This window comes from Xenopus laevis, chromosome 2S, assembly GCF_017654675.1.
Source record: "Xenopus laevis strain J_2021 chromosome 2S, Xenopus_laevis_v10.1, whole genome shotgun sequence".
NCBI lineage: Eukaryota > Metazoa > Chordata > Amphibia > Anura > Pipidae > Xenopus > Xenopus laevis.
The window spans coordinates 47,362,735-47,506,913 of NC_054374.1; the positions used below are offsets into that span (position 1 = coordinate 47,362,735).

At 38.6% G+C, this 144,179-nt stretch overlaps 3 protein-coding genes, 1 long non-coding RNA gene, 2 other non-coding genes and 1 pseudogene across 7 annotated transcripts; 4 read left to right on the forward strand and 3 right to left on the reverse strand.

Annotated features, from left to right (window-relative positions):
- The first annotated feature begins 1,615 nt into the window (after window positions 1-1,615).
- On the forward strand, window positions 1,616-53,844 carry LOC108709409 (coiled-coil domain-containing protein 80). The gene is made up of 9 exons (XM_018249205.2): window positions 1,616-1,763; window positions 1,836-2,022; window positions 5,911-7,817; window positions 11,919-12,075; window positions 29,318-29,454; window positions 30,977-31,128; window positions 41,610-41,713; window positions 51,994-52,074; window positions 52,696-53,844. The coding sequence occupies exons 3-9, from the start codon at window positions 5,919-5,921 to the stop codon at window positions 53,043-53,045; spliced, it is 2,880 nt and encodes a 959-aa protein (XP_018104694.1). The 5' UTR covers window positions 1,616-1,763; window positions 1,836-2,022; window positions 5,911-5,918; the 3' UTR covers window positions 53,046-53,844.
- A 1,258-nt stretch (window positions 53,845-55,102) lies between these two features.
- slc35a5.S (solute carrier family 35 member A5 S homeolog) lies at window positions 55,103-68,141 on the reverse strand. Of its 2 annotated transcripts, none has more exon segments than NM_001093676.1 (7): window positions 55,103-56,503; window positions 59,322-60,069; window positions 62,325-62,392; window positions 63,110-63,237; window positions 65,236-65,334; window positions 66,123-66,284; window positions 68,061-68,141. In NM_001093676.1, coding segments are annotated over 6 exon segments (1,242 nt in total). In that variant the 5' UTR covers window positions 66,253-66,284; window positions 68,061-68,141; the 3' UTR covers window positions 55,103-56,434.
- A 108-nt stretch (window positions 68,142-68,249) lies between these two features.
- atg3.S (autophagy related 3 S homeolog) lies at window positions 68,250-88,208 on the forward strand. Its single transcript, NM_001091990.2, is given in 13 exon segments — window positions 68,250-68,452; window positions 68,616-68,705; window positions 70,052-70,093; window positions 73,390-73,439; window positions 77,882-77,952; window positions 79,734-79,841; window positions 80,408-80,457; window positions 81,225-81,303; window positions 83,769-83,803; window positions 84,769-84,924; window positions 86,298-86,425; window positions 87,070-87,138; window positions 87,915-88,208. Coding segments are annotated over 12 exon segments (942 nt in total). The 5' UTR covers window positions 68,250-68,452; window positions 68,616-68,633; the 3' UTR covers window positions 87,997-88,208.
- On the reverse strand, window positions 71,866-96,511 carry LOC121400519. The gene is made up of 2 exons (XR_005965784.1): window positions 94,133-96,511; window positions 71,866-72,339 (listed from the first exon to the last, which is right to left on the reverse strand). It is a non-coding gene; the product is annotated as an uncharacterized LOC121400519 (long non-coding RNA).
- Window positions 96,512-98,025: 1,514 nt separating this feature from the next.
- trnal-uaa lies at window positions 98,026-98,108 on the forward strand. The gene has a single exon. It is a non-coding gene; the product is annotated as a tRNA-Leu (tRNA).
- A 69-nt stretch (window positions 98,109-98,177) lies between these two features.
- Window positions 98,178-98,260, forward strand: trnal-uaa. The gene has a single exon. It is a non-coding gene; the product is annotated as a tRNA-Leu (tRNA).
- Window positions 98,261-141,966: 43,706 nt separating this feature from the next.
- LOC108709412 overlaps window positions 141,967-144,179 on the reverse strand; it is a 19,070-nt pseudogene continuing 16,857 nt past the window's right edge.

The window sequence follows — 144,179 nt, forward strand, 5'->3', positions numbered from 1 at the left end:
ATTCCATACTGAGCACCTCTTCCTACCTTAACATGGTGCCAAAAAAAAGGTCTTAAAGCAGTTAAACAAATAGCTGAACCATTAAATGCAACCCAGCAAATGCCCTGGGTGTTTGTAGTTCAATGTGGTGAACACGTTAAGTGACTTTAAGGTTTCAGTCATGAAAGTCTTCAGAAGGCCACACACAGAGTAACTATGTTAATCAGTTCACAAGAAATGAGGAGAGCACTCAATAAGCATAAATGCTGTGGTTACTTTATTCAATGCCGACCACCAGTACACGACATGTTTCGGGCTTCCTTGCCCTTTATCAAGATCAATAGCCCAAACAGCCCCCCATCAGCTCACAGAATAGTGACTGTCTATGGCATCTTACAGCAGCCACTCTGGCATTTGCCAGAATCCACAGATTGCCAGACCACCTAAGCAGCCAAAAAGCAGTTTGCTTTTATACAGGAGACGAGTAACTGCTACGTTCAGTTCAGATGACATTGGTGTCTTGGCCTGTAACAAAATTTGAAACATTTATTACAAACCCCCCAAAATTGCATCAGAGCTAAAAGTCTACCTACTGTAGCACTGAAAAAAGTAAGTTTTGGGAAAAAAACCAACATAAAATGAGTGGAGGTGATTCTGCAATTGGTTTTACAAGTGTCAGTATACTAAACAAGTGGTCATTTGTGTGGAGGGTCTGGTGTGTTTTTGGTGTATGTTCTTTAGCATTTGTAACACACTATACCATTTTTCTTCCACTGTTGGGTGGAGATGCTACATACTTTCTGGGTTCACAAAAGCTTTATTAAATTTGCACAAAGAAAATATTATTTCCAGTTAAAGGGGATGTTCACATTTAAGTTAACTTTTAGTATGTTATGGAATTGCCAATTCTAAGCAACTTTTCAATAGGCCACCATTATTTATAGTTTTTTAATTATGTGCCTTCTTTTTTTTACTCTTTCCAGCTTTCAATTGGGGGTCCTTGACCCCATCTAAAAACAAATGAGGTGTAAGGCAACAAATGTATTGTTATTGCTACTTGTAATAACTCATCTTTCTATTCAGACCCTCTTCTTTTCATATTCCAGTCCATTCAAACCAATGCATGGTTGCTACGGAAATTTGGACCCTGGCAACTAGATTGCTGAAATTGCAAACTGAAGAGCTGCTGAATGAAAAGCTAAATAATGCAAAAACCACAAATTATCTAAGGTTAGTAAATCATCTACAATCTAAGTTTACAATATAAGATTACAATTTAAGGTTAGTATCACATATACACACACAATGAACAATTTTATGAGGAACCAATTAACCTGTCTGTATGTTATTGTGTGGCAGGAAAACAGAGTACCCCGAGGAATGCAACACAAGCATGGGGAGAATATGCAGACTCCTTGGGGCTGGTACCCTGGCTGGAATAGAACCAAGATTTAAAAAGAGTGAAACAACTTGTAGCAGCATAACATATGCATACATATACATTCTATGGAGTTTTAAAAATTTAGAACAGTTCCTTGATAGAAGGGCTGTGCAGTGCAATCACCCTTTCCTAAAGTGCTTGCTGATGATGTGTAATGTTTCAGCCCCCAAAGATATTTCAGCCCTAAGCCCTGCCTTGGTGCTTCAGTTGGGTAGGAGGCGGTGTTGTGCTGATCACTTAAATTCTTCCCTAACTTGCTCTGTGACTTGCAGTAGCTGCTGCTGTTCTCTATTTGCTTTGGAGCAGAGTTAAATTTCCTAACATGAAACCCAACTATTAAAAAGTAAACAGGAAAAAGAGCTGAAGGAGAAAAGAACGTTATTCTCTGATATAAAACTTATGTCATTTCCTTTAGGTTAGAAACTGCATTACTGTATATTAACCCCTAGTCATCCTTGGTGGAGACAAAGAAGGACCAAGAAGCAAAGCATGACACAGAGGAGTACAACAGTTTGAATGCACATGGATTGAAAGGGCAGCTTGGCCTTGGTAAAGAACAGATATGGATGCTTAAACTGCCACTATTACACAAAAGAAAACAGGTAATTAAGTTTTATTTCTTTATTTTTTCAGTTTTTCAAATGCTTTCTAAATTGTAATATCGCTGTGTCTTTCCAATACAAATCTTGTTACACTGTAAGAAGGCAAAAGTTTTCACTAGTTTCTGTAGCATAGGCGTCACAGGTCAGCACAAACTTATAAGCCACGTGTAAAAAGAACTCAGGTTGCCAAAGAGTTAAAGTGCAAACACAAACTTAGATTTTTATTAAAATGATTTAATTATAGACTATATGATTTGGGAGCCTTAAGAACATTGCACAGCTGTACAATTTGATTCCACAGGGTTTTACAAACTTTTAATATTTAAGAAGCTTTTAAACTTGGGTTTGTGAGTGGCTGCTGGGAATTGAAGTACAACACAGCTGTGTCCATGTCACTGGGTCTATTTCAGCACATAATGCTAGCAATGTGTTTCCTCGTTATCTGTCTACTAACGTGATTTTAGCTGAATTTGCATTAACTTATGGGAATCATATACTGTATATACCAGTCACCCATGCCAATACAATCTGCGACAAACATACTTTCATGTGAGTGCGCTTTATTGATACAGCTGATGGCAAACTAGGGGCGTAACATTCTCGCTTTTGTTCTCAGAGCCAATACACAGAGACTACCAAAAGATTACAGGAAACCAAACATTCTCTGCTGTAGTGATGAAGACGCAAAAAAATGTTGGGGGAGGGTTAAAACTGAGATGAGTCAGATCCAGGTTATGGGGGTGACAAGGAGAGAATTAAAAACATTTACTAAAGGCAGTAATATCCCACTCCTTCCAAACATGGAAAATTGTTCATAAGTTTTCGGACATAGCTGCTTGTATAGGCTGGAAGAGCTCTCTCTTTTCCAGAACTTTCTCGTGTCTGTAGTGTGACACTAAAACAACGGAAGTGAGCCGTGCAAATGAAAATAAACCCTGTCAGTCTAATGGAAAAAGTAAAGGAAACTGCACATGCAAGAACAGTTTTTTTGGCAATGGATCAATACAATTGTATATAGCGTCATTGATCCTCTAACCCGCACCACTAATAAAAACTCTCTACACCTTAGTTTGTTGTACTAATAAAAATTCACATTGCTGGCAGCAGTCATGGTGGGATAAATTACTCCACACAGCCGTTACTTCACGTCAGCAATTTGCACATTAAACAGAAACTTCTGTAAATATTCGAAAGGGTTAAAAAAAGAGCACAGCAGGAATTATACCTTCCTGAAGTCTGCTAAAGGATTTATATGAATATTCTGGAAAACAGAATTTTGTCACAGAAAGCTATCACTTTATACGTGTCATGTTACAGCACCAAACAGTAATATGTTTCATATAAAAACCTGCAGCCAGAATAGATCATTCTCAAGCTATAGTTTTACCCCAGTCTTTTGTTTAAAAGAGATTTCCTGAGTTTTAACTTATGGATTCCTTCCTTATGGAACCATTTATAGGAGAATATACATAAGAGATGTAGAAAAAAACTGAGACAAGACCTCCTGTATTTTGTTCACTTTGGGCAATGCAAAATGAAGGCTTGTCAAAAATAGTTGTGATGAAATGCACACTGATCATTACCATTCATGCCCTTTTATTATGATAGCTGATGTGTAGCTAGGGTTGCCACCTGCCTGGATACTTTATTGGTGGGGATGCCAATGTTATAAATAGGGCATAAAGATTAAAAGACAGGAAGGCTGGTATTTTTTTCACAGAACAAGTGGCAACGCTGTGTGAAGCATTTATGATGAAGGTTCCCAGACTTTACTGATGTGTTAGTCTGGCATAAAGTTACAGTGTGCCTGCCAGTTTAAAACTTGAGGTAGTAGACTCTGATGCAATAAACCCACACACATTGTTATTGTTATCCTTTATGACAATGAGGTATGGTTTTTAAATGAAATACCCCTTTCAAAGCCATTTTATGCAAAATCTAAATTCCCCAAAGGGTGGTGTAACTATTTGTGGACGATTGTAGACTGTTGTTAGCTAATGGTCACCAGATAAAAATCAAATATAAGATCATTATATACCTTTTGGACACCCCTGGAATAAGTTGTTGGTGGACTACAGTACTACCAAACTTTTAGTAGCCTTCAAATGATCATTAATTAACAAGTAAAATGGAAGTAAGTTGAGCCTGTCATCGGGGCTGTACATGCATACGTGCACACCAACTCTGAAGGGATATTTCACCTTAAAATGTTATCATTAATAATACAGTGTAATAATACAGTGTAATTCTAAAGCTGGAGGTACTTCAGCAGGTGGAGAAACCACAAAGTGGCTGTTCTTGTACTACTACTGGCATTTTCCAGCCCAAAAACAATCACAGCTTTAATACACCAACAGAGAATAAACCCAGTGTGCCCTACCCCAAGTTGCAGTTAGTATTAATATTTAATTTTTGGTTTAGATTAAATACTTTTTGGTTCTGCAACTCTCAGCCTTTGAATTTCACTTGCTATCTGGATGCTAGTGTTTAATGATCCTATAAGGCAGCAGCAAGGAAGTCAGAAAGGATGATGAAAAGTAGAGTTTTTAGGTTGTAAGAAACAGCATAGGAGTGTATACAAATAAAATAAAGACCTCCAATATGCTGCTCAATTAATAACAAACGTAACTGTTAAAAAGCTAAAAGCAGACATTTAATGCTCTTTTCTTGTAATGCAAATTTGATCTGTAGCTAGTAGACCATAGTAGACTAGATAAGCAGTTTTGCTACAAAAGATGGAGGAAAGATCTCAAGTACAGGTTTGGTATCTATTTTTCAGAATAATTTTGACCTGGGGTTTTTCAGATAAGTGATATTTATGTAATTATTTAATGTTTAATGTTTTTTTTTATAGACCATATGGTCTTTAAAAAACAGTAAACATTAAATAAACCCAATGTATTGTTTTTCCACCATGCAGCTTAGTTTATGTATTGGGGACATGATTTCGGTGGTGCTGGAGCCCCCTACACACACAGCATGCTAGCAATTGAAATGCAAAATCTGAAACGTACACACAAATTGCAAGTGCAGCTCTTATTTTGCTCATTTTCATGCAGCAGTTACCATCAAGTACAATGTACTGTTTTATTATTACAGAAATAAAGGAAATAATTTTTAGAAAATTAGAATTACTGCATTTGCTTTAATTGATCTCTCATGTAAGTCCAAGTTTTATGGATAACTGGTTTCCTGAAAAGCCTAAAATGATATATATACAGTATTCTCATCCAGTTGTTACTGGATGCACAATGACAGGCTACAATACTTTAACCCCATTGTGACGCTTTTGATTGAGGGTCATGATCTATTTCCTGCAACAGGTTATCTACTAATACAAAAGTATAACTGAAAAATTATAATTGCTCCCAGATGTAAATTAATGGCATCGCCTTACATATTTATTAAGTAATGCCTTTAGCAGTGGCAGAGCCTGGCAAAGCAAAAAGTCAAATAGTTTAAAGCTAGACTGTCTAACCTGTTGCTTGTTCTTAGGAGTATTAATTAAATTAATAAAATCAATCATAGGTTGGCAATGACTATACAACATAAAATTTTTTGTCCTCCTCTATACCTTTATGCCAAAGCCACAATACCTTCCCAGATGCTATTGTCGCATTGTTATAGGTGCTGCTGCAGTGCCAGAAGTCTGAAACAGTTATATGTGGCATGTTAATGAGCTTTCCTCCACTTCTCTTGCCTACAACTGCTGCTTTACAGGCCTTTCCTATGTTCCAGTCCCAGGGAAGTTACACATACTTTAAGGTCTTATTTTGAATGGCTATAATAAAACATATGTAAGTATCAACATTATGTCAAAATCAGTATGACAATTAACTATTTACATAGTATTTTGTTTCTAAATTTCTTTTTTTCTGTATGATGCAGGCAAGTACATGATGAACTGGATAGTAATATTACGACCAACTATTCTGGTAGCAGTGTGGTTAGTATGCTCTTCAGATATATCACAAGGGACTTCCCCTAGTAGGGACAATGGAAATGTTGAACGGCACAGGACATCACACAGAGGCAGCAACCCAGGTTCTTCTACAAGAAGACCAATTAATTCTCAAAGACGTTACCCTATAGTAAAAAACCAAGGGTCTCATGTTTTTCAAAAAAACAAAGAAGAAGATAAAAGCAGTTTGTCTGAAAGTATGTTAAATGATGAAGGTCAAAGACACAAAACACATGAAAATCAGGGTCAGAGACATGCTGGTAACAGAAATGCAATGCGAATGTTAAAAGATGATAGTGGAACAGCTGTGCGGTCAAGAATGGCACGTTTTCCTTCCACTTCAAATTCTCCAAATATCCTTGCAAGTTTTGCGGGAAAAAATAGAGTTTGGATCATCTCTGCACCACATGCGTCTGATGGCTACTACAGGCTCATGATGAGTCTATTAAAAAACGATGTGTACTGTGAACTTGCTGAAAGGCATATTCAACAAATAATATTGTTTCATGAAGAAGGTGAGGAAGGGGGTACAATTAGAAGAATTACTAATGATGGAAAAATTATGGAACAGACTCTGGACAAATCTCTTATACCAAAGTTGATGAGTTCATTAAAGCTAGAGAAAGGAAAATTCGGTATGGTTCTTCTCAAAAAGACTTTACAAGTGGAAGAAAGGTATCCTTATCCAGTACGTCTGGAAGCTATGTATGAGGTTGTTGACCAAAGCCCCATAAGACGCATAGAGAAACTTAGACAAAAAGGTTTTGTACAAAAATGTAAGGCTGCTGGAGTTGAAGGACAGGTACAAGAAGAGGGACAGTCTGAGGGTAGCAACATAAAAAATGTAAAACCTACACAATCTAGTGCGACTGTCCAAACATCATCAAGAAAAGAAGAGACCAAGAAAAGTGTTGTAACACCTACACGATTCTCTAGAGTGAAACCTACAAGGAAATCAATTGCACCTCCAACACAATCAACAACTAGAGCAACTACAGTTTTTCCATCAACTAAGGCAACTACAAGAATACTGACTACAGCATCAAGGCCACCCACAACAATACCTACAACAGTGAGTCCAACAACACAGAAAATGTGGACAACTAAAATGTTTACTTCTCCAGAGCTTCACAAATATGTCATCCAGTCTGAAACAACAACAAGGGAACCAGACACTCAAAGGCAGTACATCCCTGTGAGAAATGATAAGAACAGAAATAGACAGTATGTACAGACGGGAAAGAGCCGTTCTACTACAAGCAGAGCAAATAAAGTGGCACTCCATACAGAGGCTCCAGTTATTCCAACAACCAGGACAGAGCTAACTACCAAAGCAAACACAGCACAGTTTGTAGATAACCAGACAGACAAAAAGGTTCATAGCACACATGATGTCACTCCAAGTCAAAAGAAATTTACAAAGACAAAGTCACCCAAAAAGAAAGCGGTAGATAAAATATTAAACAATGAATATGAGGAAAAAATTGACACTGGTAAAGTTACTACTCCCCACGTTTATTACACCACAGAAGAATCAAATGTTCAACAGCAAAAGGAAAAAGATCAAAGAAAGGAGGAAACACTAGACAAAACCGATAAAAAGAAAAAGAAGAGTGAAAAAATAGATAAGCCACCCAAAAAAGAGAAGCCAGCAAAGAAGGATACAACTGAGAAGAAAGACAAACCTGAAAAAGATCGCAACAAAAAAAACAAGAAAGCTAGCAAAAATGATAACAATGGATTTATGAAACCAGAGAAAAAAGTATTTGTTGAAAGCCCCAAAAGATCATTAGCAACATTGCTTGCAAATTTTGAAGGAAAAAGAAGACTACTGGTAAGTGCACACCCTTGACAACGATTTATAAGTTTCTTTGTATTTTCAGACTAGATCAAGTGCTACTTTGTATGCTAGTCCACATCAAATATAACACTTTCTCTGCTACCTATAGATAAATGTCATAAATGTCAATGACAATTGCAATTATCCATTCCTGCCTACTAAATGTTTAGTAACAAACAATGTTCCCTTTAAGGTGTGCACTTGTACACACGCACACAAAGTCTGAGGCCTGCACACACCAAATTGTGGTGAGCACAAAGAATTTTTGTGTGAAAACAAAATTTTGTATTATTCTGACCCGAGCACACAATTTTTAAGCACTGCTCACACATGTTTAAAATGTGCACACAAAACAATTGTTTTGCACACACAACCGGGAAGGAATTAAAGGAAACATTGGTAACAAACTGTTTTATATGTTATATTATTACCCCATTTTTCCTTACATTTTATCTATCTTGGTCGATGAATGTCCTGGCCCATGATTGCCCTAGCCCTACAATTAACCACTAACTAACAGTTGTTGTTGGAAAACATTCATTTCATTGGTTGCTATTATATGGCTAGGATAATAATTTCATGTACAGGTTGTTACCTGGTACAGTTTAGTACAGTTTGGCAAATCCACATGCTTTCTTGTGATTTAGGGTTTTTGAAACTTGAAAACGTACTTCATTGAACCCTATTGTCACTGCAGTTAAGGTACAGTGCCTTGCAAAAGTCTTCACCCCCCTTGGCATTTTTCATGTTTCATTTCATTGTTGCCTGACAACCTGGAATTAAAATGGATTGTCTGAGAGTTTGCACCATTTCATTTACAGAACATGCCTACTTTGTTATTGTGAAGCAAACAACAAATAGGACAAAATAACACAAATCTTCAGCGTGCATAACTGTTCACCCCCCTAAAGTCAGTACTTTGTAGAACCACCTTTTGCAGGCAATTACAGCTGCAAGTCGCTTAGGATAAATCTCTATGAACTTGGTTTTCACTTGTGAACAGCAATCCTCAAGTCTGACCACAGATTCTCAATTGGATTGAGGTCTGGACTTTGACTAGGCCATTCCAACACATTCAAATGTTTCCCATTAAAACACTTGAGTGTTGCTTTAGCAGTATGCTTCGGGTCATTGTCCTACTGGAAATCACAGGCAGACTGACACAGGTTTTGCTCAAGAATATCCCTGTATTTAGCACCATCCATCTTTCCCTTGACTCTTACCAGTTTCCCAGTCTCTGCTGCTGAAAAACATCTCCACAGCATGATGCTGCCACCACCATGTTTCACTATGTTGATGGTGTCCTTGGGGTGATGGGATGTGTTGGGTTTGCCCCAGACATAGCATTTTCCTTGGTGGCCAAAAAGTAACATTTTAGCTCTGACCAGAGCACCTTCCTCCATACATTTGGGGAGTCACCCACATGCCTTTTGGCAAACTCAAAATGTGCCTTCTTATTTTTAACTTTAAGTAATGGCTATTTTCTGGCCACTCTTTCATAAAGCCCAGCTCTATTGAGTGTACGGCTTATTGTGGTCCTATGGACAGATATTCCAGTCTCTGCTGTGCAACTCTGCAACTCCTTCAGGGTTACCTTTGGTCTCTGTGCTTCTTCTCTGATTAATGCCCTCTTTGCCCGGTCTGTGAGTTTTGGTGGACGGCTCTCTCTTGGCAGGTTTGTTGTGGTATCATTGTTGTGGTACCATGTCATAAAAGGTGTGTTTTTTTTACCAGTGATCCCCAACCAGTAGCTTGTGACCAACATGTTGCTCTCCAACCCCTTGGATGTTGCTCCCAGTGGCTTTAAAGCAGGTGCTTATTTTTGAATTCCAGGCTTGGAGGCAAGTTTTGGTTGTATTAAAACCAGGTGCACTGACAAACAAAGCCTCAATGTAGGTTAACAATCCACATAGGGGCTATCAAATGGCCAACCACAGCACTTATTTAGGCACCCCAAGAACATTTTTTATGCTTGTGTTGCTCCTCAACTCATTTTACTTCTGAATGTTGCTCATGGGTTCAAAAGGTTGGGGATCCCTGGTTTATACTGACAGATCATGTGACAGATTGCACACAGGTGGACTTCATTTCACTAATTATGTGACTTTTTAAGGTAATTGGTTGCACCAGTATTTTTAGGGGCTTCGTGGCAAAGGGGGTGAATACATATGCACATGAAGAATGTATTAGAAAATGCTGAACCTTTAGGCTAACTCAATAAGTTCAATATGTAAAATAAGGCATTTCTACCCATATTCATTTTTAGGGTTTAGTTCTCCTTTAAATTGCAGGTAGAGGTTTATATTTTTGTTGTGACTGGTGCAATCCAGTCAAGTGCAATAAAGTTATGTTTTAACAGGCCTATGCCTAATATTAGCTCACTTTATGGCAAGCCTTATGTGATGCCAGATTAAAGGAGCTGCATAGGAAAACAAATGAAGTAACAGTCTGAATGTTATTTACCTTTGAATTTCATCTTGGTTTCTTGCACATACAACTACTTCAGTCAGTTTTGTTTTCTGTCCACTTGGAAATATTTTACTTTATTCTAGAATGAATGTCTTTTGTAGGTCCAATTTCATATATCTAGTCATATGGGATTATAATAGACAATGTTATTGAAATGATGATCCGTATGGTATGTAGTGTGAGGTAATTGACTGAGGGTCTTTATCACGGAAATCACTGAAAAATCCTTTGCATTTTTGTTTCAGTAAATCTTACCATTTAAGTTTAAGCTGCAGCAGTAATAAGGATCTTGTGTTTTGAGAAAATGTATACAGTATAGCAATTTCCTATCTAATATTTAATAGATAGGTTTTGTTATTACATTTTTCATGTAGGAAAAATATCACGTGTATGTTTACATGTGTAGAGCTCTTCATCAGGATTTGTGGCTAACCTTCTTACACAGCTCAGTGTCAGTGTGCCCAGGATGGTCATGCCTTTCATAAGTGCAGACATAGGCATCCACGGTAAGGACAAGGGGGCACTTGCTCCCCTTTGGTGTTATCCTATCAAAAAGGGCAAGAACAAGTACCCGGGTTTCCATATTGGTGTTTAATATCTCTAACTGCTGGTTTTTGTGTCTCTCTGATAAGACTGTGGGTCTCTTTGGCAGCAGCAACGTGAAATGTGTAAGGCTAGGGCCACACAACATGGATCTTAGCCTGTGGTGAAACGCAGGCCAAGAATCCTCTGCCCCGCTACTGCTCCTCTTCTGCTGCACTGCATGCATCTGGAATCATTACTTCCACTGCAGGCAGACGCAGTGGATTTCGACTGCAGAGTTAATGAAATGGAGTGTCCAGTACTGTTAAGTTCATCAGACTCTGTGCGGAACCACTCTATACTACCAAAAGATCATCCATGTTTTGCTTATATAATACCACATGTGGATCTAGTTTGGACAACAATATAGTGCCCTCATATACCTTCATGTAAAGGTTACCATAGGTAGGTGCAATATGAGAATCCATATCAGTCCTGTCTACCTGGAAGTAGAAGGTGTCCTTAAAAAGGACAGGAATTCAGTTGGTGGCCCTCATAGGGGTCTGTGAGTCAAGGCTTTTCAACAAGCCGATAATCCATCCTTGTATGGAATGATGGTGTAAAGGCTTTTAACATTTATTGTTTGCAAAATGCAATCATTGGGCAAGTGTCTGAGTTGATTATGTTGTTGGATCAGGTGGTTAGCGTCTCTAATATAAGAATCCATTGGTTGTACCATCGGTTGGAGATAATCTACAAATCATGCAACTGGGGGAATCAATGTCTGAAATAATTGGCCAGCCGGGGATGCAGTGGTGGACATATACATTTTAGGCAGAGTATATATATGAAAGGAATCTTAGGCTATTGAGTAATTAGATATGTAAAAGTAGTTCTCTTTAGTGTCTGGCAAATTACACCAATGTATTTCACCAATATATGTATTTGTTATTTGTGCTAGACAACAAAATAGATGACTGATACATAGAGATTCATGTTGCTCCATATAAATTTATATTTTTATACCTCTTAAAAATGTTTAAGTGAAGATGTGTGTTACATTGCTAAGACTCATAAGTGTCTGTTCTTTTCTTTCCACTGTAGCTAATAACATCACCAAAAGAAGAGAATAAGATGTATTCTCAGCAGCGGGATGAGTATTTGGAGACAGTGTGTGAAATGGCTGTACGGAAAATTTCTATTGTTACAATCTTTGGAACTCTGACAAACAGCACCATGAAGATTGACCACTTTCAGTTAGGTAAATAAAACCTTTGTGTGTTTTTCCCTACCATATAAAACCTGTTTTGTACCTGTATTTATGATAGCAGCAGCACATTGTACTGCTTTGCTGCCCATGTAAGATAATAGAAAGAGACTGGATATTCAATACAGGTATAGGATCCTTTATCAAAAAGCCTGTTAAAAGCCTGTTACCCAGAAAGCTCCTAATTACGTATGGAAATGCATGTCCCATTTAAACTCCATTATAATGAAAGAATCCACATTTTAAAAAAACTCAAATTTTATTATTAACTCAGAGACATTTGAGTTTCAAAAATATAACTCAAATGTGTGAGTTTGGGTGCAAAAGAAATTTGAATAGTGGAAAAAAATCACATACTATTTTTTTTATAAATCTGCCCCTTAAAGGAAAACTATATCCCTCAAACAATGTAGGTCTCTATTAAAAGATACGGAGTAAAACAGCTCATGTGTAAAACCATGCTTCATGTAAATTAACCATTATCATAATAATATACTTTTTTAGTAGTATGTGCCATTGGGTAATCATAAATAGAAAATTGCCATTTTAAAAAATAAGGGCCGCCCCCTGAGATCGTAAGATTCACTGTGTACACATACAAACCACATGTAAGGTCACATGAGCCAATTAACAGACAGAGTTCTGCCTTTTGCTTCCTCACTTCTTCCTGTTACAGTTAGTGTTGTAGTATTTCTGGTCAGGTGATCTCTGAGGCAGCACAGATAGTCACAAAATGGTGGTTCAAGGCAAGAGATGTAAAAGGGCAATATTTATGTAAATATATAATCCAGTTTGGTAAGATTCTTTAATATGTCATTTAATTTGATATAAACTATCTGTTGCTTAAGTATTCATTTTGGGGGTATAGTTTTCCTTTAAAGTATGAAGATACAAATTACGGAAAGGCCCCTTTTTTGGAAAACCCCATGTCCCAAGCATTTTGGATCAGTCAGAAGAAAAGTCAAAGTTCAGGACAAATCCACAGCAGTAGTCTTAGACTGCAAATAATTTATTTGGGAACGTGAAGAACACTACAGGGCAGATTTAGGTTCAGGGAAAAATTAAGTGATGGATTTCCTCATGTGGGTAAGCTGACTCCCTCTACTTTCCCTGTACCTAGCAGTTTTGTTTTTTTAGTCCTCTGGGCAATGAACTAAATTCTTCAAAGAAGAAAAGTTAGGTAGTTGCAAACTTTTTTTTGCACAGTTGCAAAAAAGTCTCACTGTTCTGTGAGAAATGGAAGAAAACAGTATAGTATAGAGCACCCAAGACAAAGACACCATAATACTTTAAGAGCTGAAACAAGTGCCTTTGGATTCAGGGGGTTATTTATCAAAGGTCGAATTTCAAAGTTATATACATTTTTTTTTAACTCTAATAAATTCGAATGTATCCACAACTCAAATGGGGGGTTATTTATGAAAAAAATTGAATGTCTAACATTTGATTGAATAGGATCCGAATGAGGATCCGAAGATTCGAATCTAATTCGAATCAAGTTTCCTCAGAAAAAAACTTGAATGTCAGGAGGCTATTAAAATCTTTAAACATCTTCTACATGATCTCGGAGGGTTTAGAAGTCGAAGTATCGAATTAGTACTTTTACGGGGTTGAGGTGTGATAAATCTCACATTCAAATTCAAATTAGCGGTTTTAAATTTGAAAATTCTAATTTACCATTCGAACCTTATTAAATCCGCCCCTAAATGTTGATCTTGGTAAATATTTTTTGAGAGTTTTAAGCCAAAATCAAACATAGTTAGCAATAACATACAAAATGAATTTGTAACAAATGTAAAGTAGACTAGGAGGAACTTAACTAAAAAAATCAAAAATATCTAAATATACCTAAAGTAAAGAACTGATGACTTAGAGCAGGAGTGCCCATACTTTAATAATGCGGGGTCTACTTTTGGTGATGTTGTCCCATTATGATCTACATCCATAAAAGCATTCTGCCCCATGGAAAATATTACTTAAATATTGAGAGAATGTAAATTGCCATCTTTAACAAACAACTATTTGTAATGTAACCGTAATGTAATAAATATATGAATGAAAAGCATGAAGTAGGAGGGTGGTTTAAACAAGCTGTTTGCTGACAGTGTCTTGAGATCTACTGATCACCAGCTAAAGGTCTACTGGTAGATCCTACATTTGAGCACATCTACCTTTTGGGCACCCCTCACTTAAAGTTTAGGAAAATATGGTGATTTCAAGGACAAATTTCAAACTTACACTTTACTTTTAATTGTATGACGCAGATCGATTTGAACATAGGCTCTTCCCAAGCTCCAAATGTGTAAAACAGTATATACTGTATCTATTAATAACTTGTGAAAAGACAGTGTATATCCATGTGAATTTTATTAAACTGAAATAAATTTGAATATACTAGAAATTTGATTGGAGGGTTATTTAATGGGACAGCTCACCTTTATGCTGACGTTTAGTATGTTATAGAATGGAAGATTCTAAGCAACTTTTCAATTGGTCTTCATTATTTATTTTTTATATCTTTTTAATTATTTGCCAGACGGTTTAGTCCTCCCCACCATTAGATTTTAGAAGAGAGAAATTGCCAAGACCTCAGCATTGGTTCTAAAAGCTTAATCCCCCCTGTTTAGGAGACTGTCCGGATCACCATTTAAAGGAATGGTTGTGAGGGGTGCTACAACCACGTGGAAGCTTGACCTGCATACGGCAGAATAGTTCTGCAACAATAAAAAATAAAAAAGGGGGATTGTGGGAGCACTACAAGTCTTAGTGAAAATAAATAAATACAATAGAAGTGCAACTGATTTGACCAAATTTACATGTTCACAGTCACATGTTCAGGGGACAGATGATCATAAAAATATGCCACACAAAGAGTTGTATTGATATCTTGGGCATGCTGGAGTAATGAAAGGGAAATACCTGGACAGCCCTCATTTAATAAATCAAGTTAACCTTGTTGTCAGAAATGTACCTTTCTGTTTTTTATTGTAAAAAAATATAACCATAACAATTTTAGACATGCAAGAAGAGAAAGTTTTTTGTACTATGTTAGCCATTTGAAAAAGTTATAGGGCAGAACTTTGAAGCATAACAAAAGTGGTGTAAAGGTGATACCTTTATTGGCTAACTAAGGTGATAATCACAGCAATCTTTCATAACATTTCAGTTTCTTCTTCAAAGCTGAGCAAGAAGAGAAAAAAAACAGACATTAGCCCTTGCTGTTTTTCATTTGGCAATGTAATAAAAAAACTGTTTCTAAACAATGCCTTTAGAGTGACCAGCTGTTTCAACAGAATAGGATATAATCCCATGTGAACATGGAGGAGCACAGGCAATAAAACTATTATAACAGTGGGCAACCTCAAATACCATCGAGAACCTGGACAAAGGTTTTAGCACAGTTGCTTGGTTTTAAGGGACTCACAACTAAATATTACACAGACAGAGTAATCATGTAACCAGAAAGAGACATGGCAGGGTTGGGAGAATGAGGACATTATTAATTTGCAGCAATCTATAGGAGCTAAAGGCTGCAATCAAGACTACTAAAATATTGGCTGATTATTGACTAGGGGTTACGACACTGGTGCACATTTGTACCCATTTTAGTGAACTTCCCCATGGCAAATAATAAGTTCTTTGCTCCCTTCTCAGTTGTTATTATCCTTTATAGAATTTGCTTGGACCAACTGCAGCCCAATAGATGGCCATAATAGATGGAAGACTGTCCAACTTGGTGAACTCTAGGGCATATTAACAACCAGCTAGGGCCAGAATGGGTTTTCCTGGTAAGCCAGCCTTACCTTGACATGCACCGGAAAATCAGAGATAGAATCCACAGGCCAAATAGTAAAATTTTGTGAAATGCATGGAGAATATCTGTGGCCTGTTGATGGCATGAAATGATTTATTTAATTTAAGACTTTATTTAAGGATATTAACACTTGCTTTAAATTAAGCAGATTTTTTTCTTCCAGAAGTCATGAACCATTTAAATCCATGTACTCTATACCTGTATGTACAGTGTATATATATATATATATATATATAGTGAATAAAGTACCCCCTCTTGGAAAATATAAGGATATTATAAGTTACTGAGGAGTTCCATGACCATATAAAAACACGAGGCCGAAGGCCGAGTGTTTTTATATAGGTCATGGAACTTCGAGGTAATTTCTAATATCCTCATATTTTGCAACTGGGGGTACTTTATTTATTATAATACACAAATTTCAGTGAGTCATGTGACAGGAATTACATCAGAACTCACCGTTTATAACTGATGACATCAGAACTCACCGTTTCTAAGGATAAAATTTACAAGATATTCATGCCTTTTGTGTATTATATATATATATATATATATATATATATATATATATATATATATATATATATATATATAGTAGGTTATTCTTTCTTTATTCAATGTTGGTAATGTCCCTGCTACAGAAAGAAAGTGATCCTGCTGCTATGTACTATATAAATAATTTACATGCTGTTGTATTTAATGGGTTTTAACGTAAAACGTAAAAACGTAAAAAGTACGTTTAGCTTAAAAAAGTAAAACTTAAAAAATGTAACAATTAAAATTAATTTGACCCCCTACCTCTACCCCCACAGAATACTTATTTAAACGAATCAGTTATTGCATGCAATACAAGAAAGCAGTCAAATGCCTTGACTGTTTTAATTAGTAAGGCACATAATGACCACAAGCTGATAATCAATATAATAGAATTCTCTCGTCTCAAAAACGCAAAACTCACCAAATATAGGAAGAGGTCCAGGCGCACCGCCCTGAACCTTCAGTAGAACCTCCATTTTATGTTTTTCAGGGGACCAGAAAAAATGGTGTAAAATCCAGAAAATTGAGGTTCCACTGTAATTCATATTTCAGTTACTTTTTTTTTTTTTTTTACTTTTTTTTGTAGTAAAAGGCAGCCTAGGGAGTTCTAGTCATTCTGGAGCTCTGAAAAGCATATACTGTACAAATAACAATGGGCTCATAATATTTTATTTTATTCTGTGCTCAAGATAGCCAGGTGACTTTCCAATAGGTCTGCATCTCTGTCAGTAGTTGCTCAGTATGCTATAAACTCAACTAAACAACAGAAACATACTAGCATTTTACCAGTGAGTGGGTACAAATGCTAATTATGCTATTAGGCTCAGTGTGAGTTCACACTTCAAAAGTTATTTGGCTTTCTCTAATTAACACAGTTTTGCAGTGAATGTCCTAAGATGTTGGTAAAGCAAATGCTACTGTAACATGCAGGAGGTTAGTGTGTAAATAATTGAGCAGCCATCTATTTGTACTTGGACAGAAAACTGTCTGAAGGATCAAATGGCAAGTATTATGAATGGGCCATTTTCTATTTGGGTCAGTGCTTTCATTGGAGTACCTCGGGGCTCAGTCTTTGGACTTATTTTGAATTTGATCATAAATAACATTGAAACTGGCACTAAAAGTAATACCGATGGCATACTGCCGATTTATGCAAAGCACTCTTCATGCGGGGCGTTTATACTCTACAGAAGGGGCTAACAGAAATGTCTAAAGATCAAAGCAAATTACATTAGACACTTTCTCATTCAATTGTACTGTAACTGGTGCCTTATTTCCTATAAATGGTAGAAGGAAGAGAATTTAGCTCAGTCAATGTTATGACTAAAGGGAAATGACTGCTCTTGGGATGATATAAAAAAAAAACATAGGTTCGGGAGCATATGGCTAGAATTACCTTTCTGACTTTTGTTTCTTGTCATTTTAGTTGTTTTATTAATTACTAAGAAATTATTTTCTGCACACCCTGGTATAATAACCACTATTCTATATCATAGAGCAATGTTCTCCCCATTCAACTGAATAAAACATATGTACAGTGGAAGGGTTTTTGTGTGTGTGAAGTACACCTCCAAGTTATGAGTGCCCATTTGTTCCCAACATATACTTACCATAATTTTTCTCTTCTTGATCATCTACACCTTGAAAGAGCCTTGTGAGCCACATACAGCAGTGTCACTAGCAAATGGGAGTGGGAATATACATGTATATTGTATACATGTCCTGTTGTATACTTCACTTTTATTGGCTAGGTGATGCAGGCAAACTGTTTAGCAATGAGGCATCATCTGCAACTAAAGACATTTATGAAGGTGTTCAATTTATTAGGAAAAGAAACATTTGTTTTAAAAAGTAGTAAGGAGAGCAAATGGGCACAGCATTTGTGGAGTTTCCGAATTTCCTTTTATTGAGACAAAACTGCAGGGATTGCCTTAAATGGCTTCCAATTCTGGAGAGTAGGAATTATGTTATTTATGGCACAGAGTTGAAGTTAAAACTATTAGTTTCTTATATTTACTATACCATGAGATCATGTAATTTTCTATGCTATTCTTTTGGTTAGAAGAACACTGCACGTGCCATTTTCTGGAGTGTGCATTATATAGAACTGCAGAAGAAACAACTATCTTTTTTTATGTTACCAGCCTTTTTATTAGTATAAGTTTAAGCAGCTTGTAAATGTCTTTTGAGTCATCTCCAATCTCCCAGCCTTTCTAAATGTTGGTGCACGTACTGTCTGTGGTTCATCCTCCACCAGTATTCAATTCAGAAAAATTTCTTTATACAGCAAGAAATATAGGTTAAAATGCCTTTACTGAAGATTACATGGCAAAACCTGGTCAGCAACGTTTCAGGCCCCTTACGGCCTTTTATCAAGCTTACTAAACATTGGCCATTTTGGTCTTTTCATAGACAAAAACTTTTTGCCACCTACTGGCTACATACAAGTATTATATTTATATGCATAGTGTTACAAAGTCATTTGACACAATAGAATGCTTATTAAAGAAAAACTATACCCCCCAAAAAATGTAGGTCTCTATAAAAAGATATCACATGAAACAGCTCATATGTAAAAACCCTGCTTCATGTAAATAAACAATTTTCATAACAATATACTTTTCTAGTAGTATGTGTCATAGGATAATCATAAATAGAAAATTGCCATTTTAAAAAATAAGGGCCGCCCCCTGGGATCGTATGATTCACTGTGCACACAAACATACCAACAAACCATTCTTCTTAGGTCACATGATCCAATTAACAAAAAGAGTTCTGTCTTTTGCTTCAACACTTCTTCCTGTTATAGTTAGAGTTGCAGTATTTCTGGTCAGGTGTTCTCCGAGGCAGCACACAGACCGTCACGAAATGGTGGCTCAAGGCAAGTGATGTAAAAGGGCAAGATTTACTTAAATATATAGACCAGTTTGGTAAGATTCTTTAATATGCCACTTAATATGATATAAATTGTTGCTTAAGTTTTCAGTTTGGAGTTAAAGTTCTCCTTTAACTCTTCGTAGGTTACAGACTCGATCACCTATTCAAAATATCTGTAAGACATAACATTAACAACTAATTAAAAATAATTCAAAACATTATTCAGCAAAAAATGGCTTGTAAATTATATTCCCTATTTAACCCTTGTGGGGAAAGTGTCTCCAGCCTCCTAATCCACATTGCTTTTTTTCTCAGTAATGATTTAAAATGGTCTCCCCCTCGCCTGGGATTAGGAACATGGCCCACCACCTGATATTTCAATTGTTGCACTCCGTGGCCAGCTTCCATAAAGTGGGAGGCAACTGCTTGCTCTGCTTGTCCTGATTGTAGATTTATGTTCTCTAATTCGTTCCCTTACGGGACGTGAGGTCTGTCCCACGTATAGCAAGCCACACAGGCATTTTATGATGTATATAACAAAATGTGATGCACAGGTATAATAATATGTGATACACCACATCACCCTTCTGGCAATTGGAGCAGCAGTTGCATCCTAAACAAGGAAACGTGCCAGTTTTTTCTGTCCGGAGTACACTTTGTTTCACCTTCTGACTTACCAAATCGGACTTCACCAATACTGAAGCCACTGTTTTATTCTTTTTGTAAGACAGTAAAACTTGTCACCCTTAGGAGACCTTCTCTTAGAATTTGCCAATTTTTTTTACACATGGTGACTCAATATATTGTACTTGGAGACAAAGGGAATACGATTGCCCCATTGTCTATTGTGACCTGATAACTTGCTATCTTTATCCATTCTCTCTACCACCTTACATAGTTGTTGCAACAAACTGCTCGGATAACCTCGATCTCTAAATTTCTCCTGCAGTCATTTCCCTTTAGTCATAACATTGACTCATCAAGTCTTTAGGTCAATAATTGATCATCTGTTACAATACGTTTAACTCTGCTGAACTGTGACTTGGGGAGGGATTTCTTAACTTGCCAGGGATGAAAAGAGTCAAGTGTAGCAAGTTTAAGCAGCCACAGACACAAGTCAAATATCTCAAGTCACATAATTATCTATTTAGAGGTAGACACATTCACCTTCCTTCAGACTGAGTCATATACTTGTGTATGTGTGGGCCTGGTTTTATATTTTGCTAGAGATGTTTGCCTCCTTTTCTTAACAGAACAGTCTCTTATACTGAGTAGTCAGAAAGTCTCTGGTACCAAAGAGTAGGCAGAACCACTGTATTTATGTTTTTACCAAAAATGAAATATAAAAAACATATAAATCTTTGAGCTTTGCCACATAAATATTGATTAACTGATTCTAGAACAACATACAGTAACTTATATATTACCACAAGCCATGGAATATTACTTGACAACATTTCTTTACCGGATTCCTTCACCACTAGCAGAAGCATGTTGTGTCTGTATGTGTGTGTGTGTATATATATATATATATATATATATATATATATATATATATATATATAGTGAAAAAAGTACCCCTTATTGTAAAATATAGGGATATTATAAGTCATCGAGGAGTTCCATGACCATATAAAAGAACAAGGCCGAAGGCTGAGTACTTTTATACAGGTCATGGAACTCCAAGGTTACTTCTAATATCCTCATATTTTCCAACAAGGGGCACTTTATTTATTATAATGCACAAGTTTAAGTGAGTCATATGACAAAAATGACATCACTAGTCATTGTTTATAAGGATATAATTTACATGAAATTCATGGTTTTTGTGCAGGCCTCCCAAGTGTCCCATACCCATTTATCAGCCAGTGTAGGCCACCTTCATTTGTGACTGGTAATATCTGCTCTGCTTGTATGACAAGCTTCTGTTTGTACCCGAGTACAGCATTTATAATACAGATGAATAAAAATATTTATTTTATTATGAATGTGTAAATAAGGGGTGGTTATAGCATCACAAATTCCACACAATTATATTTAAATAATGAAAAGCAAAGAACACAACATGTCTACAATAAAAGAGATTATAGCATTTTAAACAATTGCTTAATAACTGAATCTACCTTATAACTCATTACTGACAATAGTTTTCTATGTGCTGTGACTTTTTTGGGCTTTTGTGCCGTATGCTGGGCCACTTTAGGAATTAAGTGATATATTCTCTGCCTCTTGGTGTGCTATGTGCTCTGCCACTTTATATGTGTCATGTACATGCTGTCATGTAATAAGCTACATGTTCTGTCACTTTATCGGTCATGTGCTCTGTGCTGGGCTATTTGTCCACTATCCAACCTTACAATAAGCTGGATATTTCTAGAGATTTTTGCTCAAGTTGTTAAAAGGGTGAATTAAAAGTTACACTTTTTACAATTAATTTTTCTACACGCTATATTTGAGTTGTTTCTAGTAAAGTAATTCAAATTTTGACAGCAAAGGATTCTGCCACGTGACTTCCAAGGAATATTTTCATAGTACATTATGGTTCCCCCTTTATATCATCCTGAGTCCTAGTTTCAAAGTACAAATCACATTTTAAAAATTATTAAGGGGTTTGTGCAACAATGAAAATTTTAGTGTGGCATAATTAATATTATAGTATAATCTTTGCTCAAATTAATACTAAACTAATTCAATTATCATGTATTGTAACATAGTTTTGTGGCTGCCATGCTGGTCAATCCCAACTGTCTTATATTTTTCTATAACTTTCATTAAAATGATTTAGCTTTCTATAGTTAGTTTCAGAAAGGGAAACATCCTTCTTAACTTGAGAATCAACTAACAGCAATGTAAAAATGTACTTGTCTAACTGACTTTATCCTTGTAATTATATTTTTTTTAAGTAATTGTCAAGGAATGGCCAAACAACTGTTTGCATAAACTTACTCATAAATTACAGGCTGATGAGCAATTTCAAATTACATGGCAAAACTAAAAGATGACTTTCCTGACCTAAAAGTGACCATCACATTTCTACACAGATATGTTGCTTAGGGCTTGATTGCATCTAAATATATTAATCTAGTCAAAGGCATGTGTCCTTAGGTTGGACTGCCTTCAATGCCTAAATACACTGTACTTTTGTCACTAGCAAAAAGGTTATATAGACTCATGGAGAGCACTTTGAAAAAGTCAACTGGCATAATGGTGTAGCCATAGCTGTGACTTTTGGAAAATGTGGAAAATGGCTGTTTTTGAGTAATGAAGTAAAATGTACTTATATGTAACTTTCCAATATACATTCATTAAAAACATATTTGTAAATTGAATTGCTAGTAAAAGCAATATATGGCTGGCTGTTTTTTTTTCTCTGCACTCTTGGCTCTGACTCCTGAAACAATGTTGCAAGCCACCCGATTAAAGCTGATTAAAAGACTTAGGAGACCTGACTCCTGTTACATTGTTTTAAGAGACTGAATAGAAAGGGATAGCTAAATATTGCTTTGTACTGCAATTACATTTGCAAACTTTAAAACTGTTGAAAATGTATAGTGAACATCATTTATATTATGATGATGAATGTATATTGGAAAGTCACTTAGAATTGCATTGTGCATAAAAATATTATGTTGGATGGAGAGGTCCTTAAATTTATGTAAATGTTGAAATTATAAACAGGATAGAATCAGTTGGATGTATCCAGTAAAACCCAGTTTCCTCCCACTACATAATATGTCCGTACCTGACTGCACCCCATAGATCCATACAGCAGCTTTAGATAAAGCCTTATGGAGTAACCTGGGCCACAATACTCTCTTCTAAATAAAATACTCTACTAATCAGTACATGAAACACTGCTGAAACTTTTACTTAGAAAATACCAAAGCAATTCATTTCGTAAAGTATTTACAGATTTAAAAACCAATATACAAAATATTCCAGTTCCCAGGACTTAATACAGATGAGCCCAAGACCCATAAAACAATGATTCATGCAGTATTTGGCTTGTTTAAAGCCCCAAATTATCAGGGAAATGCAGTCAGCAGCTCCCGAGATGAACATATTGAAATGGCCTTTATTAGAGTCCCAACAATAGAGCTAGGATCCTCACAAGCATAATTCAGAGTTTGATATTTGTATTATTATTATTAACATGTATTTATATAGCGCCAACATATTGCGTAGCACTGTAAAGTAACGGTGATTATACAACTACATCACATGAATTACATACATAGAATATATGGAGTAACAAACATCACAATCAATACAGGTACAGGTGAGGAAGGCCCTATGCAAAGGCATACAGTCTAAAGGGAAGGGAGTAATACACAAGGTGTGGGAGTGGGCAAGATCGAAGTAAGTGGGTGAGAAATGTGGTGTATGTGGTGTTGCGTTTGGTAGTTAAGCAGAGTGAGGGTAGGCTTCTCGAAAGAAGTGTGTTTTCAGAGATTTTTTGAAAGCAGAAAGGTTGGGAGAAAGTCGGACAGATCGTGGGAGAGCGTTCCAGAGGAGGGGTGCAGCCCTTCCAAAGTCTTGAATGCGAGCATGTGAGGAGGTAATGAGAGAAGAGTTGAGTAGCAGGTCAGTAGAGGAGCGTAGTAAGCGAGTGGGTGAGTATATAGAGATGAGTTCAGAGATGTAGGGTGGAGCAGAGTTGTGAAGTGCTTTGAAAGTCAGTGTCATTAATTTGAATTTGATTCTGAAAGGTAACGGAAGCCAGTGCAGGGATTGACAGAATGGCGAGGCAGAGGAGGAGCGGTTGCTGAGGTGTATGAGCCTCGCAGCAGTGTTCATTATGGACTGGAGAGGTGACAGTCTCTGGAGGGGGAGGCCAATTAAAAGAGAGTTACAGTAGTCTAGACGCGATATGATGAGAGAGTGAATAAGAATTTTGGCAGCGTCTTGGGTGATAAATGATCGTATTTTGGATATGTTCCTTAGGTGGAAGTGACATGATTTAATAAGTGACTGGATATGAGGAGTGAATGACAGGGCAGAATCTAGGATAACCCCACGGCACCGGGCCTGGGGAGAGGGGGTGATAGTGGAATTGTTAACTATGATGGATACTTCGGGGATGCTACTGGTGTTTCTTGGAGGAAAGAGAACCATTTCAGTTTTAGAGAGGTTTAATTTAAGGTAGCGTTGCGACATCCAGGTAGAGATAGCGGACAGGCAGGAGGAGACGCGAGTTAGGAGTTCTGGGTTGAGATCAGGAGATGAGAGATAGATCTGAGTATCGTCAGCATAGAGGTGGTAGTGGAAACCATACGAATTTATTAATTTGCCAAGGGAGGAAGTATAGAGGGAGAATAGTAATGGTCCCAGGACAGAGCCTTGAGGAACTCCAACAGAAAGAGGTAGGGGAGAAGATGATACTCCATTGTAGGAGACACTGAAGGAACGATTGGTGATGTAAGAAGAGAACCAGGACAGGGCTGTGTCACGAAGGCCAAGGGACTGGAGGGACTGGAGGAGGAGAGGGTGATCTACAGTGTCAAATGCGGCTGAGAGGTCAAGCAGTATTAGTATTGAGAAATGATTGTTGGCTTTAGCGGTTAAAAGGTGATTATTTAGTCGAGTCAGGGCAGTTTCCGTGGAGTGTTGTGGCTTAAAACCAGATTGTAGGGGGTCCAGCAGGTTATTGTCAGAGAGGAATGAGGTAAGTCGGTTGTAGACTAGGCGCTCAAGTAGTTTAGAGATGAAAGGTAGCAGAGAGATAGGTCGGAGGTTGTCAAGATTGGAGGGATCAAGAGAGGGTTTTTTCAGAATGGGGGTGACAAGAGCATGTTTTAGTTGAGAAGGAAACAGTCCAGTTGAGAGCGAAAGATTAAATAGGTGAGTTAAAGCAGGTGGTAAGGTGAGAAGAGGCCAGAAGCTTTGAGACTTCCTCATCACAGTGACAGGGGTGAAGGAGCACAGCAGAGACTGGGCAGTATGGAGGGAGGGTGGTGGAAGTCTAGGGGGGTTGAGTAGTGTAATGTCCCTTCTGATAGTGTCAATTTTGTTTTTGAAGTGCTCAGCAATATCTTGAGCAGAGACAGATGTGCATGGAGGGGGTGGAGAAGGGGAAAGGAGAGTGTTAAAGGTGGAGAAAAGTTGTGCTGGTTTTTTAGAAAGGGAGTTAATGAGTGAAGTAAAGTATGTTTGTTTGGCTTGGAAGAGGCTGGTGTTAAAGGAGCGCAGGGCGGATTTGTAGCTCCAAAAGTCTGATTCTGAACGGGATTTGCGCCAGCGACGCTCAAGTGCACGTGAGTGTCTTTGGAGCGCATTTGTATGAGCAGTATGCCAAGGTTGAAGTGGTTTGGGTCGAGAACATTTAGTTTTTATAGGAGCAAGCTCATTTAGGGCAGTGGTGAGAGTACTATAGTAGACAGAGGTAGCCACATTAGGACATGAGATGGCTGAGATATTAGAGTGAAGAGAGTCAAAGGAAGAAGAGAGATGTGACACGTCTACAGCTTGCAAGTCACGGTAAGTACGTGTTTGGGGAATAGCAGGGGGTGAGGAGGGAGTTAGTGAGAGATGAAATGTGAGCATATTGTGATCAGAGAGGGGAAATGGGGAGTTAGTAAAATTGGAGGTTGAACAGAGTCTGGTAAATATGAGATCCAGAGCATTACCATTGGAGTGAGAGGGGGAGTCTGAGCACAAAGATAAGCCTAGGGAGGAGGTTAGTGAAAGAAGTTTAGAGACAGAAGAGTTGTTGATGTTGTTAACGGGTATATTAAAGTCACCTAATATGATGGATGGGATGTTAGATGAAAGAAAGTAAGGAAGCCAGGCTGCAAAGTTGTCCAGAAATTGTGCAGTTGGTCCTGGTGGTCGATATATAACAGCAATGCAGAGTGAAACAGGAGAAAAGAGCCTAATGCAGTGAGCCTCAAATGAGGAGAATGATAAAGAGGGAACAGGTGGAAGAACTTTAAAAGTACAGCGGGGAGAGAGAAGCAAACCTACCCCACCTCCAGGTCTGTTTCCAGGTCTAGGAGTATGAGTAAGGTGTAGGCCCCCATAGGACAGGGCAGCAGGTGAGGCAGTGTCAGTAGGAGAGAGCCAGGTTTCAGTAAGCGCAAGTAGGTTAAAGGAATTTGCAATGAAATGGTCGTGTATAGCGGTGAGTTTGTTGCAAACAGATCTGGCATTCCAGAGAGCACATGAAAGATTAACTGGGTTTTTGGGTATAGGAGTAAGTGTTCTGTACTGATTGAATTTGCTCCGGAGAGAAGGAGCTCGTGGTCGTGATATAACTGGGATGGGGTAAGGGCCAGGGTTTGGGGAAATGTCCCCAGCTGCCAGCAGTAGAAAGGAAAGATAGACTAAGTGAGAGTGGGATTTATAAGTCCTTGGTTTGTATGAAAAGGAGGAGTTTTGTGGAATAACTAAACAGAGTACTTTATAAACTTCATGTGTGGAGAGGGAAGGAGAGGAGAGTAGAGAGGCTGAAATTTGTATAGAACTGGGATTTCATGGAGGAGGTAGTGAAAAATTGTTTTATCAAGCATGAGAGTGAAAGGAGGAGAAATGCAGGATAAAGCATGTTTGGAGTAAGAAGTAACAAACTAGCAGGTACAAGCAAATCTGTTTTCTTCTTATCCCAGATGGTTCGCTGTTGATTGCAGGGGAATCCGGTTCCTTTTGCCTTGTCAATGTCTTGTCCAACTGTCTTGTTTAACTGCCATTTCTAAGCACTTAGGAAAGGTTAGCACGAGTGCCATCCCCAATACTGGGTCTGAATTTATATGTAGCTGATTGGGAAAACCAGAGCCTAATTAATCAATTAATCAATTAAATAGCTAGCAAAGGGCAGAGTTTTACAGACACCAGAACCAGGTTTGGGGCTATAAAATATCTCTTGTTCACAGAGGAGGGGACACAGATGTGTGCTTTAGATATTTATCAAAGAACTAAAGTAGAATAGGCCTGACAGACAAAAGTTATTGGGGTTAACAAAAACAAGTAGGGATATAGCAGAATTACCAGAATAAACAGTTGCAGTATATGGATATGGCAGTGTATGGATATAGCAGAATTACCAGAATAAACAGTTGCAGTATATGGATATGGCAGTGTATGGATATAGCAGAATTACCAGAATAAACAGTTGCAGTATATGGATATGGCAGTGTATGGATATAGCAGAATTACCAGAATAAACAGTTGCAGTATATGGATATGGCAGTGTATGGATATAGCAGAATTACCAGAATAAACAGTTGCAGTATATGGATATGGCAGTGTATGGATATAGCAGAATTACCAGAATAAACAGTTGCAGTATATGGATATGGCAGTGTATGGATATAGCAGAATAACCAGAATAAACAGTTGCAGTATATGGATATGGCAGTGTATGGATATAGCAGAATTACCAGAATAAACAGTTGCAGTATATGGATATGGCAGTGTATGGATATAGCAGAATTACCTGTAGGAATGAGAAGAGATAGGAGTTAGTTCCATGGAACTGTCTTGTTTAACTGTCATTTCTAAGCACTTGTGAAATTTTAGCACTTAGGAAAGGTTAGCACTCGTGCCATGCCCCAGACACGAGATTGTACCCACAACATTTCCGAATGCCGTGGCAGTAGTATATGTTTCATGCCAAGTGACTTTTTGATAAAGTGTGTAATACCTACATCCATTTTATGCTGTTGCTTTGGTTTTCATATGCTTTTTCTGTCATTCTTGTGTAGCCTAATAAAATAATGAAGTGGAACTGCACTCACAGGTCTTATAGAAAAATAATAGTTTTTATTCAGAAAAATGTTCCATGTTCAAATGTTTCTGCTAGTAATCTAGCCTTTCTCAAAGTGACAAATAAATAAACACTCTTATTTTTCTATAAGACCTGTGTGTATATATTTATATATGAATGCAGATTAATTAGCTGCCTGTTGGCATTTGTGTTGTATACAGACTCTGCGCTGTGCTAGCCAGGTGTGGGCTTTATTAGCCAATTTTTATTTTATAGGAAAAAGCTGGCTAACTGAATAAGGGATATTAATTTGTAGAAATGATTTCAGATGACATGGTTTTACAAATTAGATTAATATTCATAACAGTATAGTACTGAAATAATTAGGCACTACATTACTAATATAATGTATGCCTCCTACACCAAGCACCCCACCAAGCACCCCAGTTGTGTGGTTAAAGGAAAACTATACCCCCAAAATGAACACTTAAGCAACAGATAGATCATATCATATTATCATCATCATCATTTATTTATATAGCGCTGTCAAGATACGCAGTGCTTTATATTAAGTGGCATATTAAAGAATCTTACCAAACTGGAATATATATTTAAGTAAATATTGCCCTTTTACATCTCTTGCTTTGAGCCACCATTTCGTGATGGTCTCTGTGCTGTCTCAGAGATCACCTGACCAGAAATACTTCAACTCTAACTGTAACAGGAAGAAGTGTGGAAGCAAAAGACACAACTCTGTCTATTAATTGGCTCATGTGACCTAACATGTATAGTTTGTTGGTATGTTTGTGAGTATAGTGAATCCTACGATCCCAGGGGGCGGCCCTTATTTTTTAAAATGGCAATTTTCTATTTAGGATAACCCAATGGCACATACTACTAGAAAAGTATATTATTATGAAAATGGTTTATTTACATGAAGCAGGATTTTACATATGAGCTGTTTTATGCAATATCTTTTTATAGAGACCTATATTGTTTGGGGGGTATAGCTTTTCTTTAAACCTATAAGCTGTTAAGAGTATTGTTTCTGCATATGGATATCATCATCATCATCATTTATTTATATAACGCTGTCAAGATACGCAGTGCTTTTTAAAAAAGGGAAGAGGTGTCATGGAAAGTCTAAGGATTTCTGTGTCATGACCTTCTGATATAAGGCATAGACATAGAGAATAAATACCATGAATCCTTATTGCAGCCTTATTTTACAGAATTCTACATTCTACATAATGCAACATGCTAGCTTGTTTTTCTATTAACTCTTTTTCTTTTTTTTTTTAATCAAGATAATGAGAAGCCAATGAAAGTGATTGGAGAGGATGATCTGCTGGACGTTGATCTGATAACTGAATTAAGGAAAGAGTATGGCATGACTTACAATGATTTCTTTATGGTGCTAACAGATTTAGATATGAAAGTCAAGGTAAGAAACATATTATTTTATCTCAGTGAGTAAGGGGATTGAACTCCCCAGTTTTGGATTCCACCTTTTTTTAAAATAAACACTTGTACTGTATTTTTCAGTGATTTCATACTGGCAGAATAGTTCTATTTACTAGACTTAATCAATCAGTGTTATTCTTACATTAACAGTAGTGAATAATGGCCCAGTGGTTTTACATGGTAAATTAGACCTTAGAATACATTTGCAGACAGGAAAAGTTGTGTTCGGCAGTTTACAACACTTCAGCTACAGTCAGCCCTAGAAAAGATCTTTTAATTATAAATGTTTCTACTAGTGTGCATGAAATATATTTCCCTGAAAGCAGGGTTGGGGCTTTGCATGTACCACTTCCTACATGCCATACCTTCCTTCTAATAAAAGCCTCACTGTTTGAAATTCCTCAGACAACTAGGATCTTAAAAAAAGAATCAATTTGGTGAATAAGAAAGAATTTTGTCAAAAGGCCAAGCCTGCTGGTTACATGTATGGTCCAGCCATTTAACTCACATAGAACAGTGTGTAATATGTTTTGCAGAAAAAGGTCTTTATTGCTGGGTTATGGTCAAGCTAAAAATTAATTCAGATGTAAGCAGCAGGGGTCAATGTTCTAGGCAATTTGAAAGATTAATGCAAAGAAATGTCTGAAGAATGTCAAAAGCTATTTTTTTTGTAAGAATTGTTAAGAATGCATTAGGCATTCAAGTTTAAGAAAAATTTTGGTCTTCTCTGGGTGTGATTATTGTAATTTCTATAATTTTATAAGTAGTGCTCTCCTTTAACCTGCGTGGTGCCTCTAAAGCCGAGTACGAAACAGCAGGTATATGCCTACATTTGCCTCTTTAAGTTGGAAAGACAAATTGTGACTCACTGCCTACACTCCCCCAATTCAGCAGACTTGTTGTTAGCACTGGGATTTTGTGAGGATACAGATTCTGTAAAACATGAAGCATTTAAATTCCACAATAAGGGGCACATTTACTTAGCTCAAGTGAATGAATAGAAGAAAAAATACTTTCAAACGTTTTTTTTGGCTACTTCGACCATCGAATTGGCTACTTCAACCTTCAACTATGGCTTCGAATTTGAATCAAACGATTCGAACTAAAAATCATTCGACTATTCGACCATTCGATAGTCTAAGTACTGTCTCTTTTTAAAAAACTTCGACCCCCTACTTCGCCAACTAAAACCTACCGAGGTACAATGAAGGTCCCCATAGGCTTTCTAGCAAATTTCTGATCGAAGGAATTTCATTCGACTGATGGATTAAAATCCTTCGAATCGTTTGATTCGAAGGATTTAATCGTTCAATATTCGAAGTTGAAGGATTTAACTTCGATATTGACTATTAGTAAATTTGCCCCTAAATGTTATGCCTTGTACAAATTGAAATAGTATATTGAAAGGACCTGCTATTATTATCTTTTCTTATTACACTCTCAGATAAAAACTTTTAATCAACATTTCCTAAGAAAGTCTACAACTGTTGTTTTTCCAACAGCAATACTATGAAGTCCCTATTAGCATGAAATCAGTGTTTGACCTAGTAGATACGTTTCAGTCCAGAATTAAGGAAATGGAAAAACAAAAGCAGGATGGAATAACATGCAAAAGAGAAGACAAAACCAGGTCTCTAGAAAATTTCCTTTCAAGGTGGGTTTTTCTTGAAAAGCCTGTAAGAGTCTATATTACAGGTATTTGTTTGTCTGATGTTAGTTTTCCTTCACAATTTATGTACTGGAAGTCAAACTTATAGGCCTCAAGCTTTTGCTTATCTATAACCCCATAGCACATTGATAGCAGTCGAGGCTTCTGGAAGCTGTAGTTCAAGTACCACTAAACAGATTACAGATTCAACATCCCAGGTTTTTTTCACACTCAAAGGGGTTGTTTACCTATTTTTAATTTTTTGAGTGATAACTACTATTTGTAGTTTTTGAGGTATTGAAATTTTTATTTAGCAGCTCTCCAATTTGCAATTTCAGCAATCTGGTTGCTAGGGTCCAAATTACCCTAGCAACCATGCACCATTTCAATTAGAGACTGGAATATGAATAGGAGAGGGCCTGCATAGAAAGATGAGTAACAAAATGTAGCAATAACAATACAGTACATGTGCAGCCTTGTTTTTTAGATGGGTCAGTGACCCCTATTTTAAAGCGGGAAAGAGTCAAAAGAAGAAGGCAAATAATTCAAAAAATAAAAAAATAATAATAAAGACCAATTGAAAAGTTGCTTAGAATTGGCCATTCTATGACATTCTAAATGTTAACCACTGCTTTAATTCTGCTGGCCCCAGTCTAAATGCATTTCCCTGAACCAGATTTTTCCAACTAGGTACATATGAAACAGGAGTATGCAGCCACATTTTCCCCCTTGAAATAAACTGCGTGCAGTTTGTATATGTACATCAATAATGTCTTCTCCATTTCAACCTTTTGTGGTTTCGAAAGGGAACTTATTTAATCTGTTTCAGTTTAATTTACATGGACCTGTTAAATATCAAAAAAAAATTCTTACATGAACACTTTAAAATTTCTTATTGCAGAACAAGCCTCAAAGTGAAATATATGAGGTGCTGATTTTCTGCAGATCAGACAAGGTCACTGGCCCACAGGGTTTTTTGCAGGGGTGGAAGTTAGGCATCTTTTGGAAAGTTTGGAATGAAATATTAACATAGTAGAATTTTGTTTAGAAATAAAACATCCTGGTCCAAATTAACAGCATGGAGTAGAATATAAATAAAGCACTACTGAAAGACTAAAATAAACAAGAGTTGTTAATAATATGATCAAACACCACTGCCTGTGATTTAAATGTAATAATATTAATAAAGTATTGACTTTGTGCACTTTTAATTTTCTCTGTTATGCCAGTTGTTTTCCCATGGATTTGCTAAATTCTCTTTTAAAGAAGTGTTAAACACATGACATCTATAATGCATTATTATTCTGCTTCATTTATACAGCACTAATATTTTCTGCAGTTTTTACAGAGATTATTTATCACTGGCATTAGTCTCTGCCCCAGTGGAGTTTAAAGCTAATGTTCCAATCACATTCCAAATAAATGTCTTACAAACCATATTAAATTGAGGAAATCCCACATTGAGGGCTCACATATGTATACTAGTACCAACAAACTCACAAATTGTTCCAAGGTCCCCCATGAGGAAGCCTATCAGCCAAAATGCACACTGGGGATGATTGGTGGTGAGTAAGAGCCCATTTTACACATGTGAGTGTGTTTCCTGGTGCCTTGAGATTAACCCCTGTTAAATTAATGATCAGGGTTTTCATGGCATGTATTGCTTGAGATAGATGGGATATTGGAACAATTTGTTTGACCTGATTTAGGGAACAATAATTCTTAATTAGGAAGTGGTACAGTTGATTGGTATATATTGTGACATGAAGGAATCAAAGATTCCTCTAGTACCGGGGTACATATGTATCTATAACTGATTATGGTTGTACATAGCATTGACCATTTTTTGCATGTTTTTAAATGTCTGTTTTTTTAATATGATGTAAAAATAAAGTGAGTTTTTTTGATACTAGTATACCTGTGTGAGCCATCAATATGTGATTTCCTCCATTCTAACACGGTTCTTAAGGCATTTATTCTGTTTGGTTGCTGGAGGAGTTCCTATTACATTCACATTGTCATCAGGTTACTGCATTTAAAATTTAGTGCAAAACTTAGTGGAGATAGGTAGTTTTTTCACTCCAATCACATTCCCTAATTTCCTTGTTACATAAATGCTAATATTGCTTTGGATTCAATTACTGTATATGAGTGTTGGGGATGATTGTCATTGACTTAATGAAAATAGTGTTTTTAAGTGAAAATGATGTGAGTGCTAGGCTTCTTTAAAAACAGTCAAGGCAAGAGGTCCTCTGCACCCATCCATAATCAATTTGCTAAAGACATTAAAGGGATTGTTCTGTGTAAAAATAAAAACTGGGTAAGTAGGATGTGCAAAATAAAAAAAAAATGTCTAATATAGTTAGCTAGCCAAAAATATAATATATAAAGGCTGGAGTGACTGGATGTCTAACATAATAAAACAGAACACAACTTCCTGCTTTTCAGCTCCTTGGTTTCCAGGCAGCAACCAATCTGTGACTTGGGGGGGGCACATGGGTCGTAATAATTTGCTTTCGAATCTGAGATGCATTCTAAGGATGAATTACAGCATAATGCCTTCTGAAAACAGAAGGTATTTACTTTCCTTGTACCATACACATAGCACTGCTTTAATAACAAAAATGAGTTTCACTTTCACATAATGCATTATGGGCATAAACATGCAAATCACTCCTTTATGTCCCTTTGGCCAACTATGCATCCAGAACCACTGTTTTATAGCACAGATACAGCTTAATAGTTCAGAGCCATATTTCCAAATTTGTAATTGGAACATGGCTTATGGGTAGGACATGTGGAGTAGCGAAGCAAAGAACCTAGTTTGAAAATATGGTTCTGAACTATTAAGTTGTGTCTGTGCTATAAAACAGTGGTTCTGGATGCATAGGTGCAAATTTATTAAAGGTCGAAGTGACTAACGCTGGCGAAGGAGATAGGCTCTAGCGGTACTTCGCTCCCTAACGCCTGGCGAATTTGTGCTCTGGCGAATGGATGTAACTACGCAAATGCACTAAGATGCAGATTTTACTGAACGTTACCTCTTGTGCCAGACTTGCCTTCGCCACCTCAGACCAGGCGAAGTGCAATAAAGTAACATAGTAACATAGTAAGTAAGGTTGAAAAAAGACACGTCCATCGAGTTCAACCTTTTTTTTTTTTTTTTTTTATAACTACCTATCTGCCAGTTGACTGCCAGTTGATCCAGAGGAAGGCAAAAAAAACCCATCTGAAGCCTCTCCAATTTGCCTTAGAGGGGGAAAAATTCCTTCCTGACTCCAAAATGGCAATCGGACTAGTCCCTGGATCAACTTGGACTATGAGCTATTTTCCATAACCCTGTATTCCCTTACTTGCTAAAAAGCTATCCAACCCCTTCTTAAAGCTATCTAATGTATCAGCCTGTACAACTGATTCAGGGAGAGAATTCCACATCTTCACAGCTCTCACTGTAAAAAACCCCTTCCGAATATTTAGGCGGAACCTCTTTTCTTCTAATCGGAATGGGTGACCTCGTGTCAGCTGGAAGGACCTTCTGGTAAATAAAGCATTAGAGAGATTATTATATGATCCCCTTATATATTTATACATAGTCATCATATCACCCCTTAAGCGCCTCTTCTCCAGCGTGAACATCTCCAATTTGGCCAGTCTTTCCTCATAGCTAAGATTTTCAATACCTTTTACCAGCTTAGTTGCCCTTCTCTGTACCCTCTCTAATACAATAATGTCCTGTTTGAGTGATGGAGACCAAAACTGTACAGCATATTCTAGATGGGGCCTTACAAGTGCTCTATACAGTGGAAGAATGACCCCCTCCTCCCTTGACTCTATGCCCCTTTTAATACAGCTCAAGACCTTATTTGCCCTTGATGCTGCTGACTGGCATTGCTTGCTACAGCCAAGTTTATCATCTACAAGGACTCCAAGGTCCTTTTCCATAATGGATTTGCCTAGTGCAGTCCCATTAAAGGTATAAGTGGCTTGGATATTTTTACATCCCAGGTGCATGACTTTACATTTATCAACATTGAATCTCATTTGCCACTTAGCTGCCCAGATTGCCAGTTTGTCAAGATCATGTTGCAAGGATGCCACATCTTGGATGGAATTAATTGGGCTGGATAATTTTGTGTCATCTGCAAACACTGATACATTACTTACAACACCCTCCCCTAAGTCATTAATGAACAAGTTAAATAAAAGTGGACCCAATACTGAGCCCTGGGGGACCCCACTAAGAACCTTACTCCAAGTAGAGAATGTCCCATTAACAACCACCCTCTGTACCAGATCCTGTAGCCAGTTTCCTATCCACGTGCAAACGACTTCATTAAGCCCAACAGACCTTAGTTTAGAAAGCAGTCGTTTGTGGGGCACAGTATCAAACGCTTTGGCAAAATCCACATAGATCACATCAACTGCCTCCCCACTATCCAGAATCTTACTTACCACATCATAAAATGCAATCAAATTCGTCTGACATGACCTATCCTTCATAAAGCCATGCTGATTGTTGCTCATAATGCCATTCATTAGGACAAAATTTTGAATGTGATCCCTTAACAAGCCTTCAAATAATTTGCCCACCACAGGTGTCAAGCTTACTGGCCTATAATTGCCAGGCTGAGATCGTAATCCCTTTTTAAATATTGGAATAACATCAGCTTTTCTCCAATCCATAGGCACCATACCAGATGACAGTGAATCTGAGAAAATCAGAAATAAGGGCTGGTCTAAAACTGAACTAAGCTCTCTTAGAACCCGGGGGTATATGCCATCAGGCCCTGGAGCTTTGTTTACATTAATTTGTATTAAAGCTTTTTGAATCATATCCTGAGTCAGCCACAGACTAGATTGAGCTGAACCATTCGTGCAGTTATTAAGTGAGCCTGTGAACCCAGACTCCTCTATTGTATACACTGAAGAAAAGAACTGATTTAACACATTTGCCTTATCTGTATCTGTTACAACCATACTGGTACCATTATTTAATGGAGCAACACTCTCAACCTGCATCTTTTTACTATTAATATATTTAAAAAACTTTTTAGGGTTAGTTTTCACCTCCACCGCAATTAACTCTTCATTTCTTTTCTTAGCCTTCCGGATTGCTGATTTACAACATTTATTACAGTGTTTATATTCATTAAATGCAGCTTCTGTCCCTACAGATTTGTAGTTTTTAAATGCCTTTCTCTTTTTTCCCATTAACTTCTTTACTTCTGTATTAAGCCACACAGGATGATTCTTAGTGCTTCTACGTTTAGTCCTTAAGGGAATAAATTGAGAACAGTAATGATTTAATATCATTTTAAAGCACAACCATTTCTGTTCTGTGTTTTTATCTGAAAATCTAATGCCCCAATTAATGCTCTGTAGGGCAGCCCTCAAGGCACTAAAATTAGCTTTTGCAAAATTCATGGTTTTTGTTGCCCCAGTATATTTTTGTTTTTTGCACCAGACATTAAATGATATAACATTATGGTCACTATTACCCAGGGGTTCAATGACTTGCTATATGTTCTGGGTCATTTGAGATCACTAAATCAAGAATAGCATTTTTTCTGGTAGGCTCCTCAACAACCTGTGCTAAAAAACTGTCGTGCAATAAGTTTATAAACTTGTTCCCATTAACTGACCTAGTAGATAGGACTTCTTATCCCAAAGTCCCAAAAAACGCTAGCGACTTTTCATTTTTCAGGGTAATAGGCTGCAAAAGATCGTAAATTTTTTCTGGGGTACCCGTTTTTCCCCCCTACATTTCCTAACATATGGCACAAAAACTATACTGTGGGCACATGTGTAGGGCAATATTAAACTCTATTTTATTTGATTAAGCTTCCCTGGGCTTGTGTAGTGTATTGTAATGTATTTGCTGCAACAAATTAGCCAAGGCTAGCTCAATTTCGCTTTGCTTGCCAAATTAACGCTAGCGCAACTAGGTTAGTAAATTTGCCCCATAGTTGACCAAAGGGACATAAAGGAGTGATTTGCATGTCTCTGCCCATAATGCATTATGTGACACTATTTGTAAACTCTCATTTTTGGTATTAAGGCAGTGCTATGTATATGGCACAATACTGTTTTCGGAAGGCTATATGCTGCCTGTTTTGCACGTTTTTGGCTTCATTACACCCTAACCAGGCTAGGTTCTTTGCTAAGGATCAATTGCAAACCCACCAAGCATTTATGTCCCATGTGGCCCCCCTTAGTCACTGACTAGCTATGGTTAGAGAGCTGCAAAGCTTAAAGTAGTGTTCTGGCTGTTACCGAGGCATCCTGTCACTCCAGCCTTTATATATTTTGGCTAACTAACTATATTAGAAATATTTTTTTATTATGCACAGCCTATTTAACTTTATATTTATATTTGTACACTGAACTAAACATTTTGTGCATTAAGCCAAATAAAAAATGTTCTTCCCCTTGCTTTCCAAGGCTAAAAGTCAAGCAATCCCAGTGGTACGGTAAATAAAAAGGCCACCCATTTGGGAGTTTTATACTTCAAAAGCAAATGAATCAGATACAAGTAAGCGTAGGACTGGCCAGATCAGGAATGAGTTTGACATAGTTGACCACCTTGTATATATTGCAATACAGTATATGGACAATCTCTGCTTTGTTTAAAGAGGAGGGTGTTTTTAGTAGCTTAAAACACTTGTTTTTACTTCTGTCACTGGACAAAACAGAGTTTCCCTTACCACAATCCCATAACCTCCACTGCATCAATGTTAGTGAGTTTTGTGGGGAAAAATTGCAAAAGGGAGGTTGAATGCTGAGGGTCAAAATTTTGTCCTATGCTGGGAAGTATCTGTGGTCAAATTTTAACTGTATGCTATATATATATATATATATATATATATATATATATATATATATATATTGTTTTACTCTTTATTTGTTAATATATTTATTTTAATTTGCTGTTTCCATCAGGTAAAACCATATTTTTTTACCTTAACCTTTTAAGACACATACATTTTTACCAGAGGAATACTGAATACAGTTTCTTGTAGCATCTACAGATGGTGTATGAGTTAATGATTTAAAAGTTAATTATTTGTAGCAGACTAGTCCCTAAGTCCCAGGTCATTTTATGCAGTACAGCGGAGTTATTTCATAAAACTGAAGCAAAATAAAACCATGTTTAACCAGTGTAACAGATTCTGCAGTTGACTAAAGCTACCCTGCCTTCCTTTGAAAGACTATTTGTAGTGCCTTGTGTAATGTAGACTGCTTTACCAGATAAATACAAGGAAATCTCTGTAAAAATAATAGGGCTTTGAGAAATATAATGTTACTTTTACATCATACAAGGCAGTTACAGGCCTCGCTCAGTTCTAACAAAGTGAAAGCAATGAATGTTCTGTATATACTATAGGGAAATGCACTGTTATTTCCATCCAGCATTTTTTTTTATGGTTGTACATTTATTTAACATAAAGTTTCCAGGAGCCTAAAAGTGTCACAACCTCACCATAATTAAAAGTCAAACACTGTCTGACTGTACAGCTCAATGTAAAATAAACTTACTTACTCGTATTATGTATTTATAATCTACTTGCACAGTCAGTATAGGCATTCACTTGCAAATGTGGAAAATCTGCACTCACTGTGCAAAGTGTATCATATTTAATCTACCATAAATCCTTCCGTTGTCACTCCGGCCTTTATCATTGTTACAAATAATATCCACACTCATGGCAGGAAAACTAACAATGTTATATGACATTAACACCACCCACTGAATGACAGTACTAGTCCAAAATAAATCAAATTATCTAATTAAAAATAGCTAAAATTATAGGTAATAAAAACTCAATCCAGTGACAGTGCTGTTAACAGATCCAGGACAGAGATCCCATTGGGGGCCCCAGCAGTTCACATTTCTTTAAAACCCTAGAATGCCAGTGTCACTTTAATAAAGTACAGAGAATATGTTAACTGTACCTTACCTAAAGGCACTATGTAAGCAATAAAAATTAAGAAGGAAACCCCAGTGTACTTTACCTCTTAGAATTTTGAGGGGTCTGCCATATCTGGAAAATGCATGAGTCAAAAGTAAATGCATATGAAAAGGTTGGTGATGGGGCTCCCTATCCTGATGAGCTCTAGGCAAATGTCCCTTCTACCCATATATTAAAGCTGCCCTGCCATGCTGAGGTAATAGTGCGTATGTATCAATCAATATGAAAAGTTAGTTTGTGTCATCTGGGAAAATTATCAAATGATCTTTGAAATTTTGGAAATAATTCAATACCACAGTATGATGACAATGCAGCTAGAAGCCTCCTCCTGTTTGTAGCCATTGAAGTGTATGGCTCTTATATATGATACCTCTTATATATGATACCGTCCACATAGCTAAAATTGTCCAATGCCAATCACAATATAACAGAAGTAGCATTGCGCTGTGTCTTGTAGAGATTTGTTTTTGGAATGGTGACTCAGTAGGTAGCACTTACATCTTGCTGCACTATTCTGATTTCCTCCCCCACTGCTAAGCATGCAGGTAAGTTAAATGTCTCCTGATAAAATTGACCCTAGTGTGAATGTGATAGGAACCTTAGATGGTAGGCTTCACAGGGGCAGAGACCTATGTGACTGATTTATAATCTCTGTAAACTACTGTGCATATATCTCTATCAATAAAGGACAATAATGATAAGAGGCCGATTTTTCAAACTTTTTTTTAAGAATTGTATTTTTTCTCTAAAAAATAGTTTTTTTTTATTTCTCAAAAATTAAAAAAAAAGAGATTTAATAAATATTAAAACCACAAAAAAACTTGAATACAAAACTTTGCCAAGCAAAAGTAGTTGAGGTCCTATAGAAGTCAATGGGAGCTCCGCTGCGCTTTAATACAAATTTTTGCCAAGTAAAAGTGGTTGAGGTCCTAAAGAAATCAATGGGAGCTGCGTTGTGTAGTTATTTTACTATTTAGAGGTTTTCATATTTTTTCTGCTAGTAATTGTCCAAACTCAAATTTTTAGAGGTTTTGGAGATATTTGTATTTTTTAGTGTGTCATTTAGTTTTCATTCGTACTTTTTATATTCCGATCTTTCATTAACTTTCATGCCATCTGTGGTTTTAGAGATTAATCATGGTTTCAAAAAGCTCTAACACCCCTAAAATTCAACCTTTAATAAATAAGCCTCCAAATAACAAGTTTACAAAAAGATTACACCAACACAACTTATGGGCCTGATTTACTGCAGAACATTTGAAATTTGTTGGAACTTTTAGAAAGGGATCCGGCTGGCTAATCAATTTGCTAGGGCTTTTGAATCAGTTTGACAGATTTAGCAATCAGGATTTGTTATCCCAGATCACGCAAGATAACAACTGGTTAGCAATGTCAAATCCCTTGGAAGGCTGCGGACCTGTAACTTGTTTTCTCCTGTTTATTCAATAGATATTGATATTAGTCAATATTTAACACTTTCCAATATGTCAGTTACAATTAGATTGGTTTAGAACAATCTAACAATGTAACTATTTTTGATAAATGTTTTATATCTATCAGGTACAGGTATGGGATTCGTTATCCAGTAACTCGTTACCCATAAACCCTCTGAATTGCAGAATGGCCATCTCCCATAGACTCCATTTTATCCAATAATCCAAATTTTTAAAAACGATTTCCATTTTCTCTGTAGTAATACAACAGTACCTTGTACTTGATACAAACTAAGATATAATTAATCCTGACTGAAAGCAAAAGGGATACTGACACGTGAAAACATGTTTTCTTCAAAACACACCAGTTAATAGTGCTTCTCTAGCAGAATTATGCACTGAAATCCTTTTTTTGGCATGGGGCTAGACATATTGTTAGTTTCCCAGGAGCCCTCAGGTCATGAGACTTGTGCTTTGATAAACTTCAGCCACTCTTTACTGCTACACTGCAAGTTGGAGTGATATCACCCCCTCCCTCCTTCCCTTCTTTAGTTACTTCCTTTAGGAAAGCCTTTTTTTTTTACACAATCACTGCATCTGAGTTGTTTCATTTAAAATTCATTGTGGTAATGTACAGAACCAAAATTTTGAAAAAAATTGTCTCTGTCCAAATATTTATGGGCCTAACTGTATATTAGCTTGGCATGTGATCCATATATCCTATATTTAATTCAAATCTCTTTCTGTTCTTAAATGGCATAAATATGGAAATTTCCGTCTCTAATTCCTGGAAAAAGTTTCTGGCTTGTATGCAAACCTGGATGTGACAGGGACTTCACTTCCCAAGAGACTCATTCATGTGTGTGTGTCCACCACATATACAACACAAAAACAAATCAACAAATAACAAATATAATAATAAAGTATGGAATTTATATTGATAAGGAAGTTTTTTTAACTATAGAACCATTTCAAATCTATCCCTTGCCCATTGTAAATTAATTTTGTTACGTATAATGTGTAATAATTTCTTGCAATAGCGCAAATGGAGAAAAATTTAATATTTCCAGAAATGTGTTTGCAGGTTCCGCTGGAGGCGAAGACTGCTTGTTATTTCTGCTCCAAATGATGAAGAATGGGCCTATCAGCAGCAGCTTTATGCACTAAGTGGACAAGCATGTAATATGGGTATGTTATATATGCATGCCATAAACAGAGTAATAGAAAGTAACGGTAAATGAAAGGTGTGTGTACGTTTTATTTCAATTATAGAATGGCTATTTCTAAGCAAATTTTCAATTGCCTTTCTTTTTTATAGTTTCTAATTATATGCCTTCTTCCTTTGACTCTTTTTAGTTTTTAAATTGGGGCCACTGACCTCATCTAAATTGTTGTAATATGTATTGTTGTAAATGAGTAATTTGTAGTGCATAACCATGTATTTTTTATCAACAATGCAGTGTTTTCTCCATAATTCCAGCATAATTGCACTTTGCCAGTGAAACTTCTACTGACATCAATTCCACTACACCTATCAGCGAGAGTGGCTCTGCATTGAACTATTTAACTTAGCTGAGCAGTGAATGCATAGTATCGTATGTGCAAATAGGAGCAGTGAATGCATAGTATCGAATGTGAAAACAGGAGCAGTGAGTGCTTAGTACATGTGCAAACAGAAGCAGTAACCACATATGTGCAAACAGAAGCTGTGAATGCATAGTATCATATGTGCAAACAGGAGCAGTGAATGCATAGTATCGTATGTACAAACAGAAGCAGTGAATGCATATTATGGTATGTGCAAACAGGAGCAGTGAATGCACAGTATCGTATGTGCAAATAGGAGCAGTAAATGCATAGTATCATATGTGCAAACAGGAGCAGTGAATGCATAGTATCATATGTGCAAACAGGAGCAGTGAATGCATAGTATCATATGTGAAACAGGAGCAGTGAGTGCATAGTATCATATGTGTTAACAGGAGCAGTGAATGCTTAGTATCACATTTTGCAAGCAGGATCAGTGAATGCATAGTATCATATTTGCAAATAGGAGTAGGGAGTGTACAGTATTGCAAACAGGAGCAGTGAGTACATAGTATCAGTGAATGCATATCAGATGTGAGGAGAATTCAGATGTAAAAGCTGTAAAGGTAAACTATCAAACATATCTGAATAACCTGCACTGTTTTGTACTTATGCTCAAGGAAATCAGACATGTCAGACAAAACCATCAGTTTTAGAAAAAAAGTCCCTTGCAAATTACAAGCAGAAAGTCAAGGCATCTTTCTTCCATGATGTTTTCTAGGAAGAACATGTTTTTTATTGAAAGATGTTATAAGCCAGTCAAGCACTGTAAAACATGATTTGTGCAGTTTGGATTTCAGGCATGAGAATGTAGAACTTGTAAGGCACTGAGTGTGAGCTGAGGGCTGTATAAACGATTACAAGCTGGACATGTGCACTGTGTAATGACATTAGAGGAGGTTAAGAGTATAATATAAAAGCAACTATAACCAATCTTACAGCTCCACAGTATGTCTCTCCTTGCAGTCATGCCTGTCAGCCAGGGGAGTAATTACAGAAGAAGCAGACACTGCAGCTGCAAGGGGGCCCATGAGGTTTAGAGGGCCCCATGAGACCCTAGTTTATGACCAACTTCAATAAACATTGGTAAAATAGGATATGCCCTAAAATCAGTTTGCTGTGGGCCCACTAACATTTAGTTATGCCACCACTGACAGCAGAAAATATTCTGGTTGGGCCATGCCTTATCCAACTCCCCCCCCCCTTTTTTTGTTTACTTTCTGTAACCCTTCCCTTTATTAAAAGAAAGATCAAGAAAGAATAACAAGAAAAAAATAACAAGAAAAAAAGGCAAAGTCAACCTGTCTTTCCTGACTAAGGTGTCCGTTTACTAAAGTTTGTTATATATTGTCTATAAACCATCGCCCATTATTGCAGCCAATATTTTTGTGACAAAATGAACATCGCTCCCATGTTTACTAAAGCACAAATTTATCTTGCAATAAGTGGCATAATTTCTACAAGCATAGCAGCTAGTTTCAACATTATTTCTGGTGAGTTGTGAGTGTTTTAGAGCTCATTTAGGTTAACTGCATAATCTGCTATATATATCTTTATTGAGATATTATCAGGAGACAGACACAGAATCAGCAGTTACTGAGATCTTAACATCATGATGAGGATCTAGGGCACGTTTTCCTGCACCATTTGAGGGCAAATATCTAGTGTCTGGGGCAAGCACTCAGGGCTTTGTGAACAGCTTGTGGCTTGACAAGCAGGGGGGCATCACAGCTGATGTACATAAGTGCTTGGCATTACCACCTAGTAATTTTGGGCTGTAGTGTGTATAGCATTTTAAACTGCTTAGCCATTTACATCATTGTGTACAGAATGAATTATTAAATATGAGTATGAATAGATGCTACTTGCAACATCTCTGCATTTATTCTCTGTACACTGTATATCAGTCCCTGCAGCTTATTAGGTGATTTTAACACTGCCAGTGCTGGTGTCTCCATAATAACACATTTATTATTATTAGTAATGGTGACATTTGCACAGGGCACTCATTTTTTAGACCATTGCACTTGTAGCTTGGACAATAGAAATGGATGCCATGATATCACAAAGCCCTTAAACTTCAGCTTCATAGAAAAGGCATAATGTATGGGCATCTGAGGCTTTGTAAGGGCAGTTTGCCACCAAAAAAGTTTCCCTGTAATTCCCCTATATCTTGTTGCTGATCTGTGTTTTATGGGCACTGCACTTTAAGATGCATGCTGACTTAAGTCCAGGTCACACAAATGTCTATGTAGATACCAATTCCATAAGCACTGTCTTGTGGGACTGCATAAAGGGGCATATGAAATTATAACCCCCTTACTGTAGAATATATAGTGAATAAAATACACTCTATTGTAAAATATAAGGATGTATAAGTGACTATATAAAGGCCGTGGAACTTCCAGGTGACTTCTAATATCCTCATCACCAAGCCATACCATGACCATATAAAACAAGAGGCCTGGAACACCAGTGTGTATGGGGTGCCGTTTGTCCCAAATACATTCTGTATACAAAACTATCCCTAATACACAGAATGAATGTCTCTCATGTTATGTAAGTATTTGTGACCATACACAGAGAAAAAGAATATACAAAAGACATTTCTATTAAAGAATGAAAACAAAATCTGGTTAGTGCACAAAAGGATGTCATTATATTACAAACTCCATTCTGTACAGTTTAACAAGCAATCTGTCGCACAAATATATAACCTCCATGTAACGGACACACTTATGTGCAAAGTTACTTACAGAATGAATTATGTAAAAACAAAGTTGGACATAATATATAATAGTGTAACTAACTAGTGCTTGTCAAGCTAGATTTGACTGACAAAATAGATATTTGTGACAGAAAGCAAGATTTTATAGTACAGGATTCATTCTTTCCACAAAATGACAGTTTTGTTTCACAAAACAGATAAAATAACCATTCTGTGAAGCAACACTGTCAGTCACATTCCTGAACCAATAAGAACAAAGCTTATTGCCATATACAAACAAGATGAGAAGTGGCCAGCTCTGCTCCACATGGCTAAGGCAAAGTATCTGACCTGCTATAGAGGGCGCCCTCTAATGTCCCCTGCGCTGCATAGCAATAAACATGAACAAACCTTTCCTAAAAGAGCTGCTGTTAAACACTTCAGGTTCATAAATGGAAGTTCTTACAAATGGCTGAGAAATATAATGCTGCACTTATAATGATTGTAGAGAAAGAAAAGTATGAAAAACTTATATAAATATGATCATTTTAGGTGATATGGCTATTCTTATTGTAGTAACCTGCTTGTGTGGCCATTTTGGTTAAGGGCATTCCTGCTGTTTTGCCATTATCTTATGACTCACTCCTGTTCCTCTTCCTGTCTAAAGGTGGCCATACACGGATAGATCCGCTCGTTTGGCGATGTCGCCAAACGAGCAGATCTCCCTCCGATATGCCCACCTTGAGGTGGGCAATATCGGGCTGATCCGATCGTTGGCCCTAGGGCCCAACGATCGGATCCTAGCGTTCGCCAAACGGGCGGTCGGATCGCGGGACCGCATCAACGAACAGATGCGGCCGCGATCCGACGGGATTTTTAATCCCATCCGATCGAGATCTGGCCGACTTTCGGCCAGATCTCGATCTGGGAAGCCCATCGGGGGCCCCCATACACGGGCCAATAAGCTGCCGACACGGTCTGTCGGCAGCTTTTATCGGCCCGTGTATGGCCACCTTAAACTGAGAGCAATAATGGCACAGGCCACACCCACCTGCGATGTTGTATTAAATGTACCAGAAGTTACTGTGCTTGTCTGGCTGCTTTGCCTGACTCTCAGAGACAGTTATAAGTTTTGTATATGATAGTTAGACTCCAATGTCTCCTCCTAGCTGTAATCTTGCACCAATTAGCTTGTAGTAGTCTCTTAATAATGTGCTTAGCCATACCTCCAAACTGTCCCTTTTTTGGAGGGACAGTCCCTCTTTTAACAGCTCAGCCTGCAGTCCCTCATTTGTACTGGAAAGTCCTTCTTTTCTCTGCACTGAACAGCCAGAAAAATAAACAAAATTTCTAACTTACAAGAAGTCATCTGTAGTGTGGGTACTTCAATGTGGTAAACAAATTACTCAACACGTAAGGGAAGTGGCCCAGGTGCACTGCCCTGAGCCCTCAGCATAGGGGGCGGATAAACCGAAATGTAAAAAGGAGCAGGCACTCAATGAATGCAGACTTCCAGCAGGCACCAATTCAAAGTGTAAAGATCTTTATTGTGTCCAAAATTTCTAACTTAATTGGCTTTTGGCAGAGAGGCCAGTACAGCTAACAGGTGCAACTAAGATACTTTGTAACAATTTTGAGATAAGAAAATAAGTAATTTAACAGTTTAAATAAGGAGAAATATTTTCAAACTTTTATAATCTGCCAAACTTTGTAAAATGAACATGGTAATTACGGGGTGTGGCCACAAAAATGGGTGTGGCCAAAAAAATTGCCACACTACATGACAAAAAATTTTTTATCCCTCTTTTTACTTCCAAAATGTTGGGAGGTATGACCACGCATTCTCTATAGTATGATGTGTAGGTTATATGAGCAGCCACTCCTGAGTACTGGTAGGGGGTCATTTAGGCAGGGGCAATTTTAGGGGATCATAATCTATTTATATAGAAGCAACAAGCTGCACAATGCTTTATATTTATTTATAACAAAAGACTCTAATGATGCCGTCCCCTTACCTGCCCAGTGCTTAACCCTCACACATTAGAGTGGGTCGAGGGGGGCACAACACTAGAGCAGAGAGCACAACTGTGCCCATGTCACATGCATGTCCAGGGCCGCCAGCAGGGGGGACAAGTGTTCTGGGCCTGAAGGGGGGCCCAGAAGTGCTGCATTTTTCAAAGAGCCGGGTCCCCTTTACGAGAGCCCGAGCCATGCGGCCATTTCGCATATTACAGAATGCGGAAGTGCCGAAAAGACGAAGCTGAAGTCCCAAAGCAGCGAAAATACCCGAATTCACGAAAGGAGGTGAAGTTGAAGTCCTGAAGCCTTTTGTTTACACACAGTACTCAGGAGTGGCTGCTCATATAACTTACACATCATACTAAACACAATGTGTGTGCACATGATCAGTCCCAAGTCTCTGGCTAAAGCTATTATGTAGTAGTTGAACTATAGCTAAGCCATACCTCCCAACATTTTGGAAATAAAAAGAGAGACAAAAAATTAGCTTTGTTCTTATTGGTTCAGGAATGTGACTGACAGTGTTGCTTCACAGAATGGTTATTTTATATGTTTTGTGAAAACAAAACTGTCATTTTGTGGAAAGAATGAATCCTGTACTATAAAATCTTGCTTTCTGTCACAAATATCTATTTTGTCATTCAAATCTAGCTTGACAAGCACTAGTTAGTTACACTATTATATATTATGTCCAACTTTGTTTTTACATAATTCATTCTGTAAGTAACTTTGCACATAAGTGTGTCTGTTACATGGAGGTTATACATTTGTGAGACAGATTGCTTGTTAAACTGTATAGAATGGAGTTTGTGATATAATGACATCCTTTTGTGCACTAACCAGATTTTGTTTTCATTCTTTAACCCTTTCCCTGCCAGCCGTTTTGTCCTAGATGCGAACATCTACTGCCAAGCAGTTTTTAGATATTTTGCACTCTTTCACTTTAAGGGCCCTTCCTGGGGCGGTCTTTTAGTTTACCCAGGAAAACAATATATTGTTTTTTTTCAGGACAACCTGAACTTTCAAAATATGCAAGAATTTTGGTGTAATTCTACTTCTGTAAAAAAATCAACACATTTACATAGTTTTGGGGGGGGCAAAAGTAGAAAAACGTAAGTTCACCCAAGAAAACCATATATTTTCGGAAAGTACACATTCCCACGAATCTAAATTGGGTATGCATGTCTTTGTACTCCAAAGTACAATGCCGCAAATCATTCCTAAATTTGGTGATTTTGGTGACATTTCCAAAAATCACCTCAAAATTTCCAACCTGCAGCATCGTATTTCCCACATACTTTTAGGTATCAAGAGAAATCACCCCAAATATGAAAGCCTAGGGTCCTCTGAACAGTTTAATGCCCAATATGTATAGGTGTACCCAAGCACGTGGCATATAGGGGCCCCAAAAGGAAGACCCCCATATGGTCTTTCATTTTAGGTACTGCAAAATCAACACATTTACATCGTTTTGGGGGGGGGGGCAAAGGCAGAAAAAAGTAATTTCACCCCAGAAAACCATATATTTTCGGAAAGTACACATTCCCACAAATTTAAATTGGGTATGGATGTCTTTGTACTACAAAGTACAAAGCCGCAAACCATTCCTAAATTTGATGATTTTGGCGACATTTCCAAAAATCACCTCAAAATTTCTACCCTGCAGCATCGTATTACCCACATACTTTTAGGTATCAAGAGATATCACCCCAAATATGAAAGCCTAGGGACCTCTGAACAGTTTGATGCCCAATATGTATAGGTGTACCCAAGCACGTGGCATATAGGGGCCCCAAAAGGAAGACCCCCATATAGTCTGTCATTTCAGGTACTGCAAAATCAACACATTTACATAGTTTTGGGGGGGGGCAAAGGTAGAAAAAAGTATGTTCGCCCCAGAAAACCATATATTTTTGGAAATTACACATTCCCGCGAATCCAAATTGGGTATGCATGTCTTTGTACTCCAAAGTACCAAGTCGCAAGCCTTTCCTAAATTTGGCGATAAAAGCAACGGTTTTTACATTTCTGAAAATCGCCTAAAAATATTGCAATTGGCCGCATTTATCTCACCCAACTTCTTACATACAATTGTAAAACACCATAAATACTGATGCCAAGGGTCTACTGAACAGTTTTATGCCCAATATGCATTGATATACCAAGGCAGCTGGCATGTGCGGACCCCAAATGTAAATAGTGAATATGAGTTTTCTCTGCTGCCGATTCGCCTTCTGTAAACATAGACCCTTGACTTCATATTATGTGCCTCAAGACCCTCCTAACAGCAAAGACCCCCCAAAACCATATGTTTTTGGAAAGTACACATTCTGACGAAAACAACCAAGATAAAGACGTCTTTATACAGCAAAGTACCAAACTGCAAAACTTTTATAAACATAGAGATTTTTACATTTCTGAAAATCGCCTAAAAATGTTGAAGTATGCCACATTTATCTCACACAATTTTTTACGTACAAAGAAAAATCACCCCAAATATGGACATCAGAGGTCTACTGAATAGTTTGATGCCCAATATGCATAGATTTACCAAAGTATATGGTGTGTACGGCCCCAAATGAAAAATGTGCATATGAATTTTCACGCTGGCCAACTAAGCTGCTGAAAAGAGAACCCCAACTGTGCGTTATGTGCCGTAAGACCCCCAAACCAGGGGCGTAACTACAGAGGAAGCAGACCCTGCGGCTGCAGGGGGGCCCAGGAGGTACAGGGGGCCCCATGAGACTCTCATTGATGAGCAATTTGAACATATATTGGTAAAATAGGACAAACACTGGATATGTTGGGGGCCCTAAAATTAATTTGCTGTGGGGCCCAGCAACATCTAGTTACGCCACTGCCCCAAACTGTAAAAAGACCCCAGAAAACCATATATTTTTGGAAAGCATATATTCTGACTGATCAATCTAAGTAAAATAATATACCAAAGCACCAAACAGCAAAACTATACTAAAGATACATAAGGAACAATAATCCAGGGATAAAATTGCAATAAAACCACAAAAATTGTGCAAATCAATGAAATAACAAAATAACTGCACCGACAGCGTAATTAGTGGCCGAAATCGATTATCCAATAGTCACGCTGCTGAAATAAACAGTTTTTATGGGTAAAAAAAACACAAATTGGTGAAATGAAAAAGTAAAAAAAATAAAATGTGTATACATGTGTGTACACTTCCAAGAATTGTGTGACAGTGTATAAGTGTGTATAAGTGTGTATATAAGTCCATATAAGTGTATATAAATGCATATAAGTGCATATAAGTGGAAAATGAAAAATTAAAAAAAACGTTTTTTTGTTTTTTTTACTAAAATATGTGTGTATGTGTGTATAATGTAGGTAGGTGTATGTAAGTGTGTAAAATAAAGGCCACTTACCGTTTTTGGCTGATCTAAGAGCTGGAGAAGAGAGAGAAGCAGATCTGCAGATTCACAGCAAGCAGGAAGTATGTGGGCGTCGCTGGAACACGAGGTGAGCAGGAGGAAGCAGAGCAGCAAGGCAGACACGCGATTTGCTGTGTCTGCCTCTTTTAGGTCGGCCCTGCGACAATCCTGTCGCAGGACCGACATGACAGCCCCCCAGCCTCGTTGCCCAGGGGGCTGTCAATGCTGCTAAACCTCTGCAGAGGCGGCTAAAGCCGCTGATGCAGAGTACAGCATGTAAAACTGCAAGAACGTACAATGTACGTGCTTGGCAGTTAAAGCCCTTGCCTGCCAGAACGTACGGTGTACGTGCTTGGCAGGCAAAGGGTTAATAGAAATAAGTCGTTTGTATATTTTTTTTCTCTGTGTATGATCACAAATACTTATATAACATGAGAGACATTAATTCTGTGTATTAGGGATAGTTTTGTATACAGAATGTGTTTGGGATAAACGGCACCCCATAAGTGTGTACATTATTTCTAATACATGTTTGAAAGGTGTCACTTTTGTCATGAGACATAAGTGACATCACTAAGCACTGTTTATAAGCATATATTTTACAGGATATGTATGGCTTTTCTGCATTAACAAGGGATTTACTCAAGTACCAAGCACCAACAATTGATGTAATTTTTGGATGACTGCTAATTTTTCTTGGCCTCCAAAATCATGACTCCATGAACCACATGTTTTCTCATACACGTTACTACTGGAAAAGAAAGAGAAATTTCTGTTAAAACAAGTAGGTTTTTGGAGTCAGAACCAAGCAGACAAATCTCTAGTGTTTTGTAGCACTGTTTATATTATCAAAGCCATGATATGGTGCTGGATAACTAGTATAATACAGGAGGAATGAATATTGCAGAATTGCAGCATTTTAGGATACAGGTTTCAGCAGTTGCAAACTTGAACACACAGTATTCAGTGCGCTGCTGCATATTAAAGAAAACAGCATTTATATTCTAAAACTATCTGGATTACTGAACCCAAAATTATAGACCCCCTGCTGTAGATTATAAGGATGTTTGAAGTCACTGAGGAGTTACTTTTGTCACAACTGGCAAATGGTGGCCCTCCAGATGTTGCCGCAGACTACCGGCAGTGGTGTGAGTTTAGTAGTATATGTAGGGTTCTGGTAAACCATCCCTTTAGAGTGAAAGCTCTTGTTAGCAGGGCTCTCCTATCAAGTTTTTATAAGTTTTTTAATTACTGTATAATTGCTGTTCTAAATTACTGTGAAGCAATGATTTGCATTGCTGTAATAAAGGGGAATGAGAAGGGGATAGAAGAATAATTTTACTGAAAAGGCCTGTAGTAGTTTTGGCTGCATATCATGCATATTTTGGAAAAATCAATAAGCATACCAATTGAGAACCTCTATAGTTTATCCAGCATGTGTTCTGTGTCTCCACCTAGTGGCAGGAAAATACCTGCAATTTTAAGGAGCATCTCTGTAAAGCTGTGTAAAATAATAAACATATGCAATTAATATTATAAAATATGCAATTAATATAATTAGCCTGTAGAGAGGTGTGGGTTAATTATATTGCTTTACTTTCACTTTTTATCGTGTTTTTTTAATTTGAGAACTGTGTTAAAATATAATTTATTAAATGTGCAGCATTCACATGAAGACAACTGTAGCTAATTCTGCAATGTGCATTTTATTTATCTGTAACATTTGTCTTTTTAAACCTTATACTAGGACTTCGTCACCTTGCAGTGCTAAAAATGGTTGGCTTGGGAGTTGATGGGAACGGTGTATTTGAACTCTACCCTATTAATGGTAAGTGTATTTTAGTTGTTCTTCTAATTTTACCTATGGAAACTATAATGAAATTTATACAGTATATTAACAAAGCTAATGTTAAAAAATGGTTGCTGATGGTGCCACATTGATCTGCTGTTAAGGAATCATTATACAGGTATGGGACCCTGTTGTCCAGAATGCTCAGGACCTAGGGTCTCCAGATAAGAGATTTTTACACAACTTGGATCTTTGTCTACTAAAAAAAATAAATCCAATAGGATTGATTTGCATCCAATAAAGATTAATGATATCTTAGTTGGGATCAAATACAAGACACTGTTTTATTATTACAGAGAAAAAAGTAAATTATTTCTAAAAATAAGAATTATTAGTTTAAAATGTGATCTGGGGGGAGCCAACCTTCCCATAATTCTGAGCTTTCTGGATAATGGGCTTACGGATAACAGATCCCATACCTGTATTTGTAAAGAATCAGTGGCTAATGTGGCCCCAGAGTCCATTACCATAATTACTTTTATATGTAGCATTCCTGAAGGGTGGCGGAGACGTTTACTCTTCAAGAAAAGCCAAAACAGCATCTTTGCTTTTAAAATCTATTTTAAATAATACAATAATTTCATTTTTCTTCCACTCCAGGAAGCTCCAGTGTTGAAAGGGAAGATCTTTCTTTTAATTTGGTGAAAGACATACGAAACTACTTTCAAGTCAGCCCTGAATATTTCTCCATGTTACTTGTTGGCAAAGATGGCAATGTGAAGTCATGGTACCCTTCTCCAATGTGGTCCATGGCCATTGTGTACGATTTAATAGACTCCATGCAACTCCGGAGACAAGAAATGGCCATTCAGCAATCATTGGGTATGCGCTGCCCAGAGGATGAGTATGGTGGATATGGCTACCATGGTTACCCTCATCAGGGGTATGAGGAAGGCTATCAGGACGATCATCAACACCATGAAGGATACTATCACAGATATCAAGACTAACCAAAATCATGTATGGAAAGGAGAAAAGGAGTTTCAAAAAAAGGATCTAGAAGTGTAAATTACAATACAATTGCTCTTTCAGTAGCACAGCTGTAAAAAAACATATTTTGTAGATTTTTTTTAAAGAAACTGATTCGAACCATTTTCCATTGTTAATGGCAGTATATCATGTAGTTTAGGCTACTTTACTCTTTATATATGAATATATTTTGATGTGTATTTATGGGAAAAACACTTGGATACACACAGCATCACAAACACATCCGTGGAGGTAGTCATACATACAGTGTTATTTTACAAATGCAGATATGGGTTCTTCTGGTCCATAGCTTGTTCAAGAAAGTGTTTTGTGTGCAACAATTTTTCTTGCATGTGTTTTAACAATGTCATTTTTGTAAAACAAATGTCTACATTTCATTGTTAAATGTGAGAACTTTACATGTGCACATCTTGCAAAGCTGCATTATCTATAATTGTACCAGCAGGAGAATTGTTACAGTAATAGTTTGAGTGCCTGAATCTTAATTTTGGCACAGGGGCATTAACTAAGTTTTGCACAAATGGCAAAGGTAGCTGAGAACAGATAAACTCATGTGAGGGGAAAGAGAGCATTCCTATATCGAGGCTTAGTAACTGGTTCTAAACAGCCAAAAATGTTACGATTATTGTTGGTCTAATTGGCCTCCAAGACACACTTTATGCTATTCATATATTTTTGTCCAATAAAGCATCAGCAGATCTTCAGTGTTAACCATGGACAATGTCTTGTTTATTTAATAAAACAAGAAATGTAAAGCTATGTTTGGTGCTGTTTCTTGAATACATACTGTATGACATTATAAAACACGGCACATAGGAGCACTCCTATCTAAGGAATTAAAAAATCCAATTGATTCCTTTGTCCTCTTTCAAAGACATCTCAACCCTTACTCATATTTGTATAGATAGATCAATTGATCATTTCAGTAGCAGAAGAACTAGTAAGAAATAACGTGGAGGCCTTAGTGCTCCTTTAATATTTAAGATGAAAAAATGTGACCATATTCAGAGGGATTATGTTGACCCTCTCTGTAGAGTAAGACGAGCCACTGGTTAAGAATCCTAGGCTTAGAACTGCGATCCTCAACCAGTGTAACATGCTGCTCACCAACCCCTTAGATGTTGCTCCCTGTGGCCTTAAAGCTGATGCTTATTTTTTAATTCCAGGCTTTGAGGCAAGTTTTGGTTGCATAAAAGCAGACGTACGGTCAGTCAGAACCCCCTGTAGGCTGTCATTCTACATAGGGACTACCAATATTCAATCACAGCCCATAACTTGCATCCCAGGAACTTTTTGCATGCTTGTGTAGTTCTCCAATTTTTTGTACATTTGAATGTGGCTCACAGGTACAAAAAAAGTTGTCTTTTGCTCACACACTTCTTCCTGTTACAGTTAGAGTTGTAGTATTTCTGGTCAGGTAATCTCTTATGGAGCACACAGACCATTACAAAATGGTGGCTCAAGGCAAGAGATGTTAAAGGACCATATTTACTTAAAGGAGAAGGAAAGGTTAAAACCAAGTAAGCCTTACCAGAAAGGTCCACCTAAATATACCAGTAAACCCTCAAAGTAGTGCTGCTCTGAGTCCTCTGTCAAAAGAAACACTGCATTTCTTTCCTTCTATTGTATACACATGGGCTTCTGTATCAGACTTCCTGCCTTCAGCGTAAACCTCCTTCCCCGGGCGTGAGCATGCTCAGTTTGCTCCTCTTCCCCCACCCTCCCTTCTCTGCTGTAATCTGAGCCCGGAGCTAAAAGTGAGCAGGGAGAGACTCCGTCAAGAAGTGATGTCACACCAAGCTAATACTGCAGCTGCTATCCTAAACAGAGAGCTTCTAGAGCTTTTTACTCAGGTATGGTAAAATATTCTACAGAATAAATACAGCATTCTAGCTTGCACTATTGCAGGTAACCCATTGGCAATAAAATGCCTCCATAGCTTTCCTTCTCCTTTAAAGGGGTTGTTCACCTTTGACTCAACTTTTAGTATGACATAGAGAGTGATATACGGAGACAATTTGCATTTTGTTTTCATATTTTATTATTGAAGGTTTTTGAGTTATTTAGATTTTTATTTAGCAGCTCTTCAATTTGCATTAGAAACAATCTGGTAGCTAGGGTCCAAGTTACCCTAGCAACCATGCATTGATTTGCATTAGAGACTGGAATATGGATAGGAGAGGACCTTACTAGAAAGATGAGCAATACAAAGTAGCAGTAATATGTGTGTAGTCTTACAGAGCATTTGCTTTTTAGAAGGGGTCAGCTAGAAAGAGGCAAATAATTATAAAACTATAAAAAATAAATAATGAAAACCAATGGAACAGTTGCTTAGAATTGGCCATTTTATCACATATTAAAAGTTTACTTTAAGGTGAACCACCCATTTAAATATATATTCCAGTTTGGTAAGATTCATTAATATGCCACTTAATTTGAAATAAACTATATATTGCTTAAGTATTCATTTTTGGGGTATAGTTTTCCTTTAAAGCAAAACAGGATCCAGTGACTAGTAAGTTTAAATTTATGATTTCTGCCTTCCCCCTGCCCTCTGCCGGCTAAAATGAAAATCGACTGGGGGAAGCCACACACGGAGCTTCGTTTTCGAAGCGCCACGTGTGCCTTCCCCCAGGCGAGGGGGGCAGGGGGAAGGCAATTCGGGGAGATTGGCGCCCCGAAAAAGAGGAGATTTGTCGCTGGGGTGATTAATCTCCCCAAATCTGTTCATGTGGCCAGACCCTAACAGTCACAACTAGGTAGATTATCAGCAGCCCATCTGTTTTAGTGTGGAAAAGGTGGCATAATTAATGGCTTGTCTAATTAAAGCTAATAAAGGATATGAAGTGTATAATTAAGATCTGCAGTACGAAGCCACCATCTTGTCTCTCTCTACATTTTTCATAGCGTGTATACAAACGCACAGACACAAACCAGAAAGAGATGCATTTTCTAGGATGTAGAATAAGTTTCTTTTCAGGTTTAATGTCGCAGGATGACCTATTTTAGAAATACAAAAAATATTCAAGTCTAAGGCACATTTGTGATAGGAGTTCATCTAGCACAAACAATATCCCAATACCAATCTTTTTCAAGAGAGATTGCCGGAAAGAAAAGAGGTTGTTAAAAAAATATTGATTTCCACTATTGTTCTGGCGGTTCCTCCAGTGCTGAAAGTCCAAGTGGTAAGCGCTCCCAAATGTGGAGCCTTAATCAGTATCATAATGGAAGTGTTTCTCATTTAGTGGTCCTGTGTGGCAAAAATGGCATAATTTAAAACTGCTCATGCTTGTACTAAAGTTCCACTGGTTTTTCAAGGTGCTTGACATCAGTACATGTTTCTGATTTGCTAGAAGATTTCTTCATCCGTCTCAGAGTCTTCATTTGCTGCAGTCAGTTTCTCAAGCTCCTGACCGTCCTATAATGGGAGCAAAATGATATAATTCTGTTTAGAAGACTATTCCTTCATCTTTTTCTTTCCAACTACAGGTATGGGATCCATTATCCGGAAACCCAGAAAGCTCTGAATTACGAAAAGGCCGTCTCCCATAGATTCCATTTTATCCAAATTTTTCAAAAGGATTTCCCTTTTCTCTGTAATAATAAAACAGTACCTTGTACTTGATCCCAACTAAGATATAATTTATCCTTATTGGAAGCAAAACCAGCCTACTGGATTTGTGTAATGTTTAAATGTTTTTTTTAGTAGACTTAAGGTATGAAGATCCAAATTATGGAAATATCGGAAAATATATTCAGAAAACCCCAGGTCCCCAGCATTCTGGATAACAGGTCCCATGACTGTATTTACAGTAAGTCTATTATACTATTATGCTATACTCTCATATGCATGAAAAACTAATTGTAGAAGTTTAAGCTACCATACAGAATCCCATACAGATTTGATCCCATGCAGATTTGCAACCCTGTGATTAAAAGAAAGGAATCAAAGTGGGATTAGCAGATGCCATCTTGTGCCTCGTGTTGTCCTGACCTCTCCCTAGAAATTGCTTATCAGGAGCATGCGCAGTCTGGGATGAATCAGCTTGAAAAGTCATGCTCCTGATGGAGATTGCTGGGAAATATTTGAAAATTTGAGCAGCACAAGATGGTGCTTAACAACCTACTGCACTGCTTTTTTTAAATGCAACTACGGCAAACCGGGTGGTATAGTCGGTCTGCAATTATTTGGTTTGAGGGGGGCCTAGGGTAAAGTACTTGTCTGATAGAGGAGAAGCCAATAAAGCACAGAGGGGCCTAATGCCCCTTTAAACAATATACCCCCACTGACTGACCCAGTCACTGGTTTACTGGTTTGTAGATTTATACTGTCAGTGCTGCAAAAAGAAATGCTTATGTGTTGGAATACAGTAGAACCCCCATTTTAAGTTTTGCAGAGGACCAAAAAAATTGTGTCAAATCTGGGAAGTGTATCATGCATATTATATACATATACATATATATATATATATATATATATATATATATATATATATATATATATATATATATTGGCGGGACAACAAAAATACAGTGTGAAATTATGGTATATAAAATTGAGGTTTCAGTGTATTTAGTAAAGTATTTACTTTTGATTTCAGTTTTTGCCCTGTTTAGTGCAAGAAGTGACAAAAACCACACTTACTTCCTAATTAAACAACAGGCAAAAAAGGTTTTAAAGCGCATTTAAAGGGATTGTTTGTCTTTGAATTAACTGCAGTTGGTGTTTATTTTTAATTGTTTTATGAATTATGTAGCTTATTGTTCAATAGCTCTCCAGTTTGGGATTTCAATTTATTCCAGCAACCAGGCAGTGGTTGTGGCAGTGAAAGCCTGGAGAAGGCCTAAATAGAAAAATACAAGTTTAAAATTCAGAAAACAGGTGTCTTTGTATTCATAACAATTTCTTTTATGGCCCCACCAACGTTTTCCTGGATTTTACACAATTTTTTCTGTTCCCCCTGAAAATTGCAAAATGAGGGTTCTACTTGTAGCAACAAAAAAGCCTTACAAAGCAACAGTATTTTGTTTGCCAGGGTCAGCGACCCCCATTTAAAAAAAAAAGTGATATGACTTCAACTTGCAGTACAGCAGTAAATAGTGACTGAAGTTTATCAGATGACAATAAAATAATGATATTGACAATAAAATAATTAGAACATCCTATCGGAGACAGGTAACAGCTGGTATACAGGGTACAATAATATGAATCAAATATCAACTCTTAAGAGCCCCACTCTGATATCCAGAAGCTGAACTCAAGGCAGATAGGTGAAAGGGGGGACAGATGGTGGTCTCAGGTAATCATACAATGGCATGCTGACCAAAGGTCAAGACTTTGCAGACAGAAGTCAAACAGCAGTTAGATACAGAAGTGTTGCTTCAGAACTGGGGTATACTAATTGGTTAATTACCCATGATGCACTGGACTAGTCACATGAGGTTTTAAATGTTGGTTTTTTGAATGTTCCTTTACACTTGACAAAGGGCATAGCCCGAAACATGTTGTGTAACTCTGCTTCCCAATAAAGAATATTGCAGTCGAGTTTGCTGCCCTGGATTTGTTCCACAACAATTCACATTTTTTGATGCTTCAGAACTGCAAACACCCATCCTGTCTCAAACTAGCAGATTAAGATTTTATGGTTTATCAGGGAACCATAAAATGGTGTAACAGGTATTGCAATATTTACTATAGTAAGCTTACATGCTTTCTAATATAGAAGGAGGGCTTTTGACCATGTATGGTATATCCGTGTACCCTTTGCTCTTATGGTAAATTCTCTGTAAAAAGGTATAAAAGCTTGTTGTAAGAGGAGTATCTTTGGGGAGTTCTCCTGTCACACTTTATTATTATACTGTGGTGTGATTTTTTTCTAGGCAAAACTCTTGTCTTGTTTTTCTTTGTCTAATAAATGACCTCACTTATTTGAATAGCCTTCTCTCTGAGTTGTGCTTTATAAACAAGGTCTGGGTAATACAAATACCTTCACAGAGCACAAGTCACATGACTGAGGGTACATGGGAAACTGACAATATGTCTAGCCCCAGGTCAGATTTCAAAATTAAATATAGAAAAATCTTTTTGCTGTTTTGAGAAATGGATTCCAGTGCAGAATTCTGCTGGATCAGCACTATTAACTGATGCATTAACAAAAAACATTTTTCCCATGACAGTATCCCCCTAAAAAGACATTATATGATTATAAAAAAAATTGTTATTTCTAAATCCTTACCCCATTTGAGCGTTCCCATACATCTCCATTTATTATTTTGAGTTTCTCTCGTTTTGTGGTACCGCTGGACTCTGTTATTCTGCTTGCATTATAAATAAATATAGAAAGCAGGACTACAGGTGCTTCCAGAAAGAAGTCCAGGGAAGGCTTAAAACTGAACACAAAGTAGGATACAATGGTAATGATCACAGTCGTTATCTGCGCTGTGAGCACGTGAAACATGTTGTCTCTGAATTTCAATATAAAAGCCACGGACAGTCCAACAAAGGCCGTCGTAAAAATAAGGGCAACAGAAAATCCATTGTGACCATAAAAAAATCCACAGGATTTGATTTTGCTAAAGTATTCATCGTGAAGAACCAGGGTGAGGCCGTTGAAGAAAACTCCAAAGACATACAGTTTGCTGTTTTGTATAAAGATGCTTTCTGACATCTGTTCTCCTTCCTTCAAAATTTTTTCATTGTAGATATTTGCCAGTGCGGAAATAACACACTGCAGCAGGATCAGGAAGTGGCCCAGGCCGAGGTGGAGAAACTGAAAGTTGGCTATTGCTTTCAGGCTGACAGTATGGGCTTCTGTGTCTGGCTTATTTAGGTAAGTGCAGCTGTTTGAGGGGGCGGAGTGAAAAAGGTGGTGATGAACATCGACCGATACTTCGTGATGAGCAGTGTCATTTTGTGAAGTGAGCCCCATAATGGACAGGAACAATATCACTAGAGAAGCCCACTGAACACAGGACAGCTGTCGTCTAGTAAGAGAAAAACACTTTAATTAAATAGCAGTTTACAGAATGTTTTTAAATTGAGGCAGGAAACAAAAAAAAGCTTGAGTTTGCAAATAATCTAGATGGGAGAAACTGGCCTTCACTTTGTATTTGTTTTTTAATTATTTGCCTTCTAACTATCTTTCAAGTGGGTTTATTGATCCCATCTAAAAACAAATGATCTGCTGGCTTTTTAGTTACTTTTTATACCCAGCTTTCTATTCAGGCCCCCACCACTACATTCATATTCCAGTCTCTTATTCAAATCAATGCATAGTTACTAGGGTAATTACTGGTGGGGGAAGATAGATCCTTCACACTGAAACCAAGGTTCAACATACACTGATTTACGGATAATGCAACTATGCAGAGAAGTAAGACTTTTTATACTATGGCCGAAAGGCAAACAAGTTAGGGACCGCCATATGGGGTTTACCTTGACATGGTATGGTGGCTTTTCAACTTTATGATCATAACTTTGTAACTAAAAACCCCTGTTTTGTAAACTTACTTTTGAGACAGGGGACTAGGGAATGTGCATTAAAACTAGCACTTCCATTATACTTAAATATACTATTACTTAGCCTTTAGAGTGCTTCCACAACCCCATTTTGTACATTAATTTGGACCCTAGCAACCAGATTGCTGAAACTGCAACCTGATGAGTTGTGGGTGTTGCTGTGGTTTCACAGACATCATGATCTAGTTAGTGGTTATAAAGACATTTCCTTTGTTCGTTAAAGAGGGGACTGAAAGAGTTTGTTCTGCTGATGACAAAGGTGGAATAATATCTTATCTTATAAGTGAACTCTGAAATGTGAAGTTTTAGGGAAATGACACACTGAGCTATTTGTTGCAGCTACAAAATGCCAGAAAACCTGCCATAGATAATTTTGTGAATTGGGCTGTCCAACTGGTCCCCCTTGTGTGGCCCCCCACATGAAAGTCTGCTTGCTGTGATTTCTTATTTTACCTTGTGTAATCTTTAAAAAGGTATCACTACTGAGATTAACTGCCCCCTGCATTGTTTACATCTCCATCACTCTAATATCACCTCTATTGTTCATGCCCCTAAAGCCCTGTACTGTTCACACCTGAGATCCAGACTGAAACTGACCCCACTGTTCACACATCAGACAAACTTCTGGAGGGGCACCAGCACTGTGTCACTGTATGTAGCACAGTATGAACTGTCCATCTTAGAGTCCTCATAGGTTTCCCTGTCTCCTGCTCTATTCTGTCTGCCCTATGCTCCCTGTGTGTGCGCCATACTCTACCTGCCCTATGCTCCCTGTGTGTGTCATACTCTGCCTTCCCTATGGTCCCTGTGTGTGCCATACTCTGCCTTCCCTAGGCTTCCTGTGTGTGCCATACTCTGCCTGCCCTACTCTGTATCCTGTCAGATGGGAGCATGGTAGGGTTTGTTAGCATTTGGAAATTGTTGTTAGGGGCCCCTAGGGTGTTTAATCATGTGCTGGGGGTGCTGTGTTATCCACAAGGGAGAAGGCGCCATATGGATTTAAGGGTATGTTTATGGTATATTTAAGGGTATGTTTTAAAAGGTGGTGTGGTTTAAAAGGGGGAGTGGTCAACACTAGCTTCCATTAGCAGCCCTCCACCACATAGGCCAGACAAATTCTGTCCAGAAGTTAGACCGCAATGCTCTAAAACAAAGTGAAGAGCATAATACCACAAAGACTCTGGGAGAAAATACAAACTCCTTCCAAGTTGGAATTGAATCCCAGTGCTGCAAGGCAGAAGTTCTACCCATTGAGCAACAGTGCTGCCCCATACATAGAAGTGTAGAGCAGTCCACTGCAAAACTTTTGTTTAATTAACAGAGCATCCACTGACAAAAACAGAGCCAACTGTTAAGGCAATGGTACACACAGAGATTCTGGGAATATAATTCTCCTGGTATAAGAAAAACACAGGCTTGCTTTCCATAGCATAATATGCCAGCTGGTCAGGCAGTTATAAATAGAAAGTTCTACTAAACGTTAGGGGGAAGTAGTGGGTGCCACGGACCTTGAAGTAACCATTTAATACCCAAACTGCCTCTGCTTAAGGGCAAAGATATGCTGCTATTTATCGATCAGGGTTTTGTCGCAGCTACAAAATGCCATCAAATACTCTGCCATAGACAATACTGGCAGCTTTGCAAACACACTCAAATAGCAGGATTGCTCAAATATGCATGTGTCATTGTCCTGAGAGGCCACCAATCATGGTGTACTTACTTTAATATTAATCTGAAGAAAACTGCTGTAGTAATGATAACAAAATTGGACAACAACACAGCCATAGCCTAAAAAAAAGATAACAGAACAAAGTCTGGTTATTTGTCATTTCCCTGGAAATCAGCCATACATTTAAAGCACATCAGAGGAGTATTGTGGAAAAACATGTTTTTTAATAGGAATAAAGGACTACTCCACCCATGTATATTTTTTTTTTTGCATTATGAAAAGCAATCTAATTCTAAGCAACTTCCTGTTACACGTTAAGAATTTTTCAGTGAAGAAATCTTTCTGTTCTCTGCGCTGCTTATTCTGAGTCTGATACTATTTTGCAAAAGGGAACTGGAACGGTCTTCAGCAAAACGTTTTGAGTCAGAACCAGCAGTGCAAAGAACAGAAAGCAACAGAATAATACTAATTATAATTATACTAATGAGTATTATACCAATAATTATTTGCAAAAGATGTTTATAATGATATAAACTGAAACGCTTGTAACAATTAAATATTTATTCTTTATCAGCAACGTAACTAGAGGGGGGCGGGCCATGGCCCGGGACGTGCCCCCGCCCCCCTCCGTACGCCCGGAACCAGCTGAATTAGTGACGCGCGAGCTGCCGGGGGGCCCTGAGGGGGTGCAGGCCCTGGTCCAATCGCACCCCCTGCTCCCCCGGTAGTTACGCCACTGTTCTTTATGCAGGAAAGTTTCGGGTGGAGCAGTGCAAATGCACAGGTAACAAAACTGGTTTTCAAAATTTTACACATTTATGTGTTTTCATACTTACTGGTTGCAGGTAAGCCAAAACATAAAAGATTATCAAATTATCCAAAAAGTAAAGAAATGCTGGAACAGCCCATTTCATGTACTGACAAAAATGCTTTAACGATGCATGGCATCTAAATGAACGTCTTTCTGAAAGGAAACAAGGACAGTATAGTAACTTACTGCACAATGGCATTAAACAAACAAAATATATACTACACGTGCCAGTGGCATATTGCCAGCTGTCCTGTTGCTTTAATACAATCCTGATTTATTAGTTAGTCTGACGTCAGTGGTAGGAAAGCTTTTCGAAGGGTTAATAAAGGATAAGATACTGGACTTCATAGCAAATCATAATACTATGAGTTTGTGCCAGCATGGTTTTATGTGTAATAGATCTTGCCAGACTAACTTAATTTCTTTTTATGACTGAGAATGTAAGTAGAGACCTCGATTCTGGGATGGCAGTGGATGTGATTTACTTAGACTTTGCTAAAGCATTTGATACAGTGCCACACAAAAGGTTACTGGTTAAATTAAGGAATGTTGGCCTGGAACATAGTATTTGTACCTGGATAGAGAACTGGCTAAAAGATAGACTACAAAGAGTGGTGGTAAATGGAACATTTTCTAATTGGACCAGTGTTGTTAGTGGAGTACCGCATGGCTCTGTACTAGGTCCCTTGCTTTTCAACTTGTTTATTAATGACCTGGAGGTGGGCATTGAAAGTACTGTTTCTATTTTTGCAGATGATACTAAATTGTGCAGAACTATAGGTTCCATGCAGGATGCTGCCACTTTGCAGAGTGATTTGTCTAAACTGGAAAACTGGGCAGCAAACTGGAAAATGAGGTTCAATGTTGATAAATGCAAGGTTATGCACTTTGGCAAAAATAATATAAATGCAAGTTATACACTAAATGGCAGTGTGTTGGGAGTTTCCTTAAATGAGAAGGATCTAGGGGTCTTTGTAGATAACACGTTGTCTAATTCTGGGCAGTGTCATTCTGTGGCTACTAAAGCAAATAAAGTTCTGTCTTGCATAAAAAAGGGCATTAACTCAAGGGATGAAAACATAATTATGCCTCTTTATAGGTCCCTGGTAAGGCCTCATCTGGAGTATGCAGTTCAATTTTGGACTCCAGTCCTTAAGAGGGATATAAATGAGCTGGAGAGAGTGCAGAGACGTGCAACTAAATTGGTTAGAGGGACGGAAGACTTAAATTATGAGGGTAGACTGTCAAAGTTGGGGTTGTTTTCTCTGGAAAAAAGGCGCTTGCGAGGGGACATGATTACACTTTACAAGTACATTAGAGGACATTATAGACAAATGGCAGGGGACCTTTTTACCCATAAAGTGGATGACCGTACCAGAGGCCACCCCTTTAGACTAGAAGAAAATAACTTTCATTTGAAGCAACGTAGGGGGTTCTTCACAGTCAGGACAGTGAGGTTGTGGAATGCACTGCCGGGTGATGTTGTGATGGCTGATTCAGTTAATGCCTTTAAGAATGGCTTGGATGATTTTTTGGACAGACATAATATCAAAGGCTATTCTGATACTAAGCTCTATAGTTAGTATGGGTATGGGTATATAGAATTTAATTAAAAGTAGGGATGGGTGTATGTATGGATGCTGGGTTTTCATTTGGAGGGGTTGAACTTGATGGACTCAACCCAATTTAACTATGTAACTATATGTAACTATGTATAATATGGCAGTGGCTATTCTAAACAGAGAGCTTCTAGAGCTGATTATTCAGGTATGGTAACACATTCTACAGAATAAATATAGCATTCTAGCTTGCACTATTGCAGCTAATCTATTGGCAATGAAATACCTGTGTAGCTTTCCTTCTCCTTTAAGATCAAATGCAGTTTGTCTCAGAATATCACTCTCTACATCATATAGAAGGTAACTTTAAAGATGATCAACCCCTCTAAACTACAATCTACAGTTTATAACTCTGGTTAACCAACAGGTGGCTATCTGGACAAAATGTGAACCTCTGTTAATTATCAAAGGACTAATAGTATATAACCTACTTCCTAGAAGCACCGGGAGCAGCACTTGAATGTATGACATGTTATAAAGTATGTAGTATTTTTAGTAGTAGCAGTAATGGGAGCACATGGAATGCACTTACCCGTCATAATTATCCTAACAGACATCGCCATACAGAACAGGAGCTTTACAGCCTCTGCGCAAACATTCACTGTGGCTGGAACATAGTCATATTTATTATCTGTAAAAGTAATTAAAATAAGTGAAAGACTTTACATCATAACTATAAATAAACCCTGAAAAATTATTGGAAATGTCAAAGGTGCCATTGGGTTATTTCTAAATAACTTTAATAGTCTGCAATCTGTGCAGCAAAATCAGCCATTTCTATATTTTATACAGATCATTGACCTTCTAGGATGCATGTATTGAAGGAGTAATGTCTACCCTGTTTGTGAAAACAAGAGAGCAATACTACTAGGGGGGTGTCATCTGTTTTAATGAGTACTGTGTGCCAGTTGTTATAAATGTCAGTGGCACAGTTCCTCAAGTTTATAATTTGTATCAACTAAGAGTCTATTCTGAATATTTACCAAATAGCACAGGTGAGTCAGCATTACCCATCCACTATCTAACCCACATATATGGTGTATATAGTATGATAATACAGGTATGGGACCTGTTATCCAGAATGCTCTGGATCTGGGGTTGTACAGATAATCTTTACGTAATTTGGATCTTCTTTCTTTAAGTCTACTAAAAAAATCATGTAAACATTAAATAAACCCAATAGAAAGATTTTGCTCCCAGTAAGGTTTAATTATATCTTCGTTTGGCTTAAAGGGGAACTATCGTTAAAATGAAAATATAATATAAGCTTCAGCATACTGAAATAAAAAGTTTTCTATTGCTTCTGAAATAATCAAGTTTATCTTCACTATCCATCTTCATTCTATCTTCATGCAGGAGTTGAGTGTCAGATAATCATTGACAGTTAGATCCAATATATCTTATGGCAAACAAACCAACCTTCATTGGCAGAAAACTTCACAAGAAGTAGACGACTTGAGCCAAGACTGACGAAGGTAAAGCCAAGCAGGAATGTATGTAAATGTGATCTGGAGAGCCATGCTCTGTTTAAACAGCATTTATAACTCATGGCAATCATTTGACATGTCGCATTCCAGCGTTCTGAAATAAGGAGGAAAAAAAACAATATGAGGGGTTTTGAGTGCTGAAAATAAAATTAATTTATGCTACTGCATTGCCATTTGAACACATAACAGGCAAAGGTCTCGCTGAGATGCTAACCTGCTGTGTAGCCATAGGGGTAGTTTTCAATCCTCTTTTGTATGTATTTTTGAGCAATTAAGGGATTTAAGAGTTTCTGGCGTTTATCCACAACAAAAAAAGGGCAACAAATAGCACCCTGTGTCACTGCCCTAAACTATAGTTGCTGTTCTTAAACAAACACACAATTACTACAAGTGCAGGGCAATATCACCTTACGTTTTTATTGCTTTTAAAAACTTAAAATTTTTAGTTATACTGCTCTTTTAAAGGAGACATTTTATGTTAAAAACAAGAACGTAGCAGTGCATTAGACACATTTCGATATAGCAGGAGTGTGCTTGAAAAAAGTTCTGTTTGTGACTTTAATGAAAATGTCTGCAAAATACCTACTAGTCCCACCCATCTGTTCCCCTTCCGGATGCCTTCTTTTCCAGGCTGTGCAGAGGAGCAGGCAGCACTCGGCACTGTAGGATAGGAACCAATCAGCAGCTAGGCTGACCTGATGGGGAACTGAAGCCTGTCTTTGCTTGTGTGACTGCAGGGCTGTGATTATCTGTCCCTCTCCTATTGTGCTTGTGGCAAGGACCGTCAGGACACGCCCCACCCCTCGTTTGAAACAGGGACCAGTAACCATCTATGGGGAGCTCCAATAAAGGGGCTAGTTTTAAAGATAATATTAATTTTTAGCACAATGTGAAACATTTGTCTACAAAATTAGTTTTTTTTTTTCAATTATCCTATATGTCTCCTTTAATCGTCTCTAGAACGTAGAGAATTGTTGTGCAATAGATGGGAGAGCTGTACATTGCCCAAAGCTACGTGGCTGCGCACTTAGAAATTTCCTCCAAAACAGTTTCTCTTTACTGCTCTCCAGTGCCAGGTCTAGCTGGCCATAGACACAAAGATCTGATCGTACGAATCTAGGATTCGTACGATTTTCGGACCTTGTGTGGAGAGTCCCGCCATTTTTTGTCCGGCGGAGATCGGTCGTTTGGTCAATCTGACAGGTTAAAAGATTTCTGTCGGCTGCGGGTAATATCTCTGCATGTATTGCCGATCATATGATTTTCAGAGGGAGACTGTCACTAGCTTTGGTCGGACATAACTTTCGTACGATTGCTGTCAGGGGCAGAACATTGGCTGATCTGTTCTTTTGTACTTTATTTGATCGGAATGGTTAGTGGCAGGTCGGGAGATGGGGAAGTCCGATCGTACATTGATTCGTTTGCGTCTGTGGCCAGCTTAAGTGTTGGAATGCTAAACCACTTCCCAACATAAACTAAAAATATCAAGCAGTTTTAAAGTTATTTGTAATTTAGCTGCAACTGATAAATAATTATTTTGTTAATCTATTTCTGTCTCCTCGTTCTGACTCTTGAAACAATGTAGGAAAAGTCAAGCCATTATTCAGCTGGCATCTGCTACAGGATTCAGAAGCAGCAGTGCATGAAATACAATATCACTGCAACGCGTATTTCATGTGTGCATAACACAAAGCCTGCTAATGCCTGTGTCAACAGCTGCCGCTTAACTTAGAAACGATTCACTTTCTGAATAAGAAACCAACTTCAGTACCGTGAATATGGATCTGTATAGTTCCTGCACGTTGGGCTGCGAGCGATCAAGTCCATGTTAAAGCCCCCTACACACCCTCAAGAAAAATGCAATTCTTACCTTGGGGTTTATTATAACGGCGCTCGCACCTGGGAGACACGTCATCGATTGATTCGTAAACATGCCACTACAATCTCCACATTACAGAACACAGCTACGCCCACTAATCTACTCTTCCGGGTTCGCTAAGGAGCATCATGCGTTCCAAGCCTTCCTTTCACCATTCAGCTGACGTCATTTATCTGTACACCAAGATTCCTGGAATGAGTTCCACAAACGAAACTACACTGAAAAACTAAACTCCCATCACACGAGCGTTAACTTCTCTAACTTGTTTTCTTAATAGGCCTGCGCAGCAGCTGCTTCCGGGCTATACTCCCACGTGATTAGCGGTGAAAGAGGTGGGTGTGGCTAGGAAGCCTCTGGAGTACCACCGAAGACCGTGCGTGCAGGTGAGAACTGGAGATAGTGACTCTAGGCAAGAGCAGGGCGTTATCATAGCTACGGGTGCAGCTCTCCCCTGACTCTCCTTTCAGTGTTCGTCACACACGAGTGGGGACCCTGTAAAGTGGGGGTGCATAATGCGAGATCACTGTTGATGTGTTCTGTCTTTAGAGCCGGTAAAACGGAGTCATGCAGAACGTTTTCAACACGGTGAAGGGCAAAGCGCTGGAGGTGGCCGAGTATCTGACACCTGTGCTGAAGGTTTGTACCACCTTGCATACCTGTCTGTCATGCTCCATATCAGCTGACTACATCAGCCCCTCTGTGGGCTCCCTGCAAGTCCTCTACATTTTGTAAAGTAGCAGTAACCTTTGCTCCCATAGACTGCTATAGTTTCATAGCAGCACTGGTAATAAGTAGTAAACATGTGAGTTGCAATTTCGAAGGGATAAGTAATCAAACATCAACTTTTCTTGTCTTGCAACAAAATGTTCTACCAGCCCCTCTGTATAATATCATGTCTTATTGCTGTTATCAATGATTTATAGTTGTAAGCAATGGTATAAATAGTAGTTACTGGGCCCCACAGTAAAATCATTTTAGGCCCTCCTAAGCTTTGGCAATGAGATGAGTTATATATACTGAATAATGTACCCTCTCTTGTAAAATATAAGGACAGTAGGAATGACATTGGAGTTGCATGGTCATATAATCGCACCAGACTACAGGCAGAGTGCTTTTGCATAGGTCACGGTGGAATCCCAATTATAACTACAAATAAAAAATGTAAAATGCGGGAAAACGTAAGGGGTACTTGAAATCGAGGTTTCACTGTAAATATATTCCTGTGATCTTCCTTGTTCTTTGTTCCGTTCATTTTGCTAAAGGCCACAAAAAGACTGCAATGTAAAGAGGTCTACGCTAATCAGAGAAGCTTGTTCTTGGTGTATTTTTGCATATGTGCCTGTATAGGTATTTGATCCGTTATCCAAAAACCTTTAATCCAAATTACACAAAGATCCCTTATCCAGAAAACACCAGACTTTAAGGGGCAGATTTATCAAGGGTCGAAGCAAATTCGAGGGAATTTTCGAAGTAAAAAAATTCGAAATTCTAAGTAATTTTTTGGATACTTCGACCATCGAATAGGATACTACGACTTCGAATTCGATTCGAAGTAAAATTGTTTGAATATTCGACCATTCCATAATCAAAGTACTGTCTCTTTAAAAAAAACTTCGACTTCAATACTTCGCCAAATTAAACCTGCCGGAGTGCTATGTTAGCCTATGGGGACCTTCTAGAGCATTTTTCTACGTTTTTGGAAGTAAAATTGTTCTATCGATCGTTGAAATCATTCATTTCGAAGGATTTAATCGTTCGATCGAACGATTTTACTTCGACCGCAGGATACCCAAATTCGATGAAAAAAACTTAGACTTCGATATTCGAAGTCGAAGTATTTCAGTTCGATGGTCGAATTTCAAAGTATTTTTATCTCCGAAATTCGACCCTTGCTAAATCTGCCCCTAAGCGTTCCGGCTAATAGAACCTATACTTGTAATATAATCTTATAATATAATACATATTTATTGTATATTTTGCAGGAATCAAAATTTAAGGAGACTGGTGTCATTACTCCAGAAGAGGTGGGTAGCATTTCAGGTATTCTTAAAGAGGTGCTTCACCTGTAAGTTAACTTTTAGTATGTTATAGCATGCCCCATTCATGCTATTCCATACTTAAACCACTGCCTGCGCGCTGCCTTTTCATCAGACAGTCGGATGAATGTAGTTCTTACCTGCGATTCTCCTTCACTTGTTCACCTGTTTCTTCACAACATCTGAAACGTCGCATGCACTTCGTCGCATGGCGACGCGTTGGCAGCAAACTCATCGTGGAGTTCCTCCCTAAAAGCAGTAGCAACACTGGAATAGGGAAGCTGAAAGGGTAGTCTTAACCAGAATACTGTAGCAATTATTTGCTGCAGGAAAGATGAAAACAAGTAAGATTTTTATGACACAGTACTCACTGACAAAAAATATAAATAAATATTATACAATATAAATGTATATATTAAAAGATGTTTCTTTTAGTCAAAATACATATAGCATATAGTTTTTTACACCAAAAACTACCCAGTCTATGAGAGAAGTGGTATGGGCATGGAATACAGCCCATAGTCTCTTCCGAAAACTGACAAGCTACTTCTCTCAACTCACCCCACTCTGGTGTAACCCCAAATTGCCACATCTCTGGAATGTACCAAACTCTCAAATGTGGGCTAGTTGCAAAATAGAATATATCCATTATATCAGTGGTCCCCAACCAGTAGCTCGCGAGCAACATGTTGCTCTCCAACCCCTTAGATGTTGCTCCCAGTGGCCTCAAAGCAGGAGCTTATTTTTGAATTCCAGGCTTGGAGGCAAGTTTTGGTTGTATAAAAACCAGGTGTACAGCCAAACAGAGCCTCCTGTAGGCTACCAGTTCACATAGGGGGTACCAAACAGCCAATCACAGCCCTTATTTGACATCCCCATGGACTTTCTCATGCTTGAGTTGCTCTCCAACTCTTTTTACATTTAAATGTGGCTCACGAGTAAAAAAGGTTGGGGACCCCTGCATTATATAATGGAAGAGGGTAAGCTACTATTCTTCCAAACCCTAAAACCAAGCACAACCTGCCAACAAAATGTTTTTTTCAGTATATTAAACACTGGCACGCTGTACACTGCAAATTTTAAGGGTCAACACCTATTCATATTCAAGTTATGCCTACTCATATAGAAGAGCAAGCACACACTGATATACATTGCAAAACCCTCTCATGCTTCTATGCCCACTTTATCCTAGCTGGGGACTCACTGTTGGGTAAACTTTTTGGTAAATGGCGGAATTATATACCAGAGACTTGGAAGGATGTTCTTGAATTAATATTTGAATATATATTTGCATCTAGAGCTAGATTGGAACAATATAAATTCCTTTCCAGAGCATATCATACTCCCAATGTACTAGCTAAAATGTCTCCAACTTCTCTAGATAAATGCCCTTGGGGCTATCAATCACCTTCAAATGTTATCCACATGGTTTGGTCTCGTGCCAGGATACAAAGATTCTTGAGGGCAGAACCAAATTACAGAGCTGGCTCCAACAATAGCTGAAAGAGCATTTCTCTCCATAAAATGGAAGGCACATACTGGCCCAACTATACAATTCTGGGAAAATCAGATTGACCAAGTGGTCCTTATGAACAAACTCCTTTATAGTAAGAGAGGATTTGAAAAATAAATGGTGGCTGGATATGCACAGCCTAGAAGGCTAAATATTAAGGTACCAGCCCTGGTTAAATATGAATGACTACAAAATCCCCCCTTCCTAAAGTTAGTATAGCCAAATGGAAGCAATGTACGCTTTTATGTTTGGTTTATAATGTTATCTTTATTAAGCAAGTTAGTTACAAAAAATAAAAGCACAGTTGAATAAATATATAGGTTGTTTAAAATGTGATGTAAAATACAGATGGCCATTGACATGTACTCTACCAATTGTAACTCATGGATTCTTATTATTTGATAACCTATATTTGATAACCTATATTATAGCCATGTCTACATACTTTACTCAGATAAAGTTCTGTTTAAAAAAAAAATTAAAAACCCCTAAAAAAATGTGTTACGAAAGTAGGCCACAACCAAAAAAGGAAAATCCTGAAAATCTGAAGTCGAAATGTTAGTACAGTGTATGTATATTTGTGTATGTATGTAGAGATTCTTTGGAGTATTGGTTTTCATCGACGAAGCTGTTTTTCTGAGCTTGCTTAATCACTGCCCACAGAGAGGAACTGTCAATGCTGTCTTTGGATTTCAAAGTGTGACTGTTGAGAAATAATTGCCTGAAAGGAGAAGGAAAGGTTAAAACTAAGTAAGCCTTATCAAAAAGGTCTATATGAATACACTATTAAACCCTCAAAGTAACGCTGCTTTGAGTCCTCTTGTCAAAAGAAACTCAGCATTTCTTTCCTTCTATTGAGTACACATGTCTTCTGTATCAGACTTCCTGTCTTTCAGCATAAACCTCCACGGCTAGGGCTTGACCATGCTCAGTTTGCTCCTCTCCCCCTCCCCTCCCTGCTGTAATCTGAGCTCAGAGCTATGAGCTAGCAGGGAGAGACTCAGGCAGGAAGTGATGTTACAGCAAGCTAGCCTAAACAACAGAGACCATGTCTAGAGCTGGTTACTCGGGTATGATAAAGCATTCTACAGAATAAATATAGTATTCTATCTTGCACTGTAGTGGCTAATCTATTGGCAATAAACTTGGTAGCTTTCCTTCTCCTTTAAAAGACAAGGATGGGCGCATTTCTTTGGAAACTACTGTAGTGCTGGACAGGCACACTTGCATGTTTGCCTCCCTCATATTGTGTGCTATCAGAATTTGAAATTGCCTCTTTAGAAACTCTACCCAAATTTTGCTGGACTACAAATCCCACTATAATCAAACATATCATGGTTTAAGGGAGCTGCTACATCAGGCATGTATTTTTCAATCAACACTTAAATAAATATTTCCCTAAACTCACCATCACCATTGGCCCACATAAATGTACAAGTATCCTCCAATAAGAGAACTGTGTTCAGGGAGAGCATGTGTACACAGTGATAAAATGGGTTTGGTCTTTGTGTATTCTTCAAAATAGTAATTGGAGTCTTACAACCAATAATGTACCTACTGCCATGAAACTAAGGTAATTTACAAATACATTAAAAGTCACCACATTTTGTTCTCTATTAAAGCATTTAGCATGTGGTTCTGTGCCTTTATATGGATGTATATTTCCTCTGTGCTTTTAGATTAGACATATTCAACCTATGCTGTATTTAGTTAGCATCTGTGCATTAACTAAAACCCTTGTTTTGAAATGTTTTCTTTTTTTTCTCAACAGTTTTTGGCAGCTGGAGATCATTTAGTTCACCACTGTCCTACCTGGCAATGGTAAGTTTAATCATAAGTTAATCGTTCCAAAGCAAAGCTAATAACTATATATTTCTGCCCAGCTTTCACTGTAAAAAGAAGTAAACATTGAAGGAGAGTAAGATATGCAGCAGGCAGACTGATACAGGTTAAAGGTAAATCCTTTTATTACTTACTTATTTACTCAGATGGAAACTTATAGTTACTGTTTTTATTTAGCACAGTTTGTTCTGATGAATAATCATGTTACTTGTTATTCCTACACTATTTTGAAGGTATACAGTGTACAAGTGATCCAAAAAATAAATAATGAAAATAAATAATAAAAAAATATATATTTGACCCACACCTGACCCTAACACACAGTAACCTAACCCACACCTTATTTATACACCCATGCCTGACCCACTCCTTTTTTGATGCAATTGAAGGGGGAGATGGGCAAAGATGAGTGTACAAACTCTGAACCTCTCTGGCACAGAGAGGTCAGGGGCATGGGGGGGGGGTGACAAATTAAATGTAGCTGGGATTAATTACCTTTCACAGTAATTACCTTTCCAATAATGATCTTCACGCAGTCTCTCTCTACTATGGTTCACAATGCACAAAACCCGCCCAACCTGTGGGTAAACTGAAACTGCAGGTTTTGGGCCACCCTCAGTTTGGTGTACTGTGATGAAAGATGCCTTTACTCATGCTCTAGTGCAGTGCTGTCCAACTTCTGTGGTGCAGAGGGCCGGAACAGTACAGGGTTTTAGAGGCGAGAACAAAAGAGGTGTTATAAGTGTGAACAATACAGGGGATTACAGTCCGAATTTGATTAAACAATGCATGGACCAGTTATCTCTGTAGTGTGACCTTTTAAAGTTTACAAATGATAAGTAAACACAGCAGAGCCACCAGTTGGACAGCCCTGCTCTAGTGTAGATGGGATGTTAGATGAAAGAAAGTAAGGAAGTGAGGTAGCAAAGTTGTCCAAAAATTGTGCGGTTGGTCCTGGAGGTTGATATATGACAGCAATGCTAAGTGAAACCGGAGAAAAGAGCCTAATCCAGTGAGCCTCAAATGAGTAGAATGATAAGGAAGGAACAGGTGGAAGAACTTTAAAAGTACCGCGGGGAGAGAGAAGCAAACCTACCCCACCCCAGGTCTGTTTCCAGGCCTTGGTGTATGAGTAAGGTGTAGGCCCCATAAGATAGGGCAGCGGGTGAAGCAGTGTCAGTAGCAGAAAGCCAGGTTTCAGAAAGTGCGAGAAGGTTGAAGGAATTGGCAATGAAATGGTCATGTATAGCGTTGAGTTTGTTGCAAATGGATCTGGCGTTCCAGAGAGCACAGGAAAGATTAACTGGGTTTTTTGGGTATAGGGATAAATGTTCTGTACTGTTGGAATTTGCACCAAAGAGAAGGAGCCCATGGCTGTGATATAACTGGGATGGGGTAGGGGCCAGGGTTAGCTAGACAGAGTACTTTATAAACTTCATGTTTGGAGAGGGAAGGAGACAAAAGCAGAGAGGGTGAGATGTGTGTAGTTTTGTGACTTGATGGTGGAGGTGGTGAAAAATGTTTTAGGAAGCATGAAAGTGAACGGAGGAGAAATACAGGCTAAAGCATTTTTGGAGTAAGAAGTAACAAACAACCAGGTACAAAAAAGTCGGTTTTCTTCTTCTCCAAGTTGGTTCACTGTTGATTGCAGGGGAAGCCAGTTCCGTTTGCCTTGTCATGTTGCTATATTGCATCACAGATGGGCTATATGGTAATAATAAACGTCACGCTTCTTATGTTAAGTGGGTTGTTCGCCTTTAAATTAACTTTTAGTATGATGTATAGACGTGATCCCCAACCAGTGACTCTTGAGCAACATGTTGCTCTCTGACTCCTTGGATGTTGCTCCCAGTGGTCTTAAAGCAGGTGCTTATTTTTGAATTCTTGACTTTGAGGAAAGTTTTGATGCATAAAAACCAGGGGTACTGCTGAACAGACCCTCCTGTAAGCTGCCAGTCCACATAAGGGCTACAAAATAACCAATCGTAGCCCTTATTTGGTACCACCATGGACTTTTTTATGCTTCTGTTGTTCCCAACTCTTTTTACATGTGAATGTGGCTCATGGGTAAAACAGGTTTTGGACTCCAGATGTAGAGAGTGATTTTTTAATTTTTTATTATTTGTGCCTTTTGAATTATTTGGCTTTGTATTCAGCAGCTGTTTGCAATTTCTGCAGTCTGGTTGCTAGGGTCCAAATTACTCTAGCAATCATGCTTTGATTTGATAAGAGACTAGAATATGAATAGGAGCTGATTCGGAAGTCGAGCAATAAAAAGTAGCAATAACAATAAATACAGAGCATTCTTTTTTTTTAGATGAAGTCAGTGACTCACATTTGAAAGCTGGAAAGAGTCAGAATATGGCAAATAATCAATAACTTTAAAAATCAAAAATAATCAAAAACAATAAAAAAAATGAAGGCCAAATGAAAAGTTTCTTATAACTAGGCATTCTGTTACATACTAAAAGTTAACTTTAAGGTGAACCCCCCCTTTAAAGTGAACTTAAACACCATACCTACCAAATTTAATTCATGGGAGGTGTATGTGGTGATGCTGGGTTGTTGAGGAAGAAGCAAAAGCTCAAACCCTTTTAAAAGCACTCGGACCACACTATTAAATATATACCCCATTCAGGGAATTTTTTGTTAGTGTAGCAAATTGGTGGTAGAGAAACATCACCTAGCCTTCTATTAATACAGAACTCTTAGTGTCAAATATAAAATGAGACCCATGACTGCTGTATCCCATGCATGAATAATTTACAAGCCAGCATATGCATCCACATGTAGATAGCATATACAACTCACACAATTGTTCTGATGTTAATAAGGTATTGTACTGTGTTAGCCATTGAAAAATTGCAGAAATGTGAGGTTATGTGATACCTTTTATTGGCAAAGTATGCAAATTTTTTGAGATTATAGTATTACATCTCTTTTAAATGAGAAGGAAAGCTACCAAGCAGTTTGTTGCCAATAGATTAGCCACAATAGTGCAAACCATAACACCCTTTATTCTGCAGAATGCTTTACTATACCTGAGTAAACAGCTCTAAGAGTTATTTCTGTTTGTTTAGGATATCAGCTGCCGTATTAGCTTGGTGTGACATCACTTCCTGCCTGAGTCTCTCCCTGCTCACTCAAAGATCTGGGCTCAGATTACAGCAGGGGGGATATTGAGAGAGGAGCAAACTGAGCATGCTCAAGCCCTAGCCCTGGAGGTTTATGCTGAAAACAGCAAGTTTGATACAGAAGCCCATGTATACAGAATAGAAGGAAAGAAATGCAGTGGGTTTTTTTTGACAGAGGACTCAAAGCAGCATTACTTTGAGGTTTACTGGTGTATTTATATAGACCTTTCTGATAAAGCTTACTTAATGTTAGCCTCTCCTTCTCCTTTAAAGGAGAAGGAAACCCCCTGGGCGCAAAACCCCTCCCTTGTGTTGCCCCCCCTCCCTCCTCCCCCCTGGCCTACCTGTCCCGCTGGGCAAATGCCCCTAACTTGTTACTCACCCCTCTGCGCAAGTCCTGTCCACGGAGTTCACAGGCGCCATCTGCTCCCACGCGGTCTTCTTCCTGCTTTGACCGGCGTCTTCTGGCGCATGTGCAGTAGGAACATTTACAGGTACGGATCTACTGCGCATGCGCCGAATGTCACGAATCGGAAAACTTTGTGACATTCGGCGCATGCGCAGTAGATCCGTTAGTTAGGGGCATTTGCCCAGGGGGACAGGTAGGCCAGGGGGGAGGAGGGAGGGGGGGGCAACACGGGAGGGGGAAGGGTTTTGCGCCCAGGGGGTTTCCTTCTCCTTTAAGCCTGAAGAAGAGATGTAGCTCTATCATCTCAAAAGCTTGCATTTTTTACTTACTAAGTTAGCCAATAAAAGTTATCACCTAACCTAACATTTTTACAATTGTTCAAAAGACCTCCTTCATAGTTTGTGATCATAGCACTACTGAATATACTTGTAAATTTAGTATGGGCAGATCTCCATCTTATTTCCAAAAGCTACTTGGCCAGTGATATATGCTGTATGTTCCCTTCTGCTTGCAATACACACACATTTGCACAAATGAAAGTCCACAAATATAGGTAATGTGATAGTTGCAAAGGCCTGCTCTCGTCGTATTATTGACACATCTTCCAATGCTTAGTCATTTGCATTTTTTAATGAACAGAACTAGGAAACAAACTAAACTTTCCATTAAAATTTGATTAAATGTGTTCCTTGTCAATCTAGTTGCCTTTAAGCAGAAGTTCTTGGATAATCTGTCAGGGCATAAACTGGAAAGCAACACATAGATCAATGACACATCACATTTATTGTGACTTTGTGAGAAGTATCTATTATTATCTTGCTTACAATTAGTTGACAGTGATACTGCCCATGACCAACTTTTTTCATTTTCCTCTTCAGGTCAGCTGGTGAAGAATCGAAGATAAAGCCTTACTTGCCAAATGATAAACAATTTTTAATGACAAAAAATGGTATGGGGTTTGTTTTTATCTTATTAAGATATAATTGCAGTATCTGGTAGCAGTAAGTCAAAAGCAACTGGACTTCGTGAGAGATCTTGAAAATTTGTCACCAGTTATCTGACCGGCTTCATTATTCAACTTGAAGAATAGAAGGAGCTGCTTGGATGAGTGATGAAAAGCTTTTACTCCACAAATCCACTTGCTTTGACCACTCCTAAGTCATAATATACACTATGACCTGGATGAATAAAAACCTTCATAGCTGACATATCTGCTTTAAAGGAGAAGGAAAGGATAAAACTAAGTAAGCCTTATCAGAAAAAACACCTGTAAACCTCCAAAGTAGTGCTGCTCTGAGTCCTCTGTCGAAAGAAACACAGCATTTCTTTCCTTCTATTGTGTACTCATGGGCTTCTGTATCAGACTTCCTGCCTTCAGCTTAAACCTCATTGCCCTGGGCAAGAGCATGCTCAGTTTGTTCCTCTCTCCCCCACCCCCCTTCTCTACTGTAATCTGAGCCCAGAGCAGGGAGAGACTCGGGCAGGAAGTGATGTCACATCACGTTAATACTGCAGCTCCTATTCTAAACAAACAGAGAGTTTCTAGAGCTTTTTACTCAGGTATAGTAAAACATTCTACAGAATAAATATAGCATTCTAGTTTGCACTATTGCAGCTAATCTATTGGCAATAAAATGCCTCCGTAGCTTTCCTTCTCCTTTAAGATTTCCATTATTATCTAGGGTTGGGATAAACCAGTGTGCCCAAATTTTGTAGTGTTTTGGTTGGGTATATAATTGTTTCAACACAATTTCTGTACAGCAGTGGCTTAGCATATCCATAATTGCAGTGTTGTATTACATTCATTTTTTCATCAAATTTTTTGCTAACAAGGTTGTACAAAGGCTTGAAGTTCATAAGAGGGGTGATGCATATCGGTAATTAAATAATACTGGTACAGTAAAGCTGGTTGCACAGGCACATTTTTCAGTAAATATAACGAATTGGCTTATTGAGTATTGCACAATTTGGCTACAAAATGCTGTGGGTCAGATAAGTATCACAATGTGGAAGTACATACAGTATGTAACACCGCACATCTGCTAATGAGGTTATGAGTCCCTCCTCTGATAAAGAGCCCAGTGGCTCAAAACGCATCAGAAGGGAGGCTGCATTTTTACATTTTTGTGGACAGAGGGAGGCTGCATTTTGAAATTTGTGTCTGATAGAGGTTATAAGTAAAGCTGGCCATAGATGTACAGATTTCACCCTTGTGACAAACAATTAGACGTCCCAATCTTCCGACCTGCCACTAACCATTCAGATTAAATAAAGTAGTAAAAGAACAAATCAGACGATGTTACAGCAATCGAATGTTATGTCCGACAAATTTTAGTGACAGTCACTCATTGATATCGTCCGAGATTATCGTTAGACGACAGAAATCTTTTAACCTGTCCGATTGACTAAATGACTGAGCCCTATGGTACGAAAAAAATGTCTGCACACATGGTCCGAAAATCATACGAAACTTCGATATCTTTGGCCAGCTTAAACCTTGTTTGCTCTTCTGGCTCGCTTAATTCTAATATGACCACACTGGGGTCACCAACAGGTTAGAAACCAAAATAAAGAACTGAAACATACAGTGTATCATTTCTAGCTTAATTGTTAATTAGGATCATCTGCTGATTTGTGGCTTGGTTGGTGAGATATAAATTCATTCTTTTTTTTCAAAACTGAAAAAGGTGCATCAGATATGGCTGTTACATAATCAATTTGTTTCTCTAGTGCCATGCTACAAAAGATGCAAACAGATGGAGTATTCAGATGAACAAGAAGCAATTATAGAAGAAGATGATGGAGATGGAGGCTGGGTTGACACATTTCATCATACAGGCAATTACAGATACATAATTATATATACTGCATATCAAGCAAAGAGATCAAGCACAGAGATCAGAATTTAAACTGAAAATACTTTTTTTTTAAACTGTCCATAGCAGAATCATGCTGTAACTAACTATCCAGTTAGAAAAAAACGCTCAAACGTTTTTTCCTTAAAGGGGTTGTTCACCTTTGAGTTAACTTTTAGTATGATGTAGACTTCCCCCTTCATGCTACTTCCCACATCTCTATGCCCTCTGCCTTATCTCTGTGCCTTCTCTGACTACTTCTCATAAATCTGTGCCTTCTTTAACTTCTTCCAAAATCTCTGTGCCCTCACCAACTGCTTCCTACATCTTTGTGCATACTTCCACTTCTTACTGAATGTCTGTGCTCTTTTTTTCATCCTCTCTGTTTCTTTATTGATCCCTGTGACCACACCACATAGACTGTCATTTCCTCTTTCTGTCTGTTTAATTCCTGCTTTTTCCTTCTTTCTTTCTCTCACCATCTGCACCATGCTTAACAGACACACATTTGTGCTACTAAATGAATAAAACACTTTCATTCATTTAAAGGTTTGAGTGGTGTCACAGAGGCTGTGAAAGAAATAACACTTGAGACCCAGGTAATATATAGGGTAATATCACACCATTAACTTTTTTTTTTTTAACCAATTCTTAAACAGTGCTGTTTTTTCTGTCATGTGAGAGATCAGACATCACAGCATTACTGTTTTGTCCAAAGTGCAAGGTTGTTGTTGGGTTTAATCACTTGTGTTTGAGAGACTTAAACTGGTCTGTGCACTGTTGTTTAAAAGTAGAAATATAGTGGTCTCATTTAGCAATTGTAGCCATAGCCTGAGCTGTAAATTGGAAAACTGACAGGTTGCACAAACTGTATTTTATACATAAATGATAAAACAAGAATGAAGACTAGAGAATCCAGCTTTTTTTTTTTTTTTTTTAATTGACACATTTATTTGCTGAAATCACAGTGTTTTAGGATACATCATAGAGGGAAGTGTGGATGGTTGCATGTGGATAGAGGTGCAAAGAAGTAGTGGGAAGAAGGGAACCGGACAGGCTATTACTTTAACTAAAAAGACTCCCTTATAGTTTGTGCAAAGCCTCCCACATTTAGCATTGCTTTAAAGGGGTTGTTCACCTTCCAAACACTTTTTTCAATTCAGTTGTTTTTAGATTTAATATTAGAAAAACAGTCACACATAGGAAATAGAAAGACATTGGAAAAAGTTATTATGAAAACAACTAGTTGTTTGAAGGTGAACCACCTCTTTGTAAAGAAGCTCAAGCAAATGTTTTATATGTAATTCAATTTTAGTAAAAAACAACTTTTGATCACACTTTTCCCTTGTGTGCTTTGCTTACTAAGGATTGTGGTAAAACAACCGATAATATTGCAGTTTGTGATGATGATGACGACGATGAAGGTGAAGCAGCAGATATGGAAGGTATTTGTCCTAATAATATAATGTATAATTTGTTGAAAACATACACATTGTACGAAACCTTTTTATCTGATCTACAGTAAATTCAGCATTTAATGTCCGTTTCATCTACCAGCAGGTCCCACACCACAGTGCTTGACTGTGGGATCACTGACATGATGACCCATTTGAAGGCATCAGAATGTGTAGCATTTAAATTGATACTCAAATGAATCCTTCACCTTTTGCCATTTGTCACAATGTGGATGAGACACATTTTTATGTGTTCTTGACCTTGGGTTGATGCCTGCCATGTGACAGGACTTAAGTGCTATAGAGCCCTGTAATAAGTAGTGTCCAAACTCTGTAGTGTTTTTCATCTTCCATTAGCAGCAGACCTGAGCTGAAAACTGTACACCATGTCAGGTCATGCAGATGCTGAAGACAAAACAGTATGTTCCTGAACATTCTATTGCATCAGGAATTGGCCTCTGTATCTGTGGGAGGGCAGGGGGCTACAACCATCCATTTGTTTGACACAGGGCTATAGCATGCTGCAACTATGCTTGCCGATATCAGACAAGAGCTTTGTATTTAAAAGGTTTGTATATCACCATTTTCAAACGAGTGCAATGAACAATGCTTGTGCTGAACATTTTGCCTATTGTTTTAATATCCGTGATTTTTCTTTTTATTTCTTGGAAAAATCTAAAATGGAAAAAAACTCAAAGTAAAGTCACAGTCTACTCCCAATTCTTCCAATCCCAATTTTAAACAAATCAACAGTCCATTGAGACACCTCTGTAAAAACCAACCTCCTCCCTTCCCCCAGCTGCAGCCTTTTAGACTTTGAGAAAAGGAGTAGCTCATTATACAGAGGCTTTTTGGTGGACTGCTTATTTGTTTTGCTTGTGCTTGGAAGAAACAGGAGTAGAATGGGACTGTACTTTTACTTTTAGATTTTGCCCGGTTAAGTATAAAAATAACAAAACACATACATATTTCCTAATTTAAAAAATAGGCAAAAAGTATGTTCAGAACAAGTTCTGTTCTTTTTACTAATGTTAAAAAAAGTAAGTGCACTTTTTCACATCTGTTAACATTAGGAAGAACAGTGCTTCCATGTGCTTGCACTGTGAGTTTTGCAAAGGATTTCGGTCTGGTGTAGTGTACAGTCTGTTGCTGCTGTGGAAAAGGGGTCAAGTTCTTTCTATATGTGAGGGATGTTGCAATACTTATTGCTTCAACCCTATCATCCCTCTGAACTCATTCATAGTGTATTGAGTCCCAGCAATGCAAGACTGCAGTTTTATCACCAGACTCAGAAGTAGAACTTTGCATACCTCCATATTATATGTCGTAATTGGTTAGGGAGTAACAAAATAAATATACTGTGAAGCAACTGGTAATATTAGATGTGTAAGTAAATAAAGTAAAACTTTATTGCAAATTGTTTTGTAAAAGTGAGAATCTATGCAGGTCTCTATGTTTATGTTCCAAGTTATAATAAAAAAAACCAATTCTGTGTATACAGTATGTTACTATAGACAGTTATCATTTTATATGTGCTCATTCGGTGTGTCCATTTATGTATTTTGTTGTAGTATACCTTAAGGCCAAAGGGCCCATAATGTGAATGATCTGTTTTCCTCCACCTGCATTTTTGGGCTGAAATCTGCTCAATGTTGCTGCACATAAACCAATGCTGTGCCTGTCAGTGAAGCTACATGAAGGAGCAGTGGGGAGTGCATCCACTTACCCACCTGTGTACAAAATGCAGACATCAGAAAGTGGATCATCTACATTTGTGCCCTTAGCTGAACAGAAAGTTGCAATGGGAATCTTGCCTACTCTATCTACACCCTGTTTCCTTTTTTATTTTGCTTATACAAATAATGCAAAAAAATATTCCTTTGCTCCAATGTAATTTAACTTATGTGACTCGGAAAGTATTTCGCAACTTCATATGGAGGTGGAAGAAAAATTGCTTGTTTATTGTTTGCACCAGGGTGCGGTTTATGTAATAAAACCTCTTAGTACTAAAGTCCTTATTTTTGGGTCAGCAGAGAATGCCACCTTTAAGGAGTCCTTAAAAATGTGCTATGTGCAAATAAAATTTGAATTGTAATAAGTGTCATTACATTCTGAAATGCAAAGTTTTGTTCTTATTTATGTAGATTTATTTTTCATGTACGACTTTTTTTAATAATTTAACGGTGAACACCCAAACAGCTCTATATTTCCTTTTATTTGATTACAGGGTAACATCAGCAAACAGTAAGATAACATATGTAGCGCTGGCAGGGGTGATTCTTATGGTAGAATCTTCTTGTGTCTTTAATTTGGAACTTGGTATTTTAAGATTCCTACTTTTGTGTGTTTGGGGACACAAAAGTGACAGTTATACAAATGGTTTATGTCCCATTAAGGATTAGAGGTTTGCTGCCTTATGCAGAGAATTTGTTCATCTTTGGAATTTTTCATTTCAGATTATGAGGAAAGTGGATTGCTGGAGAATGATGATGTAAGAATTGTGCATTTATATATTTATAGTAACTATAAACTTTAATTGTATATCTCTGTTTCCTGTTTATACACTGAATCCACCGCATGCCTGTCCTCTCAATTACTGCACTAGTGGTGCTGGCTATTCGCTAACCCGGCCTGGTCTCTTAGCAACAGCAAAATATATGAAGCCACACACACTCAAGGTTTATGGGGTCTTACCCGATTTATTGCTTCACCAAAACTATCAACAATTCGGGGGGTACATCCTCCCTTCATCCTGACGTTGGGAGGGTTCAGATTAAAATCTGTCCAACCAGGACGGGTTAGGGTTGGGTGCGGGTCAGTCTGGGGATTACAGATGCACCGAATCCAGGATTCGTTTCGGTATTCGGCCATTTACAGCAGGATTCGGATTCAGCCAAATCCTTGTGCCTGGCCGAACCGAATCCTTAAAATCATGTGACTTTTTGTCACAAAACAAGGAAGTAAAAAAATTTTTAGCTCTCTTTTTCCCTCCACTTCGCTGATTTGCATATGCAAATTAGGTTTTGGTATTCTGCCAAATCTTTCACAAAGGATTCGAGGGTTAGGCCGAATTCAAAAATGTGGATTTGGTTCATCCCTACTGGGGATGTACACTGCTCTGCTACTCCTGAAAATTCTCTGTTTTGGAACCAGAGGCACTAGCACTGTGGGTAGGGTCAGGTGTGGGTTGAGGTTATGCGGGTTTGAGTTCTTCCTGACCAGCACATCACTAGCCCTGCTCCCCAGGGAAACAGACCACTTGCAAGTAGGGCCTTCATCCCCTTAACTTACTAGGCAGCACTAACACTGAAGGCACCAAATTATACTTTTAGTGTGCACATTGTTCATGTTTTCATGGTTTTCTGTGTTTACGTAATCCAGCAGTTTTGTTTGGTTGCTCTCTTCATTTTTCAGAACTGTATAATATTTTTATTTGCAACTCTTTATTGTAATCAGGCAACTGTGGACACTAGCAAGATAAAAGAAGCCTGCAAACCAAAAGCTGACCTGGGAGGTGAAGATGCCATCTTGCAGACTAGAACTTATGACCTTTATATCACATACGACAAGTATTATCAGACACCAAGGCTTTGGTTATTTGGCTATGATGAGGTAAGAGGAAACTACCAGATAATGTATTTTAAGTCAATTTCTAACATTGTAAGGATCTGTATTTGATAATTTTGGCAAAGAATGATGATTGTTAAAGTGATTCTGACTCCCAACTAACTAATTTATCCTGAAGTGAAGGTACGGTTATGGCGAGAAGATCACAGTTATTTGAGAAAGAGTAGCTTGAGTACATTCTTCGCTGAGTACTGGAATTAGGCTTCTTACACAGAGCATATTGACTTCTGTTATGCCATGAAGATTCAGGGTTGTATTTGTTTTGGGCTGGAATAACTCCAAAAATGCAGTGTTTTTGGTGAAACAAAGTATCATCTCCAGGACATCTTATCTTGGGGATGACTCTTCTAGATCAGTTTGCATTTTAAGTGGGAAGTGTCCATATAGCTTTAACAAAGAAATAGGCTGAAATATTACAGATAAGGTTCTGGGTTTCTGGACCAAGCCAAGGCAACCAGAGCCCTTCTGCTTGTAGTAGAAGGCTAATTAGTATTGACTTCACATTACATGTACAGAAAGTAGTTCATGCTATAAAAAATTTAATAATATCAGTTCTATGACAAAAATAACCTCATTTTCTTTTTGATTTGGAGCAACCCCTAACCTTAGCTTCTCAACAGCACCCCATAGTATGCCGAACATGTGCAATATCACTGACATTCAAAAATAAGATCAAAGATAGGAAGCGCCTGTGCAATGTTTGAAGGCCTGGATTATTGCTGTTGAACCAGTGAGCTGGTGCAGTGAGTTCAGTATATAAAAAACAGCATTCTAGCCATATTCCATAAATTCTGTATATGTACCTAAAATGATTTAGGTAAAGGAAGCAACACATGGTAGATTCCCCTGTTTAATGGAGCGAAGGAACGAAACCACCCAATAATAAAAACTGTACGCACTACCCTGCATAGTCCCCCCCCTGCATAGGTTATTACCCCTAAAAATGCCCTTTATTCATTACTCGTGTATAGGTGCAGCGTTATCACAGATGATCTCATTGGTGCCATCTTCCGGCACTTCTGTATTCTTCGGGTCCTCCTCTTCCTTCGGAAATATCTGGCATTTTTGGTGCATGTGCAGTTGATACGAACTGGAAGACTGCTTCAACTGCACATGCGCTAATACGGCATTCACGCACAGCTGGAAGATGGCGCCCATGAGCTCCACTGTGCTTACTCTGCACCTATATGTGAGTAATGAATTATGGGCACTTTTAGGGGTAATCACCTATGCGGGGAATAAGCAGGGAGGGGGGACTATGTAGGGTAGTGAGTAGAGGTTTTTATTATGAGGGTGTTCCTTAAAGTGTTTCTTATCCTAAATATACTAATTTTAATTTCTTGCTCTGTCATTTATAGCAACGGCGACCATTAACTGTAGAAAACATGTATGAAGATATTAGTCAAGATCATGTGAAGAAAACTGTGACGATTGAGAACCATCCCCATCTCCCCCCACCTCCTATGTGTTCAGTTCACCCATGCAGGTATCTTGGAGTAAAATAAAATTGCCTCTGTGTGATTCACAAATCTTTATATTATGCCATTTCATTTGTGTAGATAGTTTTGATTCCACTGACCAAAGAAAAGATTGTACTTAAATAATGAATATAATACAAACCAGCTCAATATTTTTTTTAAAAAAATACGCTCACATAAAGACTTTGAACATTCAGATTTACCTTACCTGATTTCACAATGATAGTATCTTACTGTCTTGTGTGCCTTGAGTAAGCTTCTGTTTTATGTTTCAACTAAAAATAAGCATTAGACAAATTTGTGCAATACAATATGATCAAAAGTTTTTGGCACCCAGCTTCACAGTGATAAATTGCTGGAATGACAAAATGCTATAGTTTTCCTAGTGCCATAATACCCTGCACCCTGGGGTGGGCATGCTACATGTGCACTGTGCTTGCGGCTCAGAAAAGAATGAAGAAGAAATAAGGTAAGTTATGCTTGAATGGGTCGATAAGTGTGCATACATGGTTTCTGCTCTGGAAAGTAACATGGTGCTGTATTAATATATACACCTTTAGTTTCATTCAGGCTTTAGTATTCCTCAATATCTATTCATGTGTGTAGAATTAAAAACAAGCCGATTACATTAAAGAAATACTATTTCTTTCAGGCACGCAGAAGTCATGAAAAAAATTATTGAGACTGTTGCAGAAGGCGGAGGAGAGTTGGGAGTACACATGTATCCTTTTAAAAGAACCAAAGATATCTAGTGTCTTGACTTTAACAAGATGCTTTGTGGATGGTAATTGGTATCTCTAAGCAAGACTAGCTCTTTGAAGTTAGAGCATGGAAACCTGAAATTAAATTTTGCATAATGATAGAAAATTTCATTCTAATCAATTACAATATATATTAATTCAATTTGTACTACAAAAAAAAACCAAAATGCAATATGAGCTTAATCTCATGGAAATAAGGAACTTCCTAAATTTAATCAACTAAATTCTATACTTTTTTTTCTGTAATAAGCAAGTTATTCTTCAGTACAGGTATGAGATCCGTTTTTCAGAAACACCTTATCCAGAAAACTCCAAATTACAGGAAGGCTATCTCCTATAGACTCTATTATAATCAAATAATTCAATTGTATCAAAATTATATCCTTTTTCTCTGTAATAATAAAACCGACAATGCTTCCGGGCGCAGACGCATTTTTGTATTAAAAAATCACGACTGTTTCAATTTTCAAAAAATCGAACTCAGATTTATTCTCAGTTGTGTTTTGTTTCTCCATATTTTTTCTTGAATTGCAGAAAAAACATTTTCAGAAGAAATTACCAGCTTTTTTAAGGATATATTTATGAAGCGGTGTAAAGCCCAATTTACTTGTATGTGCTTATGAGGGATCATATAGGGCATTGTTGGTTGGAAATGGTTAACTAGCTATACAATTAGCTGATATTGTGTTTGCATTTTGCTAGCATCCTCAAATGTTTTCTTTAACTTGTGCACCAGGTACCTTCTTATTTTTCTAAAATTTGTACAGGCGGTCATACCAACCATAGAATATGATTACACAAGGCATTTTACTATGTAACTTGTACACATCAGACATGAAAATCGCATCAAAAACCATTTTTTAAGACTGTTGCAAAGTGTTTTTGGTTTTCCCATGCATACAAATGTGCAACATTTCTGTAATGTAAAATAATATTCTTTGATTAAATTTCTGCAATTAATGGAATTATATGTTTGCTTCCATATCTCTGCTTTTCCTTACATGTTTATAATAAAATCAGAAATGTCGTATTATGAGGCTATAATACATGGGCAATATTCCCAGTGCAGAATAATCACTCTGATAGAGCAGTTTGACTTCTTCATTTTATCCCTTTTAAAGGGGTGGTTCACCTTTAAAGTAACTTTTATGATGTTATAGAATGCCCAATTCTAAGCAACTTTTCAATTGGTTTTCATTATTTATTTTTTATAGTTTTTACAATTATTTGCCTTTTCCTTCTGACTCTTTGCAGCTTTCAAATGGGCAACATAAATGCTCTGTAAGGCTACAAATGTATTGTTATTGTTACTTCTTATTACCGATCCTTCTATTCAGACTCTCTCCTATTCATATTCCAGTCTCTTATTCAAATCAATGCATGGTAGCTAGGGTAATTTGGATTCTAGTTATCATATTGCTTAAAATGCAAATTGAAGAGCTGCTGAATAAAAATCGAAATAACTCAAAAACCTTCAATAATAAAAAATGAAAACCAATTGCAAATTATCTCAGAATTCATTTTCTACATCATACTAAAAGTTATCTCAAAGGTGAACAAACCCTTTAAATATATAACCAGTTGTTTTTGGGTAAACTCACCATAAAGTATGTGAGGTCCAGGCACTCATGCCCCAGACCATCAACTTCCAAACGACTTTTGGAATGCAATTGTATAATGTAATTTTACCCAAGAAATTATGAGATAAGCTGTTTGAAATCGATTTTCAGAAATGTTGTATAAACTGATAACTTCATTACAGATTTGCAGTTAGTTTGAAGTGTACATACACATGAACCCATTGTGAATTTATCAGAACACGTAATTTCCAAAAGTGTATATTTTCTCTTGCAGTCTAAAGCAGGGCCGGATCTAGGGGTAGGCATTAGAGGTATCCATGATGGGGGGGGGAGGCTCTGTGCAGTTACCTCTTAAAAGGTCTTCTTTTTTTTAACTTTCTTAAAGGAACAGTTCAGTGTAAAAATAAAACTGGGTAAATAGATAGTATATGCAAAATAAAAAAAAATTCTAATATAGTTAGTTAGGCAAAAATGTAATCGATAAAGGCTACAGTGACTTTATGTCTAATAGCCAGAAAACTACTTCCTGCTTTTCAGCTATCTAACTCTGAGCTAGTCAGCGACTTGAAGGGGGGTCACATGGGACATAATTATGACCCATTTGGCCCCCCCCTCAAATTCCTAATTGGTTACTGCTTGGTCACCAGGATAACAGTCAGTGGGAACCAAGAGAGATGAAAAGCAGGAAGTAGTGTTCTGTTATGTTAGACATCCAGTCACTCCAGCCTTTACACATTACATTTTTGCCTAACTTATTTATTTTACACAGCCTATCCATTTACCCAGTTTTTATTTTTATACTGAACTATTCCTTTAATTTCGATTGAATTCGAAATTCACCTGGGGTAAATTTATTAAAAAAAAACGAATTTTTAAAACTCGGACAAATTTTACCCATCCGAAATCTCAAATTTAATTTAATGATTTAAATTATACAAAACTTGATTCAAGTTTTTTCTCTGAAAAAAACCCGAATGTCAGGAAGGCTACAAGCATCACAAAATTGATCCCTGAACCTCTCCCATTGACTTATACAGTAATTTGGCAGGTTTTAGCTGGCGAATAGTCAAATTCTTAAAGAGCCAGAGTATGATAAATCTCAAAAATCAAATTAAAAATTTTTTAAAAACACAAATGGAGTTTGGATAATTTCCTAGTCGAATTTGACGGTTGTAAACATAAAAAAAATTAACAAGTTCAAATTGATATTTTCAATTCGACCCTTAATAAATCTGCCCCCTAGAGTGCACCACATTATATGATAGGGCCTTCTTCATTCAGTTATTCAGGATATAACAATATATTATGATTTGGAAAATTATTCTATTATGATTATCTATTATAATCATATTATTATCTGGAAAATAGTTTATTATGGGAAAATAAGTATTTTTTTTTTTATGCTTTAGCAAATGCCCATAAAGAGAGAGAGTGAGCACAAATGTTCAAAAAGGCCAAAGATCTGCAGTATCACCTGGCACTTGAAGGGTTAATCGGCCAGTATGGCAGTGTTTACAAACAGAATAATGATACTAATATTACTCAGGTTCTGTGGTTTAATCCTTATATTGGATATTGTACAGAATGCTTGGGACCTGTGATTTTCCATAATTTGGAACATGATGTCTTAAAATAGATCAGTATTACTAGGTAGGTTAAACCCTATTTTGGAACAATTCCAGCAAAATTTCACTGGAAAGGCAAGCACTTCACCACTTCTTGCTGTGCAAATAATCCTTTATTTTAGCCAGTTTTACCACTCCAAGTACAGAACAACGTTTCGGGGGGTTTGCACCTCCTTTCGTCAGGGATGAAGGGAGGTGCAAACCCCCCAAAACGTTGTTCTGGGCAAGGGGCAGCTGTGGACATTTACCAAATAAAGGAAAACAGTTTGTGGGCATTTTTATCTAGTCATACTGACAGAGGAAGGTCATTGATTTCCTGAGCTAAATGTTAAATCATTATTTAAATAAACAAATATCTTCTTTGTTTGCTCTGTACGACGCATATCTTTTATGCAAACAAACTATGTATTCAGCCTAGTCCTTAAAACCCGATTATTTGTGGCTACAAATTAGGTGTAGCTAAGGTTGCCATCTGCCTGGTAAAAATGTTTAATAGGGAAGAAAGATAAAATTATAGGAAGGTCAATATTTTTTTCAGAAAAAGTAGCAACCCTACATGCAACGCATCAAACCATGTTTTACTGTTACCTCTTGCTTAATTCACATTCAAACAGTGAATTTGGTTTGTTAAATCTATACATAAACCCAACTTGACTAAATAAGGCAGACTTGAATTGAAAAAAACTAATGACCCACCAGTTTGGTATCCTGTCATGTTTAAAGGTTAACCCCTCAAACCCCACTCTTTTCTTTGTAGACCAACAGTTACAGGAAGGCTTGTCAGTGTCCCCTATATATCTCAATCTCCTTTGTATATCCGGGTGTCAAAATTGCACTTGCCATTTCAAGTTATTACTCCCCCAATGTGGTCCTCCCAATTACTCGAGTGGGTTAGAAATACGCTTGGGCCCCTTTACCAGTGGGTCCAGCGGGTAGAATTGCTCTCATAAAAATGTTTATCCAACCAAAGGTTACGTATGCTATGTGGCGTGCTCCCCTACTCTACTAAGAAGCTTTATTTGGTGCAAAAATTGGCCCAGACTGAGTCTATGTACCATGGAAAGACAGCAGGGGAAGGGAGAATGGCAGTCCCTGATTTTTATATACTCTACATTGCACTACAGCTATCTTATATTGCAGCTTTGATAAGTGGAATGGCATGCAGGCATTATCAAGGGCCTGGGCCTCCAGACTCCCCAAGGCCTAAACATATCCCAATCCCTACTCACAAAAAAAGGGTCAATGGAGCCAACCCTATTATGCTGGCTACCATTGAACTCTTTCTCAAGGCCACATGGCTTATGTCAATCACCACATTAGACTCTTTAATGCCAATATGGAGGAGTGGTGGCTTTGGTGGAGTGATCGAACTGTATCCCCCATGTGGGTGGATCCAAAAAGTGCATTCTTACTCTGGGGGATGTATGACATGGTAGCAACATCACCACCTTACAAGATTTACCAGCATCACACTGGCTAAACTACAGGATGTTGCACTACGCGCTGGCTCAGAGGCACAGACGTATACCAATTAAACTGGAAACCCATCCATTTCTTTCTATATTAAATCCCATATCTCCTAATGGCATAATATCCAACCTATACAAAGTAAGAAGTACTCACTACTTTAAGGAAATCCTGTTTAAATCCAGAACTGTATGGGAGGAGGACCTTGGGGAAATGAACAGTGGATGGATTTTCTTAGATGCCCCAACAGAGTCTCGATCAACCCTAGGCATAAAATCTTACAACTATCCCTAATACACAGGGCATATTGTACCCCTGCCCGTCTGCATAAATTCAACCCTCTCCTTAATGTCTGAGATGTAAAGAGCAGGAGGGCACTCTATTACATACTATATGGTCTTGCAAAAAACTACAAGGGTACTGGACTGAAATTACAGATATGTTGTCAGTAGTATTGGGATTTATCCAGATCCAATCATCTGTATTATGGGCACTCTTTCCGGTCTACAAATTACCCCTCAATCAAAAGCCTTTCTCAGTAAAGCCCTGTTCCAGGCAAGGAGGCTTATAACTCTAAACTGAAGGTTGGAAAACCCTCCTGGTCTGGACCTGTGGACCAGCTCGATGTCCAAACTAGCCTCGTTGGAGTAAAGAAAGGCAGAACAGCTGGGATCCTCAAGATGTGGTCCCCCTGGTTTAGTAAATTTCCCCTCTCTACCTCTCTTCCCCAGGCAGTCACCTCCCACAGGATGGTATTAGTAGCCTTTTGGTTTATGTAAATGTAGGTATCTACACAGCTGTATTGTAGATAAATATGCCTTCTTAATGGCGCAAAAAAGCTGAAGTATACAAACTTTTGTACGGTCATAACTGTTTTTTGTAATTTTGAAAATAACAAAATATGTGAAAAAAGAAGTGTTTAGAAAGCAAAAAGGGGCAGAGTTCAAGCTAGTCAAGGAAGGAACTAAGAAGGTGCCATTGAACTGGCTGCAATAAATCTGAATGCAGAAACAAATGTATATTATTTTAAAATAAAAGGCTTACTTATACTTTAAAATACATTAGAACATGAAGGTACTGTAAAAAAAACTATTTTTGAAAAACAGGAAAATGCGGAATCATGGAGCGTTAAATAAGACTTTGACTGTATTGCCTAAAATGTCCATTCCCAAGTCATTTATGAACAAACATATAAAACTAGACCCAATACAGGACCCTGTGGGACCCCAATAAGTACTCAAAGTAGGGAATTTACCACTGACAATCACCATTTGTACACACACATGTAGCCAGTTTTCTATTCATGTACAAATAACATTACCAACTTATCTTCGTTTAAAAAGCAGTTTTTTTATGTAGCAAACTCTGTATCAAACTCTTTAGCAAAATCCATGCCAAGCCACGAGAGCTGCATAGACTTCCCAAGTACTCCCATTTAAAATAAATACAAATAATGTCTTGTTGGGTATGGGGGTTTTTTTGTATCCGGATGAGGGAAAGTTGCAAAAAAATGTGATTAGTCATATCTAGAATAATAATAATAATGAGAAAACACATGCCTGTATTAACCCCTTAAGTAGCAGAAACCATATTGCCTATGTTATAGCATAAAGGGTTACCAACTGCTTACACCCTTACACCTAGGCTCTACAAAGTCTGCAAATGAGCTATTTCATTAACCCGCTCCCATAAGAGAAATTCACCATGCTATAAACAGTCTAATGATAAACTGCTTTCTATAATATACTGTCAAATCATCGGCCACCAGTACTAATAACTGAGGGAAATGAATACAAATTTATACTTTACCAACGGTCCAATGCAACTTTAGTTTTGAAAACTCCAAAAGAATCATTCCTTGGTGAAAATGAGCAGGGCTTCTAATGGAGGAAGTGTAAGGTTGAAATGATATTTAATGGTTATGACTTGGCCAAACTTTTACCAACTTTAGATTTTCAAATTTTTAGAAAGAATGTGAGGTATAAGGGAATTTTATATTCCATGAGACTACATGGGAGGGTTGATAAGGCGGCTAGCCTACCAGCACCATCCAAGGTAGCTTGTGCTGCTTGGAAGACTAAGAAGGTGGTGCCAAAGAAAGCAGCTACTCCAAAGCGGAAGCTGATAAGGAGAATTCCGTGCTGTAGTGACTCAGCTCCACTGTGGTCTGCTTCTTCTCAGCGGAATGCTACAGACACGGAAGTCAGCGAAGGCGCTGTTGCAAGTGGCCGGCAGGATAAAAGATGTACGCTTACCACTCAATCAGGCCGCTATACGCTTACCAGTCAATCAGGCTGCTGTTTCTTCTCCTTCCCAGTCTGTTCCCTCACAGGTCCAGCAAGAGCAAGCGTTATGCAGTCTGACAAGGCGTCTGAGGTCTTAAAGTAGCTAGGTAAGTTATTGCAACAAGTGACTCCCGAACACAACACTCCTGGTGTGGCTGTAACACATACAAGCACAGGGGTTAATGAATAATCTTATAAAGACTCATTTGTTTGCCAAACTACTCCATTGGGCTTGCATTTATCTGCTGCCGTTAAAGAGAAAATTATAAAGGAAGAGTATATAGACATTCTTTCTCTTTTACCGGCAGCAAAGAAATTCCTTAAAACTGAGCGTAAAGGGGATTCAGAGGTGGAAAGATGGAGACCTGTAGCCAGAACTTTCTCAAATTGGCTACAGGCATTTTGCATTTATGCAAATATATTATATATCTTGTCAATATTTTGAAAATTTTGTTACATTTGTAGAATGGATAGTAAAATTAGAAACTAGCTCTCAGCATGTCCTTCACTATCTCGATGATTTTCTTTTTGTGGGTCCAGCTGGCACTAAAACATGCACAATTTTATTAAATACATTTTTGGCCTTATCAAAACAATTTTGTATTCCTATATCAAAGGAAAAAACTATTTCTCCTACTACTAATTTGCAGTTTTTAGGAATAGAAGTTAGATACATTACAGATGGAGTTTCGACTCCCAGCAGAAAAGCTTCTTAGTTACTGATTAGTAACCTAGTCTTATTAGAAATATTCCCCATGTTGGTAGTTTTAGACATTTGGGGCTCTAGGTTAGCAAATAGGAGGATCAGGCTTCATTCAGATAATATGGGAGTGGTCAAAGTCATAAATAATTTATCAGTTAAATCACCCCCAGTTGTTACTGTTTTTAGAAAAATATTGCTGAGGGTTTTAGAACAGAATATTTTGTTGATAGCCAAGCATGTACCGGATTATCAAAATTGCTTAGCTGATGCTCTCTCTCGTTTTCAGTTTCCCTTCATACCTATGGGACCTTGTAACACAATGTTATTAATGTTAGTAAAGTTATTACAGAAATCAGTATCAGAAAAAAAACTGGTTAGCATACATCAGCGCTTGGATGGAATGGCAAGATTTTGTGAATCTACAAGGATCTGGAACATCGGATATAGACTGTTTCTTATTGTATCTGTTAGAGCATGTTGAAGCTCAACAAACTTCATCATACATTAAAAAACAACTAGCAGGAATTTCCTTTTTCATTAGAATACTGGGTGCAATGGATGTGACAAAAGCACCAGTGATAAAACAGATTTGTAAGGGTATATCTAAAGTAAGTGTTAGCAGAGAAGATAGAACACCAATCACATATTACACAAAATGTTAGTTGCATTGGAGATAATTTGTTCATCGTTATATGAGCTAAAACCTTTTCAAGGGTTATTCCTAGTAATGTATTTTGCTGCTTTAAGAATTAGCGAGGCAGTGTCGTAATCAAAATACAAGCTAGGAGGGCTTTTTCTGAAAGATGTCTCTATAATTCATGATAAGCTTAAAGTGTTTATTCGTAAATCCAAAACTGATATGTTTGGGAAAGGAGCCATAGTTTGGATTGGCGTCCTTAAACACTTGAATCAGTTACTGCTGTTACTAAATTTCTTGCTATAAGACCTAAGATTGATGGCATGCAGATGGTTCTTACTTGTCAAAATGTCAGCTGTGTCAAATATTCAAAAGGTGCATTAAGCATCTTGGCCTCCCTGTTGATAAATACAAAAGCCACTCATTTCAAATTGGACCAGCAACAACGGCTGCTTTAATGGGCATGGATGACAAATTCACAATATAAAGAAGACATATATACCTATATATGTCCATTAGGTCACTATTAGTGACCTAGTGGACATATTGTGGACATATTGTGACTGCTTTAGTCTAATTGATCAAGCGGGGGTACTTTTCGTTCTTCTTTTAATTACCAAGTACTGACAGAAGTCAGACCTCTACTGGAATCATAAGGATAAAAACGTTTACAGTAAACAAAGGGATCTGTGGTGTGGTATTTGTTTTTCAATGGATGACAAATTCATTAAGAGTATTGGTTGATGTGATTCAAAGAGATTCAAATCATACTTTTGTCCCAGTTTAGTAGATGTTATATAGGTTTTATTTTCTTCTTTTCAGTTCTGAGCCATGTACATGTATATTCACTCCTGGAACAAGTTTTAAAGTCTCATATACTTGAATCCAAACTTTCTTGCCAGCTAGTCAGATGATGCTTGCAACCCAACAGTACTCCAAACTTGCTTGCTAACTAGTCAGATGATGCTTGCAACCCGCCAGGATGGCCGAGTGGTTAAGCTGATGGACTTACAGTGGTGTGAAAAACTATTTGCCCCCTTCCTGATTTCTTATTCTTTTGCATGTTTGTCACACAAAATGTTTCTGATCATCAAACATATTTAACTATTAGTCAAAGATAACACAAGTAAACACAAAATGCAGTTTTTAAATGAGGGTTTTTATTATTTAGGGAGAAAAGAAATCCAAACCTGTGTGAAAAAGTAATTGCCCCCTGAACCTAATAAGTGGTTGGGCCACCCTTAGCAGCAATAACTGCAATCAAGCGTTTGCAACGAGTCTTTTACAGCGCTCTGGAGGAATTTTGGCCCACTCATCTTTGCAGAATTGTTGTAATTCAGCTTTATTTGAGGGTTTTCTAGCATGAACCGCCTTTTTAAGGTCATGCCACAACATCTCAATAGGATTCAGGTCAGGACTTTGACTAGGCCACTCCAAAGTCTTCATTTTGTTTTTCTTCAGCCATTCAGAGGTGGATTTGCTGGTGTGTTTTGGGTCATTGTCCGGCTGCAGCACCCAAGATCGCTTCAGCTTGAGTTGACGAACAGATGGCCGGACATTCTCCTTCAGGATTTTTTGGTAGACAGTAGAATTCATGGTTCCATCTATCATAGCAAGTCTTCCAGGTCCTGAAGCAGCAAAACAACCCCAGACCATCACACTACCACCACCATATTTTACTGTTGGTATGATGTTCTTTCTCTGAAATGCTGTGTTACTTTTACGCCAGATGTAACGGGACGCGCACCTTCCAAAAAGTTCAACTTTTGTCTCGTCGGTCCACAAGGTATTTTCCCAAAAGTCTTGGCAATCATTGAGATGTTTTTTTAGCAAAATTGAGACGAGCCTTAATGTTTTTTTTGCTTAAAAGTGGTTTGCGCCTTAGAAATCTGCCATGCAGGCCGTTTTTGCCCAGTCTCTTTCTTATGGTGGAGCCGTGAACACTGACCTTAATTGAGGCAAGTGAGGCCTGCAGTTCTTAAGATGTTGTCCTGGGGTCTTTTGTGGCCTCTCGGATGAGTTGTCTCTGCGCTCTTGGGGTAATTTTGGTCGGCCGGCCACTCCTGGGAAGGTTCACCACTGTTCCATGTTTTTGCCATTTGTGGATAATGGCTCTCACTGTGGTTCGCTGGAGTCCCAAAGCTTTAGAAATGGCTTTATAACCTTTGAAATTGAACTCAGGTGTGATAAACCACAGTTAAGTTATTTTTTAACAAGGGGGGCAATCACTTTTTCACACAGGCCCATGTAGATTTGGAGTTTTTTTCTCCCTTAATAACGTAAACCTTCATTTAAAAACTGCATTTTGTGTTCAATTATGTTATCTTTGACTAATAGTTAACGGTTTTTGATGAGCAGAAACATTTAAGTGTGACAAACATGCAAAAGAATAAGAAATCAGGAAGGGGGCAAATAGTTTTTCACACCACTGTACGTTCCTATTGATTTCTGTCCACGTGGGTTTGAACCCCACTCCTGCTGCAAGTTTCAAAGTCTCATATATATGACTCCAAACTTGCTTGCTAACTAGTTAGACACTGCTGACAGCCCACCGGGATGGCTGAGTGGTTAAGGTGTTAGACTTAAATTCCAATGGCTGTATAGCCACGTGGGTTTGAACCCCACTCCTGGTGCAAGTTTTAAAGTCTAATATACATGACTCCAAACTTGCTCACTAACTAGTCAGATGATGCTGACAGCCCACCAGGATGGCCGAGTTGTTAAGGCGTTGGACTTAAGTTCCAATGGATGTATATCCAGGTGGGTTCGAACCCCACTCCTGGTACAAGTTTTAAAGTCTCATATACACGATTTCAAACTTGCTTGCTAGCTAGTCAGATAATGCTTTCAGCCCACTAGGGTGGCCAAGTGGTTAAGGCATTGGACTTATGTTACAATGGATGTATGTCCACGTGGGTTCAAACACCACTCATGGTGTGAGTTTTAAAGTTACATGCACGGGACTCCAAACTTGCTTGCTAACTAGTAAACTGAAGCACATGACAGACCAGGATGGCCGAGTGGTTAAGCTGTTGGACTTAAGTTCCCGAAGGATGTATGGCCATGTGGGTTCAAACCCCGCTTCTGGTAAAATTTTTAAAGGCTCATATAAGCAACTCCCAACTGGGGAAATTGTACATCATTACCCTCTTTAGCACAAAGTCTGCAGAAAAGCTTTTTCATGAACCCGCTCCCATAAGAGAAATTCACCATGCTGGATACAGACTAGCGTTAAACTGCTTTCTATAATATACTATCAAATCATTGGCCACTAGTACTGATAACTGATGGAGATGAATACAAATTTATATGTTACCAATGGTCCAATGCATCTTTAGTTTTGAAAACTCCAAAAGAATCATTCCTTGGTGAAAATGAGCTGGGCTTCTAATGGAGGAAATTTGACAATGATATGATATTTAGCGGTTACAAATTTTGTAAAGAATGCTAATATTTTCTAAACATCTCACTGCAAATTCACTTGGCCATTTGATGAATCTAGGTGCTCTTCCAATCATTGATCTGCTCAAATACTTTGCGTTAAAAAAAACTGAATCCAACAAGTCACATGACTGTAAGGCATTGCATATGTAAGGCAACAATCTTTTTTTTAGGATTTTGTAGATTAAAGGAAATTTTGTACAAAATTGTATGCATTGATTGGGCTAAACATGTATTGCTTTGGCAAACCCGCATATGAATCTATGAATAAATGTACATTTAAAGTACAGGATAGTGGAAAGCAAACATTTTTTTCAGAATTTTGCTCAATTTACGGAGACTGAGCATAATAGCCGAACTTCAAATTAGAGCTTGCTAACTAGTCAAAAACAGCTTGTAATTCAGCAGGATGGCCAAGTGTTTAAGGTGTTGGACTTAAGTTCCAATGGATGTATATCCACGTGGGTTTGAACCCCACTTCTGGTACAAATTTTAAAGTCTCATATACATGACTCCAAACTTTCTTGCTAACTAGTCAGGTGATGGTTGCAACCCACCAGTATGGCCGAGTGGTTTAGGTTTTGGACTTAAGTTCCAATAGATGTATATCCACGTAGGTTTGAACCTCACTCCTGGTAGAAGATTTAAAGTCTCATATACATGAATCCAAGCTTTCTTGCTAAATAGTCAGATGATGCTTGCAACCCAACAGGACTCCAAACTTACTTGTTAACTAGTCAGATGATGCTTGCAACTCCCCATGGTGGCCAAGTGGTTAAGGCGTTGGACTTAAGTTTCGGCGGATGTATATCCATGTGGGTTCGAACCCCACTCCTGGTACAAGTTTTAAAGTCTCATATACACGATTCGAAACTTGCTTGCTAACTAGTCAGATGATGCTTTCAGACCACCAGGGTGGCCGAGTGGTTAAGGTGTTGGACATAAGATCTAATGGATGTATATCCACGTGGGTTAGAACCCCACTCCTGTTACAAGTTTTAAAGTCTTATATACATGACTCCAAACTTTCTTGCTAACTAGTCAGATGATGCTTGCAACCCACCAGGGTGGTTGAGTGGTTAAGGTGTTGGACATAAGATCCAATGGATGAAAATCCACGTTGGTTTGAGCCCCACTCCTGGTACATGTTTTAGAGTCTCATATACATGACTCCAAACTTTCTTGCTAAGTAGTCAGATGATGCTTGCAACCCAACAGGACTCCAAACTTACTTGTTAACTAGTCAGATGATGCTTGCAACTCCCCATGGTGGCCAAGTGGTTAAGGCGTTGGACTTAAGTTCAGACGGATGTATATCCATGTGGGTTCGAACCCCACTCCTGGTACAAGTTTAAAAGTCTCATATATATGACTCCAAACTTGCTTGCTAACTAGTCAGGTGATGGTTGCAACCCACCAGTATGGCCGAGTGGTTTAGGTTTTGGACTTAAGTTCCAATAGATGTATATCCACGTAGGTTTGAACCTCACTCCTGGTAGAAGATTTAAAGTCTCATATACATGAATCCAAGCTTTCTTGCTAACTAGTCAGATGATGCTTGCAACCCAACAGGACTCCAAACTTACTTGTTAACTAGTCAGATGATGCTTGCAACTCCCCATGGTGGCCAAGTGGTTAAGGCGTTGGACTTAAGTTTCGGCGGATGTATATCCATGTGGGTTCGAACCCCACTCCTGGTACAAGTTTTAAAGTCTCATATACACGATTCGAAACTTGCTTGCTAACTAGTCAGATGATGCTTTCAGACCACCAGGGTGGCCGAGTGGTTAAGGTGTTGGACATAAGATCTAATGGATGTATATCCACGTGGGTTAGAACCCCACTCCTGTTACAAGTTTTAAAGTCTTATATACATGACTCCAAACTTTCTTGCTAACTAGTCAGATGATGCTTGCAACCCACCAGGGTGGTTGAGTGGTTAAGGTGTTGGACATAAGATCCAATGGATGAAAATCCACGTTGGTTTGAGCCCCACTCCTGGTACATGTTTTAGAGTCTCATATACATGACTCCAAACTTTCTTGCTAAGTAGTCAGATGATGCTTGCAACCCAACAGGACTCCAAACTTACTTGTTAACTAGTCAGATGATGCTTGCAACTCCCCGTGGTGGCCAAGTGGTTAAGGCGTTGGACTTAAGTTCAGACGGATGTATATCCATGTGGGTTCGAACCCCACTCCTGGTACAAGTTTAAAAGTCTCATATATATGACTCCAAACTTGCTTGCTAACTAGTCAGACAATACTGACAACGCATCAGGATGGCCGAGTGGTTAAGGCGTTAGTCTGACATTCCAATGGATGTTTAATCCACGTGGGTTTGAACCTCACTCCTGGTAGAAGTTTTAAAGTCTCATTTACATGACTCCAAACTTTCTTGCTAACTAGTCAGATGATGCTTGCAACCCAACAGGACTCCAAACTTGCTTGCTAACTAGTCAGATAAACAGTACATATAGAATATAAATGTCACAATATAAGGATGATTATTATTATTTATTAACATGTAAGTGTATACAACTAAATCACATGAATTATATACATAGAACATATGGAGTTACATACATCACAATCAATACTGGTACAAAAGGTGAGGAAGGCCCTAAGCAGAAAGAGCTTACACTTTAAAGGGAAGGGAGTAATACACAAGGTGTGGGAGTGGGCAAGATCGAATTAAGTGGGTGAGAAATGTGGTACTGTATGTGGTGTTGCGTTTTGGTAATTAAGCAGAGTGAGAGTAGGCTTCTTGAAAGAAGTGCGTTTTAAGAGATTTCTTGAAAGCAGAAAGGTTGGGAGAAAGTCGGACAGACCGTGGGAGAGAGTTTCAGAGGAGGGATGCAGCCCTTGCAAAGTCTTGAATACGAGCATGCGAGGAGATAATGAGAGAAGAGTTGAGTAGCAGATCAGTAGAGAAGCGTAGTAAGTGGTTGGGTGAGTATATAGAGATGAGTTCAGAGATGTAGAAAACTGGGCAGCAAAACTGGAAAATGAGGTTCAATGTTGATAAATGCAAGGTTATGCACTTTGGCAAAAATAATATAAATGCAAGTTATACACTAAATGGCAGTGTGTTGGGAGTTTCCTTAAATGAGAAGGATCTAGGGGTCTTTGTAGATAACACGTTGTCTAATTCTGGGCAGTGTCATTCTGTGGCTACTAAAGCAAATAAAGTTCTGTCTTGCATAAAAAAGGGCATTAACTCAAGGGATGAAAACATAATTATGCTCTTTATAGGTCCCTGGTAAGGCCTCATCTGGAGTATGCAGTTCAATTTTGGACTCCAGTCCTTAAGAGGGATATAAATGAGCTGGAGAGAGTGCAGAGACGTGCAACTAAATTGGTTAGAGGGACGGAAGACTTAAATTATGAGGGTAGACTGTCAAGGTTGGGGTTGTTTTCTCTGGAAAAAAGGCGCTTGCGAGGGGACATGATTACACTTTACAAGTACATTAGAGGACATTATAGACAAATGGCAGGGGATCTTTACATAGTAACATAGTAAGTAAGGTTGAAAAAAGACACATGTCCATCGAGTTCAACCTTTTTTTGTTTTTTTTTGTTTATTAACTACCTATCTGCCAGTTGATCCAGAGGATGGCAAAAAACCCATCTGAAGCCTCTCCAATTTGCCTTAGAGGGGGAAAAATTCCTTCCTGACTCCAAAATGGCAATCGGACTAGTCCCTGGATCAACTTGGACTATGAGCTATTTCCCATAACCCTGTATTCCCTTACTTGCTAAAAAGCCATCCAACCCCTTCTTAAAGCTATCTAATGTATCAGCCTGTACAACTGATTCAGGGAGAGAATTCCACATCTTCACAGCTCTCACTGTAAAAAACCCCTTCCGAATATTTAGGCGGAACCTCTTTTCTTCTAATCGGAATGGGTGACCTCGTGTCAGCTGGAAAGACCTACTGGTAAATAAAGCATTAGAGAGAGATTGTTATATGATCCCCTTATATATTTATACATAGTCATCATATCACCCCTTAAGCGCCTCTTCTCCAGCGTGAACATCCCCAATTTGGCCAGTCTTTCCTCATAGCTAAGATTTTCAATACCTTTTACCAGCTTAGTTGCCCTTCTCTGTACCCTCTCTAATACAATAATGTCCTGTTTGAGTGATGGAGACCAAAACTGTACGGCATATTCTAGATGGGGCCTTACAAGTGCTCTATACAGTGGAAGAATGACCCCCTCCTCCCGTGACTCTATGCCCCTTTTAATACAGCTCAAGACCTTCTTTGCCCTTGATGCTGCTGACTGGCATTGCTTGCTACAGCCAAGTTTATCATCTACAAGGACTCCAAGGTCCTTTTCCATAATGGATTTGCCTAGTGCAGTCCCATTAAGGGTATAAGTGGCTTGGATATTTTTACATCCCAGGTGCATGACTTTACATTTATCAACATTGAATCTCATTTGCCACTTAGCTGCCCAGATTGCCAGTTTGTCAAGATCCTGTTGCAAGGATGACACATCCTGGATGGAATTAATTGGGCTGGATAATTTTGTCATCTGCAAACACTGATACATTACTTACAACACCCTCCCCTAAGTCATTTATGAACAAGTTAAATAAAAGTGGACCCAATACTGAGCCCTGGGGGACCCCACTAAGAACCTTACTCCAAGTAGAGAATGTCCCATTAACAACCACCCTCTGTACCCGATCCTGTAGCCAGTTTCCTATCCATGTGCAAACGACTTCATTAAGCCCAACAGACCTTAGTTTAGAAAGCAGTCGTTTGTGGGGCACAGTATCAAACGCTTTGGCAAAATCCAAATAGATCACATCTACTGCCCCCCCACTATCCAGAATCTTACTTACCACATCATAAAATGCAATCAAATTCGTCTGACATGACCTATCCTTCATAAAGCCATGCTGATTCTTGCTCATAATGCCATTCATTAGGACAAAATTTTGAATGTGATCCCTTAACAAGCCTTCAAATAATTTGCCCACCACAGATGTCAAGCTTACTGGCCTATAATTGCCAGGCTGAGATTGTAATCCCTTTTTAAATATTGAAATAACATCAGCTTTTCTCCAATCCATAGGCACCATACCAGATGACAGTGAATCTGAGAAAATCAGAAATAAGGGCTGGTCTAAAACTGAACTAAGCTCTCTTAGAACCCGGGGGTATATGCCATCAGGCCCTGGAGCCTTGTTTACATTAATTTGTATTAAAGCTTTTTGAATCATATCCTGAGTCAGCCACTGACTAGATTGAGTTGAACCATTCGTGCAGTTATTAAGTGAGCCTGTGAACCCAGACTCCTCTATTGTATACACTGAAGAAAAGAACTGATTTAACACATTTGCCTTATCTGTATCTGTTACAACCATACTGGTACCATTATTTAATGGAGCAACACTCTCAACCTGCATCTTTTTACTATTAATATATTTAAAAAACTTTTTAGGGTTAGTTTTCACCTCCACCGCAATTAACTCTTCATTTCTTTTCTTAGCCTTCCGGATTGCTGATTTACAACATTTATTACAGTGTTTATATTCATTAAATGCAGCTTCTGTCCCTAAAGATTTGTAGTTTTTAAATGCCTTTCTCTTCTTTCCCATTAACATCTTTACCTCTGTATTAAGCCACACAGGATGATTCTTAGAGCTTCTACGTTTAGACCTTAAGGGAGGTCAGGACAGTGAGGTTGTGGAATGCACTGCCGGGTGATGTTGTGATGGCTGATTCAGTTAATGCCTTTAAGAATGGCTTGGATGATTTTTTGGACAGACATAATATCAAAGGCTATTGTGATACTAAGCTCTATAGTTAGTATAGGTATGGGTAGATAGAATTTGATTAAAAGTAGGGAGGGGTGTATGTATGGATGCTGGGTTTTCATTTGGAGGGGTTGAACTTGATGGACTTTGTCTTTTTTCAACCCAATTTAACTATGTAACTATGTAGGGTGGAGCATTAATTTGAATTTAATTCTGAGAGGTAGTGGAAGCCAGTGCAGGGATTGACAGAATGGCGTGGCAGAGGAGTGGTTGCTGAGGTGTATGATTAGTAATTAATACAGGTAATTACTACACAGCAGCATAGAAATCAGTGCAACTAGCATCAGAATTGAATAATCAGCCCTGTAGCGTCAGCTTATATTACAGACAAACCTCATTTTCTGCTTGATAATTTGCGACAATCCCTAATCTTAGCTTCTAAACAGCTGCTCATAGCCCACTGAGCATGTGAGTGTCACAGACACTTTTCAAGATGGTGACCCCTTGTGACAAGTTTGAAGTCCTCGATCATTGCTGCTATTGACAAGCTGAAACTTTAGACATATTCATTTTTAGGGTTTAGTTCTCCTTTAAAAAAGAACTGCACAGGAGAATGCAGCAACAAGGATATTTGGGGATGGCACATAGAGAAAGTTGAAAGCTGAAAGGGACAATGGAGAAGAGTAACAGTGTAAGGCAGTAGGGTAAAGGAGAACTAAAGCTTAACTAAAGAAGTAGGTTAGAAAAGTTATTCATTATGTTTTGGGCTTCTGTAACAGCCCAAGGCAACCACAGCCCTTTAGCAGAAAACTAGAAATACTGCTAGTGTGATGCACCAGTAGCTCCCCATCTTCACTGCACATGCTCTGTGCTTTAGTTACTGAGCTAAGGGACCAACGCACAATATACTGTATATACAGAATAATATTGTCACAATATAAGGCTGATTAGTAATTAATACAGATAATTGCTATATGGCAGCACAGAAACCAGAATTTAATAATCAGCCTTTTAGCATCAGCTTATTTTACAAACAAACCTCATTTTCTGTTTGATAATTAGCGATGACCCCTAAGCTTAGCTTCTCAACAGCTGCTCAGAGCCCAACTGAGCATGTGAGTGTCACAGGCACTTTCCAAGTTGGTGACCCCCTGACAAGTTTGAAGTTTGTTATTGAGCTATTGAGTTGTCATTGCTGTTATTGAGAAGCTGAAGCTTTAGGCTGCTGCAATAAGTTCATCCTATAAAATATGGCACTTTTAACAATATTCATTTTTTGGGTTTAGTTCTCCTTTAAACATAAAATCAAATGTTACATCAAATCCCTATAAGTTGTGCACTGCTGGGCATGTACACATGCTATGACAATAGTAAATGTAAAAAATTATGGCTTTACTGCATGCAAATTATATTAAAAGTCAATACAAATGCAGTGTTTTTTTTCTCCTAAACCACAGTACTATGCACAGATTTCAATGTATTTATACAATTTTGCACACTCATACTAGCTAAAGCACCCAATGTTTAGAACTTTAAATTTCTAAGTACAAAAGTATCTATCAAACATAGAGATTATGCACAAATACTGACAAAAGCATAGAATGGTCCGTAATCATAAGAATTTACAACCTAGAAGACCTATGGGGGTTATTTACTATACTCCAAATGCAAAAATCCCGAAAATTTTTTGATTTTTTTTTTTTAAAAATCCAGAATTTTTCGAATTTATTAAACCCAGAGGATGGAAAAGTCTGAATTGGAAAATCCGGCATCTCAGACCTGTCGAGGTTGCATATAAGTCAATGAGAGAAGTCCCAATTATTTTTTCATGTGCACTGGGTTTCGTGCAATACCTCAAAGTTTTCGGGCAAAAAAGCATAAGAAATCTGAGTTTTTGGGTGAAAAATCGAATTTTTTCCTGCAAAGCTAATTTTCGGTAAAATGTAATAATAAATAAGCGTAAAAAACCAGAGCGGATTTGATCGGAGTTTGTAGCAGAAAATGTTGAGATAAAATAGGACTTTGATAAATAACCCCCTATAAGTATAAATTTCTATTGCAGTTCCGCTTAAAGTTATCTTTTAGTATGTCATAAAGTGGCCTATTCTTAGCAACTTTTCAACTCATCTGTTTCTACTTCTGCATCTCTCTAGCTTTTAAATGGGGGTCACTGACCCCAACAGCCAAACAACTATTGCTCTGTGTTGCTGCCATTTTTTATTATTGTTACTTTTTATTACTTATCTTTTGATTCTCTCCTATTCCTATTCCAGACACCTTGTTCAAACTGTCCATGTTTGCTAGGGTAAAATGTACCTTAGCAACAAGATTGCTTATGAAATTCTGAACAGGGATGATGCTGAACAAAATGCAAAATAAAAAATAAACACAACAAATAAAGAATGAAGACCAACTGCAAACTATTTCAGACTATCACTGTCTTCAGCATACTAAAAGTTCAAATATAAAGGTAAACAACCCCTTAATAATAATAATTATAATAATACAATAAACTTCAATTTATATACTGATGGATATTTTATTAGCTACTTATTGTTGATTATTTTTATTACCCTAATAAAGGATTTTTTTCTCTGCAGCGTACATAGCTTTTTAAAGGAAAAATGCTAAATAAAGGAAAACTCCATAAAAACAAAATCTCAGAGACTTTGTGAATTCCAGTATATCAAGCTGCACTGTTATTTTGCAAAATCCCTAAAATCAATGAAAAGGCCTCAAGCAAAGCAGTTGACGCCCTGGAGACTCTCACATCAGTGGACAGCATATTGCTGCTGAGCACTGGTATCAGAAGTGATAACAGACCGAGTTAGGGTCTGAGGAGCCAAGAAATAAAAGAAGGGATTATACTTACCAGTGGTGACTGATATTTTCATGAAGACACAGATTAGAAGAGACGACAGGAGTGCTGGCATGGCTGTACCCAAGGGTCCGGTTTCCCCCTCTTTCTCTCTCAGTCTCTCTATGTCTGTGGCTGAGCTGTTAGGTAATGATTAAATCCATGGGATGCTGAATTTAAAGCCTCCTCCAGTACCAAAACAAGGGGTCTGCTTGTAGACGAAATTGGAGCCCAAGAGGGTGTGAAAGAAGCCGGATGCAACTCAAGAACACTAGGAAGAATATGTGGATAATATATCCTTGCTCTCTGTGAGCTATAAAAGTGTTTTGATCTGCTATCTCTCTCTTTACTCATTTTTCCCTATGTTCGCTATCCTTATAATCTCTTTCATGTCCTTTTCTCCACATCATTTTCTGTGATCTGCCATCTTCTAATGCATCGTAGCTCACTTTATGCTCTAAGATGAAAAAGCATTTTTCCTTTAATATGTGGTCATTTATCCACACAAACTAGATTCAATCTGGCAATACTTGTGTGACCAATATGATAGGGAAACAGAGCTTCTGTTTTACTTACCTAATACTGTCAATCACATCATGCGTGATTGACTTACCAATACTGAAGAGACCTGATATTAAACCCTGGGTGGTCCAAAAGGGCATATGCCTTGGGCTCCTGACATAAGGTGGACACTAATGATGATGTAGTATTGCTACGAAGAGGAGCTACCTTACATGATAAATGCAATAAATTTTCTTATATGTCTTTATGACTTATTTTTTGCCTGGCTCAGTTTCATGATGAACACACAGCCAGCCTACTAATTCAGTCTAGTAAAGGCTATGGAAGTTTTCAAAACTCATATATTCTTCTTCAAGTATTTTATGACTTGTATGTCACACTCATTCATAGAGGAGTGATAAGGGAGGGGACATTCTTCTCTCTAAAAATTGGTGTTTATGTTGGCTTTTGTGGATGTTAAACTTCTCAAATGAGAGAAAATATGTGGCTGTGCATATATCAGAAATCAGTTATGCAAAATACAGTGTTAGAAACAATGTTAAATGTAGTAGTTAAATGCACACTAACTTCATAGTTACGAAGTTAAATTCGTTTTAAAAAAGACCAAAGTCCATCGAGTTCAACCTCTCCAAATGAAACCCAGCACACATTCTTACACTCGCTCACACTGATCCCTATAGACATTCGTATAAACTTCATATACCCATATCTTTACTAACTATAGAGTTTAGTATCACAATAGCCTTTGATATGATGTCTGTCCAAGAAATCATCCAAGCCACTCTTAAAGGCATTAACTGAATCAGCCATCACAACATCACCCGGCAGTGCATTCCACAACCTCACTGTCCTCACTGTAAAGAACCACCTACGTTGCTTCAAATGAAAGTTCTTTTCTTCTAGTCTGAAGGGGTGGCCTCTGGTACGGTGGTTCTCTTTATGGGTAAAAAGGTCCCCTGCTATTTGTCTATAATGTCCTTTAATGTACTTGTAAAGTGTAATCATGTCCCCACGCAAGCGTCTTTTTTCCAGAGAAAACAACCCCAACCTTGACAGTCTACCCTCATAATTTAAGTCTTCCGTCCCTCTAACCAATTTAGTTGCATGTTTCTGCGCCCTCTCCAGCTCATTTATATCCCTCTTAAAGACTGGAGTACTATTTTAAAATATATTTTTATACTCAATATGCCCCTATATACAGAACGTATGCAATTACATAATGTACATATATGCTGCTTGTACCTAATGAACGCTTATTTATCCTTAGAACTGACATGGAGACAGAATTACTAGGTGAAAAATCTGCTTATTGAAAATGAGCTTTTACTTTTCAAGTTCAATTATTGTACTTTTCAAAAAATGTATGTTTGGGTTGGTTGTAAAACCAATCAAGAGAAAAATTACCACAAAATTAACACAAATAAAGGTCATGATCTAAATTGTAAAAGCTTATATTTCTTGGGTTAGGATAACAGTCCCAAATCTGTTTATTCTAAACGGTTCCCCTAATAAATGATCGTTAAATTATTTACTTTGCAGGAACATCCAATTCACTAAGGCCACCTGATTGTCTGACAAGGTGGGCTGGCCAAGATCCTACAGTGGAGACAAAATAACTATTGGACAGCTGAAGGTGGGGATAGGGCATGTGTTAAGGGTAGTTATAACAGCATGTAACCACAAAACGAATGACAATATCTGATGACTATTAGTATCACTAAAGTTTAGCCATTTCTGATTTTTTTGCATTGTTAAACTGCTAATGGCAGGCTTTATGCTTACTCTGGATAGATACCTTCTGGATTCCAAGCATCTGCATTCCAGCCTGAAATAGATAAACTGGCTTTATTTCAGTGAACAAGTGATGGTCACATCATTAAAAGATAGTTGAATCATACTAGATAACTATTCTCATTCTCTTAACTACAAATCCCAGAATTTCCCCACCCAGTTAAAGAGAAAAAAAAGACTGATTCACAACTGTTTACTGACACTCTTTAAGCTCAGTCACGCAGAGTGATCGATTTCTGGACTTGAAGTCCTTCTGCTTTTCAGAGAATCCACGCACTATTGACTATGTAAAGCAGAGGAATATAAAGTCGCAGAATCTATCAATTCACAGTAGAACAAGGTGAGGAAGGAGTTACATAACTTTTTCAGTCAAAGGAGGATTGGGGAACAGTTCTTTCAAATCAAAGATAGACTGTCATGGTTTCCATTCAATGTGTAGAATCATGTACCAAATGCATTTATATTTAAAATGGTTAGATAGTGTCAATTCACCTTTTCTACATAAGCCCAACCAAATAATTGCATGTCAAAAAGTGGGGTATTGAGTTAGAGTTAGCAGAGTGTCAGGTACCTGTGAAATATCTGCAAAACAATCAGGATTAATGTGGGAAAACCCAGATGTTCTGACGGTGCAGACGGTCTGTGGGTTCCCAACAGAGGTAGTCAGGTAGGTTGCAGGTGTTGTAGCTATAACACTTTTAAAAATTAGTGATGGCACTTCAAGCTTCTGTGTCCGTCCTGCTCCCGATACTAATGTCACTTCCAAATTTCGGAAACTTTCGGAAAGGGGGCTTAAAAAGATTTATGCAGCTTAAGGGCTACCCAAAAAGCAGTGCTACCCAAAAAGCTCTGAAGAAAATAAAAGGCAGATCGCACACACCCCTATATTTAGGCAGTCCTTAAAGGGGTGGTTCACCTTTAAAGGGGAAGGAAACCTAGTCGGCGCAAACCCCCACCCCCCCTCCCATTTGTTGCCCACCTCCTTCCTCCCCCCTGGCCTATCCGTCCCGCTGGGCAAATGCCCCTAACTTGTTACTTACCCTTCTGCGCAGGTCCAGTCCAGGGAGTTCACCGACGACATCTTCCACGCGATCTTCTTCCTGCTTTGAACGGCGCATGCGCAGTAGGATCATTTCGCCGGTGCGATCTACTGCGCATGCGCGTGACTTTTGGCGCATGCGCAGTAGATCCGTACCGGCGAAATGATCCTACTGCGAATGCGCCAAAACGCCGTTAACAGCAGGAAGAAGATCGCGTGGAAGAAGATGTCGTCGGTGAACTCCCTGGACTGGACCTGCGCAGAAGGGTAAGTAACAAGTTAGGGGCATTTGCCCAGTGGGACGGGTTGGCCAGGGGGGAGGAGGGAGGGTGGGCAACAAACGGGAGGGGGGGTGGGGGGTTTGCGCCGACTAGGTTTCCTTCCCCTTTAAGGTAACTTTTAGTATGTAATAGTATGGCAAATTCTAAGCAACTTTTCGATTGGTTTTCATTAGTTATTTTTTATAATTATTTGCCTTTTTCTTCTGACTCTTTGCAGCTTTCATATGGACGTCGCTGACCCCTTCTAAAAAGCAAATGCTGTGTAAGGCTACAAATGTTTTGGTATTGCTACTTTTTATTTCTCATCTTTCTAGTAAGGGCCTTTCCTATTCATATTCCAGGCTCTTATTCAAATTAATAAATGGATGCTAGGGTAATTTGGACCCTAGCTACCAGATTGTTATACTATAATAATGCAAACTGGAGAGCTGCTGAATAAAGAGGTGAAATAACTCAAAAACCATACATTTTAAAAAATGAAAACCAACTGCAAATTGTCTCAGAATATATGTAACTGACATCCATTGGATGCATGGTCCCAAATGTCTACACTTTTTTTTAATACTTTTAAGTTATCTACTGCACTGTAAAACTTATTAATACTGCATCCTAGTCTGCCTAAAATACTTTTTTAAGGTCATATGCATTTCAAACACACATCATTTGTATTTTAAATACAGTGTCGGACTGGCCCACCGGGATACCAGGAAAACTCCCGGTGGGCCCAGGTGTCAATGGGCGCTCATGCTGCTACAGAATGACTCCATTTTACCAAAATAATGCAACTTTTTGAAAAAATTGATTTCTTTTTTTCTCTGTAATAATAATAAAACAGTGCCTTGTACTTGATACAATTATCAACTACATCTAATTAATCCTTTTGGAAGCAACAACAGCCTATAGATTGGCAGTTTTAGATGGGGCTGATCTCTCTTAACAGCCGGGAGACCAGTTTCTCTAGTAGGAGGAGAGCAGAGTCAGGCCTAAACAGATTGTGGTTGTAGGGGATTCAATTATTAGGAATGTGGATTGGGTAATATGTCATCCGGATCCTTAAAACTAAACAGTTTGCTGTCTTCCTGGTGCCAAGGTTCGGCATGTGGTTGATTGGGTAGACAATTTATTGGGTGAGGCTGGGCATGACCAACTGTCTTAGGACATATTGGTACTAATAACAACATGAATGGTAGATGGAAGACCTTAAAGAGTTCAGGGATATAAGATTAAGAGACAGTCTTCCAATGTAATTTTTTCTGAAATTTTGCCTGTGCCATGTGCAAGTTTAAGAAGACAGCAGGAGCTTGGGGAGCTAAATGTATGGCTCAAGGTGTAGGAATTTCTACCCTGCAGCATCGTATTACCCACATACTTTTAGGTATCAAGAGAAATTACCCCAAATATGAAAGCCTAGGGTCCTCTGAACAGTTTGATGCCGAATATGTATAGGTGTACCCAAGCACGTGGCATACAGGGGCCCCAAAAGGAAGACCCCCATATGGTCTGTTGTTTCAGATACTGCAAAATCAACACATTTACATCGTTTTGGGCGGGGGGGCAAAAGTAGAAAAAAGTAGGTTCACCCCAGAAAACCATATATTTTCGGAATGTACACATTCCCACGAATCTAAATTGGGTATGCATATCTTTGCACTCCAAAGTACCAAGCCACAAACCATTCCTAAATTTGGTAATTTTGGCCACATTTCCAAAAATCACCTCAAAACTTCTACCCTGCAGCATCGTATTACCCACATACTTTTAGGTATCAAGAGAAATCACCCCAAATATGAAAGCCTAGGGTCCTCTGAACAGTTTGATGCCCAATATGTATAGGTGTACCCAAGCACGTGGCATACAGGGGCCCCAAAAGGAAGACCCCCATATGGTCTGTCGTTTCAGATACTGCAAAATCAACACATTTACATCGTTTTGGGGGGGGGGGGGGCAAAAGTAGAAAAAATAGGTTCACCCCAGAAAACCATATATTTTCGGAAAGTACACATTCCCACGAATCTAAATGGGGTATGCATATCTTTGCACTCCAAAGTACCAAGCCACAAACCATTCCTAAATTTGGTAATTTTGGCCACATTTCCAAAAATCACCTCAAAATTTCTACCCTGCAGCATCGTATTACTCACATACTTTTAGGTATCAAGAGAAATCACCCCAAATATGAAAGCCTAGGGTCCTCTGAACAGTTTGATGCCCAATATGTATAGGTGTACCCAAGCACGTGGCATACAGGGGCCCCAAAAGGAAGACCCCCATATGGTCTGTCATTTCAGGTACAGCAAAATCAACACATTTACATTGTTTTGGGGGGGGGGGTCAAAAGTAGAAAAAAGTAAGTTCACCCAAGAAAACCATATATTTTCGGAAAGTACACATTCCCACGAATCTAAATTGGGTATGCATGTCTTTGTACTCCAAAGTACCAAGCCGCAAACCATTCCTAAATTTGGTGATTTTGCTGACATTTCCAAAAATCACCTCAAAATTTCTACCCTGCAGCATCGTATTACCCACATACTTTTAGGTATCAAAAGAAATCACCCCAAATATGAAAGCCTAGGGACCTCTGAACAGTTTGATGCCCAATATGTATAGTGTACCCAAGCTCGTGGCATACAGGGGCTCCAAAATGAAGACCCCCATATGGTCTGTCATTTCAGGTACAGCAAAATCAACACATTTACATTGTTTTGGGGGGGTCAAAAATAGAAAAAAGTAAGTTCACCCCAGAAAACCATATATTTTCGGAAAGTACACATTCCCACGAATCTAAATTGGGTATGCATGTCTTTGTACTCCAAAGTACCAAGCCGCAAACCATTCCTAAATTTGGAGATTTTGCTGACATTTCCAAAAATCACCTCAAAATTTCTAACCTGCAGCATCATATTACCCACATACTTTTAGATATCAAGAGAAATCACCCCAAATATGAAAGCCTAGGGTCCTCTGAACAGTTTGATGCCCAATATGTATAGGTGTACCCAAGCACGTGGCATACAGGGGCCCCAAAAGGAAGACCCCCATATGGTCTGTCATTTCAGGTACAGCAAAATCAACACATTTACATTGTTTTGGGGGGTTCAAAAGTAGAAAAAAGTAAGTTCACCCCAGAAAACCATATATTTTTGGAAAGTACACATTCCCACAAATCTAAATTGGGTATGCATGTCTTTGTAATCCAAAGTACCAAGCCGCAAACCATTCCTAAATTTGGTGATTTTGCTGACATTTCCAAAAATCACCTCAAAATTTCTTCCGTGCAGCATCGTATTACCCACATACTTTTAGGTATCAAGATAAATCACCCCAAATATGAAAGCCTAGGGTCCTCTGAACAGTTTGATGCCCAATATGTAGAGGTGTACCCAAGCACGTGGCATACAGGGGCCCCAAAAGAAGACCCCCATATGGTCTGTCATTTCAGGTACTGCAAAATCAACACATTTATATTGTTTTGGGGGGGGGCAAAAGTAGAAAAAAGTAGGGTCATCCCAGAAAACCATATAATTTCGGAAAGTACACATTCCTATGAATCTAAATTGGGTATGCATGTCTTTGTACTCCAAAGTACCAAGCCACAAACCATTCCTAAATTTGGTGATTTTGTTGACATTTCCAAAAATCACCTCAAAATTTCTAACCTGCAGCATCGTATTACCCACATACTTTTAGATATCAAGAGAAATCACCCCAAATATGAAAGCCTAGGGTCCTCTGAACAGTTTGATGCCCAATATGAAAAGGTGTACCCAAGCACGTGGCATACAGGGGCCCAAAAAGGAAGACCCCCATATGGTCTGTCATTTCAGGTACAGCAAAATCAACACATTAACATTGTTTTGGGGGGGTCAAAAGTAGAAAAAAGTAAGTTCACCCCAGAAAACCATATATTTTTGGAATGTACACATTCCCACAAATCTAAATTGGATATGCATGTCTTTGTACTCCAAAGTACCAAGCCGCAAACCATTCCTAAATTTGGTGATTTTGCTGACATTTCCAAAAATCACCTCAAAATTTCTACCCTGCAGCATCGTTTTACCCACATACTTTTAGGTATCAAGAGAAATCACCCCAAATATGAAAGCCTAGGGTCCTCTGAACAGTTTGATGCCCAATATGTATAGGTGTACCCAAGCACGTGGCATACAGGGGCCCCAAAAGGAAGACCCCCATATGGTCTGTCGTTTCAGATACTGCAAAATCAACACATTTACATCGTTTTGGGGGGGGGGCAAAAGTAGAAAAAAGTAGGTTCACCCCAGAAAACCATATATTTTCGGAAAGTACACATTCCCACGAATCTAAATGGGGTATGCATATCTTTGCACTCCAAAGTACCAAGCCACAAACCATTCCTAAATTTGGTAATTTTGGCCACATTTCCAAAAATCACCTCAAAATTTCTACCCTGCAGCATCGTATTACTCACATACTTTTAGGTATCAAGAGAAATCACCCCAAATATGAAAGCCTAGGGTCCTCTGAACAGTTTGATGCCCAATATGTATAGGTGTACCCAAGCACGTGGCATACAGGGGCCCCAAAAGGAAGACCCCCATATGGTCTGTCATTTCAGGTACAGCAAAATCAACACATTTACATTGTTTTGGGGGGGGGGGTCAAAAGTAGAAAAAAGTAAGTTCACCCAAGAAAACCATATATTTTCGGAAAGTACACATTCCCACGAATCTAAATTGGGTATGCATGTCTTTGTACTCCAAAGTACCAAGCCGCAAACCATTCCTAAATTTGGTGATTTTGCTGACATTTCCAAAAATCACCTCAAAATTTCTACCCTGCAGCATCGTATTACCCACATACTTTTAGGTATCAAAAGAAATCACCCCAAATATGAAAGCCTAGGGACCTCTGAACAGTTTGATGCCCAATATGTATAGTGTACCCAAGCTCGTGGCATACAGGGGCTCCAAAATGAAGACCCCCATATGGTCTGTCATTTCAGGTACAGCAAAATCAACACATTTACATTGTTTTGGGGGGGTCAAAAATAGAAAAAAGTAAGTTCACCCCAGAAAACCATATATTTTCGGAAAGTACACATTCCTATGAATCTAAATTGGGTATGCATGTCTTTGTACTCCAAAGTACCAAGCCACAAACCATTCCTAAATTTGGTGATTTTGTTGACATTTCCAAAAATCACCTCAAAATTTCTAACCTGCAGCATCGTATTACCCACATACTTTTAGATATCAAGAGAAATCACCCCAAATATGAAAGCCTAGGGTCCTCTGAACAGTTTGATGCCCAATATGTAAAGGTGTACCCAAGCACGTGGCATACAGGGGCCCAAAAAGGAAGACCCCCATATGGTCTGTCATTTCAGGTACAGCAAAATCAACACATTAACATTGTTTTGGGGGGGTCAAAAGTAGAAAAAAGTAAGTTCACCCCAGAAAACCATATATTTTTGGAATGTACACATTCCCACAAATCTAAATTGGATATGCATGTCTTTGTACTCCAAAGTACCAAGCCGCAAACCATTCCTAAATTTGGTGATTTTGCTGACATTTCCAAAAATCACCTCAAAATTTCTACCCTGCAGCATCGTTTTACCCACATACTTTTAGGTATCAAGAGAAATCACCCCAAATATGAAAGCCTAGGGTCCTCTGAACAGTTTGATGCCCAATATGTATAGGTGTACCCAAGCACGTGGCATACAGGGGCCCCAAAAGGAAGACCCCCATATGGTCTGTCGTTTCAGATACTGCAAAATCAACACATTTACATCGTTTTGGGGGGGGGCAAAAGTAGAAAAAAGTAGGTTCACCCCAGAAAACCATATATTTTCGGAAAGTACACATTCCCACGAATCTAAATGGGGTATGCATATCTTTGCACTCCAAAGTACCAAGCCGCAAACCATTCCTAAATTTGGTAATTTTGGCCACATTTCCAAAAATCACCTCAAAATTTCTACCCTGCAGCATCGTATTACTCACATACTTTTAGGTATCAAGAGAAATCACCCCAAATATGAAAGCCTAGGGTCCTCTGAACAGTTTGATGCCCAATATGTATAGGTGTACCCAAGCACGTGGCATACAGGGGCCCCAAAAGGAAGACCCCCATATGGTCTGTCATTTCAGGTACAGCAAAATCAACACATTTACATTGTTTTGGGGGGGGGGGTCAAAAGTAGAAAAAAGTAAGTTCACCCAAGAAAACCATATATTTTCGGAAAGTACACATTCCCACGAATCTAAATTGGGTATGCATGTCTTTGTACTCCAAAGTACCAAGCCGCAAACCATTCCTAAATTTGGTGATTTTGCTGACATTTCCAAAAATCACCTCAAAATTTCTACCCTGCAGCATCGTATTACCCACATACTTTTAGGTATCAAAAGAAATCACCCCAAATATGAAAGCCTAGGGACCTCTGAACAGTTTGATGCCCAATATGTATAGTGTACCCAAGCTCGTGGCATACAGGGGCTCCAAAATGAAGACCCCCATATGGTCTGTCATTTCAGGTACAGCAAAATCAACACATTTACATTGTTTTGGGGGGGTCAAAAATAGAAAAAAGTAAGTTCACCCCAGAAAACCATATATTTTCGGAAAGTACACATTCCCACGAATCTAAATTGGGTATGCATGTCTTTGTACTCCAAAGTACCAAGCCGCAAACCATTCCTAAATTTGGTGATTTTGCTGACATTTCCAAAAATCACCTCAAAATTTCTAACCTGCAGCATCATATTACCCACATACTTTTAGATATCAAGAGAAATCACCCCAAATATGAAAGCCTAGGGTCCTCTGAACAGTTTGATGCCCAATATGTATAGGTGTACCCAAGCACGTGGCATACAGGGGCCCCAAAAGGAAGACCCCCATATGGTCTGTCGTTTCAGATACTGCAAAATCAACACATTTACATCGTTTTGGGGGGGGGCAAAAGTAGAAAAAAGTAGGTTCACCCCAGAAAACCATATATTTTCGGAAAGTACACATTCCCACGAATCTAAATGGGGTATGCATATCTTTGCACTCCAAAGTACCAAGCCGCAAACCATTCCTAAATTTGGTAATTTTGGCCACATTTCCAAAAATCACCTCAAAATTTCTACCCTGCAGCATCGTATTACTCACATACTTTTAGGTATCAAGAGAAATCACCCCAAATATGAAAGCCTAGGGTCCTCTGAACAGTTTGATGCCCAATATGTATAGGTGTACCCAAGCACGTGGCATACAGGGGCCCCAAAAGGAAGACCCCCATATGGTCTGTCATTTCAGGTACAGCAAAATCAACACATTTACATTGTTTTGGGGGGGGGGGGTCAAAAGTAGAAAAAAGTAAGTTCACCCAAGAAAACCATATATTTTCGGAAAGTACACATTCCCACGAATCTAAATTGGGTATGCATGTCTTTGTACTCCAAAGTACCAAGCCGCAAACCATTCCTAAATTTGGTGATTTTGCTGACATTTCCAAAAATCACCTCAAAATTTCTACCCTGCAGCATCGTATTACCCACATACTTTTAGGTATCAAAAGAAATCACCCCAAATATGAAAGCCTAGGGACCTCTGAACAGTTTGATGCCCAATATGTATAGTGTACCCAAGCTCGTGGCATACAGGGGCTCCAAAATGAAGACCCCCATATGGTCTGTCATTTCAGGTACAGCAAAATCAACACATTTACATTGTTTTGGGGGGGTCAAAAATAGAAAAAAGTAAGTTCACCCCAGAAAACCATATATTTTCGGAAAGTACACATTCCCACGAATCTAAATTGGGTATGCATGTCTTTGTACTCCAAAGTACCAAGCCGCAAACCATTCCTAAATTTGGTGATTTTGCTGACATTTCCAAAAATCACCTCAAAATTTCTAACCTGCAGCATCATATTACCCACATACTTTTAGATATCAAGAGAAATCACCCCAAATATGAAAGCCTAGGGTCCTCTGAACAGTTTGATGCCCAATATGTATAGGTGTACCCAAGCACGTGGCATACAGGGGCCCCAAAAGGAAGACCCCCATATGGTCTGTCATTTCAGGTACAGCAAAATCAACACATTTACATTGTTTTGGGGGGTTCAAAAGTAGAAAAAAGTAAGTTCACCCCAGAAAACCATATATTTTTGGAAAGTACACATTCCCACAAATCTAAATTGGGTATGCATGTCTTTGTACTCCAAAGTACCAAGCCGCAAACCATTCCTAAATTTGGTGATTTTGCTGACATTTCCAAAAATCACCTCAAAATTTCTTCCGTGCAGCATCGTATTACCCACATACTTTTAGGTATCAAGATAAATCACCCCAAATATGAAAGCCTAGGGTCCTCTGAACAGTTTGATGCCCAATATGTAGAGGTGTACCCAAGCACGTGGCATACAGGGGCCCCAAAAGAAGACCCCCATATGGTCTGTCATTTCAGGTACTGCAAAATCAACACATTTATATTGTTTTGGGGGGGGGGGGCAAAAGTAGAAAAAAGTAGGGTCATCCCAGAAAACCATATAATTTCGGAAAGTACAAATTCCTATGAATCTAAATTGGGTATGCATGTCTTTGTACTCCAAAGTACCAAGCCACAAACCATTCCTAAATTTGGTGATTTTGTTGACATTTCCAAAAATCACCTCAAAATTTCTAACCTGCAGCATCGTATTACCCACATACTTTTAGATATCAAGAGAAATCACCCCAAATATGAAAGCCTAGGGTCCTCTGAACAGTTTGATGCCCAATATGTAAAGGTGTACCCAAGCACGTGGCATACAGGGGCCCAAAAAGGAAGACCCCCATATGGTCTGTCATTTCAGGTACAGCAAAATCAACACATTAACATTGTTTTGGGGGGGTCAAAAGTAGAAAAAAGTAAGTTCACCCCAGAAAACCATATATTTTTGGAATGTACACATTCCCACAAATCTAAATTGGATATGCATGTCTTTGTACTCCAAAGTACCAAGCCGCAAACCATTCCTAAATTTGGTGATTTTGCTGACATTTCCAAAAATCACCTCAAAATTTCTACCCTGCAGCATCGTTTTACCCACATACTTTTAGGTATCAAGAGAAATCACCCCAAATATGAAAGCCTAGGGTCCTCTGAACAGTTTGATGCCCAATATGTATAGGTGTACCCAAGCACGTGGCATACAGGGCCCCCAAAAGGAAGACCCCCATATGGTCTGTCATTTCAGGTACTGCAAAATCAACACATTTATATCGTTTTGGGGGGGGGCAAAAGTAGAAAAAAGTAGGGTCATCCCAGAAAACCATATATTTTCCGAAAGTACACATTCCTACGAATCTAAATTGGGTATGCATGTCTTTGTACTCCAAAGTACCATACTGCAAAGCTACGCTAAAGGGTGTGGTTTTTATGACATTTCTAAAAAACACCTAAAAATATTGTAATTGGCTGCATTTTTCTCACCCAATTTCTTACTTACAATTGTAAAACACCCTAAATATTGATGCCAAGGGTCTACTGAACAGTTTGATGCCCAATATGCATAGATATACCAAAGCAGCTGGCAAATACAAATAGTGCATATGAATTTTCTCGGCTGCCGATTCGCCTTCTGTGAACAAAGACCTTTGACTGCGCATTGTGTGCCACAAGACCTTCCTAACGGCACAAGGACCCCCAAAAATATATATTTTTGGAAAGTACACATTCTGACAAACCCAAATTTGCTAAAAATGTGTTTGTACTCCAAATGATCAAAGAGCAAATGACGCTAAAAAAATGTAAGGAACAACAATGAAAGTATAAAAATCCCAAAAATCAAATACAATTAGGCAAATCAATAAAATAACAAAATAACTGATCCAACAGTGTGTTTAGTGGTTAGAATGCTTGATCCACTAGTCACACTGGTAAAGCAACAGTTTTTTAGGGAATAACAAGAGGGAAACTGATAAACTGAAGAACTAAAAAATAAAAAAAAAGTAACAAAGATCCTATAAGTGTGTTTGAGTATACATGTGTGTGTTTGTGTATACATGTGTTTACAGCTCTGACAAGTGTATAAGTTTGTGTATATCTGTATGTGTAAAATACATAAAATTTTAAAAAATCTACCTTTAGTTATGTGTGCTGTGTATGTGTAAATGCATGTATGTATGTGTGATTGCATGTATGTGTGTGTGTAACTGTGTAAATAGAAGGGGACTTACAGTTTTTTGGAGAAGAAGGGATCAGAAGCAGATCTGCACACTCCAGCATTGCAGAGATCAACAGCAGGAATAGTGTGGGCGGAGCTTCACGCGAGGTCTGGTCCAGGAAGAAGCAGCACAGGGGGAGCAGCATACAGCAGCCAGAATCAGGTAAGAAGTCGGGTCCTGCGACAATCGCAGCACAGGACCCGACTGGCAGCCCCCTAGGCTCCTTGTTTAGGGGGAGGAGGGGCCAGGAGAACCTCTCTGCACTTCTATTTTTGGAGGAGTGCAGAGAGGCAGCTGATTAAAGAAAGAACGTAGCTCCTACGTTCTTGGCACTTGCAGCCTTTTTTTAAAATAACGTAGGAGCTACGTTCTTGGCAGGGAAAGGGTTAACCCTTTAAGTGCCACCAGAATTTCACATTTTGGTTACGCGAAATGCCAGCCGTTTTTGAAACATTTTGTGCTCTCTCACTTTAGGGGCATTTTCTGAGGGGAAACCTATAGTTTACCTAGGAAAACTATACATTGTTTTTTTGGTAGAAACTGGGCTTTCTAAATCTGAGTTTTTATGTATTTCCACCTGTGCAAAAAAATTTATAGTGCTAAATACCAAAAAAAAAATGAAAAATTACCATTTTTCATAGTATATCAATTTATACCAGAAAAATATTTCATTTTACGGATGAAAATCCAACTGACTTGGAAAGCCTTATGTCTCTCGAATGTGCCAATACCAGATATGTATAGTTTTAGGGAGATTTACTGCAAAAACTCCCTGCAGTATATTACCGAATTTTGAAAGCACTAAGGCAGAAAACGGCATGCTTTAGATTCCAAGGCAAAAAATCCTGAAACCGTAGGTTTACCCCAGAAAACCATACATTTTTTAAAAGTACACATTCTGCTAATTCCAAAATGGGTAACTATGTCTCTCTACTCCCAACTGCCAAACATAAAAGCTTGTCTGAACATAGCGGTTTTTCTAAAAATAATTCAAAATTCTGAAAAATCACTTCAAAGGTTTTATTTTGCTGCTCCGCATATCCCAAACTATATTAAGTACCAAGAAAAAGCACCTGAAATATGATTGCCAGGGGTCCACTGAACAGTTTGATGCCCATTATGCATAGGTTTACCAAAGTATCTGGCATTTAGAGACACCAATATGAAGTTAGCACATCCAAATTGTTTAGGACTTTACTTCAGCTACTGAAAAATCAACACATTGACTGCAATTTTTGTGGAGTAAAAACACAGAAATATATGTTTACCCCCCAAACCCATAAATTTTAGGAAAGTACACATTCTACAGAATCTAAAATGGGTACCCATGCCTTTCTGCTCCAAACTACTGAGTCGCAAGGCTTTCCCAAAATTGTCAGTTTTGGTGAAATATCTGAAAATTGCCTCAAAACTTCAAATTCCCAGTACCATATCACCCATGTATCATTACGTACTAAGAAAAAGCACCCTAAATATGATTGCCAGGGTTCCTCCGAACATTTTGGTGGCCATTGTTCATAGGTTTGCCAAAGTATCTGGCATTTAGAGGCCCCAAAATGAAGTTAGCGCATACAAATAGTCCTGTGGGTAACTTCAGCTAATGAAAAATCAACACATTGACTGCATTTTTGTGGGGTAAAAACACAGAAATATATGTTTACCCCCCAAACCCATATATTTTTGGAAAGTACACATTCTAATGAATCTAAAATGGGTACCCATGCCTTTCTGCTCCAAACTACTGAGTCGCAAGGCTTTGCCAAAATTGACGGTTTTGGTGAAATATCTGAAAATTGCCTCAAAGTTCAACTTCCCAGCACCATATCACCCATGTATCATTACGCACCAAGAAAAAGCACCCTAAATATGATTGCATGGGGTCCTCCAAACAGTTTGGTGGCCATTGTTCATAGGTTTACCAAAGTATCTGGCATTTAGAGGCCCCAAAATTAAGTTAGTCCATACAAATAGTCCTGTGGGTAACTTCAGCAAATGAAAAATCATCACATTGACTGCATTTTTGTGGGGTAAAAACACAGAAATGTATGTTTACCCCCCAAACCCATATATTTTTGGAAAGTACACATTCTACTGAATCTAAAATGGGTACCCATGCCTTTCTGCTCCAAACTACTGAGTCGCAAAGCTTTCCCAAAATTGTCGGTTTTGGTGAAATATCTGAAAATTGCCTCAAAGCTTCAACTTCCCAGCACGATATCAACCATGTATCATTACGCACCAAGAAAAAGCACCCTAAATATGATTGCCAGGTTTCCTCCAAACAGTTTGGTGGCCATTGTTCATAGGTTTACCAAAGTATATGACATTTAGAGGCCCCAAAATGAAGTTAAAGCATACAAATAGTCCTGTGGGTAACTTCAGCTAATGAAAAATCAACACATTGACTGCATTTTTGTGAGGTAAAAACACAGAAATATATGTTTACCCCCCAAACCCATATATTTTTGGAAAGTACACATTCTACAGAATCTAAAATGGGTACCCATGCTTTTCTGCTCCAAACTACTGAGTCACGAGGCTTTGCCAAATTTGGCGGTTTTGGTGAAATATCTGAAAATTGCCTCAAAGCTGCAACTTTCCAGCATCGTATTGTCCATGTATCATTACCAGCATAAAACATCCTAAATATGAACGCCAGGGGTCTACTGAACACTTTGATGCCCAATATGTATAGATATACCAAACTATGTGGCGCACAGAGACCCCCAAATGGCAATTGTGTATATAAATTTTCACGGCTGACGCGCTGGCTGCTGCAATATAATCACCTGCTGTGTGTATTATGCAACATTAGACCCCCCAACAGTACAGAGACCCTAGAAAACCATATATTTTCAGAAAGTACACATTCTGACGAATCCAATATGGGTAAATAAGTGTTTCTACTGCAAACTGCCAAACTGCAAAGCAATGCTGAACGTAACGGTTTTTATCAAATTTCTGAAAATCGTCACAAAGCTTAAATTTTACCCCATTATATGCCCCACATTTCGTAACGTACCAGCATAAAACATCCTAAATATGAATGCCAGGGGTCTACTGAACACTTTGATGCCCAATATGCATAGATATACCAAACTATGTGGCGCACAGAGACCCCCAAATGACAATAGTGTACATACATTTTCACAGCTGACGCGCTGGCTGCTGCAATATAAGCACCTGGTATGTGTATTATGTTACATTAGACCCTCCTAACAGTACAGAGACCCCAGAAAACCATATATTTTCAGAAAGTAAACATTCTGACGAATCCAATATGGGTAAATATGTGTTTCTACTGCAAACTGCCAAACTGCAAAGCAATGCTGAACGTAACGGTTTTTATAAAATTTCTGAAAATCGTCACAAAGCTTGAAATTTACCCTATTATATGCCCCACATTTCGTAACTTATCAGCATAAAACATCCTAAATATGAATGCCAGGGGTCTACTAAACACTTTGATGCCCAATATGCATAGATATACCAAACTATGTGGCGCAAAGAGACCCCCAAATGACAATAGTGTATATACATTTTCACGGCTGACGCGCTGGCTGCTGCAATATAAGCACCTGGTGTGTGTATTATGTGACATTAGACCCCCCTAACAGTACAGAGACCCCAGAAAACCATATATTTTCAGAAAGTACACATTCTGACAAATCCAATATGGGTAAATAAGTGTTTCTACTGCAAGCTGCCAAGCAATGCTGAACATAACGGTTTTTATCAAATTTCTGAAAATCGTCACAAAGCTTGAATTTTACCCCATTATATGCCCCACATTTCGTAACTTATCAGCATAAAACATCCTAAATATGAACGCCAGGGGTCTACTGAACACTTTGATGCCCAATATGCATAGATATACCAAACTATGTGGCGCACAGAGAACCCCAAATGACAATAGTGTATATACATTTTCACGGCTGACGCGCTGGCTGCTGCAATATAAGCACCTGGTATGTGTATTATGTTACATTAGACCCTCCTAACAGTACAGAGACCCCAGAAAACCATATATTTTCAGAAAGTAAACATTCTGACGAATCCAATATGGGTAAATATGTGTTTCTACTGCAAACTGCCAAACTGCAAAGCAATGCTGAACGTAACGGTTTTTATAAAATTTCTGAAAATCGTCACAAAGCTTGAAATTTACCCTATTATATGCCCCACATTTCGTAACTTATCAGCATAAAACATCCTAAATATGAATGCCAGGGGTCTACTAAACACTTTGATGCCCAATATGCATAGATATACCAAACTATGTGGCGCAAAGAGACCCCCAAATGACAATAGTGTATATACATTTTCACGGCTGACGCGCTGGCTGCTGCAATATAAGCACCTGGTGTGTGTATTATGCGACATTAGACCCCCCTAACAGTACAGAGACCCCAGAAAACCATATATTTTCAGAAAGTACACATTCTGACAAATCCAATATGGGTAAATAAGTGTTTCTACTGCAAGCTGCCAAGCAATGCTGAACATAACGGTTTTTATCAAATTTCTGAAAATCGTCACAAAGCTTGAATTTTACCCCATTATATGCCCCACATTTCGTAACTTATCAGCATAAAACATCCTAAATATGAACGCCAGGGGTCTACTGAACACTTTGATGCCCAATATGCATAGATATACCAAACTATGTGGCGCAAAGAGAACCCCAAATGACAATAGTGTATATACATTTTCACGGCTGACGCGCTGGCTGCTGCAATATAAGCACCTGGTGTGTGTATTATGCGACATTAGACCCCCCTAACAGTACAGAGACCCCAGAAAACCATATATTTTCAGAAAGTACACGTTCTGACGAATCCAATATGGGTAAATAAGTGTTTCTACTGCAAACTGCCAAACTGCAAATCAATGCTGAACGTAACGGTTTTTATCAAATTTCTGAAAATCGTCACAAAGCTTGAATTTTACCCCATTATATGCCCCACATTTCATAACTTATCAGCATAAAACATCCTAAATATGAACGACAGGTGTCTACTGAACACTTTGATGACCATTATGCATAGATATACCAAACTATGTGGCGCACAGAGACCCCCAAATGAAAATAGTGTACATACATTTTCACGGCTGACGCGCTGGCTGCTGCAATATAAGCACCTGGTGTGTGTATTATGCGACATTAGACCCCCCTAACAGTAAAGAGACCATAGAAAACCATATATTTTCAGAAAGTACACATTCTGACGAATCCAATATGGGTAAATAAGTGTTTCTACTGCAAACTGCCAAACTGCAAAGCAATGCTGAACGTAACTGTTTTTATAAAATTTCTGAAAATCGTCACAAAGCTTGAATTTTACCCAATTATATGCCCCACATTTCGTAACGTACCAGCATAAAACATCCTAAATATGAATGCCAGGGGTCTACTGAACACTTTGATGCCCAATATGCATAGATATACCAAACTATGTGGCGCACAGAGACCCCCAAATGACAATAGTGTACATACATTTTCACAGCTGACGCGCTGGCTGCTGCAATATAAGCACCTGGTATGTGTATTATGTGACATTAGACCCTCCTAACAGTACAGAGACCCCAGAAAACCATATATTTTCAGAAAGTAAACATTCTGACGAATCCAATATGGGTAAATATGTGTTTCTACTGCAAACTGCCAAACTGCAAAGCAATGCTGAACGTAACGGTTTTTATAAAATTTCTGAAAATCATCACAAAGCTTGAATTTTACCCCATTATATGCCCCACATTTCGTAACTTTTCAGCATAAAACATCCTAAATATGAACACCAGGGGTCTACTGAACACTTTGATGCCCAATATGCATAGATATACCAAACTATGTGGCGCACAGAGACCCCCAAATGACAATAGTGTATATACATTTTCACGGCTGACGCACTGGCTGCTGCAATATAAGCACCTGGTGTGTGTATTATGCGACATTAGACCCCCATAACAGTACAGAGACCCCAGAAAACCATATATTTTCAGAAAGTACACATTCTGACAAATCCAATATGGGTAAATAAGTGTTTCTACTGCAAGCTGCCAAGCAATGCTGAACATAACGGTTTTTATCAAATTTCTGAAAATCGTCACAAAGCTTGAATTTTACCCCATTATATGCCCCACATTTCGTAACTTATCAGCATAAAACATCCTAAATATGAACGCCAGGGGTCTACTGAACACTTTGATGCCCAATATGCATAGATATACCAAACTATGTGGCGCACAGAGAACCCCAAATGACAATAGTGTATATACATTTTCACGGCTGACGCGCTGGCTGCTGCAATATAAGCACCTGGTGTGTGTATTATGCGACATTAGACCCCCCTAACAGTACAGAGACCCCAGAAAACCATATATTTTCAGAAAGTACACGTTCTGACGAATCCAATATGGGTAAATAAGTGTTTCTACTGCAAACTGCCAAACTGCAAATCAATGCTGAACGTAACGGTTTTTATCAAATTTCTGAAAATCGTCACAAAGCTTGAATTTTACCCCATTATATGCCCGACATTTCATAACTTATCAGCATAAAACATCCTAAATATGAACGACAGGTGTCTACTGAACACTTTGATGCCCATTATGCATAGATATACCAAACTATGTGGCGCACAGAGACCCCCAAATGAAAATAGTGTACATACATTTTCACGGCTGACGCGCTGGCTGCTGCAATATAAGCACCTGGTGTGTGTATTATGCGACATTAGACCCCCCTAACAGTAAAGAGACCATAGAAAACCATATATTTTCAGAAAGTACACATTCTGACGAATCCAATATGGGTAAATAAGTGTTTCTACTGCAAACTGCCAAACTGCAAAGCAATGCTGAACGTAACTGTTTTTATCAAATTTCTGAAAATCATCACAAAGCTTGAATTTTACCCAATTATATGCCCCACATTTCGTAACGTACCAGCATAAAACATCCTAAATATGAATGCCAGGGGTCTACTGAACACTTTGATGCCCAATATGCATAGATATACCAAACTATGTGGCGCACAGAGACCCCCAAATGACAATAGTGTACATACATTTTCACAGCTGACGCGCTGGCTGCTGCAATATAAGCACCTGGTATGTGTATTATGTGACATTAGACCCTCCTAACAGTACAGAGACCCCAGAAAACCATATATTTTCAGAAAGTAAACATTCTGACGAATCCAATATGGGTAAATATGTGTTTCTACTGCAAACTGCCAAACTGCAAAGCAATGCTGAACGTAACGGTTTTTATAAAATTTCTGAAAATCATCACAAAGCTTGAATTTTACCCCATTATATGCCCCACATTTCGTAACTTATCAGCATAAAACATCCTAAATATGAACACCAGGGGTCTACTGAACACTTTGATGCCCAATATGCATAGATATACCAAACTATGTGGCGCACAGAGACCCCCAAATGACAATAGTGTATATACATTTTCACGGCTGACGCGCTGGCTGCTGCAATATAAGCACCTGGTGTGTGTATTATGCGACATTAGACCCCCCTAACAGTACAGAAACCCCAGAAAACCATATATTTTCAGAAAGTACACGTTCTGACGAATCCAATATGGGTAAATAAGTGTTTCTACTGCAAACTGCCAAACTGCAAATCAATGCTGAACGTAACGGTTTTTATCAAATTTCTGAAAATCGTCACAAAGCTTGATTTTTACCCCATTATATGCCCCACATTTCGTAACTTATCAGCATAAAACATCCTAAATATGAACGCCAGGGGTCTACTGAACACTTTGATGCCCAATATGCATAGATATACCAAACTATGTGGCGCACAGAGACCCCCAAATGGATATATAGTAGATAAAATTTACAAGGCAAAACAAAATAAGGAAGTAAAGAGTGAAATGCAAAAAAATCCAATAAAACCACAAAAATCAATGTTTTTTTTTCCAGACTAGTGTTATCGGCCGTCAGAATCACAGTTTGAATATTTTAGCTTGGCCAAATAGGTTATACGGCTAGAAACAAGTGAACACAACATATGCAGAGCTGAAAATGCAATAAAATGGCTAAAAATTCAATAAAATGGCTAAAAATGCACCAAAATACCCAAAATTGCAATATAATCACCGAAATAACATACAAAAGGTATTGCACAGTACGGTTAGCGAATACGCTATTCATAATGGCAATAAAACATTTTTTTCAGCCAAAAAAAGAGACAAGATGCGATAAGAAAAAAAAAAAAAGCCACAATGCCATGTGTGTGCGTGTGCGTGTGTACAATTGGTAAATTACATGTTATGTGCGCGTGTGTGCGCGTGCACGTGTGTGTGAGTGCAGTGAGTGTAAGTGACCCCCCAATCCCCAAAAATGTATGTGTAAGTGTGTGTAAGTGTGAATCTAAGTGTGTATTACTGTAATAAGTGTGTGTTGGTGTGTTTGTGTGTGTAATTGTTGCACTAACCTGAAAAAGTCGCTGGAGACTGTTGCAGGCGATCTGGAAGGGCCCCAGGAAGAGATCTGCGATGTCATCCGTGTCCCTGTGCTGTGGGGGCGGAGCTGGACGGCGCAGTGCAGGCTGCAGCAGCAGGACACGTAAGTAACACGTGCCTGCTACTGCTTTGGGGCCCCTGGGTGATCGCGCCCCAGGGGCCACTCGATCCCCTGCTCTGCTCGTTGCCTAGGGGCAGGGGATTGAAGAGGAATGGAGCGAGCGGCTCTAACAGACGCTCCTCTGCTCCAGAACCCGGAAGTGCTGCAGAACGTAGAATCTACGTTCTGTGGCATTTCAAGTTACTTTTCCACAGAACGTAGATTCTACGTTCTGTGGCACTTAAAGGGTTAAATTCAGAACTCTCCTAATCATATTCCGGTCTCTTATTCAATTCAGTGTGGTTGCTAGGGTAATCTGGACCCTAGCAACCAGATTGCTGAAACTGCAAACTGGAGAGCTGCTGAATAAAAAGCTAAATAACTCAAAAACCACAAATAATACAAAATGAAAACCAATTGCAAATTGTCTCCGAATATCATTCTCTACACTATACTATAAGATAACTCAAAGGTGAACAACCCCTTAAAAGACTGATGCCGCCAAGTCCCCCATCCCCAAAATAAATATTGATCTTGTCACTTTTTTTGCAGAGATATTTCATAGAATTCAGGCAATTCAGCAAGGTATAATAATACAAAAGGATGTGTCTGAATAGCTTTGATTCACAACTAAGAGGTTCTGCAGAGACAAACAATTGAAGACAATTTACTGGAATGTAATAGATGAATAACTAAATTTGTTACTGTATAATAAACAAAGGTCCTATATGGAGAGTTTGTTTAGGTTTTGCCTGGACTGTAAAGGCACCTGTCTTTCGCCTACCAAAAGAAAGAACAAACACATGCCTAACTTGTAAATAGAGGAACCCTGTGAGGTGGAATCCCCTGTCCAAATGAAACAGGGAGGTACAGATATTGCCCTACAAAGGTGTACCTGACCTGTGCATGGCTGATGATACGAGTGATAGGGAGAGAGGCACCACATGCTTACGTGCGCTGAATGGAATGCAGTGTTCAAACAATACTCTGACGCGCACCGCGCTCTCCCACATGTTGTTCAACTACAGCCCTCGCTGCCCCTTCAGCTGCTGGAAGAGTTGAGTTGCAACACAGGACTGACACAGTGACAGATGTGCATGCGCCTACCTGTCGCTGGACAGTAGTATCTGTGCGTCTGTGGCGCTGGACGCAGATGCTGCTCGTATTGCAGTCGCTGGTGCAGACAGTGTGTAGCCCTTGTCTTCCTTCTCCCTAGTGCGCTGCCAAGAGGTACTTGTGCCAGTATTCCTGCACGCTCTGTTACTCGCTAATGTGCGGGGAAAGCTCCCTTCTAAGCTACGCACCCACTCTCGTGTCACTTTCCCCTCACCTGCCTTTATAGACTTTTTATTTGGACCCTGCACACTCAAGAGGCGCTCGCTGGCAGCACTTTGCCTACAGCTCCTCTCTCCCTCCCACCTCTTCCTCTGTGTCACATGGCAAGTGATCAACTAAGGAGGCCACTGCTTTCTTTCTCTCCCTCTTCGCTGTGTGCAGAGCAGCCTACAAATGGAGACCGCCCACAGGCACTGCAGTCTGATACCCACCGACCCACCTGTCAAGGGCTCCCCCGCACGTTCTCACCCCCCACACATGCCAACAATGTATCAGCCCCCGTCCTTTCTTCCCACTCCCTCCCCCTCCACACAGAAAAATAGAGATATTAGTAATAAAAAACATAGTCGAGTGCAGACAATGCGAAGGAGTGGGCAGCCAATACCCGGTCCTCATGATTTTTGGGGTACCGAGTTCCCCTATTTCCAACAAATGGACAATATTTTCTGAAATTGAAGCAGCCTGTGGAATGCAAGAAATCTTGGCCTCGTGGGGGTTTCCTGAAAGGACTAGCACTGTGGGGTCCCTCCTGCTGTGGCCATCGGAAGGGCACTGGGGGGGGGGGGGGTAGGGTTGCCACCTGTTCGGTTTTGACCAGAACAGTTCGGTTTTTCTAAGTCCTGTTCTAGTCCCAACTTTCTGTTCGGTTTTCAGCCTTAAGAAAACCAAACAATAATTTGGTCAAATGAAAACTAAATAATTACCAAGATACTTACATGGACATGGCATATAAAGAAAAAGAAATAAGCAATCAATCAAAAATAAGAAATATTTTTTCTAAATGAGCATTGCTGTATTTCAGAGCTTTTTGGATAACTGATTTCTGTATAATAGATAGCTGTAGTTAAAGGATTGGACTTGCTCATCGGGCAGAATAGATAAAGGAAGGGTTTCCAGCCGTGTGGGTTTCAACTGGACATCTCAGTTTGTCAAAGGGCTGTGTCTGTTCAAAACTTTCTGTCTCATTTAAAACTTTGCAAAAACTGGACCGAAATCCAGCTATTTGCATATAAGTGATGCAATAACCCTGACCCAGCATCATAGCTCCACAACATCATTGTGCCTTCCTCTGATGTCATCATGCCCAACCCAAGATCATTGCTCCACCCCAATGCTATCTGCCACACCTAGGGTTACCACCTGGCCTAGCCGGTAAAACACCTGCCAAGGTCTGGGCCGGCAATGTAGCTGCTGGTAAATTTGTAATACTCCTAACAAAAGCCCTCGACCCAACCCAACCCGCTCAAATTGTACCTTTTTTACTGTCTTCTGGCCAAACGCACATTCAGGTCCCGCCCCTTTCAACATCACGACCCGTCCCTTTTACATCACAGCCCGCCTATTTGCTCCCATCCCCACCACCAGCTGGTGAGCATATTAGACAGATGTCTAATAAAACAGCCAGAATCCAACTTCCTGCTTTTCAGCTCTATAACTCTGAGTTAGTCAGCGACTTGAAGGGGGGCCACATGGTACATTTCTGTTCAGGAGTTTGCAATTGATCCTCAGCATTCAACTCAGATTCAAAAGCAACAGATATGACCCATGTGGCCCCCCCTCAAGTCTCTGATTGGTTACTGCCTGGTTACCAGGGTAACCAGTCAGTGTAAACCAAGAGAGCTGAAAAGCAGGAAGTAGTGATCTGACTGACTTGTTATACATCAAATCATTCCAGCCTTTATACATTACATTTTTGGCTAACTAACTATATTAGATACACTTTTTATCTATCTATTTACCCAGTTTTTATTTTTACACTGAACAATTCCTTTAAGGCTTCCCTGTCTGCTGGACCCTCAGTGCAGTAGGATTTCATTGACAGTAATAACATAGTAAGTTAGGATGAAAAAAGACACACGTCCATCAAACTCAACCTTAAAGGAGAAGGACAGTGAGATAATAGTCTCTGGGAAGGGACTGTGGCTGTGGGATAGCAGGTATAGTTGGGAGAGATGCTGCCTATAGTAACAGTGGGATAATAGTCTCTGGGAATGGAGTGTGACTGTGGGATAGCAGGTATAGTAGGGAGAGATGGTGCCTATAGTAACAGTGGGATAATAGTCTCTGGGAAGGGAGTGTGACTGTGGGATAGCAGGTATAGTAGGGAGAGATGGTGTCTATAGTAACAGTGGGATAATAGTCTCTGGGAAGGGAGTGTGACTGTGGGATAGCAGGTATAGTAGGGAGAGATGGTGTCTATAGTAACAGTGGGATAATAGTCTCTGGGAAGGGAGTGTGACTGTGGGATAGCAGATATAGTAGGGAGAGTTGGTGCCTATAGTAACAGTGGGATAATAGTCTCTGGGAAGGGAGTGTGACTGTGGGATAGCAGGTATAGTAGGGAGAGATGGTGCCTATAGTAACAGTGGTATAATAATCTCTGGGAAGGCAGTGTGACTGTCAGATAGCAGGTATAGTAGGGAGAGATGGTGCCTATACTTGCTCTCTACTTGCTCTCCCAAACCAGTAATGATGTATTCCAGCCCAATGCGTGGGGGCCTAGTTTTAAATTTTCGTACCAGGGCCCTTAGGGGTCTAGTTACGCGACTGGTAAATATGTGTTTGTACTGCAAACTGACAAACTGCAAAGCAATGCTGAACGTAACGGTTTTTAGCAAATTTGTGAGAATCGTCTCAAAGCTTGAATTCTACCCCATTATATGCCGCACATTTCGTAAAGTATCCGCATAAACCATCCTAAATAGGAACGACAGGTGTCTACTGAACACTTTGATGCCCAATATTCACAGACTTACGAAACTATGTGGTGCACAGAGATGCCCAATTGGATATATAGTAGATGAAATTTACAAGACATAACAAAATAATACAGAAAGTATGAAATTCAAATAAATTACTAAAATCCAATAAAACCACGAAAATCTATGCTTTTTTTTTTTTTACAGACTAGTGTAATCAGACATGAGAATTACAGTTTGAATATTTTAGCTTGGCAAAATAGGTTTTACAGACAGAATAAAGAAAGCAACAGTTATGCAGAGCTGAAAATACAATAAAATGGCTAATAATGCACCAAAATCCCCAAAATTTCAAAATAATCACCGAAATAACATACAAAAGGTATTGCACAGTACGGATAGCGAATACGCTATTCGCAGCCAAAAACACAACGATGCGATAAGGAAAAAAAAAAAAAAGCTACACAACAGCGTATGTGTGTATGCATGTGTACAATTGGTAAATTGCATGTTATGTGCGTGTGTTTGTGTGTGCAAGTGTGTGTACCCCCCAAGTGTGTGACCCCCCCTGTTCACCCAAAAATGTATGTGAGTGTGTGTAAGTGTAAATCTAAGCATGTATTAGTGTATAAAGTGTGTGTAAGTGTATTTTGTGTGTGTGTTACACTAACCTGGGGTGTGTAGCTGCAGATCTGTGTCCATGATGGCAGGAGGAGTGGAGGAGCAGGAGGGAGTCGCCAGATCCGTTGATCAGATGCGTGGGCGTCGCTGGAGGAACACGGAAGTGCAGGCAGTAGCAGCGCAGACACGTGTGTCTGTTGCTTCTATGGGGCCCCTGGACGATCGCGCCCCAGGGGCCCCTTTCCCACCCGCTCCGCTCGTTGCCTAGGGGGTTCTGAGCGAGCGGGTAAGGAGCGAGCAGCATTTAAAGCCACTCCTCAGCTCCCCCGCACGCATATGCTGCAGAACGTAGAATGTGGCATTTTTTTTCTGTGGCATTTCAAGATACTTTTCCACAGAACATAGATTCTACGTTCTGTGGCACTTAAAGGGTTAAACAAAGCAGAGATTGTCCATATACTGTATTGCAATATATGCAAGGTGGTCAACTATGTCAAAGTCATTCCTGATTTGGCCAGTCCTACGCTTACTTGTATCTGATTCATTTGCTTTCCAAGTATAAAACTCCCAAATGGATGGCCTTTTTATTTACAGTACCACTGGGATTGCTTGACTTTTAGCCTTGGAAAGCAAGGGGAAGAACATTTTTAATTTGGCTTAATGCACAAAATGTTTAGTTCAGTGTACAAATATAAACTGGTTAAATAGGCGGTGCATAATAAAAAATATTTCTAATATAGTTAGTTAGCCAAAATCTATAAAGGCTGGAGTGAAAGGATGCCTCGGTAACAGCCAGAACACTACTTTAAGCTTTGCAGCTCTCTAACCATAGCTAGTCAGTGACTAAGGGGGGCCACATGGGACATAAATGCTTGGTGGGTTTGCAATTGATCCTTAGCAAAGAACCTAGCCTTGGTGTAATGAAGCCAAAAACATGCAAAACAGGCAGCATATAGCCATTCGGAAAAAAGAAAGTATTACTTGCCTTGTGCCATATACATAGCACTGCCTTAGTACCAAAAATGAGAGTTTAAAAATAGTGTCACATAATGCATTATGGGCAGAGACATGCAAATCACTCCTTTATGTCCCTTTGGCCAACTATGGGGCAAATTTACTAACCTCCGAAGTTGCGTCCAGGGAGACAAACGATGGCGAAGTTGCGCTAGCGTTAATTTGGCAAGCAAAGTGAAATTGCGCTAGCCTTGACTAATTTTGTATACAGCAGGAAGTTAAATTTCAATGGACGTATATGTTGCAGCAAATACATTACACTACACAAGCCCAGGGAAGCTTAATCAAATAAAATAGAGTTTAATATTGCCCTACACATGTGCCCACAGTATAGTTTATGTGCCATATGTTAGGAAATGTAGGGGGGAAAATGGGTACCCCAGAAAAAAATGTAAGATGTTTTGCAGCCTATTACCCCGAAAAATGAAAAGTCGCTAGCGTTTTTTGGGACTTTCGGATAAGAAGTCCTATCTATTTTATTGCATTTCGTCTGGTCTGAGGTGGCGAAGGCAAGTCTGGCACAAGAGGTAACGTTCAGTAAAATCTGCATCTTAGTGAATTTGCGCAGTTACATCCATACGCCAGAGCACAAATTCGCCAGGCGTTAGGGAGCGAAGTACCGCTAGAGCCTATCTCCTTCGCCAGCGTTAGTCACTTCGACCTTTAATAAATTTGCACCTATGCATCAAGAACCACAGGTTTTATAGCACAGATACAGCCTAATAGTTCAGAGCCATATTTCCAAATTTGTAATTGGAACATGGCTTATGGGTAGGACATGTGGAGTAGCAAATCAAAGAACCTAGTTTGAAAATATGGCTCTGAACTATTAAGCTGTATCTGTGCTATAAAACAGTGGTTCTGGATGCATAGTTGGCCAAAGGGACATAAAGGAGTGATTTGCATGTTTATGCCCATAATGCATTATGTGAAAGTGAAACTCATTTTTGTTATTAAAGCAGTGCTATGTGTATGGTACAGGCAAGTAAATACCTTCTGTTTTCAGAAGGCATTATGCTGTAATTCATCCTTAGAATGCATCTCAGATTCAAAAGCAATTTATTACGACCCATGTGCCCCCCCAGTCACAGATTGGTTGCTGCCTGGTAACCAATCAGTATAAACCAAGGGAGCTGAAAAACAGTAAGTTGTGTTCTGTTTTATTATGTTAGACACCCAGTCACTCCAGCCTTTATAGATTATATTTTTGGCTAGCTAACTATATTAGACATGTTTTTTTTTTTTATTTTGCACATCCTACTTACCCAGTTTTTATTTTTACACTGAACAATCCCTTTAATGTCTTTAGCAAATTGATTATGGATGGGTGCAGAGGACCTATTGCCTTGACTTTTTTTAAAGAAGCCTAGCACTAACATCATTTTCACTTAAAAACACTATTTTCATTAAGTCAATGACAATCATCCCCCACACTCATATACAGTAATTGAATCCAAAGCAATATTAGCATTTATGTAACAAGGAAAGTAACACATGAGGGAATGTGATTGGAGTGAAAACACTACTATCTCCACTAATTGGTGCACTAAATTTTAAATGCAGTAACCTGATGACAATGTGAATGTAATAGGATCTCCTCCAGCAACCAAACAGAATAAATGCCTTAAGAACCGTGTTAGAACGGAGGAAATCACATATTGATGGCCCACACAGGTATACTAGTATCAAAAAAACTCACTTTATTTTTACATAATATTAAAAAAAAACAACAGACATTTAAAAACATGCAAAAAAATGGCCACTGGTAATTATGTACAACCATAATCAGTAATAAATACATTAGTACCCTGGTACTAGAGGAATCTTTGATTAATCCATGTAACAATATATATATATATCTCAACTGTACCACTTCCTAATTAAGAATTATTGTTCCCTAAATCAGGTCAAACAAATTGTTCCAATGTTCCATCTATCTCAAGCAATACACACCATGAGAACACTGATCATTAATTTAACAGGGGTTAATCTCAAGGCACCAGGAAACACACTCACATTTGTACAATGGGCTCTTACTCATAGTAACATAGTAACATAGTAAGTAAGGTTGAAAAAAGACATGTCCATCGAGTTCAACCTTTTTTTTTTTTTTTTTTATTAACTACCTATCTGCCAGTTGATCCAGAGGAAGGCAAAAAAACCCATCTGAAGACTCTCCAATTTGCCTTAGAGGGGGAAAAATTCCTTCCTGACTACAAAATGGCAATCGGACTAGTCCCTGGATCAACTTGGACTATGAGCTATTTCCCATAACCCTGTATTCCCTTACTTGCTAAAAAGCCATCCAACCCCTTCTTAAAGCTATCTAATGTATCAGCCTGTACAACTGATTCAGGGAGAGAATTCCACATCTTCACAGCTCTCACTGTAAAAAACCCCTTCCGAATATTTAGGCGGAACCTCTTTTCTTCTAATCGGAATGGGTGACCTCGTGTCAGCTGGAAAGACCTACTGGTAAATAAAGCATTAGAGAGATTATTATATGCTCCCCTTATATATTTATACATAGTCATCATATCACCCCTTAAGCGCCTCTTCTCCAGCGTGAACATCTCCAATTTGGCCAGTCTTTCCTCATAGCTAAGATTTTCAATACCTTTTACCAGCTTAGTTGCCCTTCTCTGTACCCTCTCTAATACAATAATGTCCTGTTTGAGTGATGGAGACCAAAACTGTACGGCATATTCTAGATGGGGCCTTACAAGTGCTCTATACAGTGGAAGAATGACCCCCTCCTCCCTTGACTCTATGCCCCTTTTAATACAGCTCAAGACCTTATTTGCCCTTGATGCTGCAGACTGGCATTGCTTGCTACAGCCAAGTTTATCATCTACAAGGACTCCAAGGTCCTTTTCCATAATGGATTTGCCTAGTGCAGTCCCATTAAGGGTATAAGTGGCTTGGATATTTTTACATCCCAGGTGCATGACTTTACATTTATCAACATTGAATCCATTTGCCACTTAGCTGCCCAGATTGCCAGTTTGTCAAGATCATGTTGCAAGGATGCCACATCCTGGATGGAATTAATTGGGCTGGATAATTTTGTGTCATCTGCAAACACTGATACATTACTTACACCCTCCCCTAAGTCATTAATGAACAAGTTAAATAAAAGTGGACCCAATACTGAGCCCTGGGGGACCCCACTAAGAACCTTACTCCAAGTAGAGAATGTCCCATTAACAACCACCCTCTGTACCCGATCCTGTAGCCAGTTTCCTATCCACGTGCAAACGACTTCATTAAGCCCAACAGACCTTAGTTTAGAAAGCAGTCGTTTGTGGGGCACAGTATCAAACGCTTTGGCAAAATCCAAATAGATCACATCTACTGCCCCCCCACTATCCAGAATCTTACTTACCACATCATAAAATGCAATCAAATTCGTCTGACATGACCTATCCTTCATAAAGCCATGCTGATTGTTGCTCATAATGCCATTCATTAGGACAAAATTTTGAATGTGATCCCTTAAAATTTTGAATGTGATCCCTTCAAATAATTTGCCCACCACAGATGTCAAGATTACTGGCCTATAATTGCCAGGCTGAGATCGTAATCCCTTTTTAAATATTGGAATAACATCAGCTTTTCTCCAATCCATAGGCACCATACCAGATGACAGTGAATCTGAGAAAATCAGAAATAAGGGCTGGTCTAAAACTGAACTAAGCTCTCTTAGAACCCGGGGGTATATGCCATCAGGCCCTGGAGCCTTGTTTACATTAATTTGTATTAAAGCTTTTTGAATCATATCCTGAGTCACCCACTGACTAGATTGAGCTGAACCATTCGTGCAGTTATTAAGTGAGCCTGTGAACCCAGACTCCTCTATTGTATACACTGAAGAAAAGTACTGATTCATTTGCCTTATCTGTATCTGTTACAACCATACTGGTACCATTATTTAATGGAGCAACACTCTCAACCTGCATCTTTTTACTATTAATATATTTAAAAAACTTTTTAGGGTTAGTTTTCACCTCCACCGCAATTAACTCTTCATTTCTTTTCTTAGCCTTCCGGATTGCTGATTTACAACATTTATTACAGTGTTTATATTCATTAAATGCAGCTTTTGTCCCTACAGATTTGTAGTTTTTAAATGCCTTTCTCTTCTTTCCTTCTGTATTAAGCCACACAGGATGATTCTTAGAGCTTCTACGTTTAGTCCTTAAGGGAATAAATTGAGAACAGTAATGATTTAATATCATTTTAAAGGACAACCATTTCTGTTCTGTGTTTTTAGCTGAAAACCTAATGCCCCAATCAATGCTCTGTAGGGCAGCCCTCAAGGCACTAAAATTAGCTTTTGCAAAATTCATGGTTTTTGTTGCCCCAGTATATTTTTGTTTTTTGCACCAGACATTAAAAGATATAACCTTATGGTCACTATTACCCAGGGGTTCAATGACTTGCACATTTGCTATAAGTTCTGGGTCATTTGAGATCACTAAATCAAGAATAGCATTTTTTCTGGTAGGCTCCTCAACAACCTGTGCTAAAAAATTGTCGTGCAATAAGTTTATAAACTTGTTCCCATTAACTGATCTAGCAGTTATATATCAATATCTGGATAATTAAAATCTCCCATTATCATTACTTTACCTAAACTAGCAGCCTTTTCTATTTGCATTAGGAGCTTTGTCTCTTCCTCCTCACTTACATTAGGGGGTCTATAGCATACGCCTACAAGCCAAATCTCCTCCCCCATTTTCCCTTTCTTTGCCCACTATCTCATCTAACCTGTCTACCACTGAATCTTTTACTGAACCCTCCCCCCCACATCTAGTTTAAAATCTCCTCCAACCCTCTAGCCATCTTCTCTCCCAAAACAGCTGCCCCATCATCATTGAGGTGCAGCCCATCCCTAGCAAAGAGCCTGTAGCCGACTGAAAAATCAGCCCAGTTCTCCAAAAACCCTCCTCCCTACACCAATCTTTCAGCCACGCATTAATCTCCCTACGCTCCCCACTGTCTCCTTAGCGTTGCTCGTGGCTCAGGTAATATCTCTGAGAAAATTACCTTGGAAGTCCTCGCCCTCAGCTTTGAACCTAGTTTTTTAAAATCATTTTTGAGGACTTCACCACTTCCTCTAACTTTGTCATTGGTACCTATGTGTACCAAGACCGCTGGGTCTTCCCCAGCCCCTCCCAATAATCTGTCCAATCTGTTCAATCCCCTATAACTAGAACCTGCCTTTCCTTCCTTGCACTCCCCCCACCACCCGTATTAGAGCCACTGCCTCCCGGGGTGCTCAGAGAGTCAGCCTGCTCCATTCACGCCAGTTCGGAGTTTTCCTCCCCAGCATCTTCAGCCAAAATGGCGAATTTGCTGTTTTGGACAAACTGTGGACCAGCCCCCCTACTCTTCTGTCCCCTACTTCCCCTCTTGACTGTCACAAACCTTCCTCCCTCATTAGCCTCCACTGCCCCTTCTCCTCCCCCCACTCCACTAGCCCCTGCCAGTGGTTGCTCTGCGAGCCTCCTTTCCTCCCCCTCGTTTGCCGATGCTCTCAGTGCTGCAAGTTCACCCCTTAGAGTCTGCAGCTCAGATTCCAAGATGAAAACCCACCGACATCTCTCACATGTAAATACTGCATGGAACTGCTGCTCCAACACCACATACATGTGACAAGACACACACTGAGTAATACCAGCAAACCCACTCATATTTACACTGGGTACTTACAGTCTCCCAAATGTAATTCCTCACCAACACCTTTTCAGTTTTAAACGCCTTAAGGTTTTTAACGCTGCTTAACACTTCAATCACATGCAACACTCGCTAAGCAGCTCCCACACTCGCTTTCCCTTCACAAGTGTAAGGTTTCAACCAGAGCACACAAATCCTGTTCAGAATTTACCTGATTAACCCCTCCCCCTTAATTAGAAGAAAGAGGGAAAGGAGAAAAAAAAAAATGCTATTTGCTACCAGCAGTAAATAAAAACCCTTATTAACTTTTTTTTTATGTTCCCCTTAGACCTCTAAAGCTAAAACACAAAAAGAAAGTAAATGCACTTAATGTATCAACTAGTTTACCCCAAAGAGTGAAAAGAAAAAGCTGTTTGTCTCAGTCAGATAACTCACAGAACACACAGCAGTCAGTTATTTGCACTTACTCCCTCCTTGCACCCAGCACTCCCAGCATGCACAGCAAACACCAACACCTTAAGGTTTTTAACGCTGCTTAACACTTAATTCACATGCAACACTTCGATCACATGCAACACTCGCTAAGCAGCTCCCACACTCGCTTTGCCTTCACAAGTGTAAGGTTTCAACCAGAGCACACAAATCCTGTTCAGAATTTACCTGATTAAACCCTCCCCCTTAATTAGAAGAAAGAGGGAAAGGAGGAAAAAAAATGCTATTTGCTACTCACCACCAATCATCCCCAGTGTGCATTTTGGCTGATAGGCTTCCTCATGGGGGACCTTGGAACAATTTGTGAGTTTGTTGGTACTAGTATACATATGTGACCCTCAATGTGGGATTTCATCAATTTAATATGGTTTGTAAGACATTTATTTGGAATGTGATTCGAACATTAGCTTTAAACTCCACTGGGGCAGAGACTAATGCCAGTGATATATAATCTCTGTAAAAACTGCAGAAAATATTAGTGCTGTATAAATGAAGCAGAATAATAATAATGCATTATAGTTGTCATGTGTTTAACACTTCTTTAAAAGAGAATTTAGCAAATCCATGGGAAAACAACTGGCATAACAGAGAAAATTAAAAGCGCACAAAGTCAATACTTTATTAATATTATTACATTTAAATCACAGGCAGTGGTGTTTGATCATATTATTAACAACTCTTGTTTATTTTTAGTCTTTCAGTAGTGCTTTATTTATATTCTACTCCATGCTGTTAATTGAGACCAGGATGTTTTATTTAATATTTCATTCCTGACATCAAACTTTCCAAAAGATGCCTAACTTCCACCCCTGCAAAAACCCTGTGGGCCAGTGACCTTGTCTGAGCTGCAGAAAATCAGCACCTCATATATTTCACTTTGAGGCTTGTTCTGCATTAAGAAATTTTGAGTGTTCATGTAAGAAAATTTTTTTTTTTTTATATTTAACAGGTCCATGTAAATTAAACTGAAACACATTAAATAAGTTCCCTTTCCAAACCACAAAAGTTTGAAATGGAGAAGACTTTATTGATGTACATATACAAACTGCACGCAGTTTATTTCAAGGGGGAAAATATGGCTGCATACTCCTGTGTCTTATGTACCTAGTTGGAAAAGTCTGGTTCAGGGAAATGCATTTAGACTGGGGCCAGCAGAATTAAAGGGGTGGTTAACATTTAGAATGTCATAGAATGGCCAATTCTAAGCAACTTTTCAATTGGTCTTTATTATTATTTTTTTTATATAGTTTTTGAATTATTTGCCTTCTTCTTTTGACTCTTTCCCGCTTTAAAATAGGGGTCACTGACCCATCTAAAAAAACAAGGCTGCACATGTATTGTTATTGCTACATTTTATTACTCATCTTTCTATGCAGGCCCTCTCCTATTCATATTCCAGTCTCTAATTGAAATGGTGCATGGTTGCTAGGGTAACCCTAGCAACCAGATTGCTGAAATTGCAAATTGGAGAGCTGCTAAATGAAAATTTCAATAACTCAAAAACTACAAATAGTAAAAAATGAAAACTAATTTTAAACTGTCTCAGAATACCACTCTACACATCATACTAAAAGTTAACTAAAAATAGGTAAACAAACCATTTGAGTGGGAAATAAATCTGGGATGTTGAATCTGCAAATGTTTAGTGGTACTTGAACTACAGCTTCTAGAAGCCTTGATTGCTATCAATGTGCTATGGGGTTATAGTTAAACAAAAGCTTGAGGCTTACAAGTTTGACTTCCAGGACATAAATTATGAAGGAAATCTAAAATCAGACAAACAAATACCTGTAATATAGACTCTTACAGGCTTTACAAGAAAAACCCACCTTGAAAGGAAATTTTCTAGAGACCTGGTTTTGTCTTCTCTTTTGCATGTTATTCCATCCCGCTTTTGTTTTTCCATCTCCTTAATTCTGGACTGGAACGTATCTACTAGGTCAAACACTGATTTCATGCTAATAGGGACTTCATAGTATTGCTGTTGGAAAAACAAAAGTTGTAGACTTTCTTAGGAAATGTTGATTAAAACTAAAGTTTTTATCTGAGAGTGTAAAAGATAATAATAGCAGGTCCTTTGTAAAAGATAATAATAGCAGGTCCTTTGAATATATGTCCTGTATACTGCACCTCGTTTGTTTAAATTTGTACAAGGCATAATATTTAGGGGCACATTTACTAATGGTCGAATATCGAGGGTTAATTAACCCTCGATATTCGACTATCGAAGTTAAATCCTTTGACTTTGAATATCGAAGTCGAAGGATTTACCGCTATGAACGAACGATCGAAGGAATAGTCGTACGATCAAACGATTAAATCATTTGAATCAAACGATTCGAAGGATTTTAATCCATCGAACGAACGAAATTCCTTCGATCA

Bases quoted from the DNA above. Each gene is read 5' to 3' on its own strand.
- LOC108709409 (XM_018249205.2), top strand. From the start codon at position 5,919: ATGATGAACTGGATAGTAATATTACGACCAACTATTCTGGTAGCAGTG. The intron at 7,818-11,918 runs GTAAGTGCACAC...TTTCCACTGTAG, and splicing joins AAGGAAAAAGAAGACTACTG to CTAATAACATCACCAAAAGA. The intron at 31,129-41,609 runs GTGGGTTTTTCT...ATGTGTTTGCAG, and splicing joins CTAGAAAATTTCCTTTCAAG to GTTCCGCTGGAGGCGAAGAC.
- slc35a5.S (XM_018248347.2), bottom strand. From the start codon at position 66,261: ATGATTGCCATGAGTTATAAATGCTGTTTAAACAGAGCATGGCTCTCC. The intron at 65,335-66,122 runs GTTGGTTTGTTT...TTACTTTTACAG, and splicing joins GAAGTTTTCTGCCAATGAAG to ATAATAAATATGACTATGTT. The intron at 56,504-59,321 runs GTAAGGATTTAG...CTCCCATTATAG, and splicing joins TATGGGAACGCTCAAATGGG to GACGGTCAGGAGCTTGAGAA.